This window comes from Psittacula echo, assembly GCF_963264785.1.
Source record: "Psittacula echo genome assembly, chromosome: 14".
NCBI classification, from domain to species: domain Eukaryota; kingdom Metazoa; phylum Chordata; class Aves; order Psittaciformes; family Psittacidae; genus Psittacula; species Psittacula echo.
This window is the reverse complement of record NC_137750.1, coordinates 3,242,981-3,386,344: the sequence shown is the minus strand read 5'-3', so window position 1 is coordinate 3,386,344 and position 143,364 is coordinate 3,242,981. Positions and strand designations below refer to the sequence as shown.

The 143,364-nt window shown below is 41.0% G+C and overlaps 4 protein-coding genes across 31 annotated transcripts; 3 read left to right on the top strand and 1 right to left on the bottom strand.

Annotated features, from left to right (window-relative positions):
• The first annotated feature begins 10,572 nt into the window (after window positions 1-10,572).
• TEX2 (testis expressed 2) lies at window positions 10,573-60,199 on the top strand. 2 transcript variants are annotated; one of them, XM_080629623.1, is made up of 12 exons: window positions 10,573-10,595; window positions 31,787-33,438; window positions 40,379-40,579; window positions 42,310-42,646; window positions 43,779-44,026; window positions 45,586-45,735; window positions 47,115-47,214; window positions 51,778-51,910; window positions 56,080-56,202; window positions 57,441-57,650; window positions 57,882-58,002; window positions 58,215-60,199. In XM_080629623.1, exons 2-12 carry the CDS (start codon window positions 31,813-31,815, stop codon window positions 58,335-58,337), a joined length of 3,372 nt encoding a protein of 1,123 aa, XP_080485749.1. In that variant the 5' UTR covers window positions 10,573-10,595; window positions 31,787-31,812; the 3' UTR covers window positions 58,338-60,199. The 2 variants fall into 2 exon arrangements, with proteins under 2 accessions (XP_080485749.1, XP_080485748.1); XM_080629622.1 differs by lacking the exon at window positions 10,573-10,595 and adding an exon at window positions 11,144-11,271.
• A 3,180-nt stretch (window positions 60,200-63,379) lies between these two features.
• Window positions 63,380-109,105, top strand: ERN1 (endoplasmic reticulum to nucleus signaling 1). Of its 6 annotated transcripts, none has more exons than XM_080629403.1 (23): window positions 63,380-63,957; window positions 73,085-73,196; window positions 83,154-83,187; window positions 84,165-84,237; window positions 85,207-85,279; window positions 86,370-86,492; window positions 87,304-87,405; window positions 87,917-88,178; window positions 88,822-88,900; window positions 89,673-89,835; window positions 90,865-90,983; window positions 91,331-91,522; window positions 92,041-92,296; window positions 93,089-93,179; window positions 93,938-94,127; window positions 94,557-94,656; window positions 95,093-95,292; window positions 95,533-95,680; window positions 96,090-96,217; window positions 96,558-96,681; window positions 96,851-96,918; window positions 97,134-101,689; window positions 103,163-103,207. In XM_080629403.1, the coding sequence occupies exons 1-22, from the start codon at window positions 63,880-63,882 to the stop codon at window positions 97,338-97,340; spliced, it is 2,922 nt and encodes a 973-aa protein (XP_080485529.1). In that variant the 5' UTR covers window positions 63,380-63,879; the 3' UTR covers window positions 97,341-101,689; window positions 103,163-103,207. The 6 variants fall into 6 exon arrangements, with proteins under 6 accessions (XP_080485529.1, XP_080485526.1, XP_080485528.1 ...); XM_080629400.1 differs by having other exon boundaries at window positions 95,518-95,680; XM_080629402.1 differs by lacking the exon at window positions 103,163-103,207 and adding an exon at window positions 102,615-103,120 and having other exon boundaries at window positions 95,518-95,680.
• Window positions 109,106-109,244: 139 nt separating this feature from the next.
• Window positions 109,245-132,818, bottom strand: ZNF207 (zinc finger protein 207). 21 transcript variants are annotated; one of them, XM_080629144.1, is made up of 15 exons: window positions 132,623-132,818; window positions 130,997-131,123; window positions 130,428-130,566; window positions 129,650-129,820; window positions 129,257-129,332; window positions 128,715-128,762; window positions 126,597-126,697; window positions 125,362-125,522; window positions 123,049-123,291; window positions 122,189-122,351; window positions 121,825-122,008; window positions 121,525-121,604; window positions 117,366-117,420; window positions 113,093-113,158; window positions 109,245-109,262 (listed from the first exon to the last, which is right to left on the bottom strand). In XM_080629144.1, the coding sequence occupies exons 1-11, from the start codon at window positions 132,661-132,663 to the stop codon at window positions 121,848-121,850; spliced, it is 1,431 nt and encodes a 476-aa protein (XP_080485270.1). In that variant the 5' UTR covers window positions 132,664-132,818; the 3' UTR covers window positions 109,245-109,262; window positions 113,093-113,158; window positions 117,366-117,420; window positions 121,525-121,604; window positions 121,825-121,847. The 21 variants fall into 21 exon arrangements, with proteins under 21 accessions (XP_080485270.1, XP_080485285.1, XP_080485269.1 ...); XM_080629159.1 differs by lacking the exon at window positions 109,245-109,262 and adding an exon at window positions 110,671-111,170; XM_080629143.1 differs by lacking the exon at window positions 109,245-109,262 and adding an exon at window positions 110,671-110,842.
• Window positions 132,819-132,924: 106 nt separating this feature from the next.
• Window positions 132,925-139,466, top strand: LOC308226958 (protein Njmu-R1). Of its 2 annotated transcripts, XM_080629163.1 has the most exons (10): window positions 132,925-133,748; window positions 134,018-134,098; window positions 134,707-134,832; window positions 135,247-135,387; window positions 135,583-135,640; window positions 135,912-136,031; window positions 136,538-136,602; window positions 136,716-136,852; window positions 137,382-137,485; window positions 138,016-139,466. In XM_080629163.1, the coding sequence occupies exons 1-10, from the start codon at window positions 133,615-133,617 to the stop codon at window positions 138,223-138,225; spliced, it is 1,176 nt and encodes a 391-aa protein (XP_080485289.1). In that variant the 5' UTR covers window positions 132,925-133,614; the 3' UTR covers window positions 138,226-139,466. The 2 variants fall into 2 exon arrangements, with proteins under 2 accessions (XP_080485289.1, XP_080485290.1); XM_080629164.1 differs by lacking the exon at window positions 134,707-134,832.
• Window positions 139,467-143,364: the final 3,898 nt, after the last annotated feature.

Below are 143,364 nucleotides of genomic sequence, written 5' to 3'. Positions count from 1 at the left end.
CAGAAAAAGCATCACTTTTACTGTTATTTGGGAAGTAATAAGCAAGTTGTCATGTCTGAAGAATGACAAAGAATGGGGCTTATTGCTTTTGAAATCTTCACTCTAAATCACAGGTGCTCCCATTAAAAAAAGCTGAGAGTCTAGCAATCAAGAGAAGGTGGATTGCCTGGGAGGCTTCAATTAAATGCATTTATATTTATACAGGTAATTTGTTTTCTCAGCAGCCACAGACCTGCTGAGTGGGAAGGCTGAAAGAATTCTCACCACTGCAGGAAATAATCACTGTAGTTAAATTTTAAATTTAATAGCAAAAGAAATCACAGTTTCTTCGGGGAGGGAGTCACCTGCAAAGTCTGATGACAGGCCAACAGAAGAGCAGCATGGAGCTGAAATGAAAGATTTAGCCCAAATCAGCAAAGGTCTAAACAGCCAGTGCAAAGGCACTCAGAATATGCTCCAGTCGACCTGGGGTCTGCAGTAGCGCTGAACTGTCCAAGAAGACAGTTAATTTCAACTGCTGCTGCCAGTGCATCCATCCTGCACAGGGACATGTAGTCATGAGGCACTGAGGAGCCTGTCTGATACCCACCTGGTTTAACAGACTGTGATACCAACACTGGGAATGCGCATCTCCAAGAAAACCATCATATTAAACTGTTGGCATGATCCAAGCCTAGTTCAGTGTTTGCAGAGAAACTGTGACTGCTGAAATAGCCTGTTTCCACAAAGCACTTATCAACACTCACACAGGGAGAGCTCAGCTTTAAATCCTCTGCACTGGCTTTTTGTTTATTCATTTTTTAACTACATGCAGAGCCAAGTCTCTACCGCAACTGACACAGTTTCACTTTGCGAATCGATGAGACAGTGCTACAAGGGCAGAAATGTCTCACCTGTGAACTTCATTTTGTTCAGAGCAGCCAAACTGATGACCCTAACTGACTGTGGTCCTCATGGAACCAACCTGTGGCTCTCACCACCCACCCAGGCTGTTCCCCAGAGGGACCTTCTGTGGTAGTTCAGGCTCCAGACAGCAATAAGTTGTGGAAATGTCCTCTCCCAAGTGCAGTCACCACTTTCCAGCCCTGGCTTTTCCTTAGGGAACTCTGCTCTGTTTGGGGTAAGTGCTTCCAAGGCAGTGAAAATAAGAGCTGCTAGTCAGTCCTCAGGGGTGGTGGGGACAGGGAGGTTGACATCAGTGGGACAGAGGTGAAGGCTTTGTCTTAAGTGAGCTGAGTCATTGTATTACTGGAAGGGGTGAACTTTGCTTGATGATGGGCTGTGAGCCCTAATGGAAGAAAAAATTGCCAAGTGTATTAAGATGCGGTCAGAGTGTAAGTCAGTTAATGATAATTACAGCCACCAGGTTATTAAATTAACATGAGATTGTCAATAAGAAATATAGATTGCTTTGGAACCTTTTTAAATTATTTAAAGCATGGCAATAGTGCAAATGTCACAGTCTCCATTAATTCAAAACTAGGTTTTGATTTTATTACTGTTTCAGTTGATATTTTATATTTTTGTTTGAACTTCATGATCATTAAAGGAACAGGAGTTTTAAGGAGCAAGGAATGCCAAAAGCTGGTATGAGGCAAAAGCTCAGAGGTGGCTGGAGATGAGCTGTGATTCTGCAGTGTGATCCATGGCAGGGCTGGAATCAGGTAAAGCCAAGAGTGTCTAAATGCAGTCCTTGCATGCAAAATGACAGATCAAATTTTCCAGCCACCGACTGTGTTCATGTCACACCGTCAAGTGATCGGCAGTAGACAGCCTGAATTGCTTCAATTACTTCGGCCATTACTTGTCACAGGCAAGCTGGACCTGCTGTGCCTGATACTTCCGTAACTCTCACCACGTGGCCACTGCCACTTGGGCTGTGGCCTCTAGGTAAGGATTTAGCATTTTGCACTGCCCTGGACCCTGGCAGTGCCTGTGTACAGACCAAAGGAGCAGCAATGAGCTAACTCCCTGTCTGCAATTTCCAGACAAATTTGGTGAACAGAGCTCAGCCTGACTCAGGGCATTCCTCAGGACTGGAAGAACAAATCTGAATGTACTTACAGCATGTGTTGGCACTCTTGAAAAACTGGTTCCACCTGTGGGTGCTGAGCCTGTAACAGCCTCTAGACAATCTGTCCTCCTTGGCTGGAAGTCAGAGACCTTAAGGGAGCAGAGACGGGAAATATGCAGGCTTACGAAGAGAGATTCACGTTCCTCCCAGGGACCCTGGGGACTAGTTGATCTCTACACAAGGATGGTATGTTCAGCATGACTGAAAGTATTAGCTGCCTGAGCCCTGGAGCCTCAGAACATTGTGTACACTGCTTAAATCCAGTTTAGTCATTGCTGAAGGAAAGCAAGGCTGCCCTGCTGGAAAACAACCCTGACACACACCTGTGCTTTGTCAAACAAGAACACTGGAAGGGTCTTCTTTAACTAGCTTTACTTCCTTTCCCCTTCTTTTTCTTTCTTTTCTATTTTGTTTTTTGAAGCTGATCTTTTCCCACTGACTTGATTTCTTCCTGACTGCTGCAGGATGAATCACATCATCCCACATGTCTGTATTCTGAATGGGACTGTGGAAAGCAGACCTGACGTCCCCTACAAGCTGAGAACGAGAACTGATGCTTTTTAATTACAAGTTTCCTGCATATGGTCTAGTTTTTCACCTTGTAATCATGAGCAGTGTAATAGAGACTTAAGTAAATTGCTGCCTTTTCCTCATCTGTAGCATATATAGATCAGATTTTAATGTTTAATGGTTATTATCTCTGAAACTAATTAGTGCACCAAGTGGCTGGCAAAGGTCACATCTGTGTTTTCTTCATCACATGCAAACATGGATAGGGCTGCATGCTCACACCAACTGATTCTCCTAATTACTGTGTCTTCTGGAATCATTTCCACCAGCACAAAAATCACTGGTTTTACTTGGTGGCTGCTTCACTCCTACTTTGTACTTGTGTCTGTGAAGGACAAAGTTGAGGGCAAAGGGGTGTGAGCAGCTGTCATGTCCACAGCACATGTTCCCTGTGCTGTGGACATGCACCTTGTAAATCAGAGCAATCACACTTCATGCATCCTTGACTTTTCAAGTGCTATGCTATTGCAAAGGGATGAATTTGTTGCCTTTCCATGAGGAAATGAATGGAGCTTTTATACCCTGTCTTTGACCAAAGCACTTAGGTGGTTTTAGGCCCAGTAGATGGTTTCTAATAGCAGGCAAAATTGATCACTCAGGTGCTTTGATGCAGCCCTTTTATTTACAAAGAAAGTACAAAATTCTGTTTCCTTGAAGAGAGGAGGAATCAGACAATAGGAGACATTTTGCATGCAATTTCAGTCCTTTCAGCCAGCGCTTTCCCCAGAAGCACTCACCAGCCTTTTTTCTCAAGGTCGTTCTTATAGAGTTTACCTGGTTCTGCCTGGTTTTTAGAGCAGGCTGCTCCTGTCAGACCACAGGAGCACACAGTTGCTCTGAGCTCGGCCCTCCTCCCCACATTTTCAGAGCTCAACATTCTTCAGCAGGAAGAAACCTTGAATGCATCAGCTTCTCCAGGTTTGCCCTTTTGCCTGTTTCAGCTGCGTGCTTCTGCACGAGAGCGTGTTTGTTTCTTATACAAAAGAATATCCAGTGAAAGCCAACATTAAACCTCTTAGGGTCATAAGCTTTTGCCTGAACGCTGTCTGGATGGCATTAGGATTGGATACTCGGCATGTGTCCCTGTGCTGATGAAATGTAAGACTTTGCACACTAATTGTCTGTGAGGAACACAAATACGTGATGGAATTGGGGCCCGATGAGATTCTCACTGCCCAAATTCCAGAGTGCCTGCCCCTTCCTCTCTGTTGAGCACTCTCATAGATGGAGTTTTAGGTGGCAAAGCAAGGGTGAATTGTCATATTGGTGGCACTGTTCTGGAGCTCACCGTGTGTAGGTGATGCCCAGCACCAGCTTTCTGTCCTGGCACCTCAGGTGTGGGAACAGGGGCTGGATGTTTGCACTCTATGAAATACCCTGTTGATCAATGAGCAGTATGCATTGCTAATACTGGGTTGAATTTCTCTGTGTTCCTTGCCCTACTTATCATATTTAACCTTGGATTTATTTGTGGAGAACTGCACAGAAAGTCCTGTTTAAGAAAGGAAGAAACAGAGAGAAATCCTGGAGATGGTGTGTTTTCTTGCAATATTTTCCTGGATATTTTCCAGTCTCTTAATGAATGAACACTGACATCTAAACCATCCCCAGGGGAGATTCACGATCCATCTGAGTTCAGTAAGAGGTTCCTAAATAGCTGCAGCAAGTCCATGCTTCAAAAGAAATAAATTTTGCTATTTTTAAAACATGCAAGTTTTGGAAGGCTTTGAATGTCCAGATTAATTCTCTGTCTAAATGCAGTAGAAGGCAGCAGTGACTGGTGAGTCGCACTCAAATCTGGAAGGTTTTAATATTGTCTGGGATCTAGATTTGATGTTCTAAAACCTTAAGACTGTGTTTAGTTTACTTTTTTTCCCAGAGCAGACTGTGCATATACTTATCAGATTCCTTACTATATCTCACTGGATTTATGTGAAAAATATATTATCTATCAGTACTTGGAATTTTGACTCAGGGATTCTGGTGTGATAGATTACTGGGCAATGTTTAATTGAAAGATTTAATGATACTCTGAACAGGGCATGACTCATTCTTAAACAACAGGGAACAGCTCCTCTATATGAAAGAAACCAAGGTCATATGGAGACAGATGTTGCCCTGCACAGTGTGATTCTATCTGCAGTAGGTAGCAATGTAAGATGACTTTGGAAGTTGAGCAGAAGGATCAGGGCAGTATTTGGAAACTGAATTATGCACCTGGTCACTAAAATCACAAAGTCAGGCTGAGCGGAGTATTCTCAGTGCCTGATGTTAGACATCTACCTTGGATGTCTGAGCTAAGAGGCTACTCTGCTCTCTAGTACAGTCACTGAGAGTCCTGTTAGGAACTGCCCTTTAGAGCTGCCTGGTCCTTTTCACTAGCTATAATATATAGTCTAAGGAGCATAGATACCTTATTTAGCCACCTGAATGATTATCATAGTGAGATTGTATTTAATACATCTCTGAGCTGAGGTCCTTATCCTAGAGTGGTGTACAGTTAATATTATTGGAGGGAAGGAAATTATGAAGTCCAGAACAAGAATTCAGTTGTGGGGGCACTGAGAACATTTGGCTTCGGAAGCTGGATCCAAATCTGTTAGAGAAATGGGCCAGCATGGAGCTGTCACTGGTGTTTGATTGGTTGTAGGGAGAGGAAGGCAGGGTTGAATCTTGGCTGTGATTGTTCTGTGTGAATAGACAAGCAGTTAATGCTCTGTCAGAGGCAGTTCTTTAACATGGGAAAATGTCAGTCCTGTGTTTGCTTTCAGAGTTGTGCTCTTGTTTGTTCCGGGGTGTAACTGCACCTTTGTGTTCCCATTGTTTAAGCCTGGTCTCCTCAGCAAAGCTCAGTGTCTGACTTGCCCTGTTTAAAAGAAGACATTGCCCCTTATTTTGTTCCAAAATGTTGGACTGACTGGCATAGACACTTGGGTTTATTCTATGACATTGGATGTGGGCCACAATGATGCTGCTGCTCAGTTAAAGGTTGCTGATTACTGTTACAGAGATTGCAGCTCCTGACACCTTGGCAAAGTTCATGTAAATAAAGGTTTTAGCAAAGTTCAGATTTGAAATTACATTGTCTATATCTGCACAACAGCCTAAATGGGATCAGCCTTATGAAAACAATGCACGTGGCACCTTCAGAACATGGGAAATGCCCTGACAGGCATCCATCTATGCCAGTTCTCGATCTCGGTTGAGAGAGCAAAGTCTCTTCAGTGTTTTATTCCTCTTTTGTAACTGAGAATTCACTTCATGTTGCAATTTCTGATTCTGTTTTACCACGTATACATTCAGCTCTGGATCAGGTGTTTAATCCTCTCAGAACAAAGATACCTGAGCAAGATTTGCTATTTTTATGGTAGTGATGTTTTGACCTCATGCCAGCATGATCTAGGAACAATTCCCATTAAATCTATTGATGCGAGTCTTTCCTCAAAGGGGGACATTCAGGAAACCCTACCTGAATTATCTCTTAAAATAGATTAGTTAAATCCTGTTAAACCCCACGCAGATATTCATATTCAGAATTAAGTGTCATTAATTGGGTTTAGAGTACTGCACTCTGAAACTGAAGAAAGCTAAATCAAATGAAGACCACTTCAATTCTGAGTAACAGCACTCATGCAGGACTCCAGTGTAACTTCACTAACCACTCTCAAGTCACACTTGTCATTCATTCAGATTAATATTTCTGACTTTCCCTGTGAAGGGAAAATAAAGCCATTATAGACTACTTGACCATACATTCTGCTTCTCCCCCCAGAAAAGCTTTGTGGACCTAGCTCCTCCTGAATATTGGACAGTTGGAGTTCTGGATCTGAAGGTTGCTGTTAGTTTCTAGTCTGCAGTCAATGCTCTTTTCCCCTTACTAACCAATTAAATCAGGAACATCAGTGTGGAACCTTAGCATCTGTCCAGGCAAGAGCAGATGGGTACTGCTGGCTGGTGTTAACATTCCTGTGGTAGAGCTGTGCGTGTGGAAAACTAGCAGTGTATGTGCATGGTTTAAATATGTAGCTTCAGCTGTTCTGTATCAGGAGTACTAAATTTACTTGTAGATTTAAAATAGGTGAATAAGTTTGCAGCTGAAAGGTCAGGACGTGTTGTTTATTTTGTGCTTTGCTTTTCCTGATTAGTAGAAAGTTGTCTGTAGCATCTGATGTTATTGTCAAGGACTTCTGGTGTAATGCCTGCAGAGACAAAATGTAGACTACTCCCAGTGTATCCCCAGTACCTTCCTCCAGCTTTGTATTTTGCCACAGTTGTGGTCTGAAGTACTCCAGCACTCAGCTAGTACATATTCTAACTCGGGGAAGTCTCTGTGGAGGGAGGGGTATTGACTTCTCCATCATGTGCAGATCAAATTTCAGGCTTTTAGAGTTTTGTGCCTTTGCCAGGTACACTGAAATACAGATACCAGCTCTCACAACCTTCATGTGACTTTGGCAGCGTGCACGTGGCTGCTCTGCAGGGCAGATGGACTCACCTCTTCTCCAGGGATGGATGGCATCGCTGCTGTAGGTACGCACCAGCCATTTTCCCTATGTGGGTTCAGTGCTGGGGGGCGGAGATTGGCCTGTGTGAGAAGCATCGGGAAGGTTTTTTGCAGGTCTGAGGAAACCAGTGTGAATTCACAGCATTGAGAGTGTTTGACCTAGGCTGCATTGCAAAGCACCTTCCTTGGGAACAGGTCTGCCTCTGGGTGACATCTCAGCAGCACGGCTCTAGCTCTGCATGCCCTGCTGACCTTGTTTTAGCCTGTTCTGTGAAGCCACTTGACAGCCACTTGGGCAGCCACAAGAGAGGCTGTGCTGCTGCCCAGTACCTCAGCCCACAGCTGCGGGGAGATAGGTGGGTGTTAGAACCCCCCCGGCTCTAGAAATGTGTCTTTTCTGAGACACATTTCTTGATGTGAGGAGTAGCATGTAGCTGTTTCTCCACAGATACTTGGCAATCTAGAAACCTTTAGTAAATTAAAAATAAAATAAAGGACAGAGGGAAAGAGGAAGATCACAAGGACAAATGAGGAGGAGAGGATCTATCTTCAGCTCAGCTTTAAAAATGAAGCAGCAATACAAAAAAAAACCCCACAGAATTATGTGCTTTAGCACAGGAAGCAACAAATGCTCAGAGCTTCTGAAGGTCCCAGGGGCTTTTAGAAGTCAAGCTGAAGCTAGGCCCGTATACCCAAGGAGAGTATGACCTGGCTGTGCTCCTTTGTGCCAGCGAGAAGCCAGGCAGAAGCACTGCTTAGCAGCTGGGATCAGCTGCTGGGAAGAAGTGATGGGTTGGAGGCCAAGATGGACAGATTGCAACTTACTGAACTCAGGTCCAAAGGCAACAGTGAACCAGTGAACCATTGCAGGGAAGGAACTGGGAGGTGCTGAGAACACTTTTGCTTCAGCGTCTGATAAGCAGAAGGTAGGCACACAAGCACAGGAAGGAGTGTGGCATTCAGGAAGCTCATGCTCTCCTTGGTACACATAGTCAGAACCAGCTGGAGCCCACTGGGAAACGCTGGCCATGCAAGTGCTTGCTGGGTTGCTGCACACGTTGAGTGGGCTGGGGGACTTGTTTGTTTTTTCCGTGGTAAGCATCTTTCCATTGCGTTTAATATTGTACAGATAACAAACAAACAACAGTAAGGCTGTTCGCAGACAGGCACACAGGACCACGTATGCCAAGATTCACACGTTCAGGCACAGCTGCTGCCTCATTCGTTCTAAAGCTTCTCAGTATTAAATTGCAAGCAGGTCTGTCCTGCAGTTCTTGGGTCTTCCCCAGGAGATCTGATGGCAATGAGAGGTTTGTGAAAACCATTTGGAAACCCAAATCTCGTGTAATGTTCTCTACCCACAAAAGCACAAGCTTTAAACTGGAGAGTGACAGAGCACTGGAACAGGTTGCCCAGGGGGGTTGTGGAGTCTCCTACGCTGGAGATATTCAAGGCCCAGCTGGACAAGTTCCTGTGTGATGTACTCTAGGTTACCCTGCTCTTGCAGGGGGGTTGGACTAGATGATCTTTTGAGGTCTCTTCCAACCCTCGGGATTCTGTGATTCTGTGAGCTGTGAAATTCTGATGGGGGCATTAGAGAGAAATGAACTGAGCCTCACAACAGCTCTGGGAGAGAAATATTACTTTTTATTTTACAGCCTGCTTTTAAAAGGCATTTAAATGTCTGCCTCACATATTCCAAGTGATTAAAGTAATTTTTTTCAAAGGCAGCTCCTGACTACAGATACCTATTTCTAGAACCTGCAGGCCTGTTGTTCCTCAGAATGACTGCATATTTATACGTTGGATCCTGAAATGTTAAAAATAAATATGCATTACTTTATTCTCTTGTCTTTTTGTAGGATGGGTGGAAGATAAATTATCCAATGAAAGAATTTACTCATACAGCACTGAATGATTCAAAAATGCAGAGATTCTTCCTTTTTCCCCTCTTCCATCTGACTGGGACTTACCTTTAGAAGAGGATTCCCATATGTGCCACAAAGCTCAGAGGCAGGTAACCTGGTCAGTCACAGCTTGTGCCCAGTTTTTCCCAGTGGCTGGCTCCAGCCTCTGCTCAGCACATACCCCTCTATGGAAGAAGCCTCTGCTGAGCACCTAAATTTAGGTGCAAAAATATTCCTCTTGAGGTCAAGCCTTTAAGGCCACATGTTGCCCAAGTCATGTGCAAATGCAGGGCAGGAAGAGCTTCAGAAATTCTAGTGAATTGTTTATGGTTTAACACAGCTAAAACCAAAGCATCAGGCACAGTTTCAGCCACAGTCCCTGTTCCTGTGGGGAAAACCTGTTGTTAAGAAACCAACTGTTATCTTATCTTAACCGTTAGCCTTTGGAAACATTAACATCAGCTTTGTGTAATGATTCAAAGGTCTGCCTATATACAGTGACAGCTATGAAAAGAAACCTATGCTAGATGATTGACTGCACTTTCACATATATTTTAAATATGTTGTCTTTTTAATTAAAAAGATTGCAGGATAAATAAAGGTGATGCAGTGATGCTCACAGAGTGCAGCTTTTTGTTGGGTTCCTTCAGGTTGTAGAGGCTCAAGACTGCTAAGTTTATGGCTTGGACATCCAACGACTTGAAGGTTCTGTTACTCCATTTGGTGAGCTCAGGCCTTTCCTTGCTGGTGCAGGTTGATGCAGGTGGTGGGTGCTGGCCACTGTCAGTACCTCTGGTTTTACAGCCACATGCAGGAATCCTGGTTTAAAAACAGCCAAGTAAGGGCCTTGAAGAACTCCAAGATGCTGGGTGATAAAACAGCACTGAATTGTCTCTGAAATGTAAAGGGAAAAGCAGGATGAGTGCTACTTGCACCTACTTTTGAACTAGACAGCAAAACCTACTACCTACCACCTATACAATGTTTAGTGTAACAGGGCGCCTGCCTGAGCTATAGCTCTATATTTAACTTTCAACATTAGGTAGTTTGGAGCAATTTGAATGCTGCGCACATATCCCACTAAATGTCAGCTAGTAAATAAATAAATTTTTGCCTCATCACTGCATAAAGTATCATAAATCTGACCACTGGTGTGAAATGAAGGGAGTCTGAAAGGTTTTGAGGGATTCATCATGTTTTAATTTGAACTGAAATTGTTGAAGAGGAAGAAGGTGACATGGCCAAATTAATCCATGGGGTAGCTAAAGAAACCTGGCTAGCTAAGGCCAACATCCATCTAACCCAGTGCAAATGTAATCTCATTATTAACTGTCTTAGGAAGCAAGAGCAACAAAGTGAAGGGTAAAAGCAGTGGTAAGGCTGTAATTTATTGCACAGACCATTACTGGGGAAACAACCTTTTGACAGAGATATTTCTTTTCTTTCTCAGTCTGCTGCAAATTGGGAAACGAGGAGAAAATTAGAGTTCCTCTGGCATGGTGTGTTTCCTAGGAGTGGGGCCTCGCTGGCTGGGTAACAGGTAATTTTTGGCTCTTTGTATAACGCTTTGCTACCAAACAGCTGTATTTTGAGTGCTCGAACATACATCTCCTGCAGGCAGCAGCTCCTTCCACCACACGATGTAGTCAGGGATGACAGCGGTCAACACTTGCCTTGGCGAGACCAACCCAGCCAAAGGCAGCGCTTCCTGGAACCGGCTGCTCCCAAACGCGGTCGGAGCAGACGCGGGGAACGGGGAGGTTGAGCACCACCGCCGTTCCACCGGGGCGTTTGTTACCCACGGCCGCTCTCAAGGCACGGGGGCTGTTCGTGTTACCGGCACGGCTCCATACCGGCCCGTTACCGTTTCCCCGAGCGGCTCCGCGTTTTGGGGAGCGTTTCCTTGTGTCACCACTGCCTGAAACTTCGGCAGCGGGAGGCCGCCTGAGGGAAGGGGCGATTCCTCCCTCATGCAGCTCCCCCTGCCCGGCCTGGCCGCGCCTGCCTCACACCTCCCGCCCGCCGCGGGCCCCGCCCCGCCCCTCCGTCCGGCGCTGCGGCGGCTCCGGCAGGCCCGGCCCACCGCGGGGCCCGGATTGGCGGCGCCGGGCAGCCCCGCCGCTTCTCCTCCCCCTGCCACCGCCCGGCGCGGCGCTGGTGGCGCGGGCCGGGGGACGCCGGGGCCGCGCCGGGCAGTGCCATGAGCTGCGGGTAAGGTAAGTGAGGCAGGGCGGGCCCCGCCGCGCCGCCTTGGCCCTCTCTGGCCAGCGCCCGCGCTCCTTGCCGCACCCGCCGGGGCGGGAAGCGCCGCCGCTGCAGCAGCGCCCGGCGTGAGGCGCGGGAGCCTGGCGGGCTCCGCGGCGCTGGCGGCAGGAGAGAAGGAACGGGTGTCTGGCGGCGAAGGGAAGCGGGCCGGGCCGGGCCTAAGGCGGCCGGGGCGCCCCGGGGGGCGGCTGGTCCGGTAGGGTCTGATGGCGGCCGTGAGGGGCCGGCAGGCGCTGCTGTCGGTCCGGCCGCGGGGACCCGGGCGGGTTGTGATGCTGTGGGGCCGCCGAGGGTGCTGAGCCGTTCCCGGGCCGGGGCTGGCGCGGTTGGGTGCGGGGTTATTTTTACTCTGGGCAAGGTCTGGCGGGATGGAGTTACTTCCCCCTGCCATCAGGGTGACTGAGCTGGAGGGTTGGTTGAAGGGGGTATGCGGTCCGGCAGGAGCGCTGCCGGAGTAGAAGCGATACCTTAAAAACAAGCAGCAGGAGCAGCGATAACGTTTATTCTCGGAGGAACCGGGGAGAGGATTTCCAATTAGCTTTTTGTATCTGGCTCCTAAAATTGTTTCCATCTCTTCTTAGGTGTCGGTTCTTTAGCGTCTGTTTCTCTTCATTCTCAGTATCGTTTGTAATTTACTTCTCTGTTGCAGTTCAATATCTAAATGCATTAAACCTGTCTCTTCAGCATGTGCTAAAGTTCTTTCTAAATGTGTGTGCTCAGCTTCTTGATGATCTCTGTTTGTCAGCAGATATCTGACGGAACTTCTGCCCTTAATTTAGAGGAGTTAAGTGTACAGCTGAGTTTAAGTTAAACTTTCATGTTGTAACTGTCGTGTGTGTAACTTTCATGTTGTAACTCTAAGATAGATCAGTGTAAGACTTCAGTGCTCTAAGATTATCTTCTGTTAAGATGCTTTGTCATACTCCTCTGTCTTCTCACAACCCGTTCAAGATGATCTTGCCTGCATAACTGGGAAAACAAGGCAGGCTCACAATCTCAGGGGTGTATTTTGTTTACAAGAAGATGTAGTGGGTTTTTTTTTTAATTCTAAAATAACTTCATATTCCTAAACTGAATAAAATTTAGGCACCGTTTCAATATTCTCTTAATTGAAAATGTGTTAAATTAGAGGTAAAAGCACTTTAACTTAAGCAAAAAAAAGTAAGCTAACGTGTTTGATGTTAGAATAGACTTTTAAAGACTGGCATCATGGGTTTTTTTATGATATATGAGAGGTTACTGTTCTGATTGACTTCAAAGCTGATCTAGCAAGCTGCTCTGATGTGGGTGACACTGTAATAAGACTCCGGGTAGGTGCTGAGGTTTGAGGCAGACTTCTAAGGCAGGGCAGGGTAAGGTACTTGAGCAAAAGACCAGGAAGGTAATTTTGTATTCAAAGATGCGTTATATTGGGCTCTCTGGGCATATGGTATCCCCTGTGAATTGTGTTGGTAAGCCAAGTACTTCTCTAGTGAACTTTACTGTGGTCCATGCAGGGAACTTCCTTAAATGACCTATATTGCTTTTATTTCAGAAAAGAAAGGAAGTTAATGAAGTCCAAAGTAAAAACTTGAAGGACACAGCCCAATAAAGCACGTATGATAATCACAAACTTCTTTTTGCATGAGAAGAACACTTAGCAGTTCAAAATCTTAATAGCAAATGCTTAGTTGTTTCTAACTAAAGAACTTCAATACAACTGTTTTACAAAGTAAAGAATGAGGAGCAGGACACCTAGAGAATGTATAATGCCAGCAATTTCCCTGTTGTGTTTGTGTAAAACAAAGGAGTGGGAGATAGGGAAATTTGCCTAGTAAATAAAAGGTTAATGTAGCTGATATTTAAAATGATGTAGCTAGAGGACTGAAGGTATGTTCTAACAGCTTCTTAGTTGATAGATTTGGGGATTGTGCTGCTCTCGCCTCGCCTTTCTGTGCAAACTCGACCAAATCCATTAGATGAAGTCAGAAGGCTTCTCTGGTAGCGTGTCAGAAAGGCTGCCAGCCTTATGTTGTGTGAGTGTGCAGGTGACGAGTCGCAAGCATGGCAGTGAACATATGTAAGGGTATGTTTCATGTGCTGTTCTTCCCCTGTCCTGTTCTGAGCTTCAGCTTGTTATGGCCCACAAAATGAGTGGATTGTGGTGCTGAGCGCACACAGTGTAGCTGATACCTGCCCAGGAGCTGAATTAAAATTAAGGCTGTTTATTAGGATAAATGGTAGGTTTCAAAAGAGTGAAGAGCATGGTAATTAAATTCTGGTCTTAAACACAATCTTGGAGCTTGGAAAAGTCCCTCGAACCTCTGGATTTTTATTCTTTTCCTTTGGTAAGCTAGAAATTGCGGTATCAGATGTCCACAGTAAGTAGTAGTGTTAATTGTGTGCTCTAAAGCACTTACCCTTGAATAAAGGCATCATATTCTAGAAGCCCTTGCTGCCCTAAATGAAACAATCAGATGACAATGTATGTTGGAAAAATAGGAGTATAGTATAGGCTTAGAGATTAGAGAAATAAAGATAAGCGTTAATACTGTGAGTCTTTGTGAGTGTGTACTTGGTATTAGAAGAGATTTAATGTATTCAAAGTAGAAATCAACTCTGGAAATGCATAAGGTTGCCACATGTACCCAATAAAGGGGAAGATAAGTAAGTTTTCTTACTGTAGCTAATGTAAAGCAGACACTGGAAAGGATGTGTTGTGATTTCAAGGGGGAGGATGGTAGAACAGTGAAATAATGAGAGAACTTAGCCTATGCGTCAGGACTGCTGAAGAATACAGCACTTGAGGGGCAAATGAGCGAGTTAAGTAAGGCAGTGTTGGCTTTGTGCCTGCTGGGTCATGAGAGACCTGTTCAGGGAAAAGCCTTCGGTACAGAGTTGTCTAAACTGTGATAGACTGCCTGGCGTTGATGGCCCAAGATCTCTGATGTTCAGAACAAGACTTGCAATACCGCATACAGCTGACCTTAGTCCTGGTGTCCTCTCCTTGGTATAAAGCAAGAAGTTGACCCTGTGTTGAGCAAGATGTTGGACCAGACTAGCTCCAGAGGTCTCTTTCAACCTAAACTTATATTGTGATTTCACAACGGTTACAGAGGAGAAATGACAAGCATCAAAGTAACTCTCGAGCTACTTGTAGGGCAATGTAGTTGTCAGATTTTGAAATTCCAGATAATAACCAGATAAATTGGTTAATGTATTTTAAATTTTCACTTATGTTTCTGGGAAAAACAACCTATCTGCACTGGCATGTGACATCTAGGAAACCCTATTCATGGAACACTTTTGATTTTCCAAGGTGTTGTACAATGACGGGAAAATATGTTCTCTTCTCTAAAGTGCTTGTATTTCAAGAGACAACAGATGACTAAATTAAGCAAACAGTGGGACAATACAAGGAGGCAGTTATTTCAGGACATTACTAATATGATTATTAAGCTTTTTTTAAGGCATCATGACAAAGGAGATACTTAAAAGAGAATTTGATAGAGAACAGTTTAGTAGCTTTATTGATTTTTATTAAACTAGATTCCTACAGTCTAATTTTCTTCTCCGCTACTTTTTATGTGCAGAAAAACCTTTTATTCCAAGTCCCCTTTTGTTTATTAGTTTTCCAGCTATTTTAACCTCTTCCTGAATTTTACCAAGTCAATTTAATGTGAAGGCTTGCCCTCACTGAGCAGTCTCTTCTTTCCTGCCCTGTGACAACATCTGCAGCTCTTATGGCTATAGCTCATAGCTTTGTGTAGCTCACCAAAGTTTTTTAAGAAAATGCAGTTTGCAGGTTTAGATGTAAATTACCACATTCACAATGTGATGAAGTGCAGAATAAGTCTTCATATGAGAAAAGTAGTACTTATGTGAGCTAATTCTGTTGAAGTATGTTGTTTGTAAGATAGCATTTACTTTCATTACGTATGTGTGAGACCTTGACATAGGTGTTTATCTCTGTAGTTATCTACTCAAGCACCTCGCTTGTGAATTTACAGAAACCAGTTAATCAGCTCTTCAAGAGGAATATGTATTCTGTAAAGAAATATACGGGCTTTTAGTTTTTATTTTTAGCAGTGTACTTTGAAGATAGAAAATGCTGCGTGTTCAGTGTACCAGATAAGTGCTTTAATTACCTTGGTTCCATCTTCATCTCCCTTTTGTTTTCTGATAGAGAATTGTCAGTTAGTATGCCGTGTAAAGTCCTTTCATGCTGATGTTTAGGAGAATAAATTGTTCAGTGTGGTGGGAGAAAGGATTGAAGCAAAGTGGTGGTGCAAGCAGATTGGTGCATCTTCGTAGTTCTTGAGCCATCCTGACTTGAAGGCTTTGACATCTTGCACTATTTATTCCTAGTGCAAGGTTAGGTCTGTGTGCTGAGAAGTAAGCAAGCAACTGTATATACTGTGGAAGTAAGCATTAGTGTTGAGGGAGGAAAGGGATATGAAGGAGAGGAGGTGAAATGAGATTGCTTAACTAGGGTAGGCGGGAGGCTTTTGTAATTATTATTATTATTTTTTAAAGAGATCCTCTGGAAAACTCTGCTGAGACTCAACTGGTGGGAAATAATGCACAAGCTCCAGGTCTGCCAGGCTGTTTCATGCCTGGGATCTTCTCACTGGTGTCTCTTGCTGTCTCAGATATGCTGTTTCCTGTCTGGATGTTGTGTTATTTGGAAATTGGTGAAATTTGTAACACAGTTGTCAAAATATTTTCTATTGTTGCCTCACTAGTTCTAAGTGTTTTCTTTTGTTGCCTTGTCTCTATTGTGCAGGTCTGTAGGGAAGGCAGCATCTTCATTAGGCTTCCTGGAAAAGGATATGGAATACAAAAACAGGCTTGTGTTTGCAGAGTCTTTTTCTTGTTGCAGACTGGAATGGAAACAGAAAATGTGAAGATTTTCTGAAAGATTGGGAACTGTTTTTCTAAATTGAGCTGAGTAACACCATCATGGGTACCTTGAGGAAGAGCAGTATTTAACAGCTGTGGAGCAAAGGCAGAACTGCAAAGTACAGTGGTGTCTGTCCCTCAGAAATGTCGCTCTAGTGTAGTAACAGCAAGATTTAAGACCTCCAGAGTCACCATGGTAAATAGCGAAAGCTTTAGGATTATTAGTTAGTATTCCCCATTTTGAGTTTATTCCTTCAGTGCATATCATTATGGTATGTGTAAAGCTGTTGTTGATTGCTGGTTTAAAAACCAAGAAGTGTACTACTTGTTTCGTTATTGTAGAGGAAATGGTTGAGATCCACAAAGTAAAGAGTTTGTGAGATATTTTTTTTTGTACTACAGGTGATTGAATTCAGCTTTTCTGGATGTGTGGGACAGAATCGCAAATACTGTGTCATAAAAATGTATGACCCTTTTCTGTCAGAATTGTGAATTATCTGTTCTTGGACAGCTTAAATTTTTTAAGCTTCTGTTAACATGGCAAGCCCAGAAGTTTGAAGGCAGAAGGTTAATAGTTACTGCCCAAGACCCTGTTTTCAGCCTGAGCCAACAAAACCTGAAGATTGCATGTTGGTTAGGAACTTCCCTCAACAGCCTTAGCCTCTGTGTGTCTCTTCAGGCAGGAGCATTGTGAGAGCTGAGGTGTAACCACCTGCAGAGTTAGCGTTTAAGTATGGTGATCTTTGGAAGAACTGGAAGTGAATGGAGTTGCTTGGATCTGGGACCGGCTTTACATATTGTAGGTCCAAAAGTACCTACCTACTTGGCAAATGAAATTTTAAGGCTTTTAAAGTGATATTCAGGTTCTTTCACACAAGTCCTTTATTGGAGTAATTTTGCACTGGAGGCTGCCACGTGCTAACTTTGTTTCATGAGTTTTGAGCAAATCCCCTCTCTTTGGCAAGTAGTGTAAGACTTCCAATCAGACCAGTTCTATAGTGCAGTCTTTGCCTGCATCACCATTTAATGGGGTCCTTGATGACAATATCTTTGTAAAATAGCAGGTGAGTGCCTTAAAATAAGGCATTGGAGTTGCTTAAAAACTTCCTGTTGTGTTAGCCAAGACCAGTCCTGCACCCGTTGGAAATCCTGGGAGATAGGAAGCAGAGGAGCAAGTTTTCACAAGAGTGGCTGAAATATCTGCAGTGTTAGTCAGCCATATAGGTTTTTTTCTTCCTGCTTCAGAGTTCTGAGGTGTCGGGTTATTTACCAATCATCTTTATTCTCTGGGTACTCAGAACTATTGTCTCTGAAGCCGATTGTTGGTGTCTTTGGAGAGACATGAGAACATAATAGCAAAAAAGGGTTTATTCTCTGATCTTGCCTGTCTTTCCTTCTTGCTTTTCGAAATTCCTAGCTCATTGTTTTTCTCTCCTATTTAACTTGCTCCTTTATGTTCAGCAAGGTGTGTTATTCTGCTGTGCAAAGTCCTAATCGATACATAGTGCAGCAGTTAAGTTGGTGTTCTAAAAGACAAGACAACTGATGGACAAAGGATAAGAGAAGATCAATAAGACCTAGTAAATAGCGGTGTTTTCCCATAAAGGCCAGGAGGGTAGTGCAAATGAATTGTCATATGAACTGGGCTTTAATATTCATTATCTTGTGTCTCTGTGGTTTATAAACTGTTATGCTCTCTGACCCTTCTGGTGTTGGATGACAGGAACATTGCAGAAGAATGTCCCATAGTGCTGGTGAACATATGGCATGTCATGGACCACTTACCCTATCAATGCAGAATTGTTATCCTGAAGCTGTGAGAAGATGTGATGGTCAAGCTTAAAAAAGGATCTCTTAAAAGAGTATGAAAATTCAGGAACTGGGATGCTCTTCTAAAGGCTCTGCTTGAGTCCAAAAAATTGCTATATTGGGTTTTAGTAGCTTATGCAGAGGTCTGAGAGCTGTAAGACTCTAGATCTTATCCTGGATTTCATGTGTTTTGTTTAAATTAACTTCAGTTGTAAAACTGGACTGCAAAAATGTAAGCACAAACCAAGCCACTGTATCCTTTGATACTGGTAATGTCAAACCAGGTGACAGGACTGAAACCTGTCATGAGCTGCAGTGAAGTTCTGATCTGAAATCAAATAGAGAGCTGCAGAAATAATTTTGTTTCACTGGAAGTCGGGATTAAGCCTGAGGAAATAAAAATGGCTGGTTTATGAGTTCAGACAGGCTCAAAGAATAAGGCTTCTTTGTGAGGCAGGGAGATGGTCATGCTCACACACTTGTGATTGAAAATACTGCTTAACATGTGATACTAAAAGCAGACAGTGGAAGTTGTCTAAGTTTGGAGCTGTCTGTCTCTTGGCTTCTAGTTGCAGTGTGTTGCATTACCTTCTCTGAAACTCCAGGGCATGGAGAACCTGCCTGCACGGAGCTCTGCCAGGTTTCCGAGAACATCCCCTGGCTGAGGCCAGGAATGGTAATCTCACAATAGCTGAGCATTGCAGAGCATTCCCACCTCCCACCTCTTGTTTCTCTCTCCCTGTCCCAAAGTGGCCAATGCTCTGGGTGCCTTCCAAGCTGGGTATTTCCATTCTGCTTGCTTAATACATATCTATCATTTCTGCTGCCTGGAGGGGCTTCACTTTATTTCCTAATACTCTTGTGTAATGGTTAGTGTTGAACACATAAATAAATGTACTTTGGTGGTAAATGAAAGTGATCTATATGTTTATTCTCTTGTTTGTAGCTGCTGTGAAGTTTGATAAGGTTTATCTTTGTAAGACTTTCTCAGTAGCAGTTCTTTTAGTCTAATCACTTTCACACTTCTTCCTTTTCAACTTGAGTTGAAGTATTAAACATATGAACTGCAAAAAGAGAAGGGGGAGATAGTCCTGAATGTCTGTCAGCTCAAAAATGTACCAGTTAATAAAGGCTTTGCCAGGTCTTTAATAAACCTTCTGAGCAAATACGTGACAACTTTATAGAAGTATTTTTATGAGGGGTTGGGGGAGAAATAATTGCTGTTATTCTATTTATATGTTATTCTTGTGAATAACAAGAGATGTGGATAGAGAAGGGACCAGTTGTGCATGCAAACTGTCTCGTGCTTTGTAATTCCAGTTATTGTTCCCTTTATAATAACAGGTTGGGTTTTCCAGGATGTCTTAACACTGTCTAGAGGTTACACGCAAGCTGAAGATCTGTGCCTGACAGCTCTAGAAAACTCTGAGTGTCTGAAAAGATGAATTTGGAGGCATGTTGTATTTAAGAACATAAATATTTGGTTGTACGCATCTCCACTTCTTTTGTCATGCAGCTGTGAGGTGTGGATGGGTAACTGGTTTTGATTATTGAACAAGTTGTATGAACCCTTGCTTTTCTAATGAGTTGGGACAACTTTTCCATTCCATTTTTATTGGCCAGGTCTTACCAACTCTAGCTAGACATTTATTATTCTTTCTATCAAGCTAAAGCTTCGCAATTAAAATGGTAACAAGTCACTGTGCTGCACCACGAGTGGTGTTTCAGCACTTCACCTTCTCAGGATCTCTTTTAAAAAGTCTTTTTCTTGCATCCGGATGCCCAATGGTGTATTCAGCAATGAAAATTCTATGGGTCCACTGTCCTGCAAGCTTCTTTCTAGTCACAAAATGGATATGATGTGAACAGTGGCTTTTAAGGCCTCCTCCTCCACTACCCCAAGCCAGATAAATGTTGTGTGAGCCGTTCAGATCTCACACTGTTAAAGAATCCTGTCTGTTATGATCAAAGTTCTGACTCCTTCATGTTGCTCAGGAGAAATCAGAGAGGCTGTAGAGGCTGTTCCATGTTGTAACAGAGGAATGTGTCTCACAGTGTGGTGGTGAATGCGAGGTGATGAGATTTCCATCCCATGTCTAGTTTTTCACGTGTACTGGAGGTTTGTTTTTTGTAGTTTCCCCAAAAGATGAACAAGTCTTGTCGCTAAAGCCTTCATTACATGTGGCATGGCCGAGAGAGCTCCTCAGGGATGTGTGCAGCTTCCTCACACTTCAGTCATCACTGTTTTGTCACCTTACCCTGGAAGACAGCTGTAGCTGCCACCCATGCTTGGCTTCTCTGACTTGACCTCTCTGCAATTAAAAGCCTTGCTTAAACAGTCACACCCCTGATGCGTGGTGATGGATGAGGAAGTTACTCATGAACTTAGTACCAGTGTACATAACTCAGAGCTTGTGTAGCTGCTTGACTGATAAACAAATATGTGGTGGATTTATTAAGCATGTGTATAAGAACATTGCCATATGCCTGAAACGAGAATTGCCTGTGTACTGCTGTAATTGAGCAAGGCAGGATATGGCTCAAAGATGCCTATTTCCCGTTGCCCTTTTGAATCCGTCTGGTGGCTTTTGCTGTTCTTTTATCTCCCAGCAAATCAAGACCTGAAAATTGATGACCTAAAATTAATTTCCTTGAAGCTACTTTAATGACACTTCCCTTTCTGTGCATGTGCGTGCACGAAATGTAACCCACATATGGTGGAGGGCATTTGTTCTTGCCTGTTTTATCAAGTAGTTGAGGCTATAGATATTATTTCTGCCCACAATAGAAACTTTTACAGTGCTGAAGGTATTTGCTGGACAAACATAAGCCTGATAATACCTGGTTATTGAATAGCAAATATCATAGGATGGAAAAGGAAAGGTGTTAACCCTTTTTACAGGGAAGTAACTGGAAAGAATGACATTAGAGAGCTTGCATGGATACTACTTGAATTTGAAGCAGAACTGGGGTTCTTAATTAATTTAAAACCAAATTTAAGCTCTTCATATTTGGGGTTGGACTAAATGACCTTTGGGGGGGTTCCTTCCAATCAGAATTATTCTATGATTCTGTTGTGCTATGAATTCAGCAGGCAGCTGGGGAATTGGGGTATGTATTGCCACAAGGCACCACTTTCTGACCTTTTAATTTCCAGCCTGTGGGGTTTGTCAGATGAAATTCCTGGAGACAACTGCATTGATCAATGTTTGCGAAAGGGAGATGTGTTTTACAGCTCCATGTGTAGCTGCTCAGAGTTTAGCGTGTGCATCTCTGAAATAAACAGGCCTGGAGGAATGACTTCATTTACAGATGTTGCCCCATCTTACTCTTCTACCTGAGATCTACTTTCCCCTAAGCTAAGGTCTGTATGTCTGTGTCTGCATGCTGTGAGAGTGAATTATACCATATAGGAACAGGTAATTGCTCTCTGAGCAGAGAGAATGAGTAATTCTGGTGCTCTGTGTTGCTTCGTGCATTATTGATCTTTGGGAGCTAGTTTTCACCAGAGGCAGTGAGAGCACTTTTCAAGGAGTGCTGACAAGTTCAGAAGACTGTTCAGTAACTTAAACCTTTGAGACATACTTTTTGCTTTACATTTTCTTTTACATCTGTGGCCTGATTCATGCAGTGAAAGACCATATTGGGGTAGATCCATGCTGCTGCAAACAAAGAGGAGAGCACTGTTTGCGTTCTTCCCAATCTTGTTTATGTTTTTTGATGTATTTGCATGACAGATTACCTTTCTAGATGTGTTAACAGTACCCACCTTGTGAGAGAGAAAAACAGAGTAAGAAGGTTTCTCTCATTGCTCAGGGGTGTTTACAAAAGGGCTTTAAGATGTGTAAGGACCCCACTTTGTCATCACAGTATGCTGATTTTCCTTCTCCTTATGAGAAATATGGTGTTTCTATCTACTTGTATGTGAAATGATTCTGCTAATTCACACTGCCAGCAAAGTTGTTTTTCTTTTGTGTATCGACCTGCCATAGTTTCTTAGCAATTAGGACTGAAAAATATGTTGTGGGAGGTACTCATCGTTTTCTGACTCAGTTGGTTTCAATAGGAGTCAAGCCTGTAAAGCAGCTGCTAAGGTCAGGCAATCTGTAATTGACCTATCATATGTTGTAATTAAAATGTATCACAGCTGATAGAAGTAGGAGTTACTTCTCTTGCTCTCAGGGGAAAAAGAGAACAAATCGCACACCAAAAAAACCTCCAGCCCAAAAGAAAAACCCCAAACCACCAGAAGGGTTTAATACATTAAACTAATTCATTAACTATTGCTGTCTTCCATGTCTAATGCAAGGGATGGAGAGGAATACAAATTGAGCTAGTGGCTTTGATTTTTTAGTAGACCTCTTTCATGTTCTGGATAACCAAGTGCAGGGAAGATTCTTGCCAACATCTGTCAGTTAATAAGTTTACACCTTGAAACATTGAGTTATAAATACTATGTGGAAAAAATAAGAAAAACTCATATTTAAATGAAAACACACATGTGGATGCTTTTTGCCACGTATTTCTACTTATTTTGCCTTAATATTTTGTGGATTTTGTAAAGTATTTCTATGTACTGTAATAGAATGACTGGCAATTTTATGGGTTTTGTGTTTTGGTGGTTTTTTTTTTTGGTCTGTTTTTCATAGTCCAGTGTTTTTTAATCATTAAATGCTTAAACCACTCTAATGCAAAATTAATCTTTGAGATATTATACTGAATTGTATATGACAGTTGCGAGGCTTGAGAAGCTTTTTGACAAGCTGAGAAAACCCCAAGGTCCCTTATGTCTTGATAGTTGCGAAGCTGGGAAAGTCTAGGGTGTCTATCACAATGTTTTTGATTGAGCCTCACTTCGTATCTTTGCTCATTGGGGTTTGACAGTGTTTGTTTGTTGGTTTGGTTTGCTTTTTAATAAGTAAAGTCTTTGTCTTTAGCATGGGGAAAGTTGTCAGGGACCATCTTGGTTCCATTTCAGTCTTGGGGAAAATTTCACTATCTTGAATGTTTTTCTGTCCTCATTACTCTGCTGCATCCTCCAGCTGGAAAGCTCCAATGCTGCTGAACTTCTGCATTTTAGTTTCTAGGTATTTCAGTTGAACGTAAATCTGACTGAAATGAGATGAATGTTGCTGTAAGCAGAGAGAGATGGCTGGTACTTGTCAGTTGAGAGTTTGGCATTTTGTTTTCCTGCTGTCCTTAGGACACGCTTCTTCAGAATTGACTTTACGTTTTGTTAACCTTCAATGGATCCTTCTATGAATTGAAGGAATTGAAAGGAATTTAAAGCATAGAAGCTGCTATTAGTAGTTTGTGATCTCTGCATGCTTCTTGCATGGTTATATGATTCTTCAGATGCTTTCACTTGGCTCTTTGTTATTGTTTTAAGAAGTTAATGATTCTGGATGATCTTACTTGCTCAAAGGGCTGTGTGAACACTGCTTTAACTCACCTCACTGAAAAGTAACATTCTTCTCACTCTCCAAATACTACTGAAACTCAAAATAACATGGTTTGTTATTTTGATGTGCATTTGAATTGTGGGGGGAAAATGAGCCTGTGGTGCAATTCTAGCAAGCCAGCTTTCATTTAAGATTTAAGGCAGCTTATTGTACTTAATTTTGAAAGCATGCTTCTCTGTAAATCAGTCCCAAATTTCACCTCAAGATTTTACAGTGACCTGTAATTTAATCAGTGATGCGAGCAGCATTTTCAGCTGTGGCCTAATCTGCAGAGGTTTTAGATAATCTTTCATCAGATTAATGACAAGTTGATTCTTTTTTCGTTTCCACTGAGATAAGAGGGAGTTCCAATGCTGCAAAGTTTTATGTTCTACCTCACCATTTACCCTCTCAATAGGATGTGATTTTTTTATGCATAAGCTTTTGATTTCTGTAATAATAAAACATCTTCTGTCAAGATGCAGAACTTCTGCAGCACCAGCAAATTCTGATTTAGTCTCTCCTCCCTTTTGGAAGAGAACAAATGCAGCAGTTAAGTATTTATTGCTCAAGACCAGTGATTTTTTTAACTCTCTTTTGGCTTATCAGGGTGACCTAAGAGAGTGCTTCAGCCAGGTAGTGTAGCAGTTTTAGAGAAGTGGAAAAAGCTGGCTTTATACTGTGACCAAGTTTGCCTCTCTGTGTGTATGCTCTGGTTTTAATGTGTTTACTTCTAAATCCCTTACTGAAGGAGTTTCAGATCTAGGTTTGTAAACCTTTGTTTTTCTGGTGCTTTCTATTCTCACTCATGACCAAATCAGTTTTTCGGGTAATTTTGATGCCAGCATCTAGTTACCTGGAAAAATAAGTATTTGAATGTATTTTCAAGAGACAGCAATATGTGACACAGGAAATTACTAAATCTCCAAAATCCATGATGGAGGCGGAGATGGGGGATTTGGTTGTGGTTTTGTTATTACTTTGTTTTTTTCTGTTGTGGGTATCAGGGAAGTAGCGAACGGTCCCTTTGAAGTGTTTAATGCTGAGTGTTTTGGAAGGAAAAGATGCTACCTGCTGCTTGCAGTTATGAATAATAAACAAGAATAAATAGGTCATAGGAGGAGAAGAATAGAGAAAGTATAATGTGCTAGAACTTTTGTTTTCGTTGTGCAAATGGGAGTAAATATTCTTTAATGAAATTACACTCTGGTGCAGTTTGAATCTGCAGAGAACAGAGGAATGTTATACATCATTTCGTGAATGTGGCTTTCGGGTTACAAGCCAAAGGGATAAGGAGCGTGTCCTACAACTGTGATTCGTTCCCTTTGCAGAAACTCCTGTTTCTGTGTTTCTGTATATGTTCTTGTTTTTAAAGGAATAAATGTCACAATATGTAGCAGAATAAAGTGGCTCTTCTCTGCCCACTGTTTACTGTTCTTCTATGAGTTATTGCATGTTTTGTTTTAAGCTTTGATTTAACTTCTTTTATTTTTTTCTCTGAGGGGAATGTTCAATTTCTCACAAATATTGCTTCACTTCAGGCTTCAGAACAGCACTAAATAGGAAGAAGTTAAGTTTTTCTGAGTTTCTGGACATCCTTTGACTGCTTTGCTTTTTGTGGTTGTCAGAATCAATCTGTAGTGTAGCTTTATGAAGGTTTTGGTGGAAGTGATGTGTCGTGGAAGGAAAAGAGGAAAGAATGCGAATGAATCTTTTATCAGCGAGGGCAGAGAAACTAATGTGGTAGCTGACCTGTCTTAGATCTGTGGGGAAAATGTTGATGTAGAATAGACTCGCTTAGCTAATGTTAAACAATTTGTATTTGGTTGTTTTTGAAGCACTGTAAATACAAGCTTGTATTGAGGATGTGATTAGCAATGCCTGTCTTTGAAAGAGAAGATTTCTAGTAACTTTGAAGACTCCTTATTTGCCATTGCAATTTTATTTGACCTTTCTTTCCTAGACTTCACTAAACAGCCCCCCTTATTTGTCTCTGATAGGTTCATAGTTTTCATTAAAAGTATAGTCTTATTGACAGCACTTTAAAATCTTGCTTAGGATCTTTCATTTAAGTATCCCTCAGCATCCCTGAACACTGGTTATTTAACTGGATTGGTCTTACTTTAAAGGCATTTGCACAAAAAAATATAATTTATTGATTTTTAATGAGGCTCAGAAAAGTCCTGTTGAAGGTATTTTAGCCTTTCACCAGCTTTGTTGTGATAACCTGGTTGACCTCTGTTAGAGATATGTGCTGTGGAATACCTGTGTGTGTTTTATAGTCCATAGTGGGTGGCATCATCTAATTTGGCTGTGATCCCAGTGTTGACTTCTGTTGAACACACTGGACTACATTCTCTTAATAGTACTCAACACAGAAGATTTCATTTCTGTGCTTAGATTTAAACCAGGTTTTATTCAGGTTTTTCCTCTTTTTCCCTCCTCTGTATCTCAAATCCAGTTGTGTGAACGTGAAAGGTGAAGCAAAACTTCCGTCTTACTCCTATTGGAAAGTGAGTTTTCAAGTATTGTCTTCAGGCTGGGTAACTAGATCTCTGACACAAAGATTTCACAGGGCTATTGTGTGATGATACCAACACTTGCTGTGTAGTTCATTTAGAAGTAATGACTAGTGGATGTAAAAGGAATAATAGATGTTAACCATGGAATACATTAACTTGTGCACATGCCAGGGGAATGTGATTTGTCATAATTAGGAATTTCAATGGGATAGGAAAGGATGTTGAAATTTGGGGGTTGTATTCTTATTTTGTCTTTTATGAAATAAATCTGCTGAATGAGATTATATTTACGTGACAGAGAATGTCCCAGCAGCTGTGATCTCTCTTCAGTGAGGTCATTCTGGTCTAAATGGGAACTGGCTTTCTTGGCTACTTTTGTGGCAGAGTAGTGGTAATGGAATTATGGGAGATGTAAATTTCTGATGATTTAAAGTGTTGCTTAAATAAAGGCTGTTTCCAATAAGGATCACTAATACTGTGCTTTGTTTTGAAGGCCCTGAAATGAAGACTTCTAGCTCTTAGCAGAAGGAATTTTGTCTGCTGAGACCTCTGTTACTTGTTTTAAATAAGTATCAAGAATAGCAACAGTCCTGTATTTCTTGCTGTTGGAAGGAAGATGCTGGCTGAGTCTCTAGTATGTTGAGTGGACTCTATGAGTTCTGGGAGCAAATAACAATTTCAGATCACATTGGCTTGTGCAGGTTTTCCCAAACTGGGAAAGATTTAGCACACTTCTAACCTGGTCTGAAAATAGGGGCTGAATGCGTTAGGGTGGTCCTGTGGTAACGTAAGATCTTCTGTGGCTCTTGTCACACCACGTAGGCCTTGCAAAGATAGTCTAAAACCAAATATGCTGCTTCTCCCTCCTACCAAATGGGGCATAGATTTACAGTAATACACATATATCTGTCTTCAGTCTGAGACTTGGAAATGACTATTGAGTAACCCAAAATAATAAAAATGAGCCCCACCAGTCTGAAAGTACAACTACTTCTTTCCTAGTCCTGGTGATAGCTTTGCCAAAGCAGGAGGTTCCTGTTGAAAAGGGTGACAGGACAGAAGGGTCACTGGGGAAAGCAGAGATGTAAGCAGCTAGAAACATCTTTCCATTTGAACAGTGATATCAATCCTCATGAAGTCAAGTTGTGGCATTATCAACAATCAAATCAGTGGCTTCCTGAACAGCATTTTGGGCTTGTTCTTCTGATGCAACTGACAGATGAAGGGGAAAGTATTACAGTGCTTTTAATAACATGTAAGACTTTTTCTGTACTTAGCAGGAAAGGAGTTTTTGTTTTGTGGAGAACACTTGTTTAGGTCTGTGTTTAGTAGCAATGAGCAGAGAAACTACTCTTGACAAGTTTTGAACCTTGCTGCTGATTCTTGTGAAAGCATTTTACTGCATACCCTTTCGCCCTTGTGTAGATGTTGCATTAAGTAATAGCAATGTGACTGGAGTAGTTGGCTGCTGCAATTTAGTTACCCACTCTGTCCTGCTTCTCCAACTGACTGATTACAAAAAGCACTGAATTGGTCTACTGAGTATCCCTTATTTAATTAGTAAATGTGGCTAAATTGAACTGTGTGGATGAAATAAGGGGGGTGTATGCCACTTTGACCTGTTCTTTTAAGTTAGTTCCTACTTTGTTGCTTTGTCTATTGGCTGAAGCACTTTCTAAATTGTTAAATGTGAAAATGTTTGCTTTCTCTATACTGTTGATAGTGTAATTGTTTAAATCAGGCACTTGAGTGCACCTTGTGTTTTCTCAGTGCTGTGAAATAGGTGGTTTCTGGGGCTCAGCTGAGGAAGGGTGGGGTGTTTGCTGCAGGGAAAAGGAAGAGGGTTTATCAGTACTGGAGAAGGCTGTTTATGCTGTTGGGCAGAAGGATGGAGTGCTTGGCGGTTCCTGTAAACACTCCCCATTAGTCATTCCTGGTGTAGGTAAGAGCACGTGTTCCTGTAGCAATACTTATGGAAGGTGCCATGGCCAAACTTGACCCAGTGCTGCCCAACACCTGGTCTCTCCCTGGGTGTCCCTGTTCATCAGCGGGTGCATCATGGCATGGTGGAGATGTGTTGTCACCTCCATAATGGCACATCTTCAGCTCCTGACCGTACTTCCTCACTGCTCAGTGGTGAAGGGCTGGGCAAGAAATATTTGCCTGTCTTGCTGTTTCATGTTATAGTGCTCTAAAAGCAGTGCCTGTAGGTGGGGGTTAGAAACTGCTGTTATGTGCGTAATGGGGGTGCCATGACTTAACATAAAAGGTGGAAGTTGGTTGGCAGCTTTCTCATTCTGCCCTACAGAAGTAACCAAAGTTCAAACCTTTGGGGAAAGCAGTTGTTTTCTGAGCAGCCTCCTTCCCTTCCAGGTAAATGTTTTGAATCATTTGAAGCCTAAAGATCTAAGATTATTATTCAGGCCTGCCAGCCACATAAATAAAACTGATACCTCATGTCTTCAGAATCAGCAACAATAAAAAACTAAACAGGCAGCCAGAGAAGGTGAGGACAATGTGGCTTTCAAAAGAAGGGTCCTGTGTAAAGACACCTACATCTCTGCAGGTATTGATGTAATCTGCAGTTTCTTCAGATTTGTTCCCTTCAAATGGGGAGGCCAGGAATGCCACGTCTTCAAACAGCTGGGAGAGGAGCTGAGTAGGAAAAAGTGGGAGAAATGAGAGGAAAACATAGCTGGAAATCAGTAAGAAGTCAATCTGTTAGAATGATTTAAGGGGTAAAAATGTATGGTTCAAGAATCTGAAGAAATATCTTTATCTAAAATGAACATCTGGTGGAAGAGCTGTCAGTAATGGGAGCAGTGGGAGGAATTGGGAATTTTACTGTTGTATTCACTGTGGAAAAGCTTCCCAACATCTACTTTGAAAACAAAGCAAGACAAAAACCTCCCCAACCAAATCCTTTGCAACAAAAAAGAGGAATTGTTCTCAGGAATGGATTGGAAACAGGGGCCTGCTCAGAGCAGGGGGAAATCCCCTATCCTGTGTTTGTAGGGAGAAATTACTCTCAGTAGAGTAACTGGTGTGTTGAGAGGGGTTAGAGTTGTTAAAAGCTTGGAATAATCTAGAAGGCATGCTATTGTTGTAATCCAAATTGATATTCAGAATGCCTGTAATGAAATATCCGCTGTTGGCCAAAACACATACGCTCTCTTAAGTAAATAGCGTTGCATATATTTCTCCTGTGTTGTACACTGGTTTGCTTTGTTTTTTACATACCAATTGCTTGAAAATTTGATACAAGATGCAGCTTTGTGAAGCTATGTCTGGGAGAAGCCTTGCAGCAAAACCAGCCTATAAACAGGGTTGATACAGAAACTTTCAGCAAGATGAAAGGAGACTAAAAATAGTTATTGCCCAAATAAAAATGGTTATTCCTGGAAACCAGTCCCCTCAACTGAAATATCACTTGGGCCAGATGTTGAGGGCTTTGGATACTCTTGAGTTATCTTATAAGTCATGGGCTGAGGATGCAAGTGCAAGCGGTTGGATTATGTTGATGTTCCACTGCTGCTCTGTTGATAGTGTGGATTTAAGAATGCACTTCTGTAAAACATAATTCATGGTATAGTAACATGTTTAAGGGTAGGCAAATATTGGCTAATGAAGAATTTCCTTCCTTTCTGTGTTATCTACTTAATCGTGATGTAAAAAACTCCAAACGTTGCTTGTTCAGTAAGCAATAAAGTCTTTTTTCGGTACATTTAGTGTGTGCAAGTAAAGTTCATCTGTTTCAGGTAATTAGCACTGCATTAGCACAACATGGCAACTGGTGTTTAAACACAAGGTAATTAACTTGTGCTAATAGTGTGCTAAAGAGCTAACCCAACTTATGAATTTCTAGATGGAGAATAGCATACTGGAAATGTTATTAGCAGGTGGAAGGAGCAGTTAATGTTTTCCTCTTGTGTTGCTGGATTATTGATACACTCTTAGTGCTGGGTAGGCAGAAGGGAAGGGGTCGGACATTTCAAGATGATGCCCACAGCATCGTGTACAAGTGCAGTTCTTGGGTGGGTTTTTCCTTCCTTAGTGTACAGTGTTTTAAAGGCTTTCCTTTGTACTTTCAAATTTTCGTGTGCTAGTTTTGCAGTTTCACAACTGGCACAAAGTGATAGAGATGTGTTATGGCTGATGGTCCAGGGCTAGGGTTGGATACACATCTGGGAGTAGTATTTTCCCTCTCCAAAATATATTTGGGTGCATTTGTCTAAAAAATAGGGAAATTTCCAGTTTCAGCTGTGAAATGGAACTGTGTCTGTAGAAAACACAGATTCTCTGTGCTGGTGGTTTCCCAAGTGTGCTAATCCAACAGAGAATTGAGAGACCCAAGTTTCTTACCAACAATAACTCTTACCAAGTTATATATACAGATATGACTGATTAGGAATCACACAAATGCTAGATAAAACAAGGAATAAACTACTCAACAATTTGGGAGCCATAAAATGGACAACTATAGTGAGTAGGAAGCTGTGGATAGATACTCGTTTTTGTTCCAGCTTTACCCAGCTACTGATGAGCCGGGTAGCAAGGGCCTGCTGCTTTAAAATGTTCAACCCAGCTCATTTTATTGACAAGTTAAACAAATGTTTATATGAACAGCTCCATCAGCAAGTACGGAGGGCTACAACCTTTAGTAGGGAGACGATGACAAGCAGGTGGTACTGGCTTGCTGTATAATACAATCTGATATCACAACTGTTTGTGAAGCACTCATTTCTTCACCACCACATAATCATTCCTCTGAACTGCTCTTTAAACGTCAGCAAAGGCCTCTCATTAATTCAGCCTGACAGTTTGATTACAGCATTTTAACAGCTTCTGAAAAATAATTCAGTTACTGAAGTGGTAAACTTGCTGTCCCGGCAATGAAGATGGAGTGCTGCCTTGCAGCCGGAAAGGCAGAGCTGATCTTGTAATTTGTGATCCATCCTTGTGTATGATCCTGGGTACCTTGGTTTAAACATGTGATATTTCCTCTCCATGTAAACATACGCTAAGCCCACTTTCGTGGGTCCATAGAATACTTGAAATAATGCATAGTTGACGTAGAAGGCAGGTGTGAGTGTATCTATCGCGTAAGCGGTGTGTGTGCACTGAGCTGATTAGTATTTTCAAACATAGTGTTGCTGTGTCAGTGAGAACTGTTTCTTCTATTGAAGTGTCTTTACACGTTCTTACAGCAAAACTGTTCAAGAAACATGGAATCATAGAATAATTTAGGTTGGAAAAGCCCCTTATGATCGAGTCCAACCATAAACGATGATAACACATATGATAAAATGCAGTTTAAATTTCTACTTCCTACAGATCAGTTCAAACACATATACAAGAGATGATACTGACCTCATACGTGAAGACTTACATATTTCTGACTTTATTTATTTAGAAGAAATAGAAAACATTAATTATTGTGTGTAGAAGGAGCTGAGAGTTAGGAGTGAAGAATTTCAGTCTGCTGGGGTGGGATGGGGTTTCTTTGAACCTGTTCTTGCATTCAGTGATACTAAGAATGAGGTAGTTAAGCAGATGAGAAGTGGGTATTAACTAAAATATAGGTGTGTTTTGTGCAATGAAATAAATCTACAGTCAGTTTCATAGTACCAGTCTGTAATTTGACAAGACAGCTTTAAATCCAGTCAGATGAAGAGTGTCCAGAGTGTTTTAATTTTCAGCTGACTGACCTGTTGTGTGTAACTTTTGTATTTGGCTTAGCACTTGAAAATAAGGGTGTTTTGGAAGAAAGGGGGTAAAAAAGCATTTAACATAGTATTATGTTTTCTTTACAGACTCTGACACATCTCTGGGACCTGCAATGACAAGTCAGAACAGTAGCCATGCAGAGAAAACTGTTGAAATGTCCTCAAAGCAGTCAACACCAAAAGTGCAGGTCCAACGATCTGTCTCCCGAGAAACCATCACTATTCATTTCTCTGCATTTGGGAAGGAGGAAGAAGAGGAGGAAGAAGAGTTTAAGGAGTTTCTTGATGAGGAACTAGATGACCAAAGCATTGTAACAGCACTTGAAGCCAAGGAAGACCTCTGCTTTGAGCATACTGGCCATGAATTTTCTGGTCCAGCTACCTCGCTTAACATGGCCAACTCTGCATCACTCCTGTCCTCATCGCCTGCAGTTCTGCCAACTGCAGAGACTGTAAAGCTGTTGGATTCTCCTTCCACATCCCAAGTATTCAGTGCAGTGCCACTAGTCCTGTCTCCTTCATCACACTCATGTCATACAGTTAGCTCATCAGGTGCACCACCTGTGGAACAGAAATCCAGCCTGTCATCCTCACCATCCTCATCCCCTTCCAGATCAGTTGTCTGCTCTAGTGGATCATCCACAGTTTCTAGTTCAAAGCCTTTTAAGGGTTTAGTCAAGTCCCTTTCAACAGATGTGGAACCAAAAGAACCCACCCCACCGATGCGACATAGACAGCTAATGAAAACCTTAGTGAAATCTCTGTCTACAGACACTTCCAAACAGGAATCTGAAACTGTGTCTTACAGGCCACCTGACTCGAAACTGAACTTACATCTGTTCAAACAGTTCACTCAACCTCGAGCTACAGGTGGCGATTCAAAAACTGCCCCCTCATCTCCGTTAACATCTCCCTCTGACACCCGTTCCTTTTTTAAAGTACCTGAAATGGAGGCTAAAATTGAAGATACTAAAAGACGCCTTTCTGAAGTAATCTATGAGCCTTTTCAGCTGCTCAGTAAAATAATGGGTGATGAAAGTAGTAGCCACAGGCCCAAAGCCTTATCTTCAAGTGCTTCAGAACTCTCAAACCTTTCCAGTTTGAATGGCCATTTGGAAAGCAATAACAACTACAGCATTAAGGAAGAAGAATGTGATTCTGAAGGGGACTTCTATGGAAGTGACTCTAACCTGAGTAAGAACGATCAGTCAAAAGTGGCTGAGGAACACGCAAAAGAGACAGAGACCGAAAGCTCTCAGTCTGCAAGCACAAAGGGCGTGAGTTCGAAAACGTCACTCGTACTTGAAAAATGTTCATTGTCTGCACTAGCAAGCAGAGAGGATGAGGAGTTTTGTGAACTGTATTCTGAAGACTTTTCCTTGCTAGAGGACGAAAGCAAAACTGATAAACCTGCTGAAACTTCGCTTGATCCCGAGATAACTGAGGAAAATGGTACTTTGCTCAGTAGTGAAGATGAAAATAATCCATATGAGCAACAGCCTAAAATACCAGTGAAAACTTTATACTTCTTAACACTGTTAGTCTATGCTTACTTTATTATCCCTCTCCCTGGCTACTTAAGTGGACTTTTATTTGGAATGGCCCTTGGATTTATGATAGCTGTCTGTGTGATTTGGCTTCTTACGCCACGTACTCATGAATATCTCAAATTTCATGAAAGCATGAAAAAGCAATGGAATACAGGAGCTCTAGACATCAAAGAACCTGAAATACTGAAGGTGAGGTCATAACATTTCTTATGTGTTTGTCTGTGTGCATTATTTTGGGTAGAAGTAGTAAACTAGATTTATTCTGAAGGTGTAAATGAGCTAAATTATCCCTCCTTATAAACAGAGTATTGTTTTAGAGTCAGGCGGCTTTGGCAGGGGCACAAATTATTTAGTATCCAAGAATATGTAATACTTCGGTGTCCTTAAGGACTAGTAGAAAACCAGAATTCCTTCAAAAGTAGAAGGGCAAATTGTTTTGCTGATGGCTTTCAAACGATCCAGGGGAACTACTGAGAGCAAGTAGCGTCAAAGTTTAGTGTGCAAAGTAACATTTGTGCTTGAAGCTGCGTTTTGGGAGATATATTTTGTTTCTGGGGTATTTTACTGTCTACACAGTAATTAGTCTGTCTTGTCTGTTCAGTCCAAGCAGATTGAAAAGCATGGCGTTCAAGTAAAGCGTAGGTAGTTGGAGAGCATATGAATTTTCCTCCAACATTACCTAATTACAACAGGAGGAGAAACGAGCAATGAAAGGGACGTGCTCATGGGTTATGATGTCAGTGGTTGTGTGTGCTGCTATCTTAAATATTGCATTGTATAATATGGATTACATCTCAATAAAATGAGTGCCTGAAAGCTGGGTTTGAAATCAAGCTCTCAGGCTCTCTTTTTGATACGTAAAAGAAGCATTTCAGAATGATGGTGGTACAACCTTCACATCACTTACCAGAGTTTTTGTGAATGCTTTCTTGTATTTCTGTATGTATTAAATCCATCCTGAGCTTTCTGAAGGTGCATATCCAGATGTGTAGGAACACAAAGGGTGTGTGAATTCAAATTAAAATGGTGTTGATTACATGCTGTAGAATCTGTAGTGTATTGCTAGCTAATCTCATGTATCTTTAGGTAACCGGAAAGTTGGAGAAATGGATATAAAAGCCAACTTATGTTGAATTCAGGCAGCAATTGTATGCTCGGCCCTGGTTTTACCTTGGTGGTCTCTTTTTTTTCTTGAAAGAGCTGTGGTCTTTTCTTTTCTTGAAAGAGCTGTGGTCTTTGTTTGCTGTTGTGAATGCAAACTGAACACTCCTGTCTGCCCAGCTGATTTACCTGCTGCTTACACATACAAATCCTGACAAACTTCCAGTTCTGTCCTTGTTAACTGGGTGCTGAGACCCTGTGTATGGATTTGGCTTGATACATGAAAGCTGGTAAAGATCCTGCTATTCATTATTGGCTAGTGGTAAACTGGCTTTTTGAGATCTTAGGTGTTATTCAGGAACCTTTAAACTGTATTTTAATCCTTTTATCCGGGAGATATATTTTATGAGAATGGCTGTAGGCAAGAAATAAACTGCATGGAGAAGTCTGTATTAATGTAGATTATTGTTTTGTATGATCTGATAAGTATTTATTTCGCTCAGTAGCACACAAAGTAATTGTCCTTAATATGTAAAGCCCTATAAAAGGGCTTTTTAATGCTTCAGGAATTTAAAAACCAGCTCAGTGCCCATATTGTAGTGGAACATAATGTAATATGATTTAGCAGATTGCAAGTTACTATTCCTACCTCATACAACTATTTTCTATTTGCATCTGTCAGAATGAGCACTGGGCAGTTTAAATCCTCTGAAAAAGGAGATAAAGACTTAATTTGTAATAATATTCACTTGAATATAAGAAAATCAAACTTGATGCTCTTGCATAAAGATGTTATCTTCAGAACTTGTTGGTCTTGTATTTTGGCCTGGGCTACTTCCATGCCATTATGATAAATGCTGTGAGTTAAGATCTCTTTACGAGGCTGTAGGAGTTGGGACTCTGCCAAACTGTTGGGCTATTTTTGAATCCAGTACGTGTGCATTCTCCCCCGTGTAAATACTGTTTAAGAAGTTTGCATTTGCCTGATTTCAAGAACTACTGGAGAATTCCCCTCAGCAATTGCTGAAATACCTGAACATTAATATTGTCTCCCCAAAATTGTTCCTTTGCAATGTGACAGAATAAACCACTGCTGGGCAGGTTACTGTGTGCTTCTGTAGATTCCTGTGCTTAGTTCACTCAAACGTCTTTTGTTGTGGAGGAAGAGCATCCCCCAACCAGAAGATGCACACAACCCCCGTGCATCTTCAGTGTGTGTTTTCTTATCTTCTATTTCTGTAGCTTCAGTTATCTGGCTTCCTTTTCCTTTTTTTTTTTTCTTCTGCCCACATCTTTTTTCTTCCTCTTGAGTGCATTACTTTTCTAACTTCCTTATTGGCCTTCTCAGTTGTTCATTCCCTTGTGTTTTGGTGGCTGATACAAAAGGTTTTAAGTAACAGCTGAAATGGAAGTGATAAATTTACCCTTTCAGTTAGAAAGAACTTGTATGAGAAGACCATTTTGGCAGTGCCTGCTCGAGAAATGAAGCTTTTTGAGCCACAACTATACAGCAAGAAGCTTTTTACCAGTGTGCTGTTCCTGAACGTCACCCAAGGGATATCATATTTGCTAGCAGCCTCTGGCAAAAGAAAGTAGTTTTTTTTCCAGTTCAGGTGATGCTTACTTTTGCCCATCTTAGATCTTTTCTGTGTCTTTAGATTCCCTGTCAATAAAAGCTCAAAATACTGCATTATTTTTCCTTGTTCATCAAGCAAAATACTATTAAAGTGTTATAAAATAGTGGTAATGAGAGGGATACTAATACAGTTAGTGTGATTTGGGTGATCAGCAGTCTCTTGATGAAGCACTTGACTGTATTATTTAATGATAGTGGATATTAATCAACCTGTTAATATCACTAATAAACTCTGGGACTAGTTTTAATCCAGATCTGGGTTTAGATTGAAGTTGACTTGCTGATTCTTTTATTTATGTATTTGAAAATATCATAGAAGTAATGATCTTTTATTTAAAATAAAAGATTTGGAGCCAAGAGTCACAAAAGGGGAAAAGTAAGCCAGGATGTGCCTTTTAAAGACATTTTATGCAGGTGCCTGTTTTCCATGGACCCATTTGTTCCTGTTGGTAGCACTGCTGTGACAGAGGTGACATGCTGCACTCTGAAAGCCAGCTCCATCTCTGCCACCTAACAGACAGGCCAGATCCTGTTAGCGCACTCAGGGGTTCATGGATAATAACTGACTTTTGCTGTACCAACCATGCTGCCCAGTATCCTAACCAGAGGCTTTGCCAGGTTAGTTACCGGTCTGATGGTGAGGCACTTTCTCCTGATTTCAGCTGTGAATCCAGAGCAACTGCTGACCTTTGTAAATGGAGATCACAGGATCAGTGTAAATGGCAAGCAGCTGCAGAGTGGCTTATGACTATGGTCATTGTCCTCCCTGAATTACTAAATTTCTTATTTTAACAACTTCGCTAGCACAAGAAAGACCCATCATACAGTCACTGCTCTCCTACACAAGGAAATCCATTGTTGTTTCAGTAGTTTGGGAAAATGTATCTGTTTCTAGGACGTTATGGTAACATAACTTCTCTGTTTAGATGCATTGCAAAACAGTTTCCGTAGGCTGTAAATCTTTTGTTCCAACTTGTTTTTGCTGAGAGAGGGGGCAGAGGTATTTCTGCTAAAATTGGTCATAAAATGCAGGAACTTTGGCTTCATTTTTGGTCTTGTTTTCAATCCTGTTTAAGCTAAACAAAACAATTTACAAAACTGAAAATTGCCGTGGTGAGAAGGCAAAGGTGTCATCCCTCCCTTGACCAGCACTGGGGATATGAGGAGAAGAAATTCCTGCAGCTGGCATGTCTTTTCAGGTGCATTAATAGAGTGAAGAATCACTATTTGGTGAAGTATTAACACATATTATTCGCTCTCAGCCATGCAGTGTTTCTCTGGGTTACAAAATAACTTGAAAGTTGAATGCAAAACCAAACAGTGCATCCTTAGAAATAAGGAAACAAAAAAGTCATGTCTAAGGAAGGTTTATAGTGATGTGGTAGGTATCTCTTTCATCCTGACTGGTGGCTAGGTCTGAAATAAAACACTAAATATTTGAATTTGAACTTCTCTATCTTTTGGGTTTTGGGCTGTGCCTCAAATACATGAAGCAGACGATCTTTTCCTTGTCTAGAAATCACTATGTAGGCAGCAAATGCATTTGTCTTCTGTTGGTCTTAGATTTTGAATGTTCAGTACCTTAAGCAGCCAGAAATCATTGTTAACAGTCTTGGACAGATTCTTCAGTTGCTAAAAAGCTGATGGCTGTGCTATGAGAGGCAGTGCTTGCACCTCTGGGTTTGTTAGGTACAGTCGGCAAGGGAGGCAGCAGTCCAGGACTTAAGAATTGTATGTTTGGCAGATTATACAGCTAATCATTTGTTTGAAGAGGAAAGCCTGGGCACATGGTAGGGATCAGAAAAGCAGGTGGGACTTTGCAGAGCTCCTGAAAGCCTAAAGAGGAGAGAGAATGTACAAGCTGGAGAAGCCGAGTTTCAGTTTATTTTTGTCCTTTAAATTCGCCATGTCTTGCTGCTGCTGGGAAGGTGGCAGTCTTGAAAAGGACTTTTCCTGTTGTTTAGCTGTGTAGGGCAAGGAAATACGGCAGAAAGGCTGGTACTGGCACTGTTACAGAAGACATGGGATAGGAAAGGTTCTGGTCTAGTGCATGACATGGAGAATGAATTCAGTTCCCTGTGTTAACAGGGATTCACTGGGCTTAAATCAGTTACTGTAGGCTGGACCTGGCTCCTTTTTATTGCAGCTGTGGCTAGCTCAGTATGTGCTGGAGGGATAAAATTAAACATGACTATAGGGGTGTTGGGTAACTTACAGTCTTACAGCTACTGAGAAGTTACAGCAAAAAACTTGTGTATCTGGTGTGTGTCCTAAGCACTCATGTTGTCTCAGCTTTTCTTTGAAGGTGTGTTCATGGATTTTAACTTCTTACTATGGTACACAGCAGTCAAGAGAATGCTGTGGAAATCACTCCTTGTTCTCATCACTACCTGTCGCCTGCTCAGCTCAAGTGCTTGTGTTAGAAAACTCCATCTCAATGCTGGTTCCATCTCAAGCAGGAAACTGAAGAATCTTCAAGTGTATTCTGACCTTCCTTCTTGGGCACTGTATATACCCGGAGGTTGCTAACCCTCCTACTGAAAATAACATCATAGCTTATTACAGTTACGAAAAGGGCTCATGTGGATATCCAAGTACCCCTTTCTCTTTGTGCAGCTTGTGTGGTCTTCAGCCTGGAAGAAGTCAGTAAACTTTTGAGGCAGCACATTTTTGTCTGTGCATTTGCCCGGCTGCAGTGTCCCGACTTTGGTGTCTGAGCTACAAATAGCTCAGAGATCTGATCCGGGGGCAGGTGGGAGTCTCTCCAGAGACCTGTGGGCCATATGGATATTCCAGTTCTGCACAGAGTGAGTGGCTCACAGTGGCTTTAGGCAACTCATGTGATGTCCTTGTGCTTCACTAAGTCCTGCTGGAGTTCCTGGCTGAAAATTAATTGCTGTCTGCTCAAAGATGTCTTGACTTAATAATTTTGAGGAAGGAAATGGGATGTGCTCAAACATACATCACCCCTGCTGTGCAGAGCCTTGGAGGTTTATAGAAAACTCTCCCTCATGCATTGTATTTCCTATATGGTAGTTGTATATAACCCAGTGTAAGCAAAAAACCTAAACACAAAGCTTCTTCAAAGAGCATATGTGGGTATAGGTATTTCTGTTAATAAAAGAGATAGTCTGCTTTGGAACTGAGCAAAGATGAACGACTTAATTTTTCTGAAGATTAAAGAAATGCTGATTTACCTGGGTTTTTTTCAGTTTCTAGTGAAATTGGAGCTAGATGTTGGAGTAAGCAAAACATCACTGTTACTATGGCACCTAAGACAGTGTATGCTGTCTACTTTGAGAAATTATATGGCACTGAAGGAAATAAGTGTTAAAATACATTTTACATTTCTGTGTGTGGGTGGAAACTTCTTTAAATCAAAATGTTGCAGTAAATTCTGGGATGTTTTGCATAAGGTAGTTACAACTTCTGTTTTGAAGAATACTATGGATGCTCCTTCAGCTCTCCCAACTTCCTAGCAATGGATGCTCTCCCTCTTCTATACGCACCTAGGTATTTGTAAAGGTGCCATTTTACTTTATGCTCTAGGGCATGGCTGCTTTCTGTCTCCTTTGCTTTCTGTTGACATTAGTGAATATTGAATGTGCTGAATGAAAGTTTTGATGTGCAGGTAGGAGTCATTATCAAAGAATGTTGTATGGCAGGTTAAGAGAAGGAAAGCTTGTCATCCTTGAATGAGTATTCTGGCTTGTCTTCTGCCTCATTTATTATCTTACATTTTCTGTAACCAGATGCTAGAGAAGAGGAGTAACATCACCCCCACAGATAGAGTCAGCATTTGCAGGCTTGTTACAGCAGGGCTGATTTGTTTTTCTGCTTCTTTCACTGCACAGAAACAAATGCACATGCATGACTCCTGTGTTGTAACTGGGCAGTTACACAACACGTTAAATAATCTTAAGCAGTGATGGTGCATTAAAACAAACTCCACTGTGGTCTTCCACTCAGTCCTTAACTGTCAGTGATTAAAATGCCAGTGTTGTCTATAAGCAGGTGCACTGTTTGCTCTGCCTTGTCTGTTGGTGATTGAAATGTCCATGCTTGCTGCAAGCAGACGGCTGCTCTGCAGTGTCCCCTTTGCTGGCTGCCCTTTGGCTTTTCCCAGCAAGGCTGCATCTGCAGATCTTGCAGTGTTTCATGAAGATGAGGTGAGAGCTCACTGTGCTACATAGACAAAATCATTTAGAGAAACAAATTGTGTGCTCAGAATACAGTCCTCATCTCACCGTGGTGCTACTTCATTTAGGACATTTACTGTTTTGTTGTATTTGTGCAGTAGCAAAAGCATGGGTGATTTAAAACTTTCATGTGAATGCTGGACTTGGTTTTCCAGCGTTTTAAAAGCCTGTTAACAAGTGTTTTCTTCTCTAGGGATGGATGAACGAAATCTATAACTATGATCCAGAAACATACCATGCTACATTGACTCACTCTGTCTATGTGCGACTCGAAGGAAGCACCTTACGACTTTCAAAACCCAACAAAAATATCTCTAGAAGGGCCATCTACAATGAGCCAAAGCCTGAAGTCACGTATGTCAGCCAGAAAATTTATGAACTTACAGAGAGCAAGGTGAGTGCTTGCGAGTGTGCCCTTGCTGGGGTCCGATTTGAACAAAAACTACTGAAACTTCTCTTAAAATGGTGAATTTTCTTTCCCTCCTCTAGTTTCATGCTGTGTCGTTATGTAAACAGAAGTGGTGGTGTGACTAACCAGCAAAAGATTGTGCTGGGAAGGGAGATTGAGCATGGTTTAATAAAAATCACATATTTGCACAGCAAGAGAAAAGCATGATCTTCCTCCGCAGTTCAGAGCAGAAGTCACCACATGGGAGTTTCGAGAACCGCTCCCCATACATTAGATTACTGCGTGAGTGTTCTGAAGCTTACAACAAAATGCATAATCTTTGGTTGTCTCTATTCCTTTTCATTTCAAGAGGGAACATACATTGTATATGAATGTAAAAGGGGAGAGTGAGAGGCGGCTGGAACAAACATGACTTGCAGTTGGTACCCACTGGCTAGGGAAGGAGGCAGGGATTTTTGCAGCTGCAAGAATGCATCAAGAATAATGCTGGGACAGTTTTCCTGCATGTTACGTGCCTCCCTCAAATCTGTGAAAAGTTGCCATGCGAAGTTGATTCCATTGGCACTGTATTGAGTAATACATCAATACCTCATTAATAAAAGAATGGATTTTTTTTTTAATGTGCTGCATGAAGAGAGGGCCTTGGCAGTACAGATGTAGGAGGAAACTGCTTCAATTGACTATGGAAATTAGAGGGAGAGGGGGACCAAGGCAATGGGAAGGAAAACCTCTCTTCGTTTCCCTCAGTCAGTGTGGGAAAGGAGCCTATTGTCAGCTCTGCTTTCCGTTAAAGGAAGATGTTGAATAAGGTAAAGCAAAAAATTAGATTCTTGCCTATTGCAGACTCATTTTTCGCCTAAGGAAAACAAGCAAAGCTCTCGTGAAGCTTTGGGTGGCATGGTTTAGTGTGAAGTATCCCTGCCCATGGCAGGGGGTTGGAACTAGATGATCTTAAGGTCTTTTCCAACCCTAACTATTCTATGACTCTATGCTACAAGAGCACTTGACTGACAACTGTTCCCCATGGTATCTTAGAAAAATTTCCAGTGCTTCCACCCACAACCCAGCCCCATTCAGGTACACAAGTGCCAAGTGCCCGAGATGAGTGACTATTCTCCAGGGTGTTTACCCACAGTTTTTTGAGAACACTGGTAAGTTCAGCCCCAAGATAATTTTTAACTCTTATCACTCTTCTCATCACTTGCATTGTCTCAATTCTCTCTGAATGTACTGAATTTTCAATATAGTTATCTGCAGATCACTTCTGTGGCTTAATTCTTACATACTTACTGTGCCCATTGCCAACTTTGAATACTTAAGTTTCATGAGGTGGGCCTGAAAAGTTGAGTTTGAAACTCAGTTTGGATTTTCATTATCTATCCTGTGGTCACAGAAAAAAGTTCATCTTTTTTTCTTTCTATTTCTTCATATCTATGAGGATAAGATATTCTAAATGAAAACAGTTTCTAATCCACATGACTGTGGATGTCTAAGCCACTTAAATGGTCTTGGTTTTAATTCCAAAGCTATGGCTCACCAAAGACAGTGCTAGCAGTAGATTGGACATCAGGCAGCTATAAGTTAAGAGTCACTTAAACCCAGCATATCCAACGTAGGATCTGTATCTCTTGCATTCCTGTGTTCCTTATGAGAGTATAGAAACACAGAAGATATAACTGAAAAATGTTAATTTAACCCTTTCATTTATCCTTCAGATCTCCCTGGTTCCTAAAAGTCTGGCACGAAAACGGATTTGGAATAAGAAGTACCCTATTTGCATTGAACTCGCTAAACAGGATGACTTTATGGCTAAGGCCCAGACTGATAAAGAAAATACAGAGGAAAAGTTATCTGCAGAAAAAGCAGACGTGAACAACGAAGAATCCAAGAAATCTCAGGGTGGAGCAAAGTACACTAGCCAAAAGGATCAAGTGCTTTATCTCTTTGGAAGGACCGGTAGGGAGAAGGAGGAATGGTTCAGAAGGTTCCTTCTCGCATCCAAGCTGAAGTCTGAAGCAAAGAAGTTATCCAGTTTATGTGGGAGCAAGCCAGGTATTCAAATTTCATATTCTAGTAAAAGTTTCTATTAAAAGAAACAAACCAAAGTTCTGTTTTCACAAAGGTAGTTGTAGCAACTGTGGAGCCGTAGTGATCTTTCTAGACTAATAATACACTTTTCTGCTCCTTATCTTGGCCTCTCATTCCCACCTTCCCACCCTGCCTTTTCCTCTCCTGGCTATACACTTGGCTATATGCCCTCAACTGTTCTTACTATTTTTAGGCTGTTTTATGTTTTCAGTAACTGTAACAGCTCCTGTAATTTTTGTAAGGATTAATTGTTCAGTCTTTGTACTGCTGGAACTGACATCAATGTTTGCAGTATTAGACTCAGTCCTCTTACTACCCATTCTTCCTCCTCCATCTTTCCTTCTACTCCAGTCTCTTGGAAACAACGGAGCTTTCTCATGGGTTAATGTCACACGAAAACACGTTTTTCTCTTTAAATGAAAGTCCTGTGCTAATATATATTTATGTATCTGAATCAACAAACATGTTAGTCCGCAGTATTGATTGAATGTTTGAAATGCTCATTTAAAACCATCCTCTGATACAGTTTTAAATCTGAGTGACTCAGGCTCTTCTGTCTTTATTTTCTGAGATGCTTTTAAAAATTAGTTAACATCATTATTTCTGGCACATAACTTCTTGAAATGCAAATGCAAAATTACTGGCTAATTAAAATTCTAATAGTTACATGCTGTTGACAGCCCTTCTGATTGTAACAGCCTAGAATTAGATTTAAAAAAAAAGTTATAGGTACATTCTAATCACCTGACTTTTATTTTAGGCCTTCCCCAGCAGGGCTATTGGGAATTCTGCCATATGTTATACATATGTGAGTGTCCATATTTAAACCTGCAATTGATTAGCTGACTTTTCCAGTCCCACATCCTGCTGAGTCATGTTAAGTATTGACTAATATGGGTTTACGACCACCTAAGCACACAGTAGTGTAATTTACCCTTCAGAATGAGAAAGCTCTACTCTTGAATGGTCTTTTTTCAGAATAAATTGTACCTGCAAGCTAATTTTGTTCCTTAAAGTGTTTGATCATACACTCTGTATTTGGTTGTCAGGTTCCTTTTCTGTTAAATAGATATTGTTGCTTTTAATTTGAATTTAGGGATCTTGCCAACACAAAGTAGAATTGATAGTCAATCTGGAGTTCTCACACACAGCCGAAGCAGCAGCAAGGGAAGTGCAGAAGAGATTGCATCCCAGCCAAAGCACAAGGATTTGGCTGGCAATGTACGGCAGAAGATGCTTCTGGACTACAGTATCTATATGGCAAAGTGTGTTCCACAGGAGAAGAGAAGCCCTACAGGGAGTCCAGTCCTCAGTGCAGAAAGCAGCCCTACAGCTGTGAAAAAGGTAATGCTTTTCTCCCAAAAGATGCATCAGAGGTGGGGAAATATTTTATCTTGTTAACTACTATTTTAAAAACTAGTTATGTAGAACGAAAAATTAATTTCTTTAACTGAACATTGGACCTAAACTTTTTATAAAGCCAGTGTGAGTTTTCATGCTTGCCAGTTCCCTATTGGCCATAGTTTCTTCTTAATGTAACAGACAGGTTTTTCCTTGATTTAGTTTGATTTCTTATCTCCCAAGAACGTCTGTGCTTTTGCAGTGTCTTGTACCTGAAAGATTGTACAGCTGAAGGCAATATGGCTGTAGATTTCCTTCATTTGGGAATGCACAGATGTGTCCTAAAAAACACTGGTCCCAAAAGAACTTAATAAACAAAAATCAAACTTCCACAAACCTCACTTCCCAATAAAAGTAAAAAGTTATTTTTTCTTCTGTATATTCTAAAGTAGATTGAACTAAAAGCATATTTTTGAGGTCCTGACATGTTGAAACAAAATCAGTGTTGTGTATACATAGCATAATAGTGAACAGTGTCTATAGCTCTGACTAATCCTTTGGTCTCTTGGACTGCATTTGAATCACTCTTAATAAACAAAACCTTAATACTTTAAGTATGACACTCTTAATAAGGGGATCCTTAATGTTAAGTACAATCACCATTCATTTAAAAGATGTAATTAACGTCATGCATCTTTGTTGCCAGACTTTCATACAATGTCCAGAAAGGAGAAGGAGGCCTTAGTATAGCGTATGAATACACACATCTTTCCCTGGGAAAAAAGATATTCTAGCCTGTGGTAGCCCCTGAAGCAGTGCTGAATTTGCTGCTGAATCTGGCACGTGTTGGAAATCATTCTATAAATAGATGAACAGGGCTGGCAGGAATCTTGCGTCACAGCAGGAGCTACTAACCCAGCAATTCTGCTTGCGTGAGGCAGTGACTGCCAAGAAGTGATGTTCAGAGCATCTTCCTGAGTGCTCTTAGAAAGCACTGTGTTTCTGCTGGCCTCAGGATTTCTGCCTGTAGTAATGAAGGGTGGGGAATTCTTTCATTGCAGGCAGTTGAGAGACATTTAATGTGTTTCCCTGTACTGTGTTTATCATCTATTTGTAATGGTTTTTAACTGGATTTAAGGATCTAAGATTTGGTCTTGCTTTCAAATTTTCTGATGAAACAAGGGAAGAGTAGAGTAGCTGCTCTTCTAGAGCCTATTGGGAAAAGAGAGCATGTTTCTACTACAGACACGTTTCTAAGTCTGCCCACTTTGGGTTTAGCTGCTTTTTCTGCCAGAGGTTCAGTTACATACAACTTTCTCATTTCATTGCCAGAGGTCAGTCTTTATCTAAGTGGTCTCATTCACTCTGTTGCCTGTCAGGATGATGACAAGGAAGCTCATGTCAAGCCAGTGGATGTGGTTGTAAAGCTGCTCTCTGTGCTGAGCATTCAGTGTTCTTGACTAACCCGGGCTATAACAATGAACTTCCTGGTGTAAATGCAGCCTTTTCTAACCTTAGCTTTTAGAGTTTATATAGCTGAATAAGTTGCTCTGTATTTTCAGTTACCAGATGCGCATATGGAAGCTGAAGAAGAAGAACAGGAGGCCTGGGTGAATGCTTTGCTTGGAAGAATATTTTGGGATTTTTTAGGAGAGAAGTATTGGTCTGATCTAGTGTCAAAGAAGATCCAAATGAAACTTAGCAAAATAAAGGTAATCAGTGTGGAGACTTGCACTACACATTCCTCATTGAAGAAAAAACAAGCACATAGTCTTTGAGTTTTACAGCAGTAGAAGAGACACTTCTTTTACACTTACATGTAAAAGACAAGAAAATAAATGTGCTACAAAGTTCCAGTTCAGCTTTGCTATCCATTTCACAGTAGGTTCTCAACATGTTAATTTTGGTGCTTCAGTTTCAAATGAACTACAGCTGGATTAACTATTTCTGTATGTAAAGTTTTATGTAAAAACTAGAAGTATGTTGTATATACTTTGGGGATAAATAGAGCTGCTTTTAAATGATGAAATCTGCTTTGGGAAATAGTAGATTGCCTTTAAGATGGAGGAGATCAGGGAACCAGAATTCTAATGTGTTCCTGTTAACTTCAGACATATGCTACTTGCAGGAGAGGTCAGTAAGGGTAATAGTCAGGGAAAGAGCTGTCTGGGGGTGATAGGATGTAATTGTGCATCAACTGCAGAAGCTCAAAGGGTGAAGGGAGGAGTGGTGCTTTTGAATGACTTCTGGATCTTCCCTTTGCATTCTGTAGCTCTGCTGAACAGCAGCAGTTAATCACAGGCCTGCTTAGCTCCTGATGTTTGAGGAGGAGTTTGCCTGTTCCTAAAGGCAAAGGAAGATGAAGTCTTGCTGACAAAAGCTCTGAAATTTAGCTGCCAGCACCAGCTGTGAGATAGTGCTTTCTGTGCTTTGGGTAATAAGCAGTAACCTAATTCTGCCCTGGCTGTTTCCACAATTATGACAGCAGGGTACCCAAACATCTCATTGGAAGCAGTTTAAGTGGAAAGACTGGGAATAGGGGATGGATGCATTTTTGATAGGTTGAAGCTCTCTGTTCACAGGAGATAGTAAAGATCTAATACAGTAAACAGATACCCAAATCATCGTGATTCTGTGCTTTTATTATACTAAAATTGAGATAGAGATTTAAAAGTGCTATGAAAGAATTTGCCAGAGGTAAAAATAGCTGAGACACTGCAACTATAAAATACGTGATTGAATTTAAAACCCAAAGAAGTCTTTGAGTTTTATTCACAGTAAAATAGGATTTACACTTCATTCTTGAGCTTTTACATGCTTTGACTTAAAAGCATGCTGGAGTTTTGTGGTCAGCATCTGAACTTCAGCATAGTTTTAAAAACATTCCAATTCAGATGCTGAATCTCTCCCTAAAATACTATTTAGAAACTATCTGCAAAATCCTAGAATTGGAAGAAATCTGTGTAATTGTGTTCTTTCACAGGTGGCTTTTCATCTCAATCTATTCCTTAAATTTAATGACCTTTCTTCTCTTAGGCAACCATGTTTAGTTCAATAACATGGATTTGATTTTTCCATTCTGTTCTTTTAGCTGCCATACTTCATGAATGAGCTAACTCTAACTGAACTTGACATGGGGATAGCAGTGCCGAAGATCCTTCAAGCCTTCAAACCTTCTATTGATCACAGAGGTAAACCCATGCTTCCTCTTTCTGCTTGTGCCAGGTTCATGCTTTTGTACCTGTGAAGAATATTGTAATCTGTTTATCTTGTGGTTGTTTCAATCAGAGGAAAGTGCTCTTAATAAGTGTTTATTCTGAGGAGACACAGAATGGTCTCTATCTTAATAGTAGTAACTGCCAGCTTGGTATAAACATTATTCTGTAGATATGGAAGTATGAACATGTCTTTCCATTGGAAATGATTACTAAACTAAACTAAAATTTGCATGCAACAGATGCGCAGACCTGTATCTGATATTCTGACATGGACTACAGAGAGCAATGTACATCTCCTCAAGACAGATCTGGTTCTGCACCATACCAGAGGACAGATCTGGCTGTCTTCAAGGGTAGTTTCCCTGTTCTGAAAACAGTGGTTCAGCAAATACAATTGTAATAAATCAAAAAATAAGACTACAGTGTTGCTTTGAAAAGAACCTTCAAAATACAGCATCCCTTTATGCCTTTAAATATGGATTTTCTTTTTTAAGCTGGATGACTTTCCTCCTGCTGCTTTATTAATCATTAATCAGAACTTTTTCTTCCTTTTCTGTTCTTTCTGGCTTGCACATGGCCACAAGAGTATATTTGAGGATACTTTTATCACTTTAGTTTCACAGAAACACAAACTTGGATTAATGTTACGTTGTTTATTTTAGCTTCGAAAGTATTTTCTACATGCTGAGGAGAGATGGACTCTGTGTTTTTCTTAGACATGTAACCAGAGCAGTTTTTAGTTTTAAATTGTTTGTGAGTTTAAGGATTTCTTAGCTTGTCTCCTCTCACTCCATTCACCTTTTTAGTTATCGTATTGTTACATTGGGGTGGAAAAGTTTCTAATTGGTCTAAAGGGAAAGATTCCCTTGGAGAACTTGCTGTGGTGCAGCTATGGGTTGCATGGCAGACAACTTAGTTTTATTTTGAACTTCTCTTTCAACTCTTAGATGAAGATATCAAAATCATTTCTAGATGGTGCTAAACCAAATAAACTGGTAGTGAGTTGAATAAGTTTGCAATACCTTTTAAGAACATTCAGAGCCTCTGGAGAAGCTGTAAATTAGAGGCCAGCAATGAGCCGAACTTCAGCAGATCAGTTGTGTGGACAGAGAAAAGTTTGAACAGATAATTAGCTGTAGGTTGTAACAGGATTAATCTTCACTAGCTCTCCTGTGCACAGTGTTTCTAAGCAAGGAACAAACTGTTGTGTTCTTTATGGAGTATCTTCTCAGAGCATGATGGTATTGAACACACAGCAGGTATATAGTACTGTACCCTTTCTTGCAGTGCTGGTTGGAGGAGATTGCAGCACTGAACTCGAGGGCTTGAGGGGGGTTCTGTTCGCTGGGGTGGTTTGTCTGTTACAAGATTTCAGTTCTGCTCATTGTTCTTAAAGGTCAAGCAGCAGTGGTTCCCCAGGATGGAGAATTTGTCATAGAATTCAGCTGTGCACAGCATGAGATAAGGAACCAGTTTTCTGCTTAGCAGCAATTTAGGCTTCATCTTTGCTCATATTATATAGTTTGGACCTGGTATTTTTAAGGTGTATTTAACTGTAGTTTTGATGTAAGACTCATTTGTCTGCCACTCTTACTACAGTGCTCTTCTCTCAGGTGAACAGTTATCATCAGACCTTTGCAAGAATACCAGATGCAAGAAATTTAGGAGAAAATAAGTAAACTTTATCACCAATACTACAAATGTTATGCCATGCAAATCACTGACTATAAACATGAGGTTAGTGAGTGCTGACCTTTCCCTCGTGAAAGTGTGAACAAAACAGACTTTGAGGAATTATTAGAATTCTCTTGGGCATACATAACATGTTAACTAATGCTGCCTGTTGTATCCAAATGACATTGTTTGCCCTTATCTCACTTGAGACTTGCAGCTCTTTTGAGAAAAGCCTTATCTATAAAACACTGGGTACTTTGCTCTCAACTTCTGGAAATAATGTTTTCCTTTGAGCTTTATAAAGAAAGCATGTTGGATAAGAGCAAATTGTTTTGTTGTCACAAGGAACAAAACCTGTCTTTTAAGAGAAATAAAAATTGAATAGATGGAATAAGCTCATGTGTAATCAGTATTCAAGGAACTAAAACACGCTGCTGTTGCTTGTCATATGCTTCCTGCGTTCTCCACAGTACCTATGCCATCCTCTTGTGCTCCCAGTAGCAAAGTGGCTTCGCCATTGATAGAAATTTTGAGTTAAAGAAAACAAAGTGGGAACTCTTTGAACTCACGATATGTACGATGCTGGCAAAGTTGTGTCATGGTTTGTAAAAAATCTTGCACTTTGGGGTTCTTGTTGGAGTGTTTCCCTGTGCCTGGATTTAAACAGCTTTTGAATTCTTTCCTCTGTTCTCATAACTTTAGTTGTAACCGAATACTGTAGTTCTAAGTCATGAGATGGGATTTAGGAGACTGCTGAACACTTGGGCTTCAATGAATTGCCAGCAAGGGCAGTGAGAACAATTAACTCCTTCAGTTCTTGTTCAGTTAAACTGTGACAAGCAAATATTTATGGTAGAATTCGTAATCCTTGTGACTTCTTTCATATTGTCAAAGCACATGAGAACTCTCAGGATCTGAGTTGTTAAGAGCTTCCAGTGAATAATTACTGAAAGAACTTGGTTTGCTCTTGTACTTAAAAGGACATGAATAGGGGGATGATAACTGGAAATGCTTGTTTTCAGAAGGATAAATGTTGGTAAGTTGACCTATGAATAAACCACATATGGCGTAAAAGTAAATATCAAATTTCAGGCCAGTATCCAGAACAAATACTTCTTAAGAATTTTGTTTAGGTGTTTGAGACAGTCAGTCATTTGAAGTAGCCTTTTCTGAGGTGTTAAAATGCAGTGAGTGATTGTGATGTGCTTTGTTTCATCCAGACCTTTTTACCAGTGCAGGAAGACATTTTTTTATTATATGGCTCCTCCAAGTAACTGAATTTGTTAACAGACAATGTTAGGGAAAATAATCTTGTTTCTGTTAATACACTCCTGTTTGGGTGACAGCATATGCTGTAGTATTTACTGTTTTTCTGTCAAGGCTAGGGAACCGGATAACTCTGAATAAATTATACCATCTGCCTAATTTCTGCCCCTATTCCTTCTCACCTCCCTTTTCCCCTCTAGAAGATGCATATGAAGGTTTTCTAGCCAGGAAGGATTTTCCCTCTCAGTAATGGCATCATTGGCTCAATCTGATCTACTGTTAAAACAACACTGATGTTTGAAGCATGCTGATTCATTTTGTCCAAAAGGTCTGTTTAGCTGTGTTCTTGTTTCTCATGATCCTACCGCTACTTCACTACCCTGTACAGGGAAAATCTATATAAGCTTGTGTTTGAGTTCCTGTCTTTGGTTTTAGAACAGTATGATGGAAAAGAGTAATTTGGGTTAGTAAAGAAGCAGCTTGCCTTCAGTACTGCTTCCAACATGTCATCTCATAGTCTATCAGTGAGCTGGTCTTTGGGAGCTGTGTGTGCTTCTGCTGATATAAATGTGTGGAACTGGGGACAATGCCCTTCTGATATATTTGCCAAGTAGAAGATAGTTCTTCTTTAACTGGAAAAGTCATTTCTAGATCAATGAAACCCAAAGGATAGTTACCATTACTTGCTTCTGAATGAGTAAATAAAAGTAGAATGTGTTAATGGTTGATGTGCCAGATACTGGTAGGACATATTGTGTGCAGATGCAAGGTCTGGAAAAGGAAGATACATAATCTATGCTTAGTGGCTTCTGATTTCTAATCTCTGGATCACAAATACCCCACAGCTTTTTTTAATCAGTGGAGCTGCAGGGTGTCACTTAAGAGGCAGGACCTAATCTTGCAGTTATTCCCAAGATAGTTCTTCTGGGGATTGAGATAAACAAATACTCTGCCCAGACAATAGAATGTAACTTAATACTACACGTCTAGAGTTGTTGTAAGTAATGACCCTGTTTGCTGAGTGTCACAAGGATGCCTATAGCTGAGTTACTGAGCAAACCTTTTTATACTTCAATACAGCATTGCTGAAAGCAAAAGATACTGCAGGTTGTGATGCAGGACAAGAAATATTGCTCTGGGATTTCAAGAGCTGCTTCATTTGCACAGGTTAAGTAATATACAGAAGCATCCCCATTACTGCTTGGCTTGGACCATTACTGTAAATAGTTTTGAAGTGAATCCCTGATTGTATTCTATTTTCTTGATCTTCATTCAGATCTCTTAAGCAGTTTAAGTGTGCGTAAATCACGCTCCTTTTTTTAGATCATTGGCAGCACTCACTGATCTGTCTTTCAGCATGACTTTGATATATGTCTGAACATTCCACTTTGTTCCATAAGCTTACTGTGAACAGAAAGCTTTGATAAGCCGTTAATTATTTGTGAATTAATGACATGATGAGTTGGTGCAAAAGTAATTCTTCTCTTTGGGAAAAAGTGTGAAGTATAGACTTTTTGTAAGAGTTTTGGCTTGGCATGAAGATGAAATTATTGTGACTGGTCTTAAAGTGAAATCTTTTGTCGTTGTTAATTTTAGGGCTTTGGATTGATCTGGAAATGTCCTACAATGGATCTTTTCTAATGACCCTGGAGACCAAGATGAACTTGACCAAACTTGGTAAAGAGCCACTTGGTGAAGCACTTAAAGTTGGAGAGATCGGCAAAGAAGGGTAAGGTGTTACAATGATACAATTCAAGTGGGAGCTTTCATAGTGGAAAAAGTGGAATTTTCCTTGTAGATGCAGCTCTGGCTTTGCAATAGACTGAAAGGAGCTGTGGGGGTTGCATACACATGAGAGCAGAATCTGGCTGTTCTGTGCAACTTTAATGTTTGATTGCACCACTGATAATTGTCTTAATAAAAGGCTTTTGCAGTACAATCAGATTTTTTGTATATATTTTTGTAGGATTTTGAAGTGTTCTGTGACTAAAGTTTAGTTTTGTCTTATGCTTGTCTTACTGGCTAAAGCCCCAACTCTTGAATATTGGTGGTACACACATGCAGATATGGAGACATACACATGGAACATGCTGTTACAGCTACAGTTGTAAACCATGTAACAGTAAACAATGGTGGAAGGTAAATAGGCTGTAATTGTTGTGTAAAGACTTTTTCCAATAGCTTTATTGCATCATGAGAATAATCACACCCCTGCTTTAGTCTCCAGTTTTCCTCATATCTGACTTCCATTTACCTGCCATGCCTAAGTGAAATGCCTTATAGATGAGCTGACTGGGAAACACATACTGTAGCTTACCTAACTTGCACTTGTGCTTTCCCTATCACTTTTATGATGTTGCCTGAATCTCATCAGTGTGTGTCTGTTTGTATTAATCTTGTGACACCTGTCAGACATCCATCCCATCAGCTGTGGAGTGCTGATTCTCTTTTTGTACTTAGAAATCTGCAGTCCCTAAGCAGTGAGCTCTGATTTATTGTACAACCACTGCCAACAAATCAAGAAAATATTCTCTGAATCTGGCCATGTGTTTAGATAAAATGTTGTGGTGTTTCAGAATTAAGACACAAGATGCTTTGTATACTCATGTCGTAGTAGCTCTGACCATTTATTCTGAGATATATTGAAGTAATAGTTACAGCAGCACTATATTATGGTGCAGTCAGGATGAGAAAATAAATGTGAAAAACCTGATGGCTGAATGATCTCATACACTGGTAGAAGTTCAGAGGATTTAAAATCAACCTGGATTTGTTGTCACTGCTTGAAGTAAATATTTCTGAATTTACATCAGTATAATTGTTAGGTGTGATTTTCCTTGAAAAATCCCTTTAATTTTGTCCACCCAAAAAATGGAGGCAGAGGAGGAAATGTCTGCACAAATCAAATTCTTGTTTTTCTTCCCATTCATTCAGGATTCTCTGTGTGTATATTCACAACTGTCCAGTGCCATCCACAACTAATGGCCTCAGAAACCATTAGTGAACACATTGATTTAATATTTAAAAATCCGCTTGATTCTAGCTGAGCAATAGGACCCCAGCAATGCAAATGTAAATGTCTGTAGCTAAGCAACCAATTACTTGAAGTTATAACCATTAACTGCACTGCTCCTGCACGTGCCTGTGATGTCTCAAATGCTCAGGGCCAAATACCATGCCAGCTTTATGTAGGGCAGTCTCATGTATTCTGGTTGTGAATGAAGGTTTTTTGCTTGCTGGGTTGTTTTTTCCTTAAAGACAATAGATATTATAAACAAACAAACGAAAGATGGAGAAGTGTAGAACAGTTTGCTTCTCATCTATGCTTTCTATTATGTTGGTTAATTTTATTGGGCTTTTTAATTACCAGTTGACAGTTGCTGTGACAAATCAAACTATTCTGCATGCCCTTGCATCCACAATGGTGTCATCTGTAAGTGATGCGTGTTGGTTGCTTACACTCATTTCTATCCCTCAAGAGCCTAGAACAAACACACCTCTTGAGGCGCAGTAACCAACTCATCCAGAAAGAGGAATGTGGGGGAAGCAGCACTGAGTTTTAACTGACCTTGTATATTGTCAGTATAAAGCGAGACAAAATGGTTCAGTGTTTGCAGTCCAGTTCTATCATTGCTGCTGCTTTATTGTTTGAAATAGAAGTGTGGTGTTACACAGTTTGATAATGCTGTCTTGCATGCACTCATAGGAAAATGCAGCTCTCAAAAAGGGTGGAAAATGAATTAATTACAAATTTCATAAAATTAATAGAGTAGCAGGTTCTACCATACTGGAGATGAGGCAAATGCAGGCAGGCTAACCCACATTACTGCGGTTTCTTACTTTGCTATGTTGCACCATGTAAAAACAAACCCACAAATGGCAATTCAAAAAATATTGTGCAGTCTGCTCAGGAGCAATACTGTAGCTCCAAAGTGTTTTTCTGCCAATGCTTGTGTCGTATAAATGGTCGATTGTATGCAGAGATACCCTGAAATCTCACTCGAGCTTATTTATTGTGGCTTTGTTTAATGCAAGGAGATCTTGTGATCTTAGCCAGTCAGTGTGTGCTTGTGGAGGCACTTCACAGGGCCCCATTGCCTAGGCAAGTAGAACACCTTCTTCTAAGAAGGTGACACCTTTGAGAGCCTTGGAAATGCACTGGGCATGCTTTGAACTGAGTGGTGTGACGTGCTCAGGAAAGTGAAGTGAGCTCACACTCAGGTAGAAAATGTATAGTTTGAAACTGACCTAGAAGTACAAATTTCTCTCTGAGAAACAGCTCCAGCACTGCTATTTGGGCCAGTGATGTGAGCCATCCACCACCCGCTGTGTCCTCAGGGAGGTGGTTCAGTTTGGTGTGCTGTTTCACACTTCGACAGGTACAAACTGCATCTCTGGGTGAGAAGAGGTTTTTGATTCTGATTCCTTACGCTGGGTAGCAAATCATTGAGTGTAGAGAGGTCAAGGAATTACTGCTCCAGTTCTTGAACAGGCAGTTAGGAAGGAGTGCTGTGCACTGGGAGCTGTACTTGGACTGTCCTTTTACATTAGGACTTCTTGCAGCAATGAACAGTTTGTTCTATGACAGAGTAGTGGACAGTAGCCTCAGTCCATGCTCTGTGTGATGTTATTAAATGCTTCAAATAAATCTCCAAGAACATACACACAAAAAACCAGAAAAGAAACCGCAGCTGTAGACCTGCATTCTGAACAAGTGTGGAATATTACAGTCCTGGGTATAGTCCTTAGGGCTAAAACTATGTGCTTTTGAAGCTTGTGTTGTGTAACTATTTCAAGCTCTTGCGTTTGGTAGAGATGTGTTAGTACTGAAGTGTATTCACTGTATCCTTCCCTCATTTCAATCCATTTAAAAGATTTGATTTTTTTTCTGTGATTGTGCACATAAATCCTTCCATAGTTCAAGTCTAGGTATTAGTTATTACTCTGTGACATTTTGTATCTTAAGAGCAGCAGTTGTTTGATTTTATTACTTTCGTCTTTCCCCTTTTTCCGCCATGACATTCTTTGCCTTATCCCATCTTGGAATCTCCTCAGAAATAACTAAGCAAAACCTTAAATGCTAAAACCACCATTCACGGTGTCAGAGGAGTTTAGATAGTCACAAGCCAGAAGGTCAATTTCCCCACAGAGTAAGGAAAGGAGTATTTCCAGCAAAGGTACTAAAGGGAAATTACAGCTTCAGTTTGTATGGGACAAAAGTATCTGGGCAAAACATCTAAGAAATATTCCTTCCCAGGGTAATGTTGAACTTCTGTTAATAAAATTGCCTTTTTTCTACACAAAATTGGTTAGTGATGGCACACAGTGTAGCTACAAAAAGGTGAATTGCTGATGTATATTGTGAAGATACGGTACACATTAGCACCTCAGTTAACATCTCTGAGGGATTCTGGGGTTCAGTTGGTAGATGATGTCATTTTAAGTTGGAGTCCTATGTTTGCTTTTAGTACAAGACAGAATTACATGTTTTCACCTTTCATTGTAAAAGCGTGTCTTTGGGTTTTAAAAAGAAACAAGGCTCCCTCTCCAGCCTGTATACTGCTCAACTTCCATGGAAAGCCATGAGCAACAACAGAGATGTTTCAGATGTATTTTGAATAATGTCTAAATTTGTTTTGAGTATGGAGAATAGCCATTCCCCGTCCTCTTTTGTGCAGGATTACATTCCACTGGAGAAAACAAATTCTCTCTTTTGAAAATAGTTCTGACAGACTGGCTTCAGAGTGGCTTCAGTTTTGTTCTTTTAGATAAGTTTATAAAATAGAGGAGGGGACATTTCAGTCTCCAGTAGAAATACATGTAATGTCAGCCAAAGTTGTACATAATGAATAGCTATTTAAGACTATTACATTTGACCTGGAAATTGCATTGTTTCAGTTTCAGGCCAAGGGCATATTGTCTTGCAGACAGTGATGAGGAATCCTCCAGTGCCGGGTCTTCAGAAGAGGATGATGCTCCTGAACTGGCAGGAGAGAAGCAGGTGACTCCAGGAGCAGAAGGGTGAGCATTTGTTAATCCTTTTTTCCTCCCCACATTTCCAGACTTTGTACAACTGATATCTTGTTCCTGTCCTGTGACTCTCATTGTCACACAGGATGTCAGAGTGTGAGTATATCCAAGCAATTAAGCAAACACAACTCACCCATTTCTAGAGCAAAGAGCAGCAATCAAGCCATGTACTACAAATTGAAAGGAAGCTGCTCTGCTGAGTGTTTTACTATGCTGGGAGCATTGTTCACTATACAGCACTTCTGCAGAGTGACCTATACAGAGCTATTCAAGCACCTAATTTTTTCACCAGTAGATTACAGAGAGAGCCAAGTCTTTGGGCCACATAGCCTATGGGGACCTTCCCCAGCATGTCTTGTCTGGTACCAGAGCCAAGAACAGGATATTGTGTGTAAACTTTGAAGCACTCTGGTCTTGAAAATACTGTTTTTATAAAGTGTTATACCCATGCTGATCCCCTCTTTCCAGTGTGTTCTGTTCTTTAAGAAAACAACCACTATTCAATCCTGGCTTTCTTGCTCGGAGTTTTGTGTTGGGTTTTTTTCTTTCCTCGTTTTTTCCCCCTTGCAGACCTTTCTATGTCTGGGCTGTGCAATGCTGCCCTCTGATGCTGTGCAAGAATTAAAAAGAAAATTTCCTAATATCAGTTTTGCCACGTCATTCCCTGCTTTGGCTCCTGTTCCATTTTTCTATGCTTTCTGTATCTGATTGAAACTATGCCATGCAATGAGAAAGCCGTAGCCAGCCTGAAATGTCTCAGACAATCACAATGTTTCCTATGTCTGAACGTATCTCAGTGGTTTTGCAGTGAACATACCAAGAGAATCTGTGACATTGAAAATGTTCCAGGGAGTTTCCTTAGTGTTTTATTCCTAAACAGTTTTGAAAACTATGTGCAGAATTGTTGGAATTATCTCAATAGATGCATTTAATTATCTTTTTAAAATACATGGATGATAGAAGTGTATTTGCAATATTAATGTTGTTTCCAATGCTGTCTGGGAAGGAGTGTTCAGACTAGACAGAATTTCTGCCAGACACGTGTAGCTGAAAGAATACAGCTGCTGTGCAAGACTGTGGTAGGTAGTGCTTGGACATGTGTATATGTATCTGTTTAGAATTTTAACATCAAGACCTCTAATGATTTAGCAGGAAATTGACGGGTGTCTTAGCAAACAATAGGTTCAAGAAAATTATCTGGATGTACTTTTTCTGTTGTCTGTCTAAAGGTATGTTGGAGGACATCGGACAAGTAAGATCATGAGAATTGTGGATAAAATTACTAAGTCAAAGTACTTTCAGAAAGCAACAGAGACTGAGTTTATTAAGAAGAAAATTGAAGAGGTCTCCAATACTCCGTTGCTGCTAACAGTTGAAGTACAAGAGTGCAGAGGAACACTAGTAATTAACATTCCACCTCCACCTACCGACAGAATATGGTAAGAGGAATTTACTGCAGAACTGTGCAATGTTTTGGGTGTGTGCTACCTAAGGGATTGCAACTAGGAACAAAAGATTAAGTGTAGCTGAAATGGGTTCTGGAAGAGATGGGATACAAAGCAGTTGTAAATGACGTAGAAGTTGCTCTTAAGAGAAAATTGAGTGTTAACACATTCAAGTACATGCTTTGGAGTGTTTATAATAAAACCTGTTCTGTGCTCTCTCTTAAGGTATGGCTTTCGAAGACCTCCCTACCTGGAGTTAAAAGCTCGGCCAAAACTTGGTGAGAGAGAAGTGACTCTGGTTCATGTAACTGACTGGATAGAGAGGAAACTGGAACAAGAGTTTCAGGTGAGTTTCCTTTGCGTTTTCCTCTCATTAATTATAGTTTTGGTCTATTAGAGGGGTTGGGCTTTTATGTTTTGCATGTCCCCTATTTTGTTCAAAACTAGTTGGTATCCTCCACTGCTTCTGTTCAGTGGAAAGAATGTTAAGAACTGAAGAAGTGAAACTGCATTCTGGCATATGAAATGTAACTTTATTTAATTGCATCTTTTTCACAGAAAATCTTTGTCATGCCAAACATGGATGATGTTTATATCCCTTTAATGCACTCAGCCATGGATCCCCGCTCCTCTACGTGCCCTCCTAAAGATCTGAGCACGGAGGCCCCTGATCAACCATGACATGTGAAGACTCTTGTAGTTTACAGTATTATGAAAGTTATTCTCATGGTTTTATAAACTGTGCTGTAGTTCTCATCCTTAATTTGTGCCACTTCCCCCCCGAAGGACTGCCTATAACCATACCTTTGTGCTCACTTGCCTAGTTATTGTTCCTGTGTACTTCAGCTACGTGAAGTTTCATTCCATTAAGCAGTTGAGTTATTTTTGTACTGGCTGCCATCAGGATTTTAACTCGGAGGCTGAGATGACCTGTTCTTCGGGGGAGGGAGGAGGAACCTAGCTGTAATAGATCAAGGAGCTTGTTGACACACCTTTTGTTCAGCTTATGTTTTCATGCTATGTTAGTATGCATTGAAGCATTGAAAGGTTGATTGGCAGCAAAGGAACTGCGTGCCAAATGGAAAAAATCCTAAATAAGGAATGAATTTATAAAACTGGAAGAATATTTTTCTTTCTCAGGCAGTTGGAGGTGTAGAATGAACTGTTTTATGTTCTTTCACTTCTGCAGTCAATAGCTTGTGTCAAGCAATCGAAATATGAAATGCTTTCAGGATAAAAGAATGTAAATTGGATGTATGATGTATTGTGATTCAGTGTGGTATATACATATTACTTTTTTCATACAGATCTCATGCTTTTTTGGGGGGAAGCAAGTAGCCATAAAACACACAACTATCAGTGAAGGTGGGACTGTCACATTTTTGTAAATGAGGACATAAAAGTTGGTAAAGCCATGAGACCAAACCATAGGAAGCCGCCTTACAGTGAGTTACAATCACCTTGGTTCATGATTAATTCTGAATGTTTATAAAGACATGAGCACACACATAAAATGTCAATACTGCACATTACCCGAAGTACTTAGCTACCCTACTGTGTATAGAGCCTCTTGCTATGATGAAACAGGTTCTTTTCTTATAGGAGTTTGTTGCTGTGAGTCTTTTCCATTGCACTGTGTTTACACGCAAAGCATGGGGCCAAATTCTCAGGTTACAGCCGTGCAACTCCAGACATCAAATCACTTGATGTTTGTGGAACAGCCGTGACTGGACGATTTTGCCTCCCATGCATTGGTTTTTTGGACTTTGTGGAATAGGATTTCAGGCATTGCAGTTATTCAAGCTGATCGTGATTAAAGACTGTTTCTGCTCATTAATGGCCAAAACAAAGGGGGGAGGGGGAAAATGCCTTTTATTTCTCTCTGGTATAATGATTCAAGATGAAATGTATGCAGTAAATTCAATATTTGAACACTACATATCCACTCTTTTAACACGTGATATTTTTCTGATAGTGTTGCCAACTGTTCATGGATGTCAGAAAACATTTTAGTTTACAAAGGTGAGTTTTGGCTCTCCTTTTATAACATGATTTTTTTTTTTTTTAAGAAGTAATTTTTTAAGAACTTTTTTGTATGTTGTGTTGTCACATTTGATGTAAATCGAGATTTCCATGTGTAACTTGATGATTTACCATCTCTAAATGAAGCTATTATATTGAAGGTTTTTTAAACAGCACCTTGCCTGAAACGTAAAACTAGCATTTAATATATTTAAAATTAATTCTATATTTGAACACCTATTTTGGTTACCTTTAATTGAAATATTAGTGGGTTATATTTGTTACCTGAACACACCTCCTTGACCATTCCAGGCTGTGTATATTCTGGGGTTTGCTCTGATCATGTAGGCATTATTTGCCTCTAATGAAGTCTGCATGTCTTGTACGCAGGTCTTTTCTATGATTTAATTTCTCTGTGCAATAACTAAAGTCAAAGGACTAGATGCACTAATGTGTAAACAAATTTAGACTTATTACACAAGATTGTCATATTGCACTTCATAAACTGTGGGTAACTACAATCTGCTTGCTTTGTTTTATTAAATAGATTTATCCCATGTCAAACAATTACTCAAATTTCATTTCTACATTATGCTTAGTCACTGTCCCCTGCACGTCATTTCAAAAACTTCATTAAAGGCAGCTTGCCAAGATGACAGTGTGCTAGGTGCTTTTCAGGTATATAAAATATATACCCAGAGCTGTCTGTATTTGGTGGTTATGACTTACAATTTTAGGGTTAACCAGTGCTGACTTTTATAGTGCTAAAAGAGCTTAAATTGAATTTTAATGTAGTGAAAACTGAACTGCACTGCAGCAGTTAGTGTTCACATCAGGAACACGCTTTAAAAATGTTATTTTTTCATTTTGCACCTCTGTGAGCCAGGAAATGAGAACCAGGAATTACAGAACTGAGGGGGCACACATTACCCTCTGAACTTAAAATACCGTTTTAGGCTTCCTAAACTCAACTATTACTCTTTTGCATCTGTTACTAGTGAGAGTTGGAGCTTCTCTATCTACAGAAAGTACTGTCCATAACCTCCAGCCTATGTGCCTGCAGAACAGCACAAGCACAACTGTTAAGCTGGAAGCACTTTTAAATAGCTGTAGCTTAGATCCCTGGAATGAAACTTCCCATTTTGTTTCGAGTTCCTTGCTGTATACATGAAGGACCCCTCCGGGTGCTCTTCTTAATTGCTAGCCCACCTTCACCCACGTGCTGTTCTCCTGCAAAAGCTAGACAGGAACTGCAGGACTGCTGCTGCTTGTCCCAAGTCCCCTTTACAAACTGATCCCTGAACTACTTTAGGAAAACGCTGGTGCACGTGGTCTAAGCTGCGTTAAAGTCTGACTCAATCAACAATAGATGATGGGTAACCCAGGCCCCCTTTTAACTCTGCTACCGCCCTCTCCCAAGCCAAACGCGGTCCTCCCGTGCCGCGCACCGCCTCCCGTCGGGCTGCGGCGCCATTTTGTGCGGTGCTGCCCTGCTCCGCAAGGGCGGGCAGGCTCGGCCGGACGAGACGAGCTGTCACTTGCTTTTAAAAGCGCCACCCGGGTCGGGCCGAGTAGCTCCAGTTATGAACAAGCGCTTCACTCTAGCACTACAGCTTGGCCGGCGGCGCCGCGGGCAGGGCACCCCGCCGGGTCAAAGGCAGTGCGGGGAAACGGGGGGACACGGGCGCAAGAACCAGCCGGACACGTTTGCGCGGTGCATACTATTTTATTTACCGGGCCGCTCGCCGCCGCTCGCCACACGGGCCCTGCAAGACACAGAGGGAAAAGGGGGAGGTTACACAAGCGGAGCACCGCAGCCCCCAGCCGGCTGAGCAGCAGCCTGGGCGCTCAGTAGTAGGTTTGCTTCATGCACATCAGCAGTCTAACACGTGTCAAGAGACATCATCGCGGCCCGGCCCGCCCGCCGTGCACCCACAGCTCGCCTTCCCGCTCTCACCTCACACGGCAGATGCTCAGAGAAAGGAGACGGGGCCCTCCCGGCCCCCTTTATATAACGACCGCCCCGCCCTTCCGGGCCTCGCCCAATCGGGTTCAACCCCGGGGGCACGCGCGGATCCGCGTGTGGCTGCGCGAGGGGGTGGGTGGGGCTGTGGCTCTTCAGCGGCGGAGGCGGGAAGTGCTGAGGCGGTGCCGGGAGGAGGAGGTAAGGCTCTGGGAGAGCCTGGCGCTGGCGCGGCGGCAGCTTTACCGGTCCTCTCAGGAGCGATAGTACTCGTTTATTTAGTGATTTGTTCTGGTGTTCTACTGCTGTTAAAGAAGTAAGGCTTAATGTTGGAAAAGTATAACCCTTGGGCCCCGCTCAGACCTCAGGGGAGGTTCCTCGGTTTCTGAGGAGAGATGCCCCGGGGAGCGAGAGGGCGCACGGTAACGCACACCCCGGGTGGTCTCCTACGGCCTCAGCTCTGGTTTTTGCCTTTTCCTTTTTCCTGTGAGGCCGCTGGGAGGGATTTGTGTTACTAACTGTAGTTTGGTAGTGTATACGTGGGGCTTGTGCAGCTGAGGAACTCCTCCCGTGATGTAGCGCGGCATGGAATTCAGCTAAAGATAATAAGCTCGTGTAAGTAACGGTACCTTATCGCTCGCCCGCCAGTTTTCATGCTGGGGCCGTGCCCTCCCGGACTGTGGGTGAAGTGCTGCCGCCCTGCGGCACCTGTAGTGCCGGGAGCTGAGTGAAGGCAGCTGAGCAAAACCAGTGTTCCCTTGTATGCCTTTCGTGTGTGCTTTTTACACGAGCACAGCTGCCCGCTTTGACTGCCGTTGTATGTGGTTACGAGCACTTTAGATAAAGTAGATTTAGATTAGATAAAAGGCAGAAATTCAGTGCTGAGGCGCTGGCACAGGGTGTCCAGAGAAGCTGTGGCTGCCCCATCCCTGGCAGTGTTCAAGGCCGGGTTGGATGGGGCTTGGAGCAACCTGATCTAGTGGAAGGTGTCCCTGCCCTGGCAGGGGTTGGAGCTGGATGAGCTTTAAGGTCCCTTCAACCCAAACTACTCTGTGTTTCTGTGACTTTCTCTGTGGTAGAGGTCTAGATGTGTTCCTTGTGTGTGCTGTTGCCCTGGCACGCACAACGCAGTGTGTGATATGGTCTGCTTGTTCTCAAATAGTGTGAATGCTTAAAATCCAAGACCTCCATGAGGAAACCCATCTGTCAGTATTGGAGAACTGCAATCACAGTGTGGTTTGTAGCTCCTGCATAGAATCATAGAATGGTTTCAACCTGGCCTAGAACACTTCCTGGGATAGGACAGCCACAACTTCGTGGTTTTATATATTCAAACTTGCAGGTTAGATCATAATTATGTGTCCTGCTCATATCATCAAAGGCACAGTCATTAAAAGAGGGAGCTGCCAGAACTGATTTGTTATGTGCATATTGTACAGTTAGTACTTGGTGTGCTCTGCAGCTCCATTAGCAGTATCAGTATTAAAAAGCAAACAATATGTAACAAGGACAAAGCAGCTTTGTTATATAAATATGCATCTGAAAGCTAGGCCAAGCAGTGTAAATTTACTTTCTGCTTTTTAAAGCTACTTCTGTTTGATCCAATATATTTTTTTATGTGTGTGTTTAATCTGTTCAGAGCTGCTTAGACCCTGTTTTTGGTTCAAAAAAACATGCTTTTTGTGGGGTTTTTTTGCATTTATTTAAGATATTGCAAGGCACAGCCGGGTCAGAACAGGAGCTATGCCAAGTAAATTTGGCCTGATCTGCTTTGAAAATGAAAAATCAATCAGGAAATTGAGCCGGGTGGGGTGGTGCTGGAGGAATGAGGCTATGCCGCACCCCTGAATTTACCAATAGAGTACTGGCTTCGCCCAGCTCAGTGCACCCCGCGGTTTGGGGGAGGCTCTCGGCCGAGCCCCTCCCGGGCGCGCTGCCGTTTTGACGGGGCTCCGCACAAACGGGGGGGCTCCGGCCGCAGCACGAAGCCGCGAGCGCCTCGCTGGCCGCTCCTGCACGACCCTCCTGGCGCCGCGGGGGAGCGCGAAGGCGGCTGTAGGGGGAAGGTGTCCGGGGGGGGCGGGCGGTACCTGAGGTCGCTGGGGGCCGCCCGCGGCTGACGTCGGTGGCCCAGTCCGGGGCGGCCCCGCCCCGCCGCGCGGGGAGCGCCGGACACGCTGCACCCGGCAGCCAGCGCCGCGCCGGTGGAAGCCGGCCGGGACCCCGCGGGTGGCAGACATGGAGCCGCGACGCTGCTGCCGCCTTCTCTTTCTCAGCCTGGGTGCGCTGTTGGTGCTACTCGCGCCGAGACCCGGGGTAAGTGAGGCGCGGCCCGGGCTGAGCCTGCCCGCTGGGCCTGGGCATGGGGGGGCTGCCCCTCGGCGGGGAGGACAGCGGCGGCCGTGGTGCCCCCTGCCCGCCCGCGGCAGGGAAGGGCGAGCACGGCTCGCCAGGGGTACGTGGAGAGCCGGGGAGGCCTTGTCCCATGCAGGCCAGGGCCTCCGCTCGCAGAGAGGGGAGCCGGGGCTGGGGTGGCACGGACGTCCTGGCGGGCTCCTGCCGGGGCTTTCCCAAAAGTTTTCCATAGGTGCCTGCAGCCCGGACCATCAGCGATGTTTGCGAACCCAACACACTGGCCATTTTGCTATCGTTAATGCCATGTGCCCGTCTGTATGCACAGGGGTGAGGGGATGCGGTGTACCAGCCTTATCAACAGCTGTGTGCCTGCCCACGTAGCACCATACCTGAGCATGTAGCATATATAATAATCCTTGAAATATAAAAATACGGTTAATTTCTCATAAGGTAATAGATGAAAATAGGACAAAGAAACTTTTGGAAGATTAAACTATGTAGGTGGGTAGGTGAACTAGTAAGACATGCTAGAAGATCTTCGTTCTGTCCTTTCACAGGTGAGAGGGCTTGGGTTTTTTGGGTTTTTTTGAACAAACAAACACCCCCAGACATTGTATATATGTTGACATCCAAATACACATGACTAAGTAGATGCTCTCTGTACTGTCTTACGGCATTTTGATCCAGATTTTGATTTCCAGAGTAAAGATAGCCATGTGCACTAATTGTACATACAGTTGGTTGGTATCCAAAAGAGACTACAGTCCTAAATTCAAAGGTGAAAGACAAAGTGCACAAGTCGCTGCCTTACAAAACCTCTTAAAAAATAGCCAGGTGGGTTATAAGGCATTACGTGAAGCAATAAAAGCACAGGGAACAGTGAAACTGGTGCAAAGCAGATGGAATGCTGAGCAGATTATTTTTATGGAGGTAATAATTTTGAACAGTGTACTTTAAAATGGGTGCTCTCTGCTGTGCATGTACTTACATGGAAAGCTGAGCCTTCAAAAATTTAGTTCTGAAAGGTGCTCTTCTTTGTAAGTTCTCAGGATCAGAGGACAATGAAAAGGGCAACTGGCATTTACTGTTTCCATTATACTGAAATGTAGCAGGGGAAAGTTTTAGGTTATGTGCTTGAATGGATTGTTCATTGTTACCTAAAAATGCTTGTGTGATAGATAGAGTTAAAGTTAAGCGGAGCTGAAGACTTTGTTTTTCATCTGGGATATAATAGCTCTACTCCCCTTCTCTAAAAGTAAACACATTTAATAATGAAGCTGTGCGATAATACTTAGTGGTGTTACTTCATTAGGAAACTGGAAAAAAATTAAATGCAGGCTGTTAACAAAAATTACTTTAAAAACCTTTATTGTAAAAGTGCTGATGTTTTTGTCTTAGTCTGGACTATAAGGTTGGACTGAGATCTCCTCAGGGTCCTGACAGGTTTGAGGTTCAGATTTTGCAAGTAAAATGCTGGTTTGCAAGTCCTGAAGTTTTAAAAATAATTCTCAATGAGAATACTAAATATACTAAAAGTACTTTTCCAATCAACAGATTATTACTAAGTAATTGTGTGTAATTTTACCTGTGTAGTCACAAAGACCGGGACTTGGGCCCTGGTGGGATTCAGCCTCTTTTTTTTTTTTTTTTTTTTTTATCTCTCTGAATTTTTCCCTCCCCTTGGTCTCTCTGTGCTGCCATCATACCTCAGATTAGCACCTGATCTCAGGTTCTCAATTTCTCTGTTTCTTTTCTTAGTCCCAGTCATCTCACCTGTGATTAATCCATTTAACTAGGAAGGCTCATTTAGAATTATTAATGTCACTTGAGTAATAAATTTCCCAGGAAGAAGACTGGCAAATCAGTCTTGGTACTGAGATAATGTGAAAAACATGAGATTGCCAGAAGATTTTGGAGGTTGTGTTTTCGGGAGCTTTAAGACTGTTGGTGATGTACTCCTATTTTTTTGATAGATGTACTCTTGTTACTTTATATCCCAACTTTAATACTGTTTTCCTGCAATTTATACGTTCATACAAGGACTTCCTTCCCTGTCTTTTCTTTGCAAGATGAAATGCTAGCTCTTGTTATTTAAGGGATACAATGTATAGCTCTTGGAGTTGCCTTAGCAAGGTATTGGAACACATTATAAAATGTTCCCATAAAAAAGAATGCATCTCAGCTGCAGCAATGCAAAATGCAGTAGAGCTGTCAGTACAGTGTCAGTGGTCACTGTAAATATTATACAACAATATAGTTTGAAATATGTATACAGTATATAGTTTTTAAAAAAAACCTGACACTTTGGTTTTGTGAGCTGTAGACGTTTCAAACTGTGCCTGTTTCTCTTACAACATGAAGCTGGTGAAAATCAAACCCAACAACCTCTCTGGGATTCAGCTGCTGTTTAGAGCATTGGTCTATCCCCCTGCAGCCTGCGGGGCTGGTTTCAGTGCTGCAGTTGTGTGCAGGCAGCACATATGGGAAACCCCCCAGCCTTTCCAGGTGTCTTTACTTGCAATGTGTTCTTTATCTCAGCATGAGGTGTTTGGCCAATTAATTAGCTGATAGGCATGAAAACCTGTGTGAGACAGGAGAAGGGTTTAAAAAAGGCACCTTTGATCACTATGTTAACTGTCATGTATGTGTTTTATTTGAGTTGCAGATCTTGGTCACTCAGAAAATAGTATTTTAGAATTGGAGGGGGATGCAACTTGTCTTGCACACCTAAAATTATCACAAACGGCTCTGTCGTGGAGTGTAAATTCATGTGTTTATAACTGACCTTCTACTCATTTTGTTTACTGGTGTTCTTGCGAATATTGACGTAAGATTTGGTCAGAACTTACTGATACAAGTTTTAAGACTTAGCTGTGAGTTCATGGTGTGGAGCACCACTCAAACCTTGGTCAAGTCAGGTGACGGTTGGAGTTCTCCCATACTTTTCTGGTTTTCATATCATGGTGCAACTGATCATATGAATGAAAAGTCACCAGAACGGGGCTACAGTGTTAATGAGAAATAGCTAACAAGGACGTGCTGGAATTTAGTTTAAAATATCTGTAGATTTGATTTCACTTTCTAAATAAAGATATAATTTATTTTTTGTCAACTCTTTTATATATTAACTTCGTTATTAGTGATATTGAAAATTTTCCCCCAGTAGTTTCCTCAATTTTACAAAGAGTTTCTTCATGGCATGTTTTTTTTTATGCATAGTGAGTGTTAGCATGTAGCCTGGCAGTGTGATGAGATAGCCTATGCTTCATTACCCAGGTTCTGACAACTATCTGTGAGGAATATGCCAAGTGCTTGCAGAGTGCCCTAATGTGTAAAAATATTTTGCTTTGCGTTATTATTGGTTTATTGATTGTGGTTCTAGTAGCATAAATTATGGTATAGGCCTGTTCTTCCTGTGAGGCAAGTGCCTGGTAATATTAGTGCTGAGGTTGTTTTTTAATAGTTTTTTAGTAAAATGCCTGATGTATATTAAGCTAATTATGGAGTAAGGAATATAACGTACTCAAGTGGTTATACCTTTTGTCAACTTTTTTGCTTGGTAAGCCAGGCATTATCAAAGAAATTATGAGGATTACAGCTAGCAAGCCATCCATCCTTTATCATCCATCAGACCTTACAAATGAAGTTTGATGCATATGTGTTCCTACTTAAGACTCAGAAAACAGAATATTATTACCTGGTAACTACATGGAACTGTAGTTTGCTTCCAAGTGAGCACTCAATAATTTCTATGAAATCAGTAACACTTCTCAGACTCAGCAACATACCATCACACATCCAGAGTCACTATGAAGTGTTTTCCTGTTCTTTATTCATACCTGAAGAACCCCTTGTGGTATCACCCCCACAGCGAAACATATTGTAGGTTACAGAATGATAACCTCAAGGAACCAAGTAGCCTGGTTTTCTGTCTGCTGTTTCTACTGACTTCAGTGGCCTTTGTGCATTCTTGGTGACCTGCATTTCAAAGGTACTGTTTTAAAGCAGATAAATTAATGGAAGAAACTTTTCCTGTGGGGATCATTTTTCTTCTAATACAATAAAAGAAAACAGCGTGTTGCTCTGCTAACCCTTAAAAACAATTGCAATGTTGCGATGAACAAAGATAATGTCATGTTTGACACTGAACTGTGTCACAGACATACAAAAACACACCAGAACTTGTTCTACAGCTTTCACTGGCCTTCATATGACTCTGTGGGTCCTTCAGAATTGTTTTGAGTCATTTTGATACTTTGATTTCTAAAATGTTTCATCTAAAGATGTGGTAGATCTGGACTGAGGGGAAGATTCTTATGCAAAGATTAACCAATATTTATAAAGTGCATTTAAATGCTATTTCTATTATATAGTCTATTTCTATTCTAGCTTAAAAATGCTGTTTTCTACTTAGTCCCAAATTTTAGGCTCTTCTGGATTGGTAGCAGTCAGCACTTGAGAGAATTTGTCAAAGTTGAATTCAATGAGAGCTTGAAAATTTATCTTTTGTAGCTCTAAAGCAGTCCCCAAGTAATTTCAAAATCTTGTAAATCCTTCACCTAACATCACTGTTGATGTGGAAGATTATTATGGGTACAGACTGTCAAGGCAGCAGAAACTCACTGAATCCCAAAGAGGGTAGTTGTAAAAATAGTAGTTATTGCAGTTTCAGATAAAAGACCCATACCAGGTTTTAATTCTGTCTCATGTTCTCTGTTCACTAATTTAAGTACTTTTTGCTTAGATGTTTCATGTCCTGACAGATTTGTCTCATATTCAGTTGTTTTATTTCCTCAGAAATAAAATTGCAATATGAAATAAAAATCTGTTGCAAGAATTTGCATTGCATCACAATAGCTCAGACGGACCCTTGCAGGAAGGGCAATATCCCTGTATGCCAGGATGTATAAAGAGTCTGTCTCAGGACTTAGATTGTCATGGGGTTTTGTGGCAGAGAATCCTCTTACATACTTCACACAGAAATGAAAACAAGGTTGGCTTGTATGTACATGTTGTTAATAATTTTCATAGCTTTTCATAACAAAGCTAATTCCAGGCTTTGATAAATCCATTAGTCAATTAATTATAAAACTCTGTGATCAAAATGAAGTCTATTATTTGCAACCTTGACACTGCTGTCTGTAGCCACTCATAAAAGCCACTGATAAGAGAAAGTGGATTTTATTTGTGAGTCTTGGTGAAACACAGCCAATTATTTAAATATAATCTTTTGGGTTTTTTTCTGTCTATTGTTTTATGCAATTTGCAAGAATAAATCCTTGTTTCCATGCTGTTACGCTAACTCCCTGGCCTTTTCTGCAAGTGATTACTGGAGATGTTGGTCAAAATAAATTAGCAATATTGCATTGCAGAGTATACCAACTCATCTGGTTTTGAATTTGTCGTAAGCTTCAGCAGTGTCTGTATTACTCAGCTGGTTAATCTCAACTACATGATATCATGCTTTGAAAAGTGTGAGTGAATGGAAGATTTTAAATACATGGTATTTTATGTATTTGGCCTGTTTGCAAATACAACTTTAGTAGTAAAGAAAGAACTAATGAAATTTGCCCTATATTCAGTCTTTCACCCAGAGAAGATGGTGTCTTTGACCCACAGGGTTGCAGTGACCACATCAATGTGATCGTAATGGCTGAATATAGGAAAGCCCTTCAAAAGCAGTAAAACTTACAGGCTTAATGTGAAAGTGAAGGGAAGCATTAGAAAAAAAGTGGTGTTAAGACAAAGCCAGTTAGAGTGGAGAGCATGAGCAGAACTGAGCCCAGAGCCCTCTGAGGAGAAGGTGATTTCTCTGGCTTGATAGACCTATTTGCCTCTCAGAGAACTGTTCCCTTCTGTTCCCTTGATGCTGGTGAGTGCCATAAGAAGCACTTGCCATCCCAGGAAGAGTTCACATCTCCCTGTTAATCACAAAGCGGTGGTAGGCACCATAAGAATGGGAGTTGCTTTTCCCCCCCTCACACTGAGGATACTACACTGAAAAGCTTAAAAGAAAGCTATTGTAATTTCATGATCTTAGTCAGATCTGGGAGGTTTCTAGGTAGTTCTGCCTGTGGGCAATGTTCAGGTGTTCGTCTGGTTTTCAACAGCAACTGGTGTCTTCAGCTATGGTTTTCTTTCTTTATTGTGCAGTGTGTAAATTATCTGGAAGGGAGATGTATGGTAAAGTTTTCATACTCCTGTGACTGCAGAATGTGTAGAGGAACACTTTCCCCCTTAGTACTTTTTGGTTTGTCCTGAACACTGGCAACCTTCTAAAATATCCATAATCTGAAAGACAGCATTAGCTACTGATGTTTTGTGGAGAGTTTCAGAGCTCACATTTAATTCCATGATTTCTATAACTTTGATGCCACAACAAATGGATATTCCAGTATTAAATATGAAAACGTTAAATCTACAGATCTACAACAAGTAGTTTTCTAAATGTTGTATATTACTGGTACTTAATATCAACCATAAATAAGCACGGTGGTTATTTTAGAGAGGCGCATCTTTTGTGAGAAATGCTTTATTCGCTTCTCAGTAAGAGAACAGGAAGAGAACATGCTTTGTGGTGAATATACTGATTCTGTAAGATAAGAAAGTAAAAGATAAAAAAAACTTGTGCAGAGAGTAATAAGTAATCTAGAAAAACAGGTTTAGTCTGCATACATGGAAGACGTGGTGGATATGCTGTATTTGTAACTAAACTTTAACACTAGTCATTACATTCTGGGTGTCAAATTCCCACCTGCACTTTAAAGGAACTTCAGTAATTTTAACTTCCTGCTTTTTAGCAGTTTTATGTCCTTGCTCAGTTTACTGTGTTATGCTCTAGATGCAGTTTCATTATATCTTTAAAGTAAAATGATCAGATTTGAGTAATGGATGGTTTTGGTTTATCTTTTTTTGGTAGAAGAGCAAAGTTGTTTCTGGTTTTTAAATGAGATGTTTTTGTTCATGGAGTAGGTGTTTCTTGTGTTCCTGGTAGTGTTTAATGTGCAGGATTTATACTGTATACATTTTTAGGCAATATTTCAACACAACTATGTTTTCTGCCTTATCTATGATTCTGATGGAAGAAGAATTAAACTCCTTGGAAGAGGGATTTTTTAGTGAGTAGAGCTGCAGTGAAAACACAGATTTGTTTGGTATGAGGAAGCAGAAATGTGTTTGTCCAAAGTCTGGGTAAAAAATAGTTTACAAGAAGTGGTTCAAATTTGGCAATTCATTGTGATTTCTTCTTTGAACTTGCACAGATGTGCGGTGCACGCTCAAAACAGCTGCATGCAACATCTGACACTTGAAAATGGTGCTTAATTAAATGCAGTTCACCTGATGGGCATTGTTTGTGCAATTACTTGTGATTCAGAGCTGGGCTATTAATTCAGTGTCTTTGGTTCATGTTTTGTGTTGTGTTTTGTTTCTGTTTTGTAAGCCCAGAGCCCTGCAGATAGCTTTATGCAGCTGAGGCTTTCAAGTTATTTCTTTTATTACAAAGGTTCTCAGGTAATATTTAAAGAAACTGAATAACAGTTGCATCTTATCTAAAACAGCAGACTGGAAATATATATATATTTGTGCATTAAATATATATTAACTTAACATGAAACTGGCTTTTCAACATTTTTGTTTATAGGAGGAAGAAATTCCTCATCTATCATGAATGACTGTTAACCAGAATTGTTTACCTTAACTTTTTTTGTAAAATGGGTTGAGATGCTCAAGTGAAAATCAATGAATACAAAATGTTACTGCTCGAAGGATAGTTTGGAATAAATTTAGACCATTGTTGGTTGCTTGTTTTCATCACAACTGTTTCCAGTATATTTTGAAAATTTTAAAATCTTAGAAGTGAGGAGCACTGACATGGCTCAGTCAATGCCCCACTTGTTCATCACTGTTCCACATGAGGAAGATTATACATCTGTACTTTTTAGATTGTTAAGGCATTGTACAGGAAGCAGTTCCTTTTTTTTCGCAAAGAAGCCTTATCTTTTGCATAAGAGCAGCTACAAAGATAACTAGAATGCAACCCCAAGCTTCCCTTCCCTTCTTTTTGTCCAAAGCAAGTTTTATGAGGGTAGGTTGAGCCCCACAGTTCAACAGCTTTCAGCCCCAAATGGATGTGACAATGGAGTGTGGGTTTGTCTTCCCTTTCTGCTTGCAGGATCTGTGGATCTGACTTGTTAAATGCTTATTTAAGGAAGGTGGGAAGACTGGACTACTTGTTTATAAATCAACTTGCAGTGTCCTAAGTTGTTTTGGGAGTTCATGCACAAAAAGACCTAAAGTACAAGATTTTCATTAATTGCTTTGATACAGTGGCTGCAATAGTTTGCTTTAACAAAAGTTCTAATACAAAAGAATGGGAACTCGTAATTCTACCGTACAGCATACACTTTCATTTCATGAACTGTGGTAGGTTAAGAATTATATTTAACTGTGAAACTTCCTACATGTAGCAGGTGGCATGCAGATGAGCAATGCAGAAAACACTTTACAAATATCGAGTTACTTGAGCAATAACGTGAGACTTGGGAGATGGAAATGTGTGGGTGGGTCTTGGGATTTATGGGATCATCTTTAGGTAGGACGAGTAGACATTAAGTTAACATGTGTTGTCTGCTTTGTGTGTTGGAACACCTTGAACTTAGCCTCACTGTTCCTGTTTGTATGATGTCCTTCTAAGTAAAAGTACGTGCTCTCCAATAACTAGGCTCAAAAGTTGCTTGTGCTGTAGGAATGACAGCAGGCAGCAAATAGCTCTTTACCCATATGCGTAAATATGTTGTGTATATGTGTTCCCAGTGGCAGAATGATTAGAACTCAAATTGAGGTTTGAATCCTGTAAGTAACTGCTCTCTGCCTGTGGATATATTGATATTTACAGACCTTAAACAGTTCTATAATGTTGACCGCAAAAAAAATACATAAATCACTGAATTCAAAGGGAGAAGAATGTTGTCCAGTCTGTACGATTGAAAGAAGTGATGTCTAGACCGTGTACTGCATGACAGTTACAAGTAAACTCTGTGATAAATAATTACATTTAGCATATGTTTGGGTTCTTTTTTTTTTTCAGAACACCAGCTCAGTAACTCTGCCAGAAACACTGTTGTTTGTTTCAACCCTTGATGGAAGTTTGCATGCTGTCAGCAAGCGGACAGGAGCAATCAAGTGGACTTTAAAAGAAGGTGAGCAGGAGGTGTCCTCATACCCTCTACTCAGTAACAGTAAGAACAGTCAAATCGATTGATAATTCAACTGTTCAACTGCCTGGTAAAGACTTTCTTTTCTTTGCTATTTTTGCTCTTGTTCCAGAATTAAGCTACAGTGTTTCTGGAGTCATATTCATCTTCATATTTTCACTGGCAGATTTTATCCAGGTTTATGGTTGGGTGTTTTTTGCCAGAATGTTTAAGCTGTAGTGGCATAATTGGTAGGTATTGAGCTTTATGAGCATGAGTGCACTATAATCAAGCATAAACAGAATATATGTCAAATGAGAGTGCTAGCTGGTGGAGTGGTGGCAAAAGGCTTGCATGATTGTGTCTCTGGACACCTTCATTCACTGGTGCCATGGATATCATGCAAACCTCAGGTCTTTTTTCTGTAATAGACATTTAGGAACAGCACAGCTTTTAAAAAAAAACAAACCTGTACTTGTGTAAAAAAATCTAACATTGCTCAGTGACTGGAAGTGATTTTGTAATTGTAGTTACTGAGCAGTGAGAGCTCTTTCTGTTTTCATGAAAAAAATCAATATTTAATACAAATTTGTTTTAGTGGGACTGTGATTACATATGGTAGAAGTGATAGTAGCACTTTCTTGTCACTGCTGAAAATAAACTGGAAAGCAGGTCAAATGGGAAGGAGTCACAATGGTTACATCATTTTGTCCTCTATTTTTAAACCTGCTGTCAGTTTAGTAGGTGAGCTGAAATGGTAGGAAATGTATTGTGCATATCCATACATGTGTACAGTGCAAACCAGTTGTTCATATTTATGAAGCTATTCATATTTGAATGCAGATCTACCAGACAAAAAGTTAACTTCATGAATGAGCAAAGAATGCTTTTGTAGCTCCTCTTGGAGTGAAAAGGGGTGAGCAAGTATTTTCTCAAAGGTTCTTGATTAATAGGTGTGATTACATTGTCTTCCCTCTTTCCTCTTTAAATTTAGACCTCTCCTTTCCGTGAACAGACTTGAATAAAAAAATTATCAGCCTCCTCCTTCATTGTTGCTATAGGCTACCATGGTGTTAAAAGAAGCTTTCTGGTTTTCGCTTGTCATTCAACTGACATGAACATACACTGCTTAGTCCTGTCCTAGAAGGATATAATAACAGGCTTTTCTTGCAGCAAGACTTAGTAACTGGGAACAGGTTTTCTGAGGAAGAAGTGAACACGCTTTGGCAATGAAGGGTCTTGGTCACAGTGTATTGCTCAAGGAACTTCCCTTGTTTAAAAAAAAGTTGTTACGAAGCTATTGTTGGTACAGTAGAACCGCCAGACTGAGCAGTCTAATTTTGTAGGACTTACTTATTCTCTGTTGCTAACTATGTATTACTCTGTATCTTATGTACATGAGGTATGTTCACTTGCTTTTTGTAAAGCACTTACTGCACATTAGTTTACTTCTGTGTAATAGAACACACATGGGTCAATGTAGAAAACAAAGTGATAGTTGTTATTGTTACAAAATGCTTCAGGAGTTGACTTAGTTCTGTGTCCATGGGACAAGGGCCTCTACATATGAATCGATGAATTAATTTGTAATTGGAGGGGTTTAATTTATTTCCGCAAAACCGTGGTGTTTGATGGGAAGCCCAATCAAATTACAACAGTGCTGGAACCAAACAGCCCATGAAAGTCCTGGGCTTATTCATATCCTATGAATAATGCAGAATTCACTGTTAATGTTAGTATATAAACACAGTTGTGCACTCTTGATGTCAACAATATGCTTGTATTGCTGCAGAGAATTACCTGGTGGGAAGTTGCAAGCAGTGTTCTTGCAGGTGCTGTTTTACCTTGGTTGTCTGCCAGTGAACCATGTGTTGTAGTTCATATGCTTTGAGAAGCTGTGGAGGTCATCTGAAGTACTGCAGTGGCATTCAACAGGAAGGGAGGGTTTTATTACTGCACTAAAGCAGCAAGGTATTTAACAAAGGACAATCCATATACATTTTATTTTCACTAGGGGGAAAAAACCCAAGGCAGGGTTCATTATCAGGCAGTACTTAAACAAATGAAAATCTTGCCATGTGAGGTTTGTTTTAATTTGGTACTGAAGCTTATCTTAGGTATGCAGAGTAAATGAGCCAGTGGTTGTCACCGCAGTAGTGTGTTTGGGTTTCCTGCCTTCATGTAGTGTTGGCAAGAAAGGCAGTCTGAATACTTGTGCTCCCCATAAAGTAAGCAAAAAAAATGGGTCATTTAGTAACAGGACTCTCCGTTAGTTCAGAAATAAAGTTGTTTTCTCTACAGTTACATGTGCTGAGATTGTTGACTTATTTATTGAGGGCACTTAATACCTTAATTTCCTGTTGGCTTCAATGGATCCTACTGTTTGACAGCTCTTGGGATTTTTCCAGTAGCCAGGTGACTGATGCTGCTTGTTCCCTGGGTCTTGGAAAGCTGGAATGAAATTGGAAAATATGCATGTAGAAAGATGCCACACTTGTTTTTTCCCCAATTTCTGAGAGGCACCTTTGCTCCTGCTGTGACCCCACAAGACCACAATGTATTGAAGTGCATTTGATTGGAAGAACTTTCAAAAAGTGTGGCCCATATTTAAGACTAAGGGTCTTTGTGCCATCTCTGATCAATAAAGGAGCTGTCAGTTCCAAATGACAGTTTGATAGGCTCCCTTGTTTTCTGCAGTAGCCACTAGCAAGATACGTAGTGAGCATCCTCAGTAAGATTACTCAGGGTGAAATCTCTTCCCCAAAACTGCTGGAAATGAAACTTCCTTTGTAATTTCATGCAGACCTGTTTGAAAAGTGCAGGGGCACAGTACTTTAGGTTTGCTTTTACATACAGGTAAAAAAGTAGACTGTGATAGAAATGGTAATAAGAAACTTGTTAGCAAGGCAGAATCTGGAGAATGCTCTTCTTAATGTCAAACTTTGTATCCGCAATTCCGATTTTGGTGTGAGCTTTAAGAATGTGGTTTGGAGACTGTCCCGTTCCTTCACATATTTGTGAAACTCATCCTATATGTCTTTGTTAACTCAAGAGCTTGGGTTAATGAGCAACGTGTTGTGCTTTGAGAGGTTAAGAATGTAGTGTTCAGAACTACTATTGAACAAAGTATTTCTCTGTTCTTCTGCAGTCGCTTCTGTGTGCCCTTCTGTATTGTTCAAAGTGATCTTTTTTTTTATTTACCAGCTGCTTTAAAGCTTTTTTCCTAAAAACTAATTCCAGGTAATTTGTCCAGAAGAACATATAGAGAAATTTGGGTCTAGATTTAGAGCCAGCAGAATTTTTTTTATGATCTTCAGTTCTCTGTAGCAATCAAAAAACCAATGTCCCACAATCAGTTTAAACCACTTTGATTTCTAATACCTTACTCATAACCGATGGACTTCAGTGGGCTAGTCATGATAATACAAAGATGATTCAAGACTGTATCTATTAATGGCATGCAATATGCATATTTTGAAGGGCAAATCTGAGATTTGTAGGTCCTGCTCTAATAACAACAGTTATTCACAGGAAAGAAGAAATATCTTTGTGTGTAGCTGTAAATAAGGATTGTTAAAACAGAGCAATTGTAGACCTATACTCTTTTCAGCAAATTCCATAGGATAGTTTGTTAGTATCTCTAACCTCATTTACTGTAACTGCAACAGCCGGTAAGGATGACATGACCTTCAACTGTCCCGTTAGCCCAAATCTGATGGTGGGGCCTCCGGTCAGGAAACCGTTTTTTCCAGCTCATTCCAGTGGGGCAGCAACTCCTTTGCTGTTTCAGAATCCCCCACTTCTCCTTTTCAGTCATCAGTTCTACCTAGGGGCATTACAGCAATGAAAATACGCAACTCTGTCTTCTGCAGAAGATTTGGTGCTTGGTCAAAGGGCTAATTTTATCTTATCATGTGTTTGTGAAACATGAAGAAGTCAAACACATTATATTTAGCATTATGGTTATAGTTTCAAGTATTGTATATATATATGTGGCTTTTTTCCATATATGTATGCAAAATATGGGTTAGAATTATTTCAGAATAACCTGAAACATGTGTAATTCTGCCCACTTGCAAGCAAATGATAGAGGCACAAATATTTTCTGGCCATGATGCAACTGAAACTGTTCTGGGCATCTGCCTGCTGCCAGGTCAGATGGGAATTTCAGGGAAGCATAACTGTGCCAAATAATTTACTAAATGACTGGAAAATCATTATGTGAACAGGTTTCTAATAGCTGTTTTGCTTGTGAATAAACTCTTGGAGGTCTAGAATAAATCTTTACAATCTAGGGTCAATGCCTTTTAATTCTCTTTTTCTTGATACAGTTATTTTACAAATCTTTTTATTAGCTTGTAAAACTGAAAGCCTTTCAGTTCTCACAGGATAAAGTTTTTGAAGTTCTACAACAACATGGAGAGGTATCAGCAGTCTTTTTAATGGTATTTCTATTCTCCTGATGCCCTTGAACTTCCTGTGCTTGTGGGCATTGATGTACTTCGCTGAATTAATTGAAGGAAGAGTATCAGTGGCAGTAATGTTACTCATAGTGTGTGTGTGTGCTTGTTTACGTACAGATGGGTATTACCAGATCAGAAAGCTAAAGCTAGTTTGCATTGAGTTGTAGGGTTTTAATGTAGGAATCATTAGCATAATCTACCTTAGTGGAGGCTTTAGGAAAAACAAATTGCAAATCCATGGAAATATTTATAGAAGACTTGGTCTCCCCTCCAGCATTGGAGGTTTTTACAGGATGGTGTCCTGCTTCCAAACTCATTCTCCCACATACTCTATAGTTTTTTTTCCTTATACCTTTTCTTAGTCTAGAAAGTGGAAAGTTTTTTGGACAGGATATCATACCGAAAGCTTTATGCAAGAAGTTGGCTTTTTCCTCTGCTGCAGCAAATGGAAGCTTAAGGGAGAGGCACATGTCTTTTTATCACATTTTCTCTGTAAAGTTTTTGTTCTGATAAGAGATTACTTACTGCGTTGTTCAGTGGTTATTGTCACTGTTGGTATTGGAACAGATTGGGCCTATTAGAATGACTTACCTAATTACAGGGAACTGCAATTCAGGGAAGTTTTGAAAGCAGGATTAGTATTTCCAGTCTTAGTATGTTAACACTGGAGATAAGGCCTCTGCTCTGACTTTTGCAAGAGCTTTTTCCGTTTGCCCATTGTGCAGCAAAAGGTGACTTCAGTTACAAGATGACTCGTTCCTTTACTAGTCTGTAATCATGCATATGAAAACTATTGTAAAACCTGACAACAATAAATTAAACTCAAGATTCTCTTCTTATCTCAAAGTGAGTTCTTATTTCAAAACAAACTTTGAAATTAAGTTGGAATATGTCCCAAACCACATCAAAGTGAATGTGAAGAGTTCACTGTCTTCTAAGTGTCTTTGCAAACTACAAGCTTAGTTCAAGATCATGAAAGTGTTAAGAAAATGAGAAAATCTACATCACCTCAGTAGCTAAAACTGTAGAGAAATGGCTCTCCACAGCCTGGTTATGCTGGTGGATGGTTCTGGTAGTGAAAGGAGAATTCCTTTCGTTTCAAAAAATAAACTGCCATATCGGTTTGTGCTCACTGCATTGTGAGTAGCCTCATGCATAGAAATGAATCAGATATTGGTACTAACTGCTTCTAACAGCTCATATACAACACTTTAGTGTTTCTGGAAGCCATCAAAATAATCATGGTTTTGGTTCATGTGCCAGTAAGTACTAAAAAAAATTCCTGCAACTTTGTAACAACATTTTAATGTGTTCTATCTGCCTCCTCTTTATCTGTGTTAAGTCAATCACATTTCAGTTACTGAGAAAAGAAGTAAAAGCAGGGTATTTTATTTTTTTTTCAGTTCTGATGAAGTGCTATTGTTCTTGGTAGTGAAGACATGATGCCAAACAAATGTTGATGGGCTTTCTCATGAGCATGATACTTCTGTACAGCACTTGCTGAACAGCTTGGAACTTGTCATAAGGCTATCATTCATGTCTTGTGATAGGTAAGAGTGCTTCAGAAGTTGAAGAGGCATTCATGGGATTTCCAGCATCATTTATTGAATTGTAGGCTACGTGTGTTGATGAAGTTGTTATAAGTTGGGGTTTTTTAAGTAGATTGCTCAGTCTTAGAAAATTAAGCAAAAATAAGTTATTAGTCAAAAAATGCTGTTCTGCGTTAATGTCGTTCACTATATTTTGGGGGCAGAAGGGGAGCTATAGGAAAGTGTTACTAACCACACTCTCCTGAAAATGTCATGGACAAACCAGGATCAGTTGTTAGAAAACAGAATTTGTCTTTTTGAAATTTCCTGTCATTGTTCAAGTTTTCCTGAGCATTCTTTGAAAACCACCTGAAATACCAATATGTTTGAGGAAATCTCGTTGCGCTGTTCTGCTGTAAAGTGCATGCGTGTTACATCAGTAACAGTGCAGTTAAGCAATTTGGAGTTTGGTTCAGGTAGTACTAGTTTTATATTGTAATTTCATATAGCAACTTCACACTTCCATTTAATTCAGACAATAAACCGTCCTTTTATTAAAATTAAGTTTAAAGGTTTCTGAGGATAATTTGGACATGAAACTATTTTCTTATGCTTTGCCTAGGCTGACTGGAAAGTGATGTTAAAGAAAAGCTACATTACTATGCTTTATACTTAAACAATGTGTATGCAGTCAGTTACCACTTCAAAAACAAGTTGTGTGGCTTTGTTATCAGTAAGAATCGTTTGAGGAGATGTTTGGAGATAGGACAAAGTTGCTTAAGCCTGTTGAAGATTGCTGTTGTCGAGCAATAGTCATCATCACCACAGGCGACAGTTTATTTCTTTACCAAGTGAAACACTGTGTTCATCAAAAGACTTGCAGAGTTTATTTGGCTTTTGCCTTTAGCAATGCTTGTAGCATTTGCATTAAATCTTGCTTCAACTGAGGCAGGTGCCATTGTCTGCTGATTTGTGATGCTGTTTCTTTTGCAAAACTGAGTTTTCCTTCCCATAAAGCATTTATTAATATCAGAAGTCTAGCCTGTATTCTTTGATGTCTCTTTATTCTTTTAGCTCATTTCACCTAGACTTAGAGAAACATTTGAGTCTGTTTGCTTTTAAATAGTTCAACCTAGCAGCTCAACTGCAGAGGTTTAACTAAAACTTTCAGTGGTCATTTATATGGCCATTGAAAGTATATATACTTTCACATACATATAATGCTCAACTAATGCTTTTTCTTGCTTGCCTTTTTTTAGCAATGGAGAGATGATGTAGGTCCTCATGTGTTGGATTAGATATCATAAAGCTCATGGAATACTTGAAGCAAACACTGAGAAAGTTAGCATATAATCAACTGAAAGTCTGGAGCAGGGGCTCCCTCCCAACATATTCTGAAACCAGGGTCTTCACACAAGGGATAGAAATTAATTGCTTAATGTAGTTAATGGAATAAAGGTCTGGCTAAGCAGCATGCTCTGTAAAGACAGATACATAATGATGAATCACTTATCTCCTTTGTTTCAGTGTTAATCATTCTGAGGCCTTTTGATGTGTACTTGGGTTCTCTATAAATTAAATGGAGTTTATGCAATGATGTGGAGCTCTGCACTTGCATAGCATTCCCATCTTACAGCAGTGAACAGTGGTAATGGTGATAATTCATCATTAGGAGAAAAATTGCTCAAGATAGATATTCTTGCCATCCATCTTCTATGAGTGTCAGTGCCTGGGACTATCAGCTGAATTATCTTGGCATTTTTGCTGCCCTGTGTAGGAAGCTCTGAGTATAAGGCAGCATGATTAGGCTGCGTCTGGTGTCCAGTGGGTTTCTTCCCACAGCTGGCCCTCAGCTCTGCAGGATCCCTGCATTAGAGGAAGGTTGCAGTGATGTGAAGGAGACTGGTGTTTGACACTGTCCTTGCCAGTCTGGGAGATGCCAGTGCAGTGGTGGGTAACCATGTGATGGGAAAATAGGTGAAGCAGGAACTTGACATGTCTGCACCCTGAGCAGTGAGTTTGCTAGGCGCAGTATGGTTCAGTGCTTGGGTAGAGCACTGCTCCCTCTGCAGTTAGTTGGGTTGTTTCCAGAAGCTTAATATGCTTTTAAACGGGTTATTGTAACAGCTTTGAGGATGTCTCTGGGACACTTTTAGGCTCAAAAAGAAAACAAGTTTTGAACAAAGCTGCTCAGAGTGGTTACTATTGAAAAAAGAGATGGATGAAAATAGAAATAGCTTTACTGTTAATCCTTATATTGTGCTTTCTTTCTGTCTCTGGTACTATATGTGCATCTTTTGGTGACTGCTGTTTTCAGGTGCATTGTGGCTAGAGATCTCATTGGGTAGGGGTTTCTTATGTCTTATTTTAATCTGTTACATAAAATGAAGGGACATCCTCTCATGCTGTTAGCATCAAACCCAGCAGTTCGTGTGGTGCAATGTAATGCAGAGCGGTAGAGACTTTTTAAAATCTGTGGAACGAACCCTGAATTTCTCGTTGTTGTCTTGCTTAGCTCTGCAAATACCACAGTACACTCAAGCTGTGCAGAATCTGTGCCAGTTTTCCAGTCAAAGGTTCTCAAAGCATCATTGTCTTGTTCTTATTTCCTTCCTGTTGCATCATGATGCTTGCATGGAGACAGAACAGATGAAAAAACAGTGTTTATTTGCTTGGTCATGTCTCATCATCTTAGTGGGGTTACTCTAATGTAATGGTTTGATTTCTCCTGCAGAACTAAATATACCTTGCATCCTCTCTGAATTACCTTCTGGCAACGTAGCTATAAATAACCACACAGGTTTGTCTTGGAAATTGTAGAGTGTGTCTTACAAATCTGGGAACCTCAGACAGTAATTTTGAGGTTACATCACCTTACATTGTTGTTTGTAACTTACCTTTTAATATGTAAGGATTTAGATTTATCATTGTCAGGTTTTATTTCATAACTTTTTTGTTGATGAAAGCTAAACTGTGATTCCGATCACTTGAAATACCAACTGCTGTGAGATTGTTTCCAAGCTTTTTGATTTCTGTGTAATGTGGATCCTTGGATAAATTTTAGTGGGGAGGTAAGTGAAAAAAAAAAACAACATGTTTTGGGTTTTGTATAGCCCTTGGCAGACTTCTGGTTTTCTTTCCACTTATATGCTGAACACAGAGGTTTTACCTGAGAGTTTTTCTGACTGACGTTAGACTGTTTCTCTGAAGTCATTAGCGGTCTTATGGTTAATTTCAGTAGGGGTAGCACTAGGCTTTCAGTTGCATGTTGCATCTTAAATTACATGCTGAGCTGGCTAGAAAGTACCTGGTTACCTGCCTGATACACAGGGTATTTGAGACACAGAGTAGCAGAAATTCATAAAATACATATTAAAAAGTATCAAGATACATACTTTTGTATCCCTGTTCTCACAGTGTCTGCAAATTTCCATTAGCTGTAGCTTGGGCTTAAAAATAAAGTAAAATTGGTTGTTGAAGCCTGCCCAGTGAAAGCAGCTGCTGTAAGTTATGGTCAGCTGCCTCGTGGGCTGGCAGTGCCCAGCGAGCACACATGTGTTGGAAGCGAGAGTTTTTATGAACATGTGTACAGGCAGTTCTAACAGATGCTGTATGCTCTGTCCAAGTTAGAAGTAAGACCACTCAAGGCACAATACAGTACTGCTACAGTACAGCCTTCTTGAAGTCTCCCCCCAGGGGTAGCTGGGGAGTAGTGTGAATAAAATTGAGTAAGGAACTTCAGAAGGTTTAAAACTTCTCAGGTGCTTTGTGCTTCCCCATTTTATAAACCCAGTTGCATGATCAAACAGGGCATTGCTGAGGCTGCTGAGATGGCCACGTTCAAACTCCGTGCATCAGCCTCAAACATGAGCAAGTTGTTGCAGGCCTGACCTAATCCTGTATCTGGTGAGTTCAAGGAATTGAATTGCCAGTATTATGACTTTTTTTTTTTTCCCCTTCTGTTTGTGCAGATCCTGTACTCCAGGTGCCAATACATGTGGAAGAGTGAGTCTGTTGGTTTATCTCATTTACTGCTTGGTTGATTATCATTGATGTCTTGAAATGGGTTTCATTTGAACCAAAGCTATCTATGTTCTAGAAAAGCTGTGTACTTTACAAAAGTCAGTTTAAGATGCAGATACAGAAAGGACATAATTAGCTACATATAATTCTGTTATTTGTAGGGCTAAAAAGAAACATCTTGTCTGCAGACTGTCTCAAGCCCTTGCTCAGGTTCTGAGATCAAGGGTGTCGCCTGTGCCACAGTCTTTACTGAGCAGCTGTGAAAATAACAGAAGCAGCTCAGGAGTGATCTGTGCTCATTCCTTCAAATAAAAAACTAACAATGATAAAACGTAGGAAACTCCAACCATTACCACTACCAGAATCTTCAGATGCAACCCTCGAGCTATTACTTCAGAGTAGTTCCTCCAGCATAGCAATCTCACATTTAACTAGAAAATGTGGGGCTTTACCTTTGTCTCTGAAGTCAATGATAACATCCTTTCTTTTTTGTGGTCTGTTTTTGATGCTGGGGTTTGGGTTTGAAGTGTGTTTTCTGTAGTTTGGGATGAGGGGGGGAATTGCTTTCTCAAAGGTACGTGGTTCTGGCAACTTTTTTACTGTTCCTTGCCTGCCTTATGCTGGTTTTGTTAATTTATTTGCTTTGGTTTTAATTCTGTGGCATTTTAAAAGCATATAGATCTTCTTTAAAAGCCTTCACCCTGTTTGCCTGCGTATTTGCCTGCCATGTTGGGATCTTTGCATTTTCAAATGTACCAGTAATCAGTTGATTCATTTCAGAACTGATACATTGTTTCATTTTCACAGTTAATAAATGGAACTTCAAAAAATGGAATATATAAAGTAAAAAATCTAGTGTCAGATGAACTTCTCTGTGCAGCCAGTTCTAACCATAGGTGCTTTCCTGTGCTCTGAGAAGCACAGTACTTTATCGTTTGTAATCGCTGCTTAAATCTTAGGCCAGCATTTCTTCCTGACCCAAATGATGGCAGTTTGTACACACTTGGTGGCAAGAATAATGAAGGCTTGACTGTAAGTATATTTTTGTCTTCTATGATAACTTTTAGAAAAGTGCCCCAATCAGACTGACATGATGGATACTGAGGGAACTTGGTGCTTTCTTGGCAGTACTGGAAAGCTTTTCAGGCTTTTGTGCTGTTTAATACAAGTGTACCAGTTTCTTGGAAAAGCTTGATCAGAGCAGCCAAAACCCAGCCTGTGCCAGTGTTAGGATATAAGCTTCTGGAATGAGAGTGCCCTGTTTTGTGTTGCTAGCACATCTGCAGGGTGAAAACATACTTCATTAGAGTAGGTTGCCACCTTTCTTGTGATCATCAGGACATAAATTTGGCTTGAAAATATCAACACTGCTCATGTGTTTTCCTCTTGTCCTATTTTCTGTAGCTTGCTAAAATAATGATGGTGACAAATGACATTTTTGCAGTATTACCTAAATACTGGATAATCTCTGTATGATTTGATGGGAAAGGTGCACCCAGAATAATACAAATACATACCATTTTCACCCAAATGCTTCACCCAAAAGGCAGGATTAACGTATGTTCTGTGCTGACACCTTTAGATGTCTTTATAAGGTTTAGTAAGCAGACAGAAATGCTGAACCCTTTCAGAAGAGTCACCAGTCCGTGTCACCCATGGAGAGTAGCTCACATTTGCCTTTTATTTTTAAACTTTGTGGGGATACTGGGATAAAATACTTGACTTCCCACCAGTCTCTCTTCTCTGATTTCCCATAAGAACTTTAATATTAAGTATTTTAGTATTTACTCAACCACTCCCCTTACCTCTGGGTTTGCAAAGCATGGCCGTGACCTGAAATTCTGCATTCTCAGGCACTGCCATAATACAAACAATAAAAACCTGTCACTTGAGATTTCTGAAGTTTTCTGACCATCCCTTCCTGTGAACAAACATGACGACTATCACACCAGCGTGAATGAGCTTTTATTGTGGTTGGTTGTTTGCTTTTTTTTCCCCTAGAAACTTCCATTTACTATCCCAGAGCTGGTGCAGGCGTCTCCCTGTCGCAGTTCAGATGGGATCCTGTACATGGGTGAGCTCAAATTTTATCTCTTTTAGACTCTTAAGATGTTCAGCAACTACAAAATGTAGATTCCCAGATAGACTGCATGGAAAAATGCTTTATTTTGGGTATTAATTGGGTATTAATTATGGTTTTTCATGAACCTTTCTAATGACAGAAAATCTGATTAATATAGAATTCCGTTACTGTTTGAAGATCAAAAACTAGCTATTTTTCCTGAAGAACAAAATGGCTTTTCTAAGTAGTGATTAGCCTGTAAGGGTTTTTTTTTTTGTTTCCCAAGATGCTATCTCTCAACAAAATATGACTTTTAATTAAAATCATCTTAAGCTTATAAATGATTGACTGCATGACAATTATAATTAAAGTAGCAATTCCATTGCAAGACAGTTACACATCCTCCATTATCTGTGATAGTCAGCTCAATTATACTACAAATAGGAACAAATGTATGGCTCATTGTCCTGACTAATTCTAATTGCAGATGGATTTGCAGTTCTTACTTATCAGAGCAGTAAAATGTGTGAAGGATAAGGATGAACTTAGTATTGGGTGGTTGTTTTTTTTTAATCTGAAAGGCTAATACCTACTTCTGCTTCTCCACTTTGTGTCTCTACAGTAAAGAAGTGAAAAATGTTTATTTAAAGCTTCTAAACACAACACATGTTTTAGTATCAGAGAAATATTGAAGGCCATGGCTCATGTGGTCTTGAATGGGATGTTAGGGTTACAGTCCTTAACTAACTCAATGTGTAGACCCTCTTAATTTTTTCTACTTGCTGTCCTTCAACATTAGCACTTCAGTCTCCTCCTCTGCTGGCTCACTCAGAACTCTGTCAGAGTTTATCAGTGTGAAGAAATAATACAGCCAATAGTTCTTACTGTTCTAAATATTGTATTTAGGATTTCTTGTCAGTATTTGGGATTTGGCCAGTAGTGCTAAGTGCTGAAACTGAGCCTGGCTATGAGAATTGTTTTATTAAAAATGCTTTATTCATGCTAAGTTTATGAGCCTACAAAAGAAAAAACAAGTGTGAGAAGCTTGTGGAAGTGCAGTTTTTCCAACTGAATGCTAATGTGGCTTGAACTCTGATTCTAGGTAAAAAGCAGGATATTTGGTACGTGATTGACCTCATGACTGGGGAGAAACAGCAAACCTTGACTTCCTCATTTGCAGAAAGTCTTTGCCCATCAACATCCCTCCTGTATCTTGGCAGAACAGGTCATACGCTTTTTTATTCTACAGCTTAGAATAAAGTGTGGTGTTGTCATTGTACTTAAAGGTCAGGCTCATAACAGAAAACCTTGTGATCAGGTCAGGTTTTCGAGTTTATTTTTTAAAAGAAGTTTTGTAATTTACAGTTTTAGGCTGCACACAGAATTATGAACTCTCCATAGCATAGAAAGATACTGCATCTTTTTAAACTGTCCATGATTCTTCTTGTTGACTGAGTGGCATTTATATTCTGTTTAACAGCACATTCCAGTAGCAGCTGAGAGCCCAAGTTTGCTCTGTAACATACAGCTTTTATCAAAGCCATTTAAAGGAAATGGAGATCCAGCATATCCACTGAAAATTCAAATGCAGCATTCTAGATAACTGTTAAAATTAGACCAACACTGACTAGTAAAAAAGAGGAGGTGTTACAGACTTGTTCTTTAACCTCTGTATTAATGCGTTCTTTAAGTGTGATGGCTCAGTTACACAACATGGTATGCTGAATTTTAGAATGCAGGGTTTGGAAATGTGTAAGTAAAACAAAGTACAGCAGAAGAAGCTGTGCAGTAAACCCAAAATGCTGGTAACATGGGCAGTAACTGTATGGGGGGATTGTTCTGAGGTTCCTGTAGATTAGTATGAGTGGATCGGGTGTTGTGGCCTTTAAGAGCTGTGAAATGTTTATGTGTTGGGAAGATGAAATGCAGAGAGCAGAAATGGTGTGTAGTGTTCTGAAGAGTGTCTCAGATTTGAGATGATTGATTCTATTCTCTCATAGGTTTTTTTGCTTCACAGACTGTATATTTTTTAACAGAGTACACGATCACAATGTATGACACCAAGAAGAAGGAGCTGCGATGGAATGCCACCTATTTTGATTATGCAGCTACTCTGCCTGATGAAGACATAAAATACAGTAAGAATTTCATTCCTGTCTTTCCATAGACACAAATTGGGTGCTGGGGTTTACATACAGGCACAAATATTGATCTATTTTTTTTTTTTCTATGATTAGTAGGTCAAGCTGTTTGCCTGGTTTTTGTGCAGTTGAGTGCATCTGCCAGGCTTTATCCTTTATGTGCCATAATATCTAGGGCCTGTTAGGTAGCTTGAGGTAAACTGAATCGATGAAGATACAACTCTGTAAAACAAAGTGGAAAGTAGCAGGAGAGGAAGCAAACCTGAGCTGTGGTGCACACCTGGAAAAAGCTATTGCAGTGTTATTGCACTGTATGGAGATGCCGCTGCATTGCAACTGAACCTTTATCAGCCTAATTCTGATGACTGAGTCACTGATCAGCTGTTCTTTTGCAATACAAAGTGAAATAGACTCATAGTTAACATAAGGCTTGAACTGTGACTATGTATTATTAACACTGCACGTCTGCAGTAATTCAGATAATCTCCTGTTTATTTGTATATTGTAGAAATGTCCCACTTTGTGTCTAATGGAGATGGACTGGTGGTGACCGTAGACAGTGAGTCTGGAGACGTGCTGTGGATTCAGAATTACGCTTCTCCTGTGGTAGCTTTTTACATCTGGCAACGTGAAGGATTACGGAAAGTTATGCACACTAACGTAGGGATTGAAACACTGCGGTACCTGACGTTCATGTCTGGGGAGGTTGGACACATTACCAAGTGGAAATATCCTTTCCCAAAGGAAACAGAGACCAAGAGCAAACTGACGTGAGCATGAATATTCCTGTTTTTCTCACTGTCTATTTGCGTGAGCTTTGTCATTAAAACCTTACTTGTATACATGCAGTTAAGGATTATTCTACAAGTTTCAAAATGGTGGAAAGAATACATAAAAGCAGCTCTAGTAGTTCTCCAGCTGCTATTTTATATCATATTTTGATCTTTTACTGTCCAAATTCAGAGACCAAAAAACTCCACCTATCATAAAATGATATGTTCATAAAAAAGATATGTTCATAACTTCTATTGTATGTTCTATGTTGAACAGTTTGTTATAATGTGGAACAGAATTAGTTTTTCATAATGTGAAGTCCTTCATTTTATAAGAAATGTGCACAGCATTTTGGCAAGTATCAGTGATTGAATAATGCAGAAATAGGACTTCAGTTGCATCAAATGAGTAGTTGTGAATAATCAACCAACAACGCAGTCGTAGTAACAAAAATGGCTTCATAGTGCAGAAGTACGTGAAACAATTTTACAGATCCAGGCTGTTCAAGTTACAAATATTGATGATTTGAAAATCTGCATTGGTTCTGCAGGATTGTGTTGCTGAGGGTTTAGCTCAGATGGGAAAACATCCATTTGTCTACTTCTTTCTAACACTTCTTGGTTTGGTTTTTTTTTACAGACCAACTCTATACGTAGGGAAATACTCCACAAGCTTGTATGCATCGCCGTCAATGGTGCATGAAGGAGTAACTGTTGTGGTAAGTTGGGAGCTGCAAGAGTTGAATTGACACCTGCTGAAAAGTGCCTTTACAGAATTAGTGCTGTCCTGGCTTTGAAAAATTGCTGAAATGGAAACATACCTAAAAATATACTAAAAAAAGGACAACTTTACCTTAATAAAATATGATTAAAATAGAAGATAAACCACTGAAGGCTGTACATCTACAAGAAATTTGGTTTTAAATTGCAGATTGCTATCAAGAAATGCGTAGAGAATTCAATATTTCATGAAACAGTTAACAGTAGGCCTTAGAATGCATGGCCATGTTTCAGAAATCATTTCAAATGCTGCAATGCAGAGAACTAACTGCAGCTCACCAGGACTTGTGCCAGGCAAGTCTAGCAGGAGTGGAGCAGAGGTTGCCATGTGATATTGGTGGTGTGTTGTGGTTAATGTTAAAATTGCTGGGTTTTTTGTACCAAAGTAACTCTCCATAGAAAGGAAACTGCATCATAGTTTTGTTTTGCTCACACTGTGGCTGTCCAGGTAGGATATAAAGATCCTGTTTAACTTTTCAAACAAAAGAGAGTAACCGCATCTCCTAGGCAACACATAACTTAGAAGGTCTAATGATCCAGGCTGTTGGAGCAGTTGCCAACAGTGCAGTGGCAATATGTACTTACAGTGGCTTTGCTGCCAGTGATTTTTGTGTGCCCACCAATCTTGACCTCCTTTTTTATTTAGTTGCCTATTTAAATATTGTAGGGACACGACACTTCCTTAATGGTAACACCAATCTCTCTTTCTAGCCCCGTGGCAGTGCCATACCCTTACTGGAGGGTCCGAAAACAGAAGGAGTCACAATTGAAGACAATGGGGAGTGTGTTATCACCCCCAGTACGGATGTGAAGTTTTCAGGCAGGCTGAAAGGAAAGAACAAGCTCCACTATTGGAATGACTGGCTGTTAATAGGTACCTCTGTCCCCTTGGTTTGTGTTGCTGTCTGGCACACAGTTCTAATCCAAACCTCAGAGCTGGTTTCCAGCTGCTTTAAATCAGTCACAATGACTGCCTGAACTCAGGCAATAATTACTGAATTCTGGCAATCGTTTCTAATTTGTCTTCATTTGCATATGAATTAATGTCTTCAAGTATACCCTGCATACTGTTTTTCTCAAGGCCCCAGCTTTATTCAGTGCATAGGATGAAGAGTGCTTAGCTCAATATGTGAAACATTGTTTATTCTTTACTTGCCCCCTCCTTCAGTGAGGTAACTTATTATTTACTGTAAATATTGTATTCTGGTTCCTTTGGATTTGTTTATTGTGCATAATGTTACTTTAATTCTTATCATATGGATCAGGTGGCCATGTATCCCTGTTTTACATTGGAGGGTTAAGGCACAGAAGCTGAAGATAACATTAATAGTGTCAGCCTGTCCTGTATGTCCCAAATCCCAAAATTTGGAATTGACTTTTCAGAGCATTTACAAATTTGCTTTGAAAATGAAGAACTAAGTTCAGTTTTAAGTAATGCAAGTTTATAATTAAGTGATATATGCCATCGGATCTCTGTGGCAGGAACAGGGTGTAGCTTTCAGCTTCTTCAACTGCCACCTTTCTCTTCCTGTGATCCCTTTCTTTGTTAATGGTTCCCTTTCCCTTCAGAACCATTTCAAATCTAGAACATGATCTTTACCTCAAGGCCAAATCACAAAGCAAAACTACCTGAGAGTGAGCCAGCTAGGAGGAGTAATGTGTGTTCCTCTAATGGCTGGGAACCAAATCCACAGTTGGTGCTTGAGGATTGTGGTCACTATACCTGTGTCTGCTTGGGAAGGACACAGGGGAAAATGTTGCAATTTGAGCTTTTGTTCTGTTGTGTTCTCAAGCTGTTTGTAAATCAACTTTGTAGTTGCTCGTCAGCAAAGATGCTGAAATCAAGGATATCTTTCTGAAAAAGGGACAACTTTTTATTTCAACAAATGTGTTTTATTTAAAGGGCACCATGAAACACCATTATCTGCCCCTACAAAGATCCTGGAGAAATTCCCAAGTAACTTACCTAAGAGGCCTGAGAATGTGATTCCAGCTGACTCTGAAAAAGCCACTATTGAAAAGGTTTGTTGTTGAGAATAATCATCTTACTGGATGACAGAAGAATATAGAGGAGTAGAAAGAAAGGACTTAGCAGAAGGGGAAGAACTCGGAAGGAAAGCCACATGGAATCACTTTGCTATTTTTGTATCAGATTTTCATGCACTTAGCACATAGAATCACTGATATGATGATGTGTCATTCCTTATTTCACAGTTAGGGCTTTCAGCTGCTTTATTTTCTTTCTCATGCAAAACTTTGACTTTGGTAGGGTTAGAAATCATTAAAAATGATTTAGCAGAAAGACTGGCATGTAAGTGCTCCATTACCCATGAAGATACTGAGGTAACAGTGTTTCCTTTGCCTTTTAGGTGATTGATATCGTTGAAGGTTCCTCCACAGAAGTGCCTCCTGAGGTTCCAAGGGATATTGAGGAGAAACCTGCTCGGCCTGTCCCTCGGCCAGAGGCTCCTGTGGACTCCATGTTAAAAGACATGGCCACCATCATCCTCAGCACCTTCCTGCTTGTGGGCTGGGTGGCTTTTATCATCACTTATCCAATGGTAATGCTGATTTAGGTTGATGGGCTTTTGAGTTTGGGGGTAGTCAGTAACATTTTACAGCCCAAGAAATGACGCAGGAGTTAGAAAGTAACACACTGCAGGGTTTTTTATCCCCCCCCCCCCGCCCCGAGGCTACAAATCTGATGAAACAGGTTTTTTATGCGTTTCTCTTTTCATGAAGATGGTCTTAACACCCTTAGCTTCACTCCTCTCTTCCTCACCTGAACCACCATCAGGTTTTCTGGCTTTTGGATCACAGCCTTTATGCCTCTGTGGTTTAAAGTCCCTCTAGTAACAGCTTTTGCCAAGCAGTGCAGTTTCTCAGCTTTGCAGTGGAAGTGCAGAATGAGATTGAAAACATATCTGTGAAAGCTCCCCAGTCTGCTTGGCTGATAGTGTCATAGCAAGTTTTCCCCTCACCTTTTGGATTTAGCTACCTCAACAGCTATAGAATTCCCTCTTGTGCCATTACTGTAAAAACTTCCCTTCACTTACATAACTGAGGTCCTTTGTTACAGAGTGTCCATCAGCAGCAACAGAGGCAGCATCAGCTGGAAGAGAAGATACAGCTCTTGCAGCAACAGTCGCTGCCCTTCCATGGTCCCAGTGAGATGCCCCCAGAAGCAGATTTCTTGGACACCTCCAATGGACGCACAGAGAGCTCAGCTGCCAGCACACCGAATGTGTCCCCCAGAGCATCAAACCATTCTGCCTATTCCAACATCTCCACATCCGATGTTGGGAGCTGCCTCTCCACTGAGCAAGAAGAGGGAGGTAAAGTTGATCCAGTGTCTTTTATTGTTGAGTCTCTGATTGCCCAGACTGTATGACACTGCAGCACACCACTTAAAACACTGATGATACTTCTTAGAACAGAAAGCTGAAAAGGACCAGCAGTCTCATGTAGTCTGACTGCTTGTACACACAGTGCTGGTGTGCCAGGCCGTGCCATTCCCTGACCTTCAGCGGGATTATTTGCTTTAGAAACTAAACACCCAGGTCATAACTACCATCTGAGGGATTATATTGTCCATGGCAGTTTAGTTTTATAAGATGTAGCCACTCCAGGGGGAGGGTCATTTAAACAAAAATATGTATTATTATGATTAACTGGAATCAAGAAATAAGGATTATGCAGCAGGACCTGCCTTCCTGCCTGATCTTCCCATGCATCCTCCAGGCTCATCAGGGGAACTGCTGGTAAACCCACTTCCATAATGGTCAGAAGCATTTCCTACACTTGACAAGACAGCTGTAAAACTTCCTAGAGTTTGTCTGCTGAGAACCACCCATCTCTTACACTGTCTTGAGACATTTATCTTTCAGACCTTATGTCAGGTGCTGCGTAGTGTGTTTGACACTGGATGTTAGTCATTTGGTCACCAGAGTATTTGCCTGCTCAGTGTGAGTACCAAAATGGAGATGTTTAATCTGTTCTGATCATCTGTGCTGTTAATTTAAATATGAGCCAAAAGATTTTTACATTCTGGTCCTGAAGGATGTGCAGTTGTAAAAGCCTGACTTGACCCATATGAAACCAGTTCCTGTTTTTTGGTTTTTATTCAGATGAAGATGCAAACAGAGTGATGGTTGGCAAGATTTCGTTTAACCCCAAAGATGTACTGGGACATGGAGCTGAAGGGACAATTGTTTACCGGTAGGAGACAATATGTGCATTAGGTCTTTATTTTAAATAAAATATCCTTACATATCTAATAGGAACAAATATGAAAATTTTAAAAAAGTATTTTCTGTGTGTCTGGAATACTTCCATGCAGTGTTTCTTCATGAGCAAAAATGACTGTTCTTCCCTTAGAAATGTTTAATGACCAAATGTATCACACAGTATCACAGTATCACACTATGTTAGAGATTGGAAGGGACCTCAAAAGATCATCTAGTCCAATCCCCCTGCCAGAGCAGGAACACCTAGATAAGGTTACACAGGAATGTGTCCAGGCGGGTTTTGAATGTCTCCAGAGAAGGAGACTCCACAATCCCCCCTGGGCAGCCTGTTCCAGTGTTCTGTCACCCTCACTGAGAAGAAGTTTCTTCTCAAGTTTAAGTGGAACCTCTTGTGTTCCAGTTTATACCCATTACCCCTTGTCCTATCATTGTTTGCCACTGAGAAGAGCCTGGCTCCATCCTCGTGACACTCCCCCTTTATATATTTATATACACTAATAAGGTCCCCCCGCAGTCTCCTCTTCTCCAGACTATAGAGACCCAGCTCCCTCAGCCTTTCCTCATAAGGGAGATTCTCCACTCCCTTAATCATCTTAGTTGCCCTGCGTATCTGTTTTCAGCACGAGAAATGCTTTAATGTGCCTCTGTAAACATCTGTTCTTGCTTGCTTTGAACTTGCCATGTCTACAGAAAGTGCAAAGGGTGCTGTGGCTTTCCTTCCTGCTGCAGGGGGATGTTTGATAACCGTGATGTTGCAGTGAAAAGAATTCTTCCCGAGTGCTTCAGCTTTGCAGACCGTGAAGTGCAGCTGCTGCGAGAGTCGGATGAGCATCCCAATGTGATCCGCTACTTCTGCACGGAGAAGGACCGGCAGTTCCAGTACATTGCTATTGAGCTGTGTGCTGCCACCTTACAGGAGGTAAGAATTTGTGACAGCCTTCTCCTGGAAGGCCTTCCATTTCCATTAGCTTGGGTTGCTGAAGTAAGTGCCTGCTGCAGGAGATGTTCCAGTTACTGCCGCCATCACCTCTGTGACAATTACACATTCCTGCACAGGGGTGTTTTCAGACCTGTAGAAAGGCACCTTTCTACTAATCCTCCCCCTCCTATCAGCTGGACTTTGAAAACTCTTGCTTTTGGAGCACAAGGCTATACAGAATTCTAGCGCTGAATGACAGCTTAGAGAGCATCACCTTCAGCCAGAAATGAAAGGTTCTTTTCCATGTGGATAACTTGTGCTAGCTGGTAACAATCTCTTTTGTTTTTGCTTTTTCAGGGGTGTGAGGGGTACAGACTTACTACTAATGATAAACAATTTTGTGGCTCAATCTGTTTTTCTGTTGTCTAGTATGTTGAGCAGAAGGCCTTCGGTCACCATGGCTTGCAACCCATCACTCTCTTGCAGCAGACAACATCTGGTCTTGCGTACCTGCACTCCCTCAGCATTGGTAAGAATGCCTCTTGTTACAGTATTGGATGGGGAGGGGAGTGTTGACTTTCTTGAACTTACTTAAAAAAGAGAAACTGGTCTGGCACTGGGAGCTTGTTTATTCAAGCCCAAAGAGTATTGTAGAAATTCCATGTAGTGCTGGCAGCAGTCATGTCTATGCTCAGATACTGCCCTTGTCCTGCAACATTCTGCTGCACAGTCAGTTCCATTTGTTCAGGGCGCTGCATTGTTTGGATCATGTAAAACACAGTGACTAGTGGTGATGGTATAAAAAAAAGTGATGAGCTTCTACCAAAGACAATAGTTTGAGGTCAGGATTTTGGTTTAACCAATGGTGGCTCAGCCTCGTGAAAGATTTTCAATGCAAATACATCAAAAATTTACAAATATTGTTGGGTTTGCCTGGAGTGTGGATAAATGGGTGTTCGTAATAGTCCACAGGGACCTGAAGCCCCATAACATCCTCATCTCAATGCCAAACGCCCATGGGAAAGTCAAAGCCATGATCTCAGACTTTGGCCTGTGCAAGAAGCTGGCAGTGGGCAGGCACAGCTTCAGCCGCCGGTCGGGTGTGCCAGGCACCGAAGGGTGGATTGCCCCAGAGATGCTGAGTGAAGACTGCAAAGAGAACCCTGTAAGTGTTCATCTTTCTACAAGGTACCCTGGGAGAAGGCAGCACAACCAACGGGTTGCACATGGTTGCAGTCAGACTTTAAGACACACGGTACTTGATGCCTGGGTATTCATGCTGGCTTGCAGCTGAATATGTGATTCTGAAAAGTTTTCTTCTGCTCTTAGATGCAAAATGACCAATGATCAAAGTCTTCAGGGGAAAAACAATGTATTATTGCTATTAAAGGTTGTTTATTTGCAGACATATACGGTGGACATCTTTTCAGCTGGCTGTGTCTTTTATTATGTGATATCTGAAGGCAGCCATCCCTTTGGCAAATCTCTGCAGCGGCAAGCCAACATTCTGCTGGGTGCATACAGCCTGGAGTCTTTAAATGCAGGGAGACATGGTAAGAAAAGCTTGGTAACCATAAAGCACTGCAGCTTTAGTGAACTTCCCCCGGGTGTTTAAATGCCAAGAGAAAGGACAGAGTTACAACCACAGTGATTCCCAGATTTGGCAGTACTGAAAGTTGTACAGCTAATGTACTCTTCAAGTAAAGCTCTTAAAGTTCATACCCCACAGCATCTCTGGGATTCACAATCTGGAACCCTGTGAACTTTACTGTACAGTTACTTAATGCATTTAAAGGGTAAAAAGGAACTGAGCTTTGACTTTCATAATCACACTGACATTGTTGGCTGCACAGCACATCTATGCAGGCAGTGCTAGAAGACTAGTGCTCAGGGAGTAGAGAACATACTTTCCTAAAGTACAGAACATTTCCCAGCAGCCTGTTGTCACCCTTTTCCTTGCAGAAGACATAGTCGCTCGTGATTTAATAGAGCAAATGATAAGCATGGACCCTCAGAAACGTCCGTCTGCCAGCTGTGTGCTGAAACACCCCTTCTTTTGGAGTCTAGAAAAGCAGCTCCAGTTTTTTCAGGTTTGTTTTGACCTTTTCCATCTTTTCAGTTGTAAAGATGCCTGTAGGCACCTTATTCAGGTCTTGAATCCAGTCTTTCCTACCTTTGTTGGATGGTTGAGGTGATGGACTCCACAATGTTATTATGAGGAATGAAGAAGCAAAGGTGTAATAGCCAGGTGGTATCATGTTCTACTCTGATGCTTTGGCAGCATCATCCCAGAAACTTTTGTGTCCCAGTCCCAAGCATAACATTACACATTATCATGAAGTAGAACCACAACCCTATTATCAGGACAATTTTAAATTGTTGGGAAAAGGCTGGAAATAAAACTAGAACTAACGTGAATGTCTCTTCTAGGATGTTAGTGACCGGATAGAGAAAGAAACTTTAGATGGTCCTATAGTCAAGCAGCTAGAAAGAGGCGGAAGAGAGGTGGTGAAACTGGACTGGAGAGAGCACATCACTGTCCCTCTTCAGACAGGTAACGGCCCTTTAATCTGAAGCAGCACTTTGTTGACAATAAAGTATGTGTTTATCTATCAAAACACATCCATGTGGGCACATAACTGTGGGCAGACAGACCTGACCTGAAGCCAGCAACTGAAACTGCACCAAAGCAGAAGAAAGAAACCCTGTCATTTCTTTTGCAGATCTTCGAAAATTCAGATCCTACAAAGGAGGCTCCGTGCGGGATCTTCTGAGGGCAATGAGGAATAAGGTAAAGGACTTTGTACCATAAGCAGCATGCACACACTACACTTCTGCCTCCATTTCCTGTCAGTCTGCCTGTCTTACCTTGACTGAGGTATTGAGCTCTTTTACAGTCAACTAGCAGGCAGTTACTTTGTCCATGGGAGACAGCTCTATTTAAAGAGGATCTGTGAACACAGACCCTCTCTGACTGAGCATTTCCCTGTTCTTTTTCCCATACAGAAGCACCACTACAGAGAACTGCCTCCTGAAGTGCAAGAGACCTTGGGCTCCATTCCAGATGACTTTGTATGTTACTTTACAGCTCGTTTCCCTCAGCTGCTCCTACACACCTACCATGCTATGCACATCTGCTGCCACGAAAGACTGTTTCAGCATTACTATGATGAGGACTCTGCAGAGCTGAGCCTTGCAGGAGACACTGTTTGAGACAAGGGGGATGGAATTTCTTTCTCTAGGAACAACATTCCAAGGACAGGGCTGTGACGCAGGCCTACCTTTAGCAGGGAAAAGAGGGACCAAAATGCTGAATTCTCTCTCTTTGAAGAAACTAAGCTTCCAAAAAGTGCCTTGTTACCTCTGCCTGTGCTGGACCAGGAGATGGTGGGAGCCCAAGGAGCAAGTGGTAACTTCAGAAAAGCAATGAACCCTGGTGATGGAGTTATTCTCAAGATGGTAAAAATGGAGAGCAAAAGCTGGATATAACCATCACCCAATATCCCTGTACTGTTGTGATCTTATAACTGATGTGTTTTACTACAAAGAATCAAATACAGTGGTTGAAATCATAGCATTGCTAGGGACTGGGATCTGCAAAGGAGCCTTTTAGTTGTAGCAAATTGCCAGAACCTGCCATTGCACTACTGCCAAGTTACACATTAGGCACACCACAGTGATCATAAAGGGGTTTATGATTATCCAAAGCCAGTAGAGAGAGTACAATTTCTGCTTTATCAGTACTAACCTGGGAAGTCAAGTCCCTCATAGCTGAGCAGATATGATGAAGTTCTAAAACTTACTGACTTGAGAAAGCTGTTAAAGGTTTACCTTTGAAAATAAGCCCCATTGTTTAATTATCAACCAGTATTTACAGAACAGCTTGAACTTGACTTAAATAGCAGTATCAGATCTAGGCAGTGACATGAGAGCAATACACTGCTGCCAGCTGTGAGCTGCTCATGGTGGCTAACCATGATTTACCTACAGCGAGTGTCCTTCTGGGCCTGTGAAGCAGGAGCACCAGAGCCAGAGGTAAGATGAATCCTGGGGGAAAAAAAGGAGCTAAATAAGAAACAAGGAGAGGCTCTGGTTTTAATGGGTGTGATAAAGCTGTAAAAGAACCCCCCCATTTCCTGTTTGCAGGTTGCAGATTACATCAAGCCTCTGGTTTTAAAGATGCAGTATTTCTTTTCATTGGCCCAAAAGCTGTGACAAAGCGTTGATCGTGTGCAAAGGAGGAAGAAATGCGGAATTCTAATGGAAGTGGGGTGTTCTTTTACAATATATTTATTTAACATATTTATATTTATTTAATTTTTACTACAAAGTGGTATTGGATCCAAGTGGTACAAGTACAAAGCATGCCAAATCAGTCTTAATCAGGTTTGTGCTGATACTTAATCATGTTATAACTGGAAGAGGAAAGCGATACTGCATCTTTCAGTGGAATTCATTAAAGGATAAATTATAAAGTGGGAATTTGTATGACAGAGCCATTGTGTCTTAAACTTACCAATAATCGACAGTACTGTATGTCCTGTACATATAGACAGTATGACTGGGTACGTACAGCTACTTTAGGGGAAGTTTTCTTTCCTCATTTTACAACGTACAAGATGCCAATGGTGTGAATTACCCATTTCTAAAGTTTGAAGCAAACCAATGGTAGTTTTACCTAGGAAGAGTTAAAGCCTATTTCATATTTTTGTACTCCTCGTGTAAAGCTCTTTTGTAAGCCTACTAAATAAAGACTTGTACTCCGATTGGAAAAAACAACCTGCTGCTGTCAGTGCTGGGGTGTGTACGGCCATGAGCCACTGTGGCACATGCAGCCAGCACAGCTTTGGAACCAGGCCTGGAGAGGGCCACAGAGGAAGGAAGTAAGAACGTGCCACTGCTGTGCAGGGCCTGCAGCCACCATGTCCTGTCCCAGATCAGGGGCTGCTGCAGGAAACCACACACAAACACGCACTGACGCACACACACGGGGACAAATGGACAGAGAGGGAGACAAGACAATGGACAATATGGAGGGGGAGGGATGGAGGGACAATGGACAGACAATAAACTGATGGAGAGAGACAGAATGACAGGTGGTGGGAAAAAGAGATGCACAGGCAAACTAAAGGGCAGATGGACTGACCATCTGTCCATCCGTCAGTCCCTCTGTCTGCCCAGCCCTCTGTGTCCATCTGCCTGTCCATGGGTCTGCATGTCTGTTGTCTGTCTCTCCATCCCTCTGCCAGTCTGTTGTCTGTCTGTCCCTCTCTCTCCCCCATCCCTCTGTTCTCTCCATCTTTGTCTGTCTGTCCTGTTGGTTTGTCCATCAGTCCGTCCATTTGTACATCTGTCTCAGTCTGTCCATCTGTCATTCTGTTTGTCCATTTGTCTGCCCATTGTCTGTCCATCTAGCTGTCTGTCCATCTCTGTCCATCTGTTGGACAGACAGAAGGACAGACACATGGACTAACAGAAGGACAGACAAGCTGACAAACTGACATACAGATGGACAGACGACAGGAAGGACAATGGACAGACAATGGACACAGGATGGAGGGACAGGCAGATGAGCAACAGAAGAAAGGGACAGAAAGACGGACAAAGGACATACAGATGGATAGAGAGGGCGAGGACAATCGACAGGAATGGAGAGATGGATGGACAGACACTGGGTATATAGATGGACTGATGGACCAATAGACAGAGGGACAGACAGACAGACTGACGGGCAAAAAGACTGACGGATGGAAGGATGGACAGAAACTGCCACAAGGACAGAAAGATGGGATGGATGGACAGACAGACAAATGGAGAGAGGACAGACAGACAGATGGACAAATCAACAGAAGGATAGACAGAAAGATGGACACACAGCCAGACTGACAGACAAACCAACCAAGAGAAGGACACAGGACAGATGGACAAATGGACAGGCAGAGAGGAGGACAGACAGACAGACACACAGATGGACAGACAAACCAACAGAAGAACAGACAGACTCACTGATGGACAGACTGACAGAGAGAGGAAAAGATGGATAAATGGATGGATGGAAAGACAGACTGATGGACAGAGAGAAAAATCCATGGAAGGAGAGACAGACAGACTGATGGACAAACTGACAGAGAAGGACAGACAGCTGGATGGACAGAGCGAAGGACGGACAGACTGATGGAGAGACTGACAGAAAGACAGCTAAAGAGACCAACTGACAAATGGAAGGACAGGCAGATAGAAGGACTGACGGATGGGCAGACAGACGGGCAGACAGACAAACCAACAGAAGGACAGACAGATGAACAAATGGCCAGACTGACAGACAAACCAACAGCAAGAAGGACACACAGAAAGATGGATGGACAGGCAGACAGATGGACAAATGGACAGGCACAGACGACAGCCAGACCAACAGACACATGGATTAACGGACAGACAAACTGACAGGACAGACAGACTGATGGACAGATGGCTGGACAGACGGACTGACAGAAAGACCCCCAGACAGATGGCCAGACTGACAGAAGGATGGACAGACTGACAGAAGTATGGACAGAGAGACAAGTGAATGGACAGACAAACCGATGGACAAGGAGAAGGATGGACAGATGGCCAGACATGCAGAGGGACAAGCAGAGAGACAAGCAGAGAGACAGACAAGTGGACAGGATGATGGGTGGAGAAAAGGACAGACTGACACACAGAAGGACAGAGACAGGGATGGAGAGGTGGATTGAGAGAAGGACAGAGAGAGGGATGGACGGAGGCAGACAGACACATAGAGATGTATAAACAAAGACAGATGCAGGGATCCACACATAAGAGACAGACACAGGCACAGACACAGATGCACACGTGGACATGGATACCCAGATATGGACAGACACACACACACACACACACACCCCATTGTTGTTCTGGGAGCACTGACCCTCCCTGCAGGGGCAGGATCCTCATTTCCTTGTTCTGACAGGCCCCAGGCAGGTGACCAGCCCCAATAATTGCACTGGAACAATGCCTCTCTGTGATCAGGAGCAGTGATGCACTCTGTGATCAGATGCCAGCAAGTTGTGAAACAGCGGTGCTAAATGATCACGTGATTTACAGGAAAGCTAAAGCCTGTGAGCCCCACACGTCACAAGCTCTGCCATTCTATTCCTATTCCTGCCTGTGTGCTGCTGATAGAGCAGCAAGGGGTTGGCTCTGCCTGACCAACCAACTCAAACCAACCCCACCCTTCCCAGCACAGAAACCCAGGCTGGGGGCCAGGATTAGTAAAGGCAGCACCACTTAGCAACAGCACTGCTGAGAAAGGGTGGAGACCTGGCAGTGGAACAAGAATGTTCCTCTAAAGCAGCTCCCCTATTTAGTGCCAGGTAGCAGCAGCACTATTGCAGACCCACAGAGCACTGGAGACATCCACAGGGCTCAGACTTCTTTCCCTATGGTGCACTGAAGCGGGTTGGAGCATCTTTCCTCCCTTGCCTCCTCTGCAAACCATTTCTCTCCAGGCAGGATCTGGCAGCACTGGAGACAGTTCTGTTACCTGCAGGCTCGGCAAGGTAAGCCCTGCGTGCTGCTGCATGGGGAGGTGAGGGGGGTGATCAGTTATTCTCAGCTTGGCAGCAAGCCTCAGAAAAGCAAGGATCTCCCTGCATAGCCAACTCCCCCCCGCCCCCCGGGAAAAGCGCTGCTCCGCAACAGGAAATGGGACTGCCCGAGCTGCTTGGGTGATTGGTGGGGCATGTGGACACCCCTGTTCCCACACATCCATGGCTCCATCCCTGCCCACACAGCCAATAGTACCTGGCCCCACCGGTGTGCACGCAGGCTGTGGGGATCACTCTCCCCCCCTCAAACTGCTCTTACAACCATGTGGGAGCAGAAGCCATGGGCGCCTCTCACCCCAGTTTCTGTTTCCCCACCAGTTTCGTTTTCCCACGAAGCACCGCCCCACCATCTGCTGTCACAGCAGGCGCTGGCAGAAAACAAGCACAGGGAGGGGGGGATTCTTCACCACAAGCCCCATCACTGTGAGCACAGCCCTGGGAGGTGCTCCAGTGGCCAACGCACCAAAAGGCCACTACTGCAGGGACATTCTTGTCCCGTTTCACAGTGAAAGCTGCACCAGGAGTCAGGACCCTGTTTCCTGCCCTTTTTGTTTACCTTACCTCAGAGAGCACCACTGATGCCTCCAGCACATCAGAGCAGTCCCATAGCAGGCTCCTCGAGAGCCACTTGCTGAAATCAAAGCCATTGGCTGTGCTGGTGCCACAGTCAGCCCACAAGCTGTCTACCCTGTAAGCATCGGGTCAGCACTGTAAATACACACTTGCTCCAGTTTTCTGTAGCATCCCCTATTCTCTTGGACCCCAGATCTCCCCCCACAGCCACCTCCTGCTGAACTCACCTCTTGCCAAGAGGTCCTGGCCAGTGTCTGCTCACTGCATTCCCTCAGTTACAACTTCTGTACTTTGACCTTGTAAGGAGCTTGTGCAGAGCTCCACAACTACCTTTGATGCTGGCTGTGCTGGTCACTGCTCTTGCTGCACCTTAAGTCAGTCAGTGAGTGACACTGTTGTACCACAAGCTGCAAGGATGGAACTGGCTCTTCTATAGCCAGCTACTGAACCTGCACAGAGGTGAGCTTTCATACTGCAGTAAGAGAAACCACCACACACTTTTCACTGTGACCATTGTTACCTAGTCCATAGCTCAGGGATGGCTACTGCTGACTACGTCAATCAGACACTCCTGCTGAGAACACAAATGTAACACGGTCCCTCCTGCAGTATAGTCCATCTCTGTATCCCTGTAACCGTGCGTGAGCAAGGCAGAGGATGTCATGTATCAGGCAAGGACACCCCACTAAAAAAGTAAAATCTTCTGGGGTTGGGCAGCAATTTGAACTGCTTATTGGCAAATTCAGTGAGCACTAGAGCTGGGGGAGAGGTTGGGAAAACAGAACAAATATCAGCTTTAACACGGGAATGTTAACTGTAAATCTGAACACAGTTATTTTTCCTCCCTCCTAGGGTTTTGTTTGCTAACAGCAGGACTTCCCTCATCAAAGTCAATGGGTATGTGATGCTCTTGGAAAGTGTCTACTTCATATGTAGCAATTTGCTTTTTAATATCTGCGTTTTAAGGGTTCATCTCTAGCAGGGAAACTGCTCAGTACTCTTGACATCACCTTATGGACTGTATTCATTCTACCGTCATAAAAAAAAAAACCAGACTCAAGTGGGTACACAACCTACCCCAAACATCTCGAGCACTCATTCCTGTCAGTTCCGACAACCTTATCCCATCATTCCCTTCAAAAAAAACATTCTGGGTTATTCCCATGACTTCCTTTGAGGACCATTTCCAAGCCCTCCTTATGGTTTTCCGTTTCACTGATTTATTAGTCTTGCACTGCTGCCCGAGACTGCTTTTAGTTAATGTTAAGGTTGGTTTTAGTCATCAGAACTGACATATTTGAGAAGATCAAGTCTCTCACTGTGACTGGTAGAAAGAAAAGAATCTTTCATTCAATATGGCCAGTCTTGCAAGAATCATGCTGCCTGTGCAGTACGTTGACATGTTTTCAGCTTGCATTACTAATACATAACTCTAACTTCTAGATTACAGAACATTACCTGTGAACAAATGGGACGAGAACCACGTCCAGTGTTGGCTGGAATCTACTGGAATCAAGAAAGAGTACATAGAAAAACTACATGCAGAAGAAGTGACAGGTCCAGCACTAATGGAACTGGATGACTCTTTCCTCAAAGGCATAGGTATGAAGGGAGGCCAAATCCACATGCTAATCCACAAGAGGAATAAACTTCTGCAGCCCGAGGAAAAAGCACAGCAAGGCAAGAACTCCAGCAGCAAAGCACCTGACAGAACCAAAGCGCAGACAGAGCCGGTAAGCTCTACAGACGCCCCTGCTCAGGATAAACCCAGCAGAGACCACACAGCTGCTGCTTCTAGCAAGAAGCAAAGGAGAAGGAGCTCCCGGCTTACACATGGCGACAATGAATTTTTAGAGCTCAGCAACTGTCGACCATTTAAAAGTCAGGATACCAATTTCAAATATGTGAAAGACCAAGTTCTTGCTCCAGAATCAGGAGTCAGTGACCTGATCACTCCTTGCCACGAATACAAGTCTTTTGCCATTGCTGCGGAACTGAACAAAAATCAACTGAAATCAAAGTTTGCCTGTGAAGTGATACGATTTGCTTCAGCCTGCATGAACATTCGAACAAATGGCACCATCCATTTTGGCATCATGGACAGCGTTGAGGACAAGGGCTACAAACACGGGCAGATTGTTGGTGTAAAGGTCAAAGAGCGGGAATGCTACGTTGATGCATTAGATCATATAGAAAAGTGTTTTCAAGAAAAAGACCAAGAAATTGCAAGGAAATGTATTCATGCACCTGTTTTTGTTGAAGTGATTTCAAAAGACTCTCAGGACCAAAGATTTGTGGTGGAGGTTGACATTGAACCGACATCCAGTTTAGTACAGAACAGCTTTTTTGAAGTCTATTTGCCAAAATATAATGAGGAGAGCCAGAAGGTGACTCTGACAAAAGAGAAAACTATCTATCAGAGACTGGGAGCCAAGTCTGAACCAGTGAAACCCAACAATCTTGCTACTTTTATTCAGGGTATACAAGACAGGGATGCTCAAAGAGAAAGAGCTGAGCTCTCCATCACAGAAATACATACAGAAGTATCTCAAAACTTAGGAAGGAAGTTAGCCATTCTACTAAATGATGGCAAAAGCTACATGGATGATTCCCTGTGGTACATCCTTGTCACAAACAGATGCGAAAAGGATAATCTGACCTATATCAACTTCTTAATGCGCTTGAACATCTTCTGCGTCTTTGACTTTGATGAACATTCCAATGAGTCAGGGCTGTATAGCAAGTACAAAGAACACCACGCAACAAGGTCTTATTTTTTACAGGATTTTTCCAATGAAAGCAAGACTGGCAACCCTCCCTCTCAGAAACATCTGTGCCTGTTTGACCAGACCAGTTGGGTATTCTGCAATGGACGCAGTGACTTCCTTGGGGATGAAGAACCTTGTGATGAAAATACATGGATTAGAACAAGGAAAAAATACCTGAAGAAAGCAATTACTCGTATCTGTGACGAGATCCTGCCAAAGCGGTCTTTCATTGTGCTCTTCCTATTGCTATCACCAGTGCAGAAACCACTTGTGGATACTTTTCAGGAATTCTACACAGAGATGAATGGCACAGAGTACATCGTTTGCATTGCAGAGTCCAAAGAAAATTATGGGAAGTGGGCTAATCTAGCTCAGGCATCCTGCAGCATTGAGACACTGGAACAATGCAGCATTGTGGGCATGAAGCTCAGTCATGTAGATGCCACAATTCAAGCAATGCTGCCTTCAACAGCACAAGCCAGACACCTGCCAGTTTCTACTAGAGGGCTATGCACCCTTCCCTTGCTGGAAGAAGAGAAACTCTTTTCCCTAGAAATCCTTTGCGTTGACCAATGTGATGACATCAAATTAGATCTTTTGACTGAAAAAGAAATACAAGAAATAGAACAAAATTTTTACAAAGGAAGAAAAATAATCTGGGAAAACTTCTGGCTTGCTGACAAAAGGTGCTGTGGGGAAATCATTGAACGTGAAGCGTGCAAAGATGCCAGCAAACTGCTGGATGACATTTTACGAGGAAGTGGACTCAACTGTTCTGTGCCTAAACTGAAGGTATTTCACCACCCTGGAAGTGGCGGAAGCACAATAGCACGGCAAGTTCTGTGGAAAAGAAGAAAGGACTTAAGATGTGCTGTTATCAAAACCTCATATTCACCTGCAACCGTCTGTGAGCATGCACTCATATTCAGAGACTATGAAGAAAAAGAGATCAGTCATTGTCTTCCTGTGCTTCTCCTGATTGAAGATTATGAAGAAGAGTATCTAGAAGAACTAAGGAATGAGTTAATGGATGCTGTAACAACTACTAGGAAAACTAATTCCCCCAGACCTTACTTCATCCTCATGTGCTGCAGACGATCCAATGATCCCGAAAGGCTTTGCAAGGCTTCTCCACTGGACACAGTTGCTGTCACTCACAAGCTGACAGACTCAGAGAAAAGTCTGTTCAAAACCAAACTTGAAAAACTGAAGCAGAAAGATGTCAAGCCCGAATTCATACTTACGTTTGTCCTGATGTGCGAGGAGTTCAATGAAACATACGTGAGAGACTTTGTAGGGCACATACTGCAAGACATAGACCGTTCTTCTCGTGATACGTGCCTGATGCGCTATGTGGCTTTGCTTAATTTTTATGTACCTAATTCATACATTTCATTGTCACACTGTGAGGCTTTCCTGGGACTGGGGGCATATGCTGAGAAGAAATTAAGAGCGTATGATTTTAAAAGTCACTTGAGTGAACAAGTAAGAATGATTTTTATCGAGCTAAGGGAAAGTACCACCTATATTTCATCTGTTCGGATAATACACTGTCTGGTTGCAAAAGAAATTCTGTATCAGCTTGCAGGGAATGAACCTCAAAGCCAACTTGCAATGACTCTTCTTCAGGAAAAGCCACTCTTTGAAAACAGATTTGGACGAGAAGAATTCATAAAGTTCATCAGAGATCTGTTTATTCGACGCGATAAAAGAAGCAGAGGTGACGCTACTGACACTCTGTTCTCCCCATTCATTGAACATGTCTGTAAAGCTGAAGATTGTGAAAAAGCTATAGCTATTTTAAAAGCTGCCTATGAACTCCTTGGAAAAGATCCCTTTTTTGCCCAGCAGCTTGCCAGACTACACTACAACAATGAAAAGTTTGAAGATGCAGAATACTGGGCAAGGGTTGCAAAATCTCGTATGCCAAATGATTCTTATATTTTAGATACAGAAGGTCAAGTCTACAGGAAATGGTTTAGTTTCACTGTGGACAAAATGACACAGGACGACACTCCCCAAAGCATCATTCAAAAGATAGAAATTGCTCTTAAAGCTATGAAATGCTTCAGGGCTGCACAACGGGCTGCAAAAGCAGAACACGACAGTATGAACAATGCCGGCTATTTTGGAGAAGTAGAAGTTGGATGCCGCCTTCTTAAATTTCTGTCTACACTTGATGTATTTCACAGAGATCCCCAGGGGGAATACTCAGAGCTTGTGAAATACTTGATCACAGACTACATTCCTAAGGACATTGAAAAAACATGGGCAAAGCTTCACTCCCGCTTAAAAGGCTTACGCCAGAACCTGTACAACTCTCTGGAATGGATTTCAGAAGACCTAAGTTATTTCCAAACAGATAAAAACCAAGAGAAGGATGAGGAAGATGAAAGAGATGAAAAGGAAGAACAAATTTATAACCCCAGAAAATGGTTAAAAAGGCAGGCTGAGGTATATGCCAGGTTCTTCATTTCAACATCACTTATGGAGGACAGCAACAGTGCCCTCGAGACCCAGCTGATGAGACGCATGAATATTTATAAGAGTGGTGGAGGTAATGTCACCAACATCCTGTCATTCTTAACAGATAAGAAAGAGGCCAGGTCAGCTGAAAAGCTAGAGAACATCCTTAGTTTCTATACAGAAAATCCATTTCGGGACAGGCTGGAGGACAGCGATCTGATCAATTACATTTTGTGCCACATCACATTATCATGCTTAGCACCAGGATCAGCCAAACTTCTTTCAGCGCGAGCTCTTCGTGACCTCAGTGCAAGATTCTTTAAGGGAAAAAGACCCTTTCCAGCAAGTGCCCATTTTCTGCTCACCTTGCTGTACTGGCCAGATGATGCCTTAGACAAAGAGCCTAACCCAGACAAAGATGAAATTCTAAACTCAGCCCTTCAAACCCTGAAACGTTTATACGACATTAAGATGAAGGATGTTCCTACCAGAAAGAAAAGAATCTACACCCCGTTTTTTCTGGGAAAGGGTTATGGCTTAAGTAAGATTGTGCACAAAAATAAAATTGATAAATTAATTAGTGGGTCTTTAGATGAGAAGAGAATGAAATGGCTCCATGGAACTGTATGGAACATTGCCAAGATCCGTGACATTCTCAAAAGAGTTTCTGGCTGGACCAAGGACCGAAATTTATTTATACGTGGGCACATGAAGGAGCTTTCTATCTTGCCGCTCCATCGTGATTCAGTGCCCCCTGGAAATGAAAATGTGACCTTCTATTTAGGCTTTTCATTTAAGGGTCTTGTTGCTTTCAATATTGAGGTTGAAAATAATGCAGCCGTCAGCAGAACATTTAGTGTTTAGTATGTTTATGGTGCCTGTTGGAAGATACAGCACTGTCTGTTGTCACAAATCAAGTGGGCTGCACTGGCTGAACACCAGGTAGCAAAGTAACCACATCTAACTACTACAATTATGACCAAATACCTAAAAACATCTGAAACCTTCTAGTAAAAATACACCTTGAAACAGAAGACTTTGATAGTTTTGGAGTCCCCAAAAGCAACATACTTTGCTCAGAAACATGTACCATGTATAAAATCTACCAATCACCACTACAGGAACACAGAGGGTAAGCAAGCAATTTTTAAGCCAGCTTTGCACATATGACAAGTCTCAAATTTTGCATCACTCTTACACTGCTCTTCCATGTAAATATTACAAACCATACCAGTATCTGGAGAGGGGTGCAGACACATTCCAGCAGTGAAACAATCATGGCAAAAAAGATTATACCTAAGCACTGTTATGATTTCATAGACCAAACAACTCCTGCACTTAATGTTTAAGTGTCCACATAGTACAGGACCAAATCTGTCTATGCTATGCTTGAAAATATTGTCTGGCCTGATTCAGTAATGTAAAAAAATGCAAAGGAGTTTTTGTGAGCACTGTGTCTGCAACCATCATGTCCCATTACGCTTCTCATAATAAAGGTGCCTGCTCTTTCTGGAGTTTTACATTGTTGCCAATAGTGTGAATAAAATTTCCAGAAAATCTGTCACGTGGCTTAGGTTTTACTCTAATAAACATTCTTTACAAAGACTTACTGTTTCTACATGAGCTTAAATTACCCTACCTGAAGATGCAGTTCTACCAGTAGCAAGGTATGATTTGGTTTTTCCAACTTCGGCCAAGATCTGGGGCACAGCAAGAAACTGTAGGAAGGATTGCAAGCCACTGTGAATTCAGAACAAACAGGATCAAACCAAAGATTATTCTATTTGGGCAAAACATTCAAGCTTTGGCCTCAGGAAGCAGAAACAAAGTTTGCCACTGCTGGCCACACCATACCAGTCTCTGTGCCTTGCCTTCCATGTGGGAGACTCCCCAGCAAAGCAAACCCTTGCAGGGCTTGGCCAGGAGGGTTCACCTTGTAACTTGTTTTCTACCCTCAGACACCTGACTCAATACTGTAACTAGCTCTTCCCCTGCAGCCCACACCACTGCCAACTCTCCAGTCTTTCCTTTTGAGGCCTAAGTAGGGGCCTTGCTTTGCAAATATACCGATTTCTACCTCTTACAAGCTAAAGGCTTAGATCCAAATGCTTCACCTCATCAGGGGAAGATCCTCTCCCTGTGCCCTGCAGAAAACAAGTAAGATTAAAAGCATAAACATACAGAGTAGCACTCAGGCTCCCATGCTGCAAAACAAGCTGCTGAGGCTTACACGGCAGAAAGTACAGACCCATCCCTTCTTACTCTTTACCCAGTCATATTCAAACTCCCCAAGTGAAAGTAAGTGAAGGAGTAAGTGAAATCTGGGAGTACTTCAACCAGCCAGAAACACACAACGCCCCTTGCTCCAGCCAGCTTTTAGGACAAAGCAGTTCTCCTGTTTTTCAAATACCCAAATTTCCATAGAGTCAAAAGGGCCAGAGGTCAAATTCCAGCAAAGAGCTCATGCAAAGCAGCAGTCTTCCCTAAAGGGTCCTCTACTTGCTCCTCATTACATACACCCAAAACACCACAACTTGTTCCAAATGGTACAGCAGTAAAATAATGGGTTTATCTTCTACCACCTCTTAGAAATTAACCTATGAGTAAACAGTGGTAGCTAAGTGAGACCAACCAGCCTGGCAGAGTAATGTGTTCATCCTGTAGACAAAAGTTGCACACACACTCGTCTCCAAAGCCACCTCATCTCGCCAGCCTATCACTCTAAATGAGTTTAGAACAGACCAAGTAACAGCACACTCTTTATCAAGTTTTATAAAAACACTTTAAGATACTTTTCCTCCATATTCCCTGACTCTTACAACTTAAATAGTCAAATTTTCTGTATAGATCGTTCAGCAGAAGGACAGCAGACCAGCAGCAAACAGAAGTAACAGGTTGGAAAGCCAGAATGCATTTGCTGTATCTGGGTATAAAACACTTCAAGATAAAGCTCATGTGAATGAGTTTTTGCAGTTTATAGACAGTGACAGATAGTACCCAAGTTATTCAAACCACAACAGGAGAGAAGGTGGATTTTATACTTACACACACTTCGGAAGATTTAACATTTGTTACAATAATACTTTGGAAAGGTTCTCAAGAGGAGAAAATAAAAATAGACAGAAACAGTGGTTCACTTCTGTTTAATCAGAGACTGTTACAAAGTGGAAGACACACATTACAGACTTGTATACGTGCAGCGATCCATTCCTGAAGCATACAGTTCATGGAAGGTTCCCAATGGATGCAAATGAAGTTAGCTCCGTATTTTCTTTGAATCTTCTTTGTAAACTGAATGCTATAAAATTAAGCTAGTTACTGTTACTATTACTTGCATGCATTAAAATGATGCACATACTTACCAGTCTCTCACTTTTCAAATTAGATTCAACATCAGTATTTTGCCACCTGTCTTTTGAAAAAGATCAATGATCCCATCCCTTTCACACTACTTACACAAAAGCAGTATCAAGTTACAGAAAACACCTTCACGACACACTGAGAAGGGACACAACTCAATCATGTGCTTTAAGGTACTTCAAGAAGATAGGAAAAACAGTCTGGAGTCTGGGTTCGCCACACAGTGATGAGAATCTGAAGGTGACCTGGTGTTATTCAGCAGAAGTCTAAAGGAAATAGTGTGAAATGACTCACTGTTCCATGTATTCCTTATCAGAACTGGGAAGGAAGACTCTTGAACCACATTAGATTGGACAGCTGCTGTAACGGTGCATCAGAAGTCGAGCTACAACTTAAGACTGCTCACCTGGATATGAAAGCTCTGATTCCTGTATTGTTTTGGTCCCATCTCAAAAGAAAATAAACTTAATTCTAGTAAGAAGTACTATAATTAATTACCATTAAAAGTTTCACAAAGTGATGACGTTCTACCAGAGTTCATATTAGGATCTACAATGGACAAATACACTTTTTGTGGATAAAATACTAGAAAACACCACTATCCTTTAGTTATCCCCACTGATTGCCAAGCTGGTGTACAAGTAGTGCAGGTCAGCATTCAACCACTGCCAAAACTGAGACTTCACAAACTAATTCAGCAGCCAAAGCAACCAGTTACTCATTCCAACTTAGCACAGGCCATTGCATTAAGTATCAACTAGGGCCGACCACAGAAGTTAAAAGGAAAATGCATACATTCTGTTAATAGGACAATGACCTCACAGCAAGGTATCCCTGTTTTTCATGCATATCTGCCATTAAGATTTAGGAAATATAGGCAAAGATAAGTTATAAAATTTTATTGTACAACTTTCCTTCTTTTTCTAGGGAGAAACACCTACGCAACATTATTCAAAAATCTGCATGTAGCTAGTTTTGCAAAGCAATTTGGTGTAAGTAACAGAACTGATGCAGAGAAGATGCCACGAGATGGGCTTCAAGTGTAATTATATTCTAAAGCCTGGGAAGATACAATCCTCTTGAAAAGTTTTATGTTAGTAGGATGAATTCTGCAGTGTCAGGTAATACTTCAAAATTCTAAACTAAGCAATACTGATGGAAGCGTCAAGTCTCTCATGAAACCACTCTACGCCATTCAGATGTGCTGACAAACTGAAGTGTCTGTTCAGCTACCACACTAGCATGATCTTCCGAACACCTAGTTTCTATATAATTAGCCACTAATGATGTCAAAAGCCCCTCAAATTCACCATGTGGTAACATGCCCTTGAGAAGTGAATTATTACAGCTCATCCATGTGTCAAACTACACTATGTACTACAGCACAGCAAGTTTTAATCTCCTGTGCTGCTATGTAAGATACACAAAGCTTAACTAAAAACACGTGCAGCTATTCTGGAGAATGCTGCGTCTTTTATCCAATCACAAAGGATCTCTCCTATTTTCTTTTAAGGTGTAAAATACTCCATAAAGTAAGAAAAGCCAAAATTTCCAGGAATATGGACTAGGGCAGAAGAAAAACAAAAGAGCCAGAGCAGTAACTCTGGAGTAAGATAAAACAACTGGGCAAGACCACATTTGAAAGAAGCCTCTGAAGTGCTGAAATGGGCTAACAAAAACCAAAACAATAAAAGCAGAGAACAAGCAGATCCTGGCTTACCAGCCTAACAAAGTAATATCTGTTGGTAGGACTAACAATGACTAAAGAAAATCAAAATTACTGCTATGGATTCTTACCAACACAAATGCTTATTCCCCAACACATCAAATACAGTATCCTATAACCGGTTCACTGGTAAAACAGTCTCTTTTTTAATAAGCATGTTACTGAAAAAGTGACTTCAACTTAAGATCTTCATGCTTTTCAGTAACACCAATGGCTATTTGTTAAGTTTCTGTACCAAGTTTTCCTTCTAAGTGGTTGCAGATGTTATCAACAAGTGTAGTTAAAACCACTGCAGATCTTCCCGAAAAAAAAAATCTAGCTGTTCACTCACTACTGGGAACAGTGGTAGATAACAGATACATTCACATTGCAGAGACCAAAATTCCCCTCATGTATTTAAGTGGTATCATTTGAACAAATTATTTCAAATAGGAACATCAGGTACTTACAGATTAAACTAACCTGTACTGGCAGTGCTGTGGAATTTTTCTTCTCTACCAGTAAGTAGCAAATGCTGAAATTCTGCTGCTAGTTAACAGAAACACAAATTGTATTAAACCAAGAAGTTTCACCCAGAATTTAGTTTTTCATTTAAAAAGCTGCCAAACTTCAATTACCACAATTTGTTGCTTAAGACAAGCATATGAAGTAAAGGCAAACATAAAACTACTTTCAATTTGCCCTTACTTTTCTGCCATAAGTTTAACAAGGTAATCCTGTTGCCTACCACAAACAAAAGAAATCACAATACTTACATTGCCAGGTTCCTTCATTAAACAGTCTCAAAGTGTGTTTTCTTATTCTAGACTTTACAAATGAAAGAGCAATGTATTTTCTTCCACTAAAATTTAGGGGAAAGAAGCTGAAGAATTCAGTGCAAGTAACACATATGCAATTAATTCAAAGGAAAAAAAAAGGGAGTAAAAAGCTCTGCATGACATCTTTATCTCAAAGGATTATGTAATTTCCTAAGATTGAAGACAGTGAATTAGCTACCTTTGGCTGTATGGCATTAATTTCTGATAATTCAGAGTGCTGTTGGCAACAACTATTTTATGCACATTGGCTACTAAGAGCAGCAGAAGCTGGAATTCTCCACACAGCCCCTTTCTGAATAGCACTTGAGAACACAGTTAAGATTCAGATAAAAGAACTAAGACTTGAGGTGTCAGAAGTAAGAGTAAGTCAAGTTATTGTGAACTTGCTCAAAAGGTGCAAGCACCTCACCATTCACAACAGCCAACAGATGAGTAAACACCAACCCTCACAGCCAGTTCATACCATGGATGGTCAATACTGACTCATCAGAATGGTATGAAAAAAAGACTGAGGACAACATCCTGGATCCTGGGGTACAAGACTCAAACTGTATTTTCTTCTGCTAGAGCCTTAATGAGACTCTGCACTTTGGCAGTCAAGAGACTGCGTAAAGCTGCTGTTCACAGCGTGTAAGAAAACTCTCACAAAGGTTTTCCTAAAACTTAAAAAAAGAATCTTATATACATTACACTGTAGAATCACTCCAGCTCTATCTTGATCCTTTGGAAGGCTGCCTCAAAGCTTTTGTTGAACTAGTATTTACCTACCCCCACCATTACAGGAAAATACGGTAGTCACAAATAGCTACATTTTACAGAACCTGGTCACTACCATCATTTCACTGGTCTGATTGACTCCAAATGTACAGACTTTTTAAAACATTCTTCTGGAAGTAGCCTATCCCTCAGTTAGGCTACAATGTAAGGGCTACAACCTTCATTAGGCAAGGCACAGAACACACTATGAACTCATCACACAATTCTAAACCAAGCCAAAATCTCATGTGAGTTACACACTTTATTTGCCACATCTCCCCTTTGCTTCTCTCATTAAAAACAGTAGGTGCAAATTCACCCAATTTAGCAGAGTATCAGTAATTCCTGCCCTTAAAAAAAAACATAAAAGGTCACATACCTCTACTTAAGCTTAAACCCCATCCCAAACTCCAAGACCAACTTCCATTAGTACCTATAAAAGTCACTAAAACAGTCATCAATAGAAAAGAAATTCCACAACCAGTGAGATGTTTGACTTCATGATACACAGACTGCTGCTATCCTGACAGCTGCAATACTGGCATGTCAGTAAAACCACACCACTGGCCTTCAAAATAAAGAGATCTCTTTTATAGTGTCAAATTTTTTTGGTCAACTATCCCCCTTAGATCCACACAAGGAGGCAGGGAGGAAAACATCACTAACAGAACTTCACAAAAAGAGCAAAATGTGAACCATTTGCACTGGATGAAGATTTCACAAATTGCTTTCAAGATATCAGGCCAGCTGGTCTAATAGCTGAGGAGACACTCCCAGCAAAGAGCACAGAGCCAATATGCCATCCTTGTGAACAGAAAGACTTCAGCACTTAACTGCACATGGATCTTGAAGGACAAAACAAAAAGCAAAAAAAAAATTCACATCATGACTTGCTACTAATTTAGGGACAAACATTAGTGTGTGGTAATAGATCAGAGTAACACGAATGTAACCTGCCTAAGCTACCAACGACCAAAGAGGGAACAAGGCCAAAACCTGGTCCTGTCCAATCCTTTAGAGACTTATAAGAAAGGAGAGGAATGGAAAGGATGGAAGTGAAACGTGTGAAGTACCCACCAGAAATTACAAGTGGTACTTGCAGTGCAGCAGGAAAACTCAAGAGTCAAAACCCCTGAAATTCATACAATGACACACTGTGGAGTTGCCTTAATGTCAAATGCATTTTTCTGAAGTAGAAAGCATGAAATTAATCTTGGAATTGTCTATAAGCATCTTCAAGAAAAAAAATATCCACAGCAATGTTGTGATGAGAAATGCTGATTTGCTCACAAAACATGCCAAAACACAAATAAATGGTTCATTTGCTCTTAAGTATTAGTACACAGAGCTTAAACACAGTGAAAACAGGAACTGCATCTGGAGACATTTCTTCCAAAAACAGATCCTTGTCTCTGAACTGGAAACTTTTACCTCTCACCAGGGTATCAATTTATAAAATATAACCCAAGTGTGGATCCAGGTAGGGTACTCTACTGTACACAATATGCATCTGAATTTCAGCTTTCTGTGCTTGACAGCAAGCTGATTATAAGAAGCTGGATAAAAATTACCTAATGCTGCATAAGTCTTAAATGGAAACTCATAACAAAGTTCAGTACCAGACATCTGAGATTTCCCTGTGTTTCTTTTTGAGTTTCCAAGAGATTCAGATAGTTAAAGCAAGAAGTACAAGCCATACAGCTTTTTTTGCTAAACAGTTTCCTTAGACATTCTAGGGAGATAAGAACTAAGCCAAATGCTCCCACAGACTAAATACGTGAAACAAATACTAGTTGCAGTAGTGTACCTTCAAGTGGTGTTCTCATCTTCACTGTGATCAAGGGTAGCACCACAACAAGAATTAGAAAAGCAACACCATGCTCAATAATCATTTTGAAACCATTAACAGAGGACATGCCAGTTTTCCAGTCAGACTGGACTATTTGGGGGGGCTTCTACAGGAAAAATGCAAAGGGCAGAATACAAACAGGAATGTGAAATACACTCTTGTAACTATGAATCTCAACTCTATCTTTTAATTAAAGTTACTGGAAATCCAATTGGGGGTCGTTACTTAGCAGTCTATCCTCATCAAAAAACACCACGCATTTTAAAGATATCTCCAAAAAAAAATATAAAGTTACAAAACCAGACCCCAAATCTGCTAGTTTCCTATTTCACTGCTGACAGGCTGCATGACCCCTATGGACAGAACCTGTTCTTCCGAAGCTGAAGCTGTCTTTAAGCAACTTCAAGCATTCAAAGCTAATACATGAATGCATGAGCAGCAACACTAAAGCTCATTTTTCTCCACAAAGGGTAAAAGGTTTTGCTAGTCACTGTGTGGAAGAAGGAACTTCACATAAGCATATATGGAAGCAAATTTTGAATACGCAATAAAATTTCACATGGTTTCAAAAAAACATGACTTTCTGGATTGTTGCAATAGACAAAATGTTGTCACATTTGGTGTGCTTGAGAGACTAAGGAAGAGATTTTTCCTGAAATTAATGAACTGAAGAATCTGTACCATTTCTCATTCTTCTATTCTACTTTACCAGCTTGAATCTCTTCTTCACAAGGCTCTACATTAGTATTTGTTGTGGTGCAGCTCACACATGCAGCAGTTTTAAACCTCCTCCAGAGAAACTGTATTCTATAATTAAGGCTACACAATTTTGTGACTATAAATGTCACTTACTAGCTAAAACCTAACTATTTTAAGCACTTCGACAGATACATGTCCTCAGAAGAGGAAACATCAGTAATTGCTATTTACATGACACTAGTTCAGAGACTACACAAAATCACATTACCAAACCCAAAAACGAATACCGCACAAATACAATGCAGGGGAAGAGGGGGAGGGGGCAGTGTGGCTGAAGGACTACCTGAGCAGCCGCGAAGAAACTGTGTTCCAGTAAGCAAAAGGTACCCAAACATCTTAAAACATGTTCCCTCCCCCTAAGACTCTTAAAAACACAATGATAATAAAAAGATAAATATTAATATAGAGCCCATCTACCAAAAGAGAATAAAAAACCTAAATTAAAATAAATTTAGGGGCCTTCACCAAACTTGCTGCAAGTTTGGGGACATAAATATCCAACAGCCATAAAGCTGTGAAAGCCCCCAGAATGAATAAAATAAATCCCACTTGCCTCAGACTGAACAGGGCAACACTGAGACTCTGCCTCAGCCTGTCCTATGGCAGGGCTATAGGAAGAAGAAAAATTTAAATTTTAGAAAAAACATGACCCAATTAAGTGAAAGACATGCATTCAAAGTCAACAGAATTCCAGTGATCAAGCAAACAAAATGATTGCTATAGTACCTATTTTGGTAGGCCCCAATTTACAGCCCGTAGCTATATCTGAATCGGACTGGTTTGCTTTGTATCTTGATCAATGGAACTGAAGTCAGTTGTCTTGGGGCATTTTTCCCATAACTGATAGTATTTACTGTACTAGTTCACAAAAAGTAGAGTTAAAGATCCCACCAGCCACTGGAAATGTTCACCCTCACCTTAGTACTTATGTAGAAGCTAGACCAGTACAATTATTAAGATGTCTACTATTACTTTGAAGTGTCTTTAGTTACCACTTTAAATTGCAGCGCCACCTCATGGATTGGTATATCAGAGTCCCAATTTAACTGAAGAGTCATAATGCCCTTCTTGCTCTTTATAAAGCTGAAGTAATCTTGGTATTTTCTTTTGTATCTTGTTTGCAGAATTCTTTGATTCCTATCAAGTAACTCCAGGTTATACATTCTTTTCAATTTTATCCAAGTTTTAAGAAAATAAGTCATATGGTTCTATGTAAGTACTGTTCAAGAGCTCCATATGCTAAAATAATTGCAGAAACCATAGAGGGCAGATGCAGCTAAATGTGTTTCTAGAAGCTTGTGTATATTCTCTCATGCATGCACAGAGCGAGGAGTAGTTATCCACTGAAATTATAACATATATATCCCAGCCTCAAATTTATTATCAGCACCTAAAAATCTCCTCTGTAGAAGAATCAAAAGCCCTTTTCAGTCTATACTAGCCAGCTAAATCTTAAAGATTTTATTTAAAGCAACCTTTGCCAAAAGTAGGAAGATCCTCCGCAGGAAGCACGAGACAGTCTTATCAAGACTTCTGAAGCCTGGACTTTCCCAAGATTCCTTCATGCCAGTATCATCCCTTTTGCTCTAAAACTCAGATGTGAGATCAACTTCTCATAACGATATTGGGAGACCATGCATAAAATAATTTAGAACCTTTCAAACAAGTTCTGGATGCCATAAACTCCAAGTATTTTGCTAAACATTTTCCCACCTGAACATTTTCTTCCAGCCTGTTTTTTTGTATTCAATGTTTTCATTACATTCCAATTTAAGGATCAATCAAAGTCCACTTGCAAGTTTTAATTCTACTGCAATATCCGCCATGGCAAATCTTGGCAACAACTGAAAAATAAAGGTGTTGCCTATGAATTGTATCACTAGGGTCCCTCAATAGATATGACAGATGCTTTTCTGTAATCAGAAAGACTCCTGCAATTTCTTTCCAGGGAGATTAACTGAAGCAAAAAACCTGCTTGCATGGCTGCATTACATCAGGGATTTTGCTGGCACAATCATGTTGATTAAACTTTGTACTATAAATCAAGCCTTAGTCTTTACACAAGCAATTACAACATTCCAATTAGCTTTCCTCTTCTTGGGAAAACGCACCATAAATCCAACTCTCTGAAGAAGCAGTATCCAAAGAAATGAAGGCAGAGACTAATAGACAACATATGCACTGAAATACCTGCCTGCTTACAGAAGAGAACACACAAGAAACACAAGAGTAACTGAGGATAGCCACATTACAGCTCTTACAGCACAGGAATGACAGCAGCAGGAAAGTACATATCCACATGAAAAAGCATGGAAAAATCCTCCACCTGCTTGTTAAAGATTATTAGATTCCCATATGAATAATATGTGGCAGTACTTGGTTGAGGAATTATCATAATATTACTACGAAGGAAAGTTCAATCTTAAAATGCATCCAAGCTCTAAGTCTATGTAGTATTACTGGCTACAAAATGGTGCTATTATTGGAACAATGAGACATTCACTATTTAAAAGACAGGAACTCTTAATTAATACAACTTGCAGAATATGCTGAGTTAACAGTACATGCAGTAAGGTTATAAAGTATTTATCCCAGGAAAAGTAGGGGTCTGAAAACAACATACGGAAAGTTAGTGAAAGACGCCAAGAGAAGGTATTTACTTTACTAGGGGCAGGAGGAGAAAACATCCTTACAGCAGCGTGATCTTCAGAAAAAGCAGGTTCTACAGGTTGAAAAGCAGAAGATCAATTTATAATCTATTAACTTAATGTGCACTGTTACAAAAAGGATGAATGCAAGACATTGTAAAAATCTCTCCAGTGTTTTGTAATTGTCCTTATTAGAAAAACATAAGAAAACTAGAGTATAAAAGCACTGCTTAAGCAAAACAGGTTTATCTGTTAAGACTTCTGTATAAAGCAAGATGAAGAGCTAATGAAAGATCTGACATCAAGGCCCACTTAGCACATTTGCAAGCCAAATGCTGCACATCTGACAGGTGATCAGAGAGAACTGCTTCTCAATAGAGGCTTGGAGTTATGGTCTTAAAACTGCTAAACACTTCAGAAAGAGCACTTCACAATTCTTAATAATTAAACTAAGGCCATTCAGCTGTAATGAGACTGTAGCAAATGCTCTACTGCTTTTATGAGCCATGCCATGACCCAAGATTTGAAACTGAGATGTACTATTATGATGTACTATTATAATGTACTATTTTAGCTGCACTGTATTTCTGGATTATTAAAGGACAGTACAGATTTAAGCCACATGAGGTATTTCAGTGCAGCTAAAAGCCCCCAAAGACTTTCAAGAAAAAGAGCCATAAAGCTCTGTATTATAATTAAGTAAAAACTCCATCTACAAAACATCCATGAAACATTAACTGACACAAAAAGGCTGATAATCTTCCTAACCTACCCTAGAAAAAGAGATATCCCCATAAATTAGAGTGCACAGATAAGGCTTGAGGCTGGAACATGTATTTAAAGTTGACCTGCAAATGAAGAATTCACCACTCCTTTTTTGCCCCCTGTTGTGAAGAGACCAGGGAACCTCTTGCTTTCCCTCCAAAAAGTCTGCCTCTACATTTTCATTCTCATCAGAAATACAACACACTAACACAGTGATGTTACACATTCAGAGAATTACAACCATGACAGTAATTTATCACTCTGCTCTTACAGAGGGGAAGACCTTTCCAATAACTGTTCTTAGAACTGATTAAAAGGTCTCTTAGACACTTTATTAAATGGCTCAAGAAACTCAGGCATCATTTGATCACAGGATGCAACTGATGGTTCATCTTTCAGACTCTGTTGAGAGCTGAAATTCTAAACATATAAAGTAAAAATATACCATATAACACATTACTCTTGCCCCTCTGTCTTCTATACAGTGGGAAGGTCAAGCTACTCTTTCTCTTTTGCAGGTCAACTTCAATACAGAAACTGGAAGTCACTCACCCATGTGACATGCACCTAAGCTTCTAGAAACCTTCATCTAAAAGGCTCCTGAAACTCATTTGTGTTTGCACATTAAAAAGAGTCAGTCGAAGAGTGAACTAACAGGACACACCTGGCACTAGGATGCATCTTAGAGCAATCACTTGTACATCCTACAAGTAAGTGCCAGGACTAGAAATCATTTAAAATTTATTGAGGACAAGAAAGCACAAATGAACAACCATATGCATTAAGAGAAGTTACAACCAAGACTTAAGATGTGCCTCCTGCAGCCTCATTTTTGAAGAGTCAGTTAATAAGTGTACAGGTCTTTGTCTACTAAGACATGCAGCTAAGGAGTGACTTAATTTTAGAACAAAGAATTCAGATTTTACTAAAACAGCACCAATAACTGCATTCACTACACCAATAGCTACCATGGCATGCATCTGTACAAACCTTTCCGGCAGTTGTCCACAGCTGGTCATGAATAAAAAGGCATATAAATTTTTCTCTTCTTTTATTACAATGAAGTTTGTAACAATACAGAAAAGTCACATGACCTTAGTGGGTCAGTTTACTTAAACCCTGAAACAGGAGGAACTCTAAATACATTAAATATTGTTACAAGTTCAGACTTAAATGTACAAGTAGTTGGGAACAGTTACAGCCCTCACCAAACTATGTTGGGGACATGAAGTCCAACAGCACTTGAAGTGCTGTGAAGGCATCATTTCACAAATAGCAACATAATGTTACAGAACTTGCCTTTAAGGTGGTATGTTCATGTAATTCCAGCGCCTTCACAATTTAACGAACCATATTTACTATACTTCACTTCTAAAAACCTAGATGAAACATGAAAAAGAAGCCATACAGTATAAATTGCAACATCAGGGAAAGTTCCTGTTATTATTCCAAATAATTTTTTCCCATGTAAAATAAGAATGTCCATTAACTCCTTGCATGTGGGAAGATACTTATTTTTTAAAGTCACAATGAAGCCTTAATTGACGGAAGCTCGGCTATATTAACAGCACAAGATGAGAAAAGGTTTAATCTCCAAACCTATTAGAGCGTGTGCAGTAGCATCAGTAGCGGCCACCCTGCGACATTACAGGAGGTCTCATTCCCATTGGAGGTCGAGGAGGTCCACTTTGGTAAGGGGGCACCATCGGAGGTCCCTGACCATATGGAGGCATCGCTCCAGGAAGATATCCTGGCATGCCCTGGTGATGAGCACCATACTGACCTACAGACAGAACATTTAAGATGCAAAGAAGAATTTTTTAACTAAATAATGGGCAGAAGCTGCATTTTGTAAAAGCTTCACCCACCTCCCCCTGACAGCAGATGCCACAGTAAGTTTTAAAAGAGTTTATAGCATAGACAAATCTTTACAAGAAAACAAAGCTGGGAAACTTATGATTACCATGAGGTGGCATGGGAGGTCTCATTCCTTGTTGTTGTGGAGGAATTCCCGGCTGTGGTGGCATCATACCTCCAATTGGTCCAACTTGGGGATTACCCAAAGAAGCCTGTCCTGGTCGAGGAAGATTGCGCTGATACTTGGGCAACTGTGCCCTTCTCTCTTCCTAAAACCAGGAACAGACAACTGTAACACATTGTAAGGCTAAAACTCACCAAAAGCAAAGTAAATAAAAGCATAACAAAGTAGATTACCAGCACTAAACTATTTCAACTACGACTTCAAAGACTCCTACTAGTAACACTACATAGTAACATTTGGATTTTTCTCTTGTCCTTCAAAGTTACTGTATTATGACCAGCCAAGCGCTAGCATTTTGCACACAAGTTCTCTTCCTCCCTCAGCTGAAGAAATCCTTTTCCCACAAGATGAGACAAAAAAGCCAAACAAATCTAAAAATATCTAACCTGAAATTAAGGTTCATTTGTTTAATCCATAAACTCTATATTTCTAACTGCTGTAAGTAGGCACCAAACCACCTCAGCTGTTAAGTCTTCTGTCCTACACTCATCAGCTGTATCTATTTAACTTTACACTTAAGTCACAAGCAGAAAGTCCTATTATATTTTGGGTTGAGTAATTTCTTATCATTTAGATCTACAGCAAAATCACTGCAATATGCCAGTGAGCACTTCGCAACTGAAGTTTTCTCAGTCCATGGTTCTATGACACTAATTTTGCACAGCTTGTGCTCTCACCATTAACACAATACACATAACAGACTACAGAAGAAAATGTATTTAACCAGCCATATTGGCATAAATAGCACTTTCCAGTAAAACAACGAAAATATTTTAACTTACCAGTGATATATCCTCATCTGGATGGATCAACTTACTGGTTGCACTGGTGGTTGTGAGGGTAGCAGGCTTACTTGTTATAGAAGTAGCTGGTTTAGCTGCAGTACTGTTTGTCGTGCTAGTGGTTGAGGCTGTAGACTGTGTGTAAGCAGGGAATGTAGGTTTTGGGGGTTCTGTTGTTGTTGCAGGTGTAGAATTCAAAGGTTTGAAATCAGTACCAACTGGACCTGGAACAGCTGCTGCAGCCTGTGAAACAGACAGATCAGTATTTATTTCTCAAAGCACAGAAGAACTGATGTCTGTTAGACCTCTGAAACCTTCCAGTGAGATATGTAATTATAACAAGTTTGACAAAAGTAAAGTTCAGCTTGACTGCATACTAGTGCAACTGAAAACATGACAAAATAAAACCCAGTATATACACATATACATAAATACACACTGGAAAGTCTAAGACTTGCAGGTCAAAACCCGTGACTAGAAAAAAAGAAACAATAACAAAAAGACCCCCCCCACTATCAAATTTTTTATCTCAAATACCAAGTTCCGTAAATGTCTAAATCTTTCCTGAATCACTGTTCTCTTAAGAGGCTCTAAGGAAAAATTCATTGTTCTCTCACTAAATGAGCATACTTTAGCAACCATTAGTGTACAGTACAGCTCAAAGTGTTAGTATTCATTAAAATTAGGTATTTAAGAAATGTTTGAATTAAATATTTAAGAAAGCTCTATTGTGTCAGGGTTTTTAAGCGTTCTCTCTATAAAAACTCTGCAGTATGGTCACAAACTTACTACATCTCTCTATAGATCTTTAATCTCACTTGGGAATGAATAATTTGCTGAAGGCAGGTATGAGGTTCACTACAGATTCCAACATTCCATCTTTCCTACTTTTTCCTCAATAAAACTTAAGACAAGTGTGCTTTACCAAGCTTTCTGTGGAGACACAGCAATCTCCAAAGCAAGCTTTAGTTATGAGAGAATGCTTTTGTTTCCAGTCATTATCTGAACTTTCCAATCAAAGTATGTCAACTTTATGCACATAACTCAAATTACAGAATTCCCTACATTATGATGTACCATAAACAACACAAACTAAAAAAGCCTTCACCATGCATCAAGCTAATCACTGCCCACTAAAATGCATTTAACTGCTTTCATGCTTTTTTAACCCTTTAGAACCAGGATGTAACATTTCATTCTTTCATTCTAAGAAAAATTGGGCACTTTGACATTGCTTATTAAGATGTAACTCTCAATCCAGGACTCTGCAGTTTTACCAGCTAAACATAATCAGGAATATACCAAGAGATTATCTGAAGATGTTTAGTCAATTTTAGATTTTACAGAACGGTCCAAAGGGTTAAGTTGCAAAGCAATTTGTTTTTAACTGTGACTTCCTGCGTACTTGTGCTGTGCTAGGAAACAGAGCGTTAGAAGATGCTGACAGACTTTCTGAATTGGAGGAAGCTGCACTTGAGCTTGTGACAGGTGTCCCCATCTGTAGCATAAAAGAAAGGAAATAGTGAAAAGTCTCCAAACAAATGGGTGGAAAGTATCCAGATGAAAGGATTTCTTATGCTAAGTCTTTTCTTACGAAAGGATTGTGGGTTTGCACATAAGTATTTTCCCTGCAGAAGTCCAAAATGCAAACAGCACACTATGAAGGCTTCTGCAACACACTTGAAAGCAAGTAAAAACTTCAGGACTTATACACAACAAGTGCAATGAAAACGCAGAGGTCACAAGCTACTCCCCACTTCCCTCCCCAAAACATTTAAATGAATTTTTGCTACCCTAACTTACTCCTAAACCTTTTAAAGTAAAAAAACTCCTAATTCAGGCAATGTTTAACCAATTTAACAAAGCTACAAAACATATTAGTCCATCTATGGGTAGACAGCCCATTATGAAAAGCACAGGAGAGAACAAGTCATGTCAAGACTTATACTTGGGAAATTTTAGGTAAAGTTCTATGCAACAGGTTGCACTAGCTGACTAACACAACCCTTTGCCCACCCAAAGCACCCTTATAAATGACAAACTAAAGGGATTAAAGAAAGAAGTGTTTTGCCTACTCCTTTCTTCCCCATGTGCTTACAGAACTTCTGTTTGGTTTCATGGCTGTTATAAGACAAACAAAAGAATCTTTTAAAATTCATTCAAGCACTACACTGAATTAAACTTTGAATCAAGACAAGCAAGAGACTTAACCAGTCATTTCTTGGGCCTCCTAAATAATAAAGGAGAGACACTGTTAACACAGTGCCAATTTGAATACTATAACAACAGATTCCGGGCTGTGAGGTACCTTACCTGCCCTGCACTTGGGAAGAGTGGTTTAGTAACTGGAGGCTGGGGAGCAGGTGCAGATGCAGCAGGAGCTGGTGGCCTGTTAAGAATTCCTGGTGCTGTAACAGGCTGCGCTTGTGTCATTGGAGGCATCCCAGGACGAGGACCAACAGGCGGTGGCATACCTACAAACCACAAAGAATTGGTAACATCAGGCTGAAGGAAATTTAGAGAATTCTTTTCACAGTATTTTTTAGAACAAAGTCTACCCAAAGAAAATGTATTTTTAAGGCAATAGCAAAAAAAAACATGACAAAGGGTAATGCCAGCAGTCACCTATTAACATCCATTCATAGGCAGTAACCTCAAACACTTCAGACAATACTGAAGTTGTGTTCTCAGCTAGAGCTTCAGTGATGTTTATGCAAAGAAGTTTAAATCAATACAATTAATGCAGTAGCTGTTGACAACACACCATGCTTATGCTGCCAAGTGCAGGGATAAGACTGCCACAAAATGCAGCAGATGCAGCCATTATGAACAGTATCAGAACATTGATCGAAACACACATCAGCTTTGCTGTGAGTCACAGTGCAACAGTGACACAAGGCTACTTTTGTAGATGACTATGATCACAATACATGCACTTTGTATGTACAGGGCTCTACAAGAGGTTCAAAGATTGTAAATTAACACCTCATATGGTTTCCATCACGTTACTGTGCAGTATAACTAGGCTGTAACTAGTGAGAAATACGGGTGAATCAGCAAATCTCAAGCCACCACAGCATAGCTGCTGGTCAGGTGGAAGGAACACTGAGAACTTAAGGCTGCTTAAGAGCTACACAAGCTCAAGTAACATCTCTTCTAGCTATAGCAAAAGACCAAATTCCAGTTAGTTCCTTCACACAGCAGGTTCACGACTTGGGTGTATTACCAACATTATTTCTCGTTTCACACAATATTTTCAATCGTTACAATTTTCCAGCTGCAGCCATATTAAAAGGAGGGATGGAGACAAGGCAACACAAAAGTCACAAGAAAGTGCAGTAAGAAAAATATATTCTGCTTTTTATCTTCACAGTGGCAATAAGCACAATGTTTTTTATAATCAAAACCTATAAACCAAGCCCTTCATCTGTGCACAAGAGTGGCTTCTGTGGCAATCAATCCACACCAAGGTAATAGCATAAGTCTGCATATTCTTTATATAAATCCTAAATCTCAGTGAAAAGAAAGAAATACAATTTAGCTCTCACCATAGTACGAGTTTGACATCCCCGACCTACCTGGTGGCATACCAGGCATAAGAGGTGGTATTCCTGGCCCAGGAGGCATCATTCCACCCATCGGCATCATCCTATTGAATAGAAAATAAGCACTGGTATGAACACTAATGATAAACTGTTAAGACAACTGGCACATACCTGTATTTGATACAAATTTATGGTAGATAAACCATTTCAAGAACCACTCAACAGAAGAGATTCAAAACCAGCTCACTCCACAGTTAGAAATGTTCTTCTACAAGAAAGACCATAAACACTGAAAATCTCCCAAGCACCTGAACTTATTGCAACTTCATTCCTCAAGCTTTTACTATTATATTTCCAGAATACGTCCCTCTTGATATTTATTTCAGACTACTGGTTTTATCAGTGTTCCAAGAACCTGATCTCAGTACACTCAGAAATGCTGAAAGTAGAAAAAGCAGCTAACTCCAACCACACTAAAATTGCTGTACATCTGCTACTGCTCCCTCCTGACACTACAAGTCTATTCATGGATATAGCACCCTCATTCTATGTAAACATATCCTCGTTCCTCTAGTGAACAGCAGACAACCCAAATGTGTAAAACTAGACACAAAATACTGATAAAAGGAAAGCAGAGAGCACAGGGTAAGAAAGTTTGAGTTTCAATTACAATAAATATTCCCTATGCTAATGACAGAAAAGTGGACTTGTTTAAGAAGTCCTTATTATGGCATATTTTCCTTTCATATTAAAAACAGGTTTGGGTTTTCCTTTGGTTTTGGGTTTTTCCTGCCTCTCCTCTCCCCCCCCCAATATTGGTTTTTAAGTTTGGGGGTTTTTACTGATACCTGGAGGAAAAAAATTGGTCTGTATTTCCTAACAGAAAGGTGGCATCTAGACTCCTTTTATCTAATCTACTAAGCCACACTATAAATTAATAGACGCTCCCCACGCATACAACCCTTATTATAAGCTAACTTCTTCTGCACAGGGCTGCAACAGTGTCTACAAGACTATGCTTTTAAACTGGCAAGTTACAGATTAAAATGTACAATTCCTCTACAAGAAATACACCAAGTGTAGCTTAAGTTTGAAGAAAATTTCCAAGACACTAGACGCTGGATTAGGGAAAGAAATAAAGGAATACTTATTACTTCAGTTAGCAAGATAAGCAGCCAAGTGCAGACCAAAACCCTGCTGAGAAGCAGTTTGTCTGATGAAGTCAAGCCACCTTCACCACTGCTGTTTAAAAATTGAAAAGAAGATCACCATAACAGGTGAGCATTAATTCTGCAAAGCAAACTGGTGCCCAGGCTTTACTTTTAGTCTCAACTGCCACCACTACAAAGGAATGCCCAATGCAAAAAAAAAAAGCAGTAATGATTGGTAACATAACACCATCACCCCTTTATTAGGTTAATGGCTGGAGAAAGTCAGTTTTGCCACCCACTTTGACAACTGTTAGATCCCTGCAAAAGCACTGGATGCTCACTGCCTGCTGCCATCAGAAAGGACTGAAAATCTGCAGGAATAGTGCTAGAACTCTAGTGTCACAGAATTTTTGGCAAGTTAATGTGTCTTTTCCTAGATGACATCACATTCACCTGAATGTTAAGAAAGAGTTTAAGGAGGCCAAGGCACCAGCAAGACTGAGATGACTTTGTTCAGTTTTTACCCAGAAAAGCTACAGTCATGATGAGCATTCACATGATGGTTAACTATGTCATGATATTTTAATTCCAAGACTCTTAAAACAACATTCACGTCTCATGAGAGAATAACCTTTCATCTCAGTGAGCTTTCAAACTTAGATACAAAGTTCCTGTGGTATGCCCTACAGCATAAAGGATTAAGCACATGGAACTCAGGAGAGGCTGTAAGCCCTTAAGGGTGTATTCTGCTAATACTTTGTAGAATATGCTTCTCAGAGTTTTTTAATACTCATTTAGATAGAGCATAAAAACTTCACATACTACATAACAACAAAACCCAACCAGACATTTTCCCCCAATTCTTAGGCAATATTCAGAGGTTTTCAGTAAGACAATTTCAAGCTTATCAAAAACATGACATAAAATGGCATAATGAATGTACCTAGAATTACATTAATGAGATGCTTACATGTTTCCACCACAAAATGACTGCATGTATTTTCTCTGTTGATGTAATCTGTGAAAATTTATGACAAAATCAAATATCTAACTGTGATTTTCCAAAGACATTGTGACAGGGAATGGTGTCAACCCCAAACAAGCATAAAAACTGCAACATCTTACTTTTGCCCAAAATACAAGAAAAATATAAACCATCCAGTATCTTTATCCTGTTAGGTTGATGACTGATAACGAGTTGTACAACATATGTGCAACACACAAAAGAACAGTGTTTCACAGAAGGCTTTAAACCAACACACCAAGACCATACATTATTATACTACCACCCAATAAAGTTAGGAGAAAGGCAACATACTTTATGCATAAACTCAGAGTTTGGCCATATTTTTAACGTTGGTTTACAGCCATCCAGTTCTTTGGTTAACCTGAAGGTTACAGTGCTTACAAGTTCCTACGTGCATTTCTCCAATTACCTTCATTTTTTTCTCACAGTTTAAAAAGCACAGTATGAACATATAATTGTAATATTAAGTCTTTCTTGCTACTCACCCAGGTGGCATTCCAGGCATAACTGGAGGCATTCCAGGCATCATAGGTGGAACACCTGCCATTAATGGTGGTATACCTAAAATGAAAAACACATTTTGAACAACTCCAACAGTACCCAGTCACTAACAAATATCATCTAAGAAATTTAGATGGGATAAATGCTTTATAGGAAGCTCTACAAGACTGGGAGTTTCCTGGAATAGTACTACTTACAAACAATGCAATATAAAATATTATCTGCAAATCTGATTTAGATTCGGTTTTGTCAGCCCTGCAAGACTTTTTCCTAGCAGTCTCCAAAGAACATGTGCTAAAATGGGCAGATTATCCTTCCGGCATACAAGCAGCAAGTGTTTCTACTCAGATTTTCAGTGATTAGCTAAGACATCTCACCTGGAGGCATCCCTGGTGCACCTGGCACAGGAGGCAAACCTGGTTGTGCCATTGGGGGAATGTATCCCTGCTGGGGCTGAACTTGCTGGGGTTGAAATGAAGTTGAAGCTGCAGATTCATCATCTTCGTATTCATCAGAGTCATCCTGCTGTTTCTTTTTCTGGCTCTCTGCTGAATACAAATGATAGTCAAATAATGGTCAAACTGAAGGCAAATTATATTCTATGAAATTCATTTTCTCTGGGTTATTCTAGTTGGGACTAAACAGTAAAATTCAAATCTTATGAGCATGTTCAAAAATTCACTGAATTACAAAGAAAAACTATGTAAGCCTACCTATATGTTCAAACAATAAAGGGAAGGGAAATGACTCACACCATAATGACCCTCAACATAGCTGGGGACCTTCATTCATGCTGTCCAGAATAAACCAAAGCAGTTCAAAGAAAGGTACACTTAAACAGCCAATAAATGTAAGTATTTGAGCATCATCAGGCTTGTAGCACCCCAACCTTGAAAAATAAAATCACCACCTCCATATTCATTAGGTAATTGTCAGAGCTGCACAGGCAAATGCAGCTACTTCTGCATAGGAAAGGAAAAACATCTCTCAACTTTCTACATGACTGGCAAATGTGTAGAGCAAATAGATCAGAGAATGCATTAAACCCAACCCTTACTCTTCTGAGAAATGAAACATGTATAACACAGCTACAGCTTAGTATCAGTAAGAAACAGGCTAGGAAATACCAGTATAGCTAGCTAGATTATACTTTACCCTGAGTTTTTTGTTCAAGTAACCTCCTCCGTTCCTCCATATCTTTTTCTGGAATGCCCTCCATACCATAGATTTCCAGTTCAATGTCTGTTCTTCCAGGAATTGCATTTGGAACAGCATCTATTGTTTCCTTATGTACCTAAAGAAACAAGGAAAAAATGTCCTCCTGACCACTATTCAGATAAATTGCACATGTTCGTCAGCCAGTTTCAAGACAAACAGGAAGATCCTTCATGGGAAGGATCCCTCTGGCCAAACATGTTATTGACATGTACTTCCTGATCACTGTTAATTATTGGTTTCTAAAACTAGTTTCTATAAACTTGTCTTCTGAACACCAATACAATTCCTTCACTCCTACACCCCCAAAATGACAGCAGAGACCTCTAGTGCACACTGCATGACTGCTGACACAGCAGGACTCCTGCTCTGGAAACACACCATTGCTGTCTTTTTCTCATCAATTTCTAAGACTCTGGAAGCCCCAAACCCCCACCTTTACAAGTCCACTATTAATTCCAATTCTAGATACTGTTAAGAAAAGCTCATGTAAGTCTAAAACTTCTTACCTGCATGCAATGGATAGCTAATCCAGGTCCTGTATACAGTTTCTTATGACATATATGGCATTTAAAGTGCTTTGCTTTCTGATGCTGTATAAGGATTTTTTCATCATCAAAATCCCTGTTACAATACCTATTGAAGGCTGTTAAGGAAACATTTAATCCTGAAAGTGACCTTCTATATAACACTAATTAGCATCACTGTGATTAAAGAAAAAAATAATAAACACCACCACAGGAAACATCTCTGAGCATTCAAAGCATGACAAATATTTCATGGATATCTGTAACCAGACATACAATTGAATATTTCCCTCTTCAGATTGGTACAAAACTGGCAAGACCTGCACATGTAATCAGAATCATCATCTGATTCCATACTCTATCTGACAACAAGTCCTAGTTCTTCCTAAGTGGACTCATTCCTTCTCTACATACCTATAGATTAAAATAAATTTGCTGAAGCACTAAAGAAGAAAGAGACTTGAAATCCACAAAAGTGATACTACATACCTAGAAATGAATATTTAATAACAAGCATCAATAGCCAACCGTTGTAAAAGAGAAAAAAGGTTTTCAGTAGAATTCCTTTCCTTCTCCAGCTATCCAACTATCAATTCTTGTGACACTGCATAATTTGCTGCAGACATTAAAGAATTCTGGTTTTAAACAGAAAGATTTTAAGCAAAGAACTATGTGGACACCTACATGATGGAAGAGTCAAAATGCAGTTTCCTTTCTGCAGGTCAGCATTAATATTTCAGCAAACATTTCACACGTATCTTACTACACAAGACAAATACACATTTGTTATTCACTGGCTGCTCCTCATTTACACATGTTCATCGCCTCCACCAAAACCTTAAATATGTTAATATCTAAAACGGAAACACAAATGCTTTCCAACATAAACTGGTAAAAAAAAAAAGCTTAGAAATTCCTTTATTAAACGATTTTAGACTGGGCAGAAGCACCACCTCCACCCCAGCCCCCTCCAGTAAAAAGGAGATTGCAAAGGAGTGATCGAATGAAAATGCACCAGGATTTCTAGATAACGAGAAATTATACATGATTTTGATGCAACAATTACAAGTATAAAACCCCTCTGCCCTTCAAAAAAGAAGTTTTTACAAGTCTCTTTTAACCACATCCGCCCCACTTCTCGAGTAACCGTGTTTATGAGAGGCAGTTTTCTTCCGTTAAGATCCTTCCCCCAGTAAATAAAGACGATTCTCCATTTTCCCCACGACCCCAGCAACCCCGTGGGGCCTGGCCACAGGAGCGCCAAGGACAGAAGCCCGGGCGACTGCGGCCTGCCCTGGCTTCATAGGTCGGACATGAGGCCTGCTGCGACGCCTCAAGCAAGGGAGACGTGAGCGGACGGACTAGGCCGCGGGGTGGAGAGCAGAGGAAGGACACGGACCAAGCCCCATCCCCGCGCTGAAGAACTCGGAAATGAAACAAGACCAAGCACAGAACCAAAACGTAACTGGGGTAGAGAGAAAGCAAGCGCCCTATCCCGACAATGAGGAGCCGGGGGAAGAACGGGGTAGGTCGGCACAGAGACCCGACATCGCCAGGCCGTTCCCCCACCCCGCTCCCAAACCCGCCTCGTCCCACAACGAAGGATACCAGCACCAAGGCTTCAGCTGCTTCTTCTTCTTACGGCCCATGGCGGCGGCGGCGGCGCCTCTGACCTATACGGAAAGAAAACAGCCGAAGTTTTCCCTCCGGAGCCGCAATGCCCCCAACAACCCCTCACAGAGGCGAGCGAGGAAGGCACAAAATGGCCGCCACGCTCCCGCTCCCTCCTGGCGCTACCGCCCCCGAGCTCCCAGCCTGCACCGCAGCGCTGAGGGCGGGGTGCCCACTGACGCGCTCCCTCCTCCTCTCGGGTTACCCCATGGAGTCTCGGGGTGGCGCCCGGCGCCATTTTAATCCAGGGGTGGCGCTGCGGGGGGTGTGGTTAATGTGGAGGAGAAACTGGGTTTTTCTTGCGGAATCACGCGGACAAGGAGCCCCTGTTTCCTGAGCTGGCCGTTTTACACGGTGGTTTGGTGGCGGTTACGTGTGCCCACGCAGCTGGCTGTTGGCAGGGAAGCCTAGGGGTGTGAGGGAGCCCGGTCCCTCGAGTACCCCTTGAACTGACGCGGAGCGTCCCCTGCCTGGCCGGGGCTGGTCCCCAGGGCAGATACATCCCGTTGGGATGTGCCAAGTATCCCCGCGGCTTCTTGCAGCGGCCCTGCCGCGGGCTGGAGGCGAGAGGAGCCTGTTAGTCATGAGGCTGAGCTAACGAACGTGCTGTTTAACAGAAAAGCGGCATTGCAGAAGCAGAGTAGGCCTTACAAACCAGGCAGCGCAGCTCAGCCTGCCAGCGCTGATGTGAGCAGGTCCAGCCACGCTCCTCACCCCACTCGCCCTCCCTCCGCCTGCCGGGCCCGAGCGCTGCCTGCTCGCTCCCGTGGGTACACCCACTGCGGGCGAGCAGCCGTCGCGGTGCTCCCGCCTCCTCCCGCACAGCCCAGCCTCCGCGGGGGAGAGCAGCGGGCGGCGAGCGCCGGGCCCGGAGCGGGTGGGGGCGGCGGCAGGGCCCGCGTTCCCCGCGGCACAGGCGGCGGCTCAGGATGCTGCCGGCGCTGCAGGACGGTGACGAGCGGGAGCTGGAGAGCAGCGAGGAGGGCGGCGGCGCGGGCGAGGAGCGGCGGCCGGAGCGGCACGGCAGCACCTACCACAGCCTCTACGGCTACCGGAGCTGCAGGTGAGGGTGGCGCTGGCCGCCGCCGAGGCCTGGCGGGGCGGGTGCGCGCTGGGGCTGCCCACGGGAGGCCGTTCGCGGGCCTTGTCAGTTCCCGGCTGCTTGAATTCGTGTTATTTCCCTCCCCGAAGGGATTATTTTCATCCCTTAGTGTCCCGATACTCTGCTCCGGTAAAACGCCCTCATGCCGTACCTTTCCCTGCTGCAGCTGCTATTCCGTGTTCTGTATGTTAAGGCTGTAAAATGAATCAAAGGGAGGGCTTGATTTTCAGATCCTCGCAGCAGGGAGCAGGCGGCGAGGATGGCAGTCCCAGCAGAGCTGCGGCACAGACACCCTCCAGCGAAGACTTCAGGTAAAGCCTATCTGCAGAACAGCATAATCGCCTGTAACACCCCGTTTATATGTCTTTGCTGTATTGCAAATACTAAGCAAGTACATTGAAGTCACTTCAAAGGAGAAACCTCAGTGAAACTATGGTATTTCGTTTCTGGAATACCTAGGGATTGGACAAGACTACAGAGCTCAAATAACATATTAAACATAAACTCTCATATTTGAATTTGAACTCTTGTTTTCTACTAATACTTGACATTTCTGTATTGATTTAAGTCTTCATGTAGATAAAAGATAATTAAAATGTATTAAGCAATTTTAAATGGACATCTTATCTTTCCAATAGCTCTGTAATGTGGTTGTTGCTCCATGTTACAACTAGGGAAACATAAGAAGAAAGAGTAACTTGTTCATAGCTGCTGAGAAGTCGTGACTCCAGACTTCTGGCTGAGTGGCCAAATCACTGAATGTGTTTCTAATGGGCCAGAAGCCACAGAGTGAGTTAACTGTAAGCCAGAGAGCTCACAATAGTCCCTCCCTTATAGCAGCAGGTGGTTCTGGACTTGTTCAGAGAAACAGAACAGTAACATTTGCTTTTTCCTAACGATTTCTTCTTGTTTTTTAAAGCCTCTCCTTGCTGGACACTAATTTACCAGCAGAAGCAGAGACTGAACTGCGCAGTTTTATCTCTAAGCGTCTTACTAAAGGAGCTCTGTTTGAAGGAATGGGGAATGTAGCATCAGTGGGGCTGAGGTAAACTTCAAATGCTATTTGTGAATGAGAAACCGTAAGAACCACTGGCAGCATTGCACATCTTGCCATCTGCTGCTGCACTTGGGTTTAATCCTGATTCCATGTCTATTGATGCTGTTAATAACAGCTTTATGCAATGGCACTTCCATTATTTTTGAGAAAAATATTGTAGTAAATAATTTGCTCTTTGAATGCTTAAAAATACTACATGTGTTTATGGCTCCTTCCTTTTAAACTACTCTGATCACACCACAGAAGAAAAAAGTCAAAGTCTGAGAGCTCTGTATTTGATCATAGCAGCCAGCAGTTCTACCCAGTGAAAATTGTTTCTGAAAGTCATGCATGTCTGCTTTTTGCATGTATTTATTGTGATGTACCTGTAACAAAATAATTCTTCTTTTTTTTCCTACATAGCATACCAGAACATAAAGTTGGTTGTTATTACTGTCGTTTCCAACAAGAAAATATTCTAGAAATGGCAACACTAGAATCAGACATCAGTGTTCCAGAATATGTGGTTTGTTTCTTAGGTGGCTCAGAGAAAGGTCTAGAACTATATCCTTACCTTTAACTTTATCTGTGTGGAGAGGGAGATGATGTAAAAATTATGTTCCCATTTTGTCTGTTTCCTGCTTGAAATCAGCTCATTTGTATACACCTTCCAGTAACTGAAAATGTCAATAACAGCCATTACTGAAAGGGAAAAATGCAGGTCTTAAATGATGCATCTCATTTTCCTTAAGAAGATACTTTCAGACTTGAGCTGGACAAATATATTCAAAGTCTGAAGATAAACCTTGATTTGGAGGTGAGGCCTAACTTTTTTTCTTGAAGTGGTGAAAATTACTATTTACACAAATAAATTATTACCATAATGTTACAGTTTTGTCTATTTCTTAAAATGCCCTTATTGCTGGTCAAGTGTGGCTTAAAAAGTCAAACTCATTATTTTGGTTTACTGTGGTCTAAAATCAAGGAGATTCTGACATCCAAACATCTCGGGTTGAATAATTAGTAGGCTTCTATTTGGGTAGAAATCTAATTTGTAGCTAAAGTTTTTATGTTTCAACTTGTTACAGCAAAAATCTTTGGAGACCTACATTAACCCCTACTTGAGAAGCTGGTTTGAGAACGCCATATGCCCTATTCAGAGAGTGGTACAGCTCTTCCAGGAGAAACTCGCCTTTTTGTTGCATGCTGTAAGTGTATTCAAACTGAATCACTAAAAGAGGTTCAGAAGCAATCTCAGTGACTCCAGCATGTTTAAAATGGTTTTGCATTTGCTTTTCCAGCCAGGAGTAAATGAGGAACTATTCTTTTTCTTCTATGTTTTTTTAATTCAGTGCAAGTACTTTTTCTCTGCTTTATTGCTAAGGAAACACATACCAATTTCTTCTGTCATTTTTTATAGTTAACTCATTTTAAATTATATAGTACTGTGCAAGTTGCAATTAGAATGAGAAAATTAGAAACAGCATGAGAAAGCTGTCACTGCTGTAATTCCTCTGAACCAAAAGGGATGTTACATTGTGGATGTGCCTCATGTAATTCACTGGGAACAGAAAATAAATTACTCCTAGCTCTAGTCCTTAAGTCTGAGGCAGCTTTGGGTGGAATAGCTAGTAGAGTATAACTGCTGCATGTCTTCCGAATGCAAAACCAGCTGCAAGGACTGTAACTTTGATTATTTTTTTTTTCTTTTAAGGCTTTGAGTTATACTCCTGTAGAAGTAAAAAATGCAGATGAAAGAACAGAAAAAGACATCAGCAGGTAAAGATACTTTGAGACCAAGGAACCTGTGAGTAACTTGGCTTTTGTCTATGACAGCTTGCTGTCCAGGATCTGTAAAGAAGCAAGCAGTTCACAAGAGCTTTTCTTGTCAGGTTTCTGGCTGCTGCCAGCCTCCAAGGACTTGTTCAGGAAGGCACCATGACCTCCTTGTGTATTGCCATGACTGAAGAACAGCACAAGTCAATGATTATAGACTGTGGTGGACCTCTGCCTCAACTGCATAATGCAGGTAAGATTACAGCTGTGAATACTTCATGGTGCTCACCCACTTATATCCACCAGCTGCTGAGAGATGTGGACGTTAGAGGTAGTTGAGGATATTCAGAAGCTCAGAGGTTCATTCCCAGAAAGGTTGTATTCTGGCTGGAAATTAGAACAGCTCTTTTCTTGTGAGGTAGCAGTCTGTTTTACCAGACACACTGGAACTCTAGTTTGAAAATGGTTGATAATAAAATCCAGGGTGCATTTAACTTGCAGATTATTTAATTAAGACTTGTTCACTTCTGGAAAGCTGCAAAACTTTGTTTCCTATTGTATAGATAAATGTTCTAAAAAGGGATTCAACAATCAGAACAGACTTTCACGTAATCACTGTAGCCGTGTTTGCTTTTCTTTCCACATGTAAGACTTATTTCCCAGCCCAGGTACACTATTATCAGTTGTTATGTGAGAGGGATTAAACCAGGTGAATGCAGCTACATAGTCTATGTTGAGCTCATTTACATTTTCTCATCTCTGTGTTTGTGAACCTGTAACAGGAAGCAACAGATTCTGTGAGGACTGGATGCATGCTTTTGTGAATGGTGCTGAAGGTGGAAATCCATTTCTCTTCCGCCAGATTTTGGAAAACTTTAAATTGAAGGTACATGTTCACGTATGTTGAAGACACCAGGGTTACCGAAGGAGCAAATACTCCTTTTGCAGCAAAGCTTTAGGTTATTTATGATCATTAATCATTAATGATTAACTCTGATATTTAAGTTGAGGACTGGGTTACTGTAGTTGACAAGACCAGACTGTAAAGTAGCATTAAAGTTTCTTCAGTGACTACTCCAATGGTGTTTTCTTGTATTTAAAATAAAGCCCATTTCTTGGGTGATCTGTCACACTAGGAGAACCCTTGCCACAAGTTTGGACATACCAAGTTGTGATGACCACACATTTTGCATTGTTACAATAACAGTGGTACCAAAGTAGTACCATAGGTACCAAAAAAGTAGTACTATGGTACCAAAGTGAACTCTATTTTTACATTACTCTTGAGTAGTAGTATGAAATTCCTATTGGAAATGCTTTTGCTTCTCCTGCTATTCTTCTTCCTCTTTTCCACATGATAGTATGATTTATGTCCATGTAGAAGGCTAAGAAAATGCTCTGTCACTCTTTTCCCAGGCTATACAAGACATTAACAACCTGAAGAGGTTTATCCGCCAGGCTGAAATGAACCACTATGCCTTGTTCAAGTGCTACCTGTTCCTGAGGAACTGTGGCAGTGGAGACATCCTTCTGAAGATTGTGAAAGTGGAACATGCAGAAATGCCAGAAGCCAGAAACGTAGTGACAGTCCTTGAGGAATTCATGAGAGAAACATCAGTGGCTTAAAACTGTCGTAATTATTCTGTACTCTTTTGAGGGCATTGTATAAATCATTCATTTCTTATGTGCAGCATAGTTTCACTATTGCAGGATTTTTAATTTGTATTTAAAAGTATTACCTAAGTCAAATCTAAGTTGCAGTTTCATCTGCCTTTTCTCTTCTTTAGGGAAAGCAGTATGAGCTTTTTTTAATGTGTAGGTATCAGATCATACCAACTCCTGCAGTTTTCAATGCTTACCAGATTTCCAAATGACTTGCTCCTCCTCTGAGGAAATCATGACATTTGGTTTTTACAGTCATTGCACAAAAAAAGCAATCCTTTACCTGGCAAGCATTGTGGTATTTTAAATATTTTAAGTGTCTTTAAAATGATCATATCTAATCAGTAAGATCTGGACTTTTGTTTTAATATATAAAGAAGCACAAACATTTGGATAAATGATACAAAATGAATTAATCATATTTGTTTATGTAAAAGAACACAGATAACAAGTCTGTAGCTGGTTTCAGCATTCTACTTTCAAATTGGCAGCTTGTTCTGCTGTCACTAGATATACAAGTTGTTAATTGGTATGAAACAGAACTGCCTTAAGCCTGAACAGAGCTTTAGGAATCTGTATGTGCTTGTATGTATGTATACATACACTGGCCAGATATGTTAAATCCCCAGGCTGTTTGATGAATCCCCTGCTTCACTAGTTTCTGTTGTGATCAAGACCACCTTTGTGTGTTCTCAGTACTCATTGTGCATAACTATAAATATATGATTTTCAGTTGTGGAGAATTAAACCTGAGCGTTTTACAGATCAAATATTAACTTTATATTAATTGAAACTTCTTCAGGAACTCAAGTAAATGAAGTTGCCACATGAATTAGTCAGACTTTAAAACATTTCACTGTATTTCAGCAATGAATTCTTACCTACATCGTAGGACATGTAGGCAGCAGAATACGTGAAGGAAGTCTTTGGCTACAGCTGGAATCAGAACTGAGGCCTCTGAGTGACCACATAAACAAGGACTATTTCTGCAGACGTGACAGAAGCAAAACTCTCCATTGCTTTCCTTTGTAGCAGAGGGTGTTTGAACGCCTGCTTCAGACATTTGGACAACTCTCCCTCAAACAGTAACTGTAACAGTCCTGCTAATGCAGTTTGACTGTTCTGCCAGTGCTCTGTGCAGTGATGACAGAAGTTGAGTGCTTTCCTGTGACAAAACTATCTTGAACCTGTAATAAGGTTTACAATAAAACACATTAAAATCCTCAATAGTGTGCCTACATTATATTATAGATTAGCGTTGACCTTGATGCCTGCTGTTTAAAACCCTTTATTCACACAATGCAGAGCAGCTGTGTCAGTGACAGCTGAGGTGACACAGGACATATATGGGCAAGTCAGAGAAGAACACAAAAGTAGTCTGAAAGAAAACAAACCCCTTATTCTCTCATTTGTAGGAGCTCTGAGAAGTAACATTTTTTTTCATTGGGAATACTTTATGCATAAGTCTGTATAGCAGCACCACTCAAGAAAACATGTCACCTTTGCTGGTCTTAGGCATTTTTAACAAAGTTGGAGCACTGATTGTGTAGTATTTTGTCTGCTCAGGAGCTAGGGAAGAGCTCAGTGCTAAAATAAACACCAACAAAATAGAAGTTGGGATGAAGAACAGGTAGCTATGATCTGGTAGGAGTATAAGAAATCATTGTACTAGTCCCATCCTGTGCTGGGTGGAGAGTGGGGCCAGAGCTGCGTGGGTCACAGTGTTCTATGTGCTGGACTTTGTATTTACAGAGAGCAATGCTGTGGTGATAAACTGCTCCTGAGATGCAGCTATGATTGCTTTGCCCAGTCTTAATCCCTGGAATTTTTCAAGAATAAACTGGCTGAAGTGCTGATCAACCTGCACTACCTCTCACAGCTGACCCTGTCCCGAGCAGGAGGTTGGACTAGAAATCATCTGAGGTTCCTTACAACCTGAATTATCCTGTGACCTGTACTATACTCAAATAAGATTTGTTTTGTTTGTTAGGTAAATGATCATAAATCACTCATCAAAATCCAGATATTTTCAACCTTAACTGTAAAACTTTGCTTAGTCTTGTTGCAGCTTCTCCTCTCCAAGGTAGTGCATTGTTCAGTGTCAGTCCCACTGAATTTGTACTTCGTTACATGTGGACAGCTTCAGTCAGCTTTCTCTGTTGCAAGTTCTTTATTCTGAATTTTCTCAGCACTGCACATGGCTGGCATTATGAAAAACATAACTTCTTTCTTTCTGCAGCCTTTGTTTTAACATCATCTCACTTCTGCCAGCTCTGCAGAGACTTTGCCATTCAGTTACCTGACTACTAAATTCAAGAAGCTCATGGGTACACACACACACTGAAATACACCCTGGTAGTTCATGAAGTTGCAGGTTTTTACTGGCATCATCCCATTATAAATTCTACTTTCAAAAACAAAACTAAAGGAAATTAAAGAAAAGCATAATAAATAATGCAGAAGCAGCTGCTTTAGCTGCATGAATACCTGGAGAGTATTACACATTTCCTCCTGCAATCAGCTATTCAAAGCTCAGGATGAAGCACACAAAAGGACACAAGATGCTGAGATGTGCACTTAATTTGCAAGCCTGAAAGATTTTTACTGTACATCTAAGGGTCTGGTTTAAAACCCTTGAGGGGGGAACAACAGAAAAACCAAAACACCAACAAACAAATGAACAAACAAAAACGCCCAAAACACTCAAACTCAACCAAACCCAACCCTCCCCAGGCCTAGGAATGCAAGCTTAGATTTGACTCCTACAGACCTCTTGCAGTTTGAAAGAGCAGGGGCTGGTTTGGGTTTGGAGGTTTCTCCCCTCTTTGCTCCCAAGAGCAGTAGCACGTACAAACCAATCAGTATTTCACTTCCCAACACTTATGAGCAATGTTTACGATACAGAATATGATTTGAGCTACAGGAATAAAATGATAGTGTCTTTTATGAGTCTGTGTGATCAAGGATGAGTATCAAGGATGCAAGCTTTTGGCTCCTCCTCTGCCACAGAGATCCTCGAATTGACAGTATTTATGTCCTTTCTAAAGTTATTTTAGCCAGCAAGAAAAAGTTATAGTGCTAGCAGACAGTAACGCATCCTGGTTTAACTGCCAAAACCCCACAAACCCACCTTACCTTCTTGCTGAAAGTCCTCAACTAGTGAATAAAGAAGTTTAAGTGTCTGGAAGCTCAGGTAAGTGCAGAAAACTAACATCAAGAGCTGAGTCCCACATGAGGTAGCAATGATCTACCTCCCCTTAGGAGAAACAAATCTGACAGCAACTACTGCTAGCTGCATCTTCATTTCTTTAAGTTAAACTTTAACCCAATGTTTGCCAACAAAAACACAAAATATTTTTCAAACTAAGCCTCCCCTTCCATGCTGACAGAAGGATTTTTACTTCACTTATCTCAAAATAACTGAATCAGTTGGAGGTTTGCTGCAGAACTTCCTGGATATCTTATTCCCACTGCTGATTAAAGAGACAAGAATCTCAGTGTTGGCTCTGAGATTTAAAGACATTCAGTAGAGACTGATGTTAAAAAAAGAACAACCCTCCACCCCAAGAAAGCATTTTAAACAGTCTAATGTACTTGGTCACCAACTTCCCTACAGTTCTGAGGTCACTACTGCACTAACACAGCAGTTATCAAATGGTGGGAAAGACCTCAGTTTCTATACAAGTCCCAAGCCAGTTATCCTTGCTGTATCTCATGGAGAAACAAAGCAGCAGCTCACCCTCCCCTTCATCTTTTAGAGAAATACTTTTAGAAAGACATGAAAAAGAGTTGAGTTTTCAATGCCATTATTAAAAGATTACATTGCAGAGCTTGAAACCAATGCTCTTTCGTTAAATACTGAGTTAAGTGTAGACAAACATACAAACTTGTCTTTGAAATGCTTCCTGGTTGATTTTTTGGCACGGTGAACAGCTCCATTTTATATAAAACAAGAAAAAAGAAACAGAAAACAAACAAAAAAAAAACCACCGGCAAAAAAATTTAATGGATTCTGAGCTCAAATAATATCATTACAACAAAAATATACAGAATGTGCACGATACAAAAATATTTGGAAACATACCATAGCCTCTTACCTTGCAAATATCATTTTGTTTTACTAGCCCTTAACGGGAAAGTATCATTTCTTCAGTATTTTAAGGCAGAAAATTACATTGCTTAGTGCTCTGTGTTTAACACTTGGCTGTGTTGGTAGCATTATAGTGTAAGCAGAAGAAAAGCTGCATAAATCTAGCTTTATTTGCAAACTAAACAGACACTGTGGGGGAGTCAGAAGACAGTCAGTGACTAACCTATCTATTAAGCTTACTGGAAATTTAAGGTACTTTCGCTTCTTAAATCAGGCCTAGGGAATATTTTGTGCTCTGTCGTGTTAAGTACCCCGAAACATAAATTCTTCTGTATTACTACTGGCATTTCAGAAATACCTCATTAGACAGCTTTTTCCAATTAAAAGCCAATGATTAATGGTGATATTAAAAATACATTTACCTTTAATCAAGCTTGGTTTCTGCCTTATGTGTGATTCTTTCTTTATAGAGCTGAAAAATGCACTGTTTTCCTTTATAACCAGCTCTCAGCATCAGTGATTGTGGAAGGAATTTTTGAGTTGTATTACAGAGCACTGCAGAGCAGCCACTGCTATAAAAGAAACACAACAGCAGCAATATTCAAAGAGGCTGAAACCCCAGAGGTGCTGGCCTTTGCTCTCCAGGTCCCAGCTTACCTTCAGAGGTTGCCGGTGTTGAACTACATCCATATCCTCCAGTTCCACTTTGGGTAAAGCCAGTGGGTGCAGTTTCCAAAGCAATTGAGCTGAGCTTGGATCTATGTAAACAGACTTTGAGCTCTTTATTCACTGAAGTAGGTGTGAAAGTCCCACTGAAGTGTGTGTGAAAGTCCTACCCACCATCCTGTGAGACTAAATATTGGCACAAACCAGCAGCTGTCTTGTGAGGTCAGCAGATAGCTGTCATTTTAGCACCAGCTCTAAATGTGTCAGATTCCACCCTTCATACCCCAATTCAAATTGAAACTATCTCATCTGGGCAGTATAACCCATCAGAAAGAGCAAGGTCCTGG

What these genes read in the sequence shown, in the direction of transcription:
- TEX2 (XM_080629623.1), top strand. Translation starts at nt 31,813, where the DNA reads ATGACAAGTCAGAACAGTAGCCATGCAGAGAAAACTGTTGAAATGTCC. An exon ending in AAGAACCTGAAATACTGAAG is followed by an intron (nt 33,439 to 40,378) that starts GTGAGGTCATAA and finishes TTTCTTCTCTAG; the next exon opens with GGATGGATGAACGAAATCTA. An exon ending in GGAGAGATCGGCAAAGAAGG is followed by an intron (nt 51,911 to 56,079) that starts GTAAGGTGTTAC and finishes GCATTGTTTCAG; the next exon opens with TTTCAGGCCAAGGGCATATT.
- ZNF207 (XM_080629144.1), bottom strand. Translation starts at nt 132,663, where the DNA reads ATGGGCCGTAAGAAGAAGAAGCAGCTGAAGCCTTGGTGCTG. An exon ending in CAGCTGAAGCCTTGGTGCTG is followed by an intron (nt 131,124 to 132,622) that starts GTATCCTTCGTT and finishes AGCCTTCAATAG; the next exon opens with GTATTGTAACAGGGATTTTG. An exon ending in ACTTGAACAAAAAACTCAGG is followed by an intron (nt 129,821 to 130,427) that starts GTAAAGTATAAT and finishes ATTTGTATTCAG; the next exon opens with CAGAGAGCCAGAAAAAGAAA.
- LOC308226958 (XM_080629163.1), top strand. Translation starts at nt 133,615, where the DNA reads ATGCTGCCGGCGCTGCAGGACGGTGACGAGCGGGAGCTGGAGAGCAGC. An exon ending in CCCTCCAGCGAAGACTTCAG is followed by an intron (nt 134,099 to 134,706) that starts GTAAAGCCTATC and finishes TGTTTTTTAAAG; the next exon opens with CCTCTCCTTGCTGGACACTA. An exon ending in GCCTCAACTGCATAATGCAG is followed by an intron (nt 136,853 to 137,381) that starts GTAAGATTACAG and finishes AACCTGTAACAG; the next exon opens with GAAGCAACAGATTCTGTGAG.